The sequence below is a fragment of the Narcine bancroftii genome, chromosome 1 (assembly GCF_036971445.1).
Source record: "Narcine bancroftii isolate sNarBan1 chromosome 1, sNarBan1.hap1, whole genome shotgun sequence".
Taxonomy (NCBI): Eukaryota; Metazoa; Chordata; class Chondrichthyes; order Torpediniformes; family Narcinidae; genus Narcine; species Narcine bancroftii.
The window spans coordinates 264293009-264437187 of record NC_091469.1 but is presented as its reverse complement, the minus strand read 5'-3'; the positions used below and the strand labels follow the sequence as shown (position 1 = coordinate 264437187).

General features: G+C 39.8%; 1 protein-coding gene across 6 annotated transcripts; it reads right to left on the bottom strand.

The window, feature by feature from the left end:
* Window positions 1-60221: 60221 nt before the first annotated feature.
* On the bottom strand, window positions 60222-136620 carry stk33 (serine/threonine kinase 33). Of its 6 annotated transcripts, none has more exons than XM_069897432.1 (15): window positions 136523-136620; window positions 117313-117403; window positions 109180-109263; window positions 106576-106690; window positions 104061-104174; window positions 103699-103803; window positions 102116-102254; window positions 100742-100824; window positions 93915-94002; window positions 91685-91760; window positions 86954-87066; window positions 85199-85284; window positions 81630-81872; window positions 77949-78029; window positions 60223-62098 (listed from the first exon to the last, which is right to left on the bottom strand). In XM_069897432.1, the coding sequence occupies exons 4-15, from the start codon at window positions 106657-106659 to the stop codon at window positions 61883-61885; spliced, it is 1428 nt and encodes a 475-aa protein (XP_069753533.1). In that variant the 5' UTR covers window positions 106660-106690; window positions 109180-109263; window positions 117313-117403; window positions 136523-136620; the 3' UTR covers window positions 60223-61882. The 6 variants fall into 6 exon arrangements, with proteins under 6 accessions (XP_069753560.1, XP_069753533.1, XP_069753551.1 ...); XM_069897450.1 differs by lacking the exon at window positions 136523-136620 and adding an exon at window positions 124236-124365 and having other exon boundaries at window positions 109157-109263; XM_069897428.1 differs by lacking the exon at window positions 136523-136620 and adding an exon at window positions 124236-124364.
* Between the last annotated feature and the right edge of the window lie 7559 nt (window positions 136621-144179).

The window sequence follows — 144179 nt, the reverse complement described above, 5'->3', positions numbered from 1 at the left end:
TTTAAATTTTTAAAATTTAGACATACAGCATGGTAACAGGCCATTTTGGCCCACGAGTCCATGCCACCCAATTTACACCCCCAGAACGTTTTGAACAGTGGGAAGAAACCGGAGTCCCCAGGGAACCCATGCAGACATGGGGAGACGCACAAACTCCTTACAGACAGCATGGGATTTGAACCCCGGCCCTGATCACTGCTGCTGTAAAAGCACTGTGCTAACCGCTGCACCAACCGTGCCAACCTACAAATAACTACAATCTCTGAATTTATTGTGGTGCTGGAATAGCTAATGTAAGGGAAGGTTCAAGAGTCTGATAGCTGTTGGGAGGAGAGGAACTGTTCTTTAACCTCAAGGTGCTAGATTTCAGGCTTCTATACCTCCTTCATAATACCTATGAAGGCAAATGATACATCGGCACATATATTCAAATATTAAAATAAATCAGTAATATTTTTGAATGAATCGTGGAATCACGGGATGGGGGACCAGGGGCAAGGTTTGCATGAGCAGTTCATCGGTCGTTCACCAATTCATAATGATATAACACATGTCATAACACATACGTTTCTGTTCAATTTATTCAAATAACAATGGTGACAGTATTTGCCACGCCCTTTTTCAAGGCTAATTATCAACTTAAATGCAAAAATATGCAGATTTACTAAAGACTACAATGGACCATTTGGTCTTAATAGCTGATATTAAGTGTAAAGCATCACAAATTTTATGCATGATCCATACCCATCACGTTGACTAAGATGGAGGAACATGATCTAATGCAAGTAAGTTTTTTGTACGTTTCATGCTCTTCTGATCTATTCATCTGTCCTTTGCACTCCTCAAAAGGGCTTCACTCTGTTTTCCCTCCTTTATTTCCCATAGGATTTCTTCTCTTCAAAAAAATGCATACTGATTAGTTCCTATCTCATCCCTGGATATACTGATTCAGCTCACTGCTGTTAAAAGAAACAGACAACCATAAAATGTCTACCAAACTTCAGCAGGTCCAGAAATGCAACATAACTAACCACATGGCATGAGCCACAGAAATTCCATTTGCTTGTCCAATACCACTTGCCAATAGTACCCTGTTTAAATTGACACATATGAAACTCTATCCCTGCTCCAACAACATTGAGTGTAATTTGGGTGGCACAGACTCATAGGTCAAAAGGGCCCGATACCAATGTTGTAAATCTAAATTTAACATCCAATCAAAATCCGTACCTCCATACTTATACTCACTTCAATTTTTTTCCTAATGGCCTCTTCTCCTCTGAAATCTAATTCATCTAAGAAGTAAAACATGGAGACACCAGGATGGAAGTAAAAAAAATTCTCCAGCATTCTGTTTTTACTCTCATTTATCTCAAATCCCTTTGTTCATTGACCCTCTCCTTTCAAGATTGCAATGACTCCCTTTTCCATGGAATTCTTTAAATCCTGCAGTTTCTGTGTCTCAGTCTACATTTTCAATGCACTTCAATCCTATATCATCCTCTCGAGCATTCATTATTCCACTCAGCTTTTATTTTACCACCTTTCTTAAGTCATTTCCTTTCTCCACCAATTGACAACAAAGTTTCTGGGGACCCTGCTCCGACTCTGTGGAAATCCATCCATGTGTCTCTATTATACGATGACCTCTGTGATCTAAAATCTGAAAACTTTTCCTTTCCTAAGGTGGCATCCATTTCCATACTTGTGAATGCTTTTGCATTACTTGCTGTTGGATGTTTTGAGAATACAGAAGTGCACTGGGTTAGTCACTAGCTCTGAAATTAATTGATCCAAGGATGGAGGTTTAAACCCCACCACTGCCAACTGGGGAACTGAAATGCCTGTAATGAAATCAGCAAAAGGAACCACAAAACAACTAGACTGTTGTGAAAAAAATGTTATGCAAATCCCCTGCAGGGAAAGAAATCTGCCATCACCATCCTGGTTGCATGCATCTCCAAAGCTAGTTATGAATGATTCAGTTGCCTCCTAAGTTCAGGTACAACTGGAGGAGGATAATGAATGCTGGCATGACCAATTATAACACAGGATTATCCAACAGGAAGCTGGTCAGAACAAAGGAGTTTCCATGGTGCTTGTACCTGAAGAGCCATCTGACCACCAGGAAGGAGTCAGGTCGAAAGTCATTTCCCCAAAGTTAGACCTTCCCACCTTCAAATTGGTGTCCCTCTTCACCAAAGGTCACATGGGCCTACCTGGGCCAGCCCCTGTCCACTGCAGTATTAAGACCAGTTCATGGACTAGTTTTCTTCTGTTCCCCTTGGAATCATTCCTAAGCTCTACTCCAGGTTGCCAGCCACAGACAGTGCTGGAGGACTAATTGTAAGGTGTGTGCTGGTAAAAGGTGGGGTCCATTTGTGACAGACACCCAGGAGAGACTATTGAGACTCACCCCCTGTAATTTGGAGCTGGATTTGTATACCTTTGGTAATTGGTGTGCCATGCCTGCTTGTCGGGGGAGGGGTGGCAAGTACTGTTTGTTTTAACTCTCGCTGTACCATCAGGATTTGCGATCATTAATAGTTACCTTGCATCCGATGTGCATGATTTTGACCTTACTGGTGCGCACGGCTCTGCGCACGCGCATGTGTGCCCGTGACATCAGGCAATCAAAAATAAATGATGACCCTGTTGTTACTCATCATGTTCCTCAATGTCCACCCCGTTTGACCTTTCTCATTTGATGTGCTCTTGGTCAACTACAGGACAGGCGAGCCTAAACTGTAATACGGCATTTCATTCTGTTCCAGTGTTGTGCCTGCAATTCTTTCCATGCTTTGTGCCCCTTACTTATTCCACTTTGCAATGCATGAACGAGCATCATTAAATTGGACCCACTGAAAATGTATTTCCTTATCCTCAGCCAACACACACTGGACGAAAACTGCAGGAGCAGGAGTTTTCAATTTATGGTTTAGAACTGTGATTAGACCAGTAGGAAAAAGGATACTAATTGAAATGATAAGTGCAGTAATGAAAACCATTACAGCTCCACATCAAAAGGCTGTCTTAATGTCAAGATACAAGATGATTGATCTCCAATTGCCAGCTGAAATGATCTGCTACCCATGTAATATACATCATACCTCTGCAGATAATATTTCAGCACCAAACCAAAATATGATAAACAAATATTTAACTGTCATAAGGTGAGAATAAACGGAGTAGGCAATACTATTTTGTATGGAGGTTTATAGACTTGTTAAATCAGTGTCCTTATTATAAACCAAAATCCATTGTTAATATTTGACCAGACTACCTATATAATTAAGCAAACAACCTCACAGTGTAGATTACCAATCACAAAGGCGGCTCTGTTCTCAACTTCATGACTCAATGAAAATAAAACTCTTCTTCCTCTCAGCACAAGGCTCCAAGCTTCCCAGTTAACTCCCAAATGCAATCTTTCCTGCTTTCTCTACTTTAATCAATACTTACCAGCTCTAAACTGCCAAATTCTAAATGCAACAATTGAACAGATTCCTTTTTTCTGTCCTTTGAAGCTTGAAGTCCTGCCTTAACACAATTCCCAACACAAAGAATTGCAGAGAAATTCACCAGTTCAACATCAATGCAGAAATCCAAGTTCCTCAGGTGTGATTCCCAATAATAATTTCAGGTTAGATGTTTCTCAAGGCAGTCTTTTCATCATATCCTGAGATCCATACTGTATTCATGTATTGACACATGCATTGTTTCAGTCTCTCTGCCCAAACTTAGATTCACTCTATCTCAAAACTGTCAGCAGTTCCTCTTTGTTTCTCGCCACATTTGATGCTGCATCAGACGACTTTTCTTTTACCTTTCTGACGTCAAAGATCACGAACATCAACAGCTCTTCAACTCCAATAACCTTCCTGCCCTTTCTTCCCTTTCATTTTTCTCAGACCGCATCTCTCACCCACACCCACGTCCTGCAATGTTTCCACCATCCCTCCTGACCTTCCCGTCTCTGATTCTAACCAATCAGTCTTCAAGGAAGGTCTTCACTTCATTCCCCTGCATCCCCGGTCAAATGAATTCCAAGGCCAACGTGGCACTGATCTCTTCTTCTATCACCTCTGCCCCAAGGTCAGGAATCTTCACCCATTTTCCTGTCTCCAGAATATCCATTCCCTCTGGATCACTGATTGTGGCCATCTACTTTTTCTAAATCAATTCCAATTGCTGACTGATCATTGACTGCTTTGATTTTTCCATTCCTCGCATTCCCTCAAATTTGCCTGTTTCTGAACTTGCTGTGGCCCGCTCACTCAGAATAATCCTCATTGATGCACCGTCTGTGGACTGGCAAAGTAACTTCTACATCACAGAAGCCAAATGTCAGCACTAAGGCTTAAACTCATAGCTTTCTCTGGACCATGACTGCTCCACTAATCATTATCTCCCACAATCACAACCCTCATTTCTTTTCTTCGTTGTTCTCAACCTTGCTGTACCTGAACCCCAAACAACCCATTTCTAGTTTCTGCCAATAATCCACAAGCAGGGACTGTTCAGGCTGACCCATTGTTTTATCTTGCTCTTTCCCAAATAACTTAGTTCTTCATACTTTGACTCCATCCATTCACCCTGATCCAGTCCTTTCCCATTTGCATCCATAGCACTTTGGAAGGCTGCCATCATTTTGATAGTTTCTAACATCAAATTCACAATTCTTCTGCATGTTAATCTGAAATCTTGAACCCTCCACTTATTCGTGAACATAGACCCAACCAGTTCCCCTGCACCCATATCCCCCTTCACCTGCATGAACTCGTCCTCACATTAAATAACTTCTCTAACATGACGCGATGGGCCTTCACGTGGTCTCTGATTCTTCACTTCCCTTTTCGAAACCCTCCGTCTCCCATCTCAAGGGAGGTGTGAGCCACTAGCATCCATTACAAGCCTAAAGACACTCACACAAACTTGACTTCCTCCCACCCTGAATCCTCCAATGACTCATTCCATTTTCTCAGTTCCTCTGTTCCTGTCACATTAGCTCTGACAATGAAACATTCAACACAGTTGCCTCTAAAATGTCTTCCTTCTTCCTGAAGCATGGATTGTCTTCTGCCATAGTGTGCAGAACTCGCCACTGTATCTCATGTACTCTCCCCATCCTCTTTTACTCCTTGACCCAAAGAACAAGAACAGAATTCTTCACCTCCACACTCAGTGGTTCATTCCTCTCAATTTCTTCCAGCTCCATTGAGATGTCATCATCAGACACATATTCCCTTCTGCTCCACTTTCAGCTTTTCAAAGGATTCTCCATGTTTCCCTGGTCCATTTTGTTCTATACCCCTTAAAAGGTCTGCTTTTTTTTTTGGACCACAAGTGGTGTAACAACTGTCATTTCACTTCTTCTCTTCCCACCATCTAGCAACCCATTAGGCCTTTACAAGTGCAGCAGCAGTATTCTGTCAATCTAGTGCATAAAACAGCATTTGCTGCTCACATTATGGCCTCACCTAATATAAATAGGATGATTGCTTTGAAATTCAATTGAGAGTAACTTTAATTCTCCATCACACTCTTCATCTTCAGCCACTCTGTGACCTCTTTAGCTTTTTTAATGAGGCCCCCTCTAAATCTGTGGGACTGCCACTCATCTTCCATCCAGTCTTGTTGTAGACATTGGTGCTCAACAATAAATTCAACAATTTCAGAGAACTTGGTTTCCTCACTTGTACGGTCAGTTCTCCCATATGGGTTATTCATCTGAAGATTAACTCGGTTTTCCCACTCTCCATGAATCCTTCCAAATTTTTTTATGGTTTCAGTTCTCTGCAATGGTTTTGAGTTGAAATTTACAGCTTTTAAATATCCTTTTGTGTATACACTGTTGTGCGCTCACATTTCAGTTAGTACAGTGGTTCCCCAAACTTTTTCAGGCTTCCACCCCCTTGGCTCCCAGGCCATATTGCCAGCGCTTCCTACATACACACACACCCCTCTTTCTTTGTGTTAGGTCTACAGCAAATTTAAAACAACAACTAGTGTATCACTGAGCAGCCAGCAGAGGGAACAACGTGTGTTTTCCTGCCTTGCGTTGTTCACCGTACATGGGTTCTTGTTTGTCTGTATTTCAGCTAATGACTTGCGAGTGAAATGTTTTGATTACATTCACTGTCAGTCTCTTCAGAAATTAAGGATTTTGATGTCAACCTCTGCTGCAAGAAGAGCTTTTTGTTCAAGTAAGAGATAACTGTGAAAGGGGATAACACTGCTCGATTCAGAACAACCTCGTGAACATTGAATGCCCTCTTTTTTCCTCACTGCTCCCTTAGATCTTTCCATCGATCCCAGGTGGGGTGGCACCGCCCACTTTGGGAATGACTGATTTAGTGAGTGTCCCTTTAAGGGCTAGTACTGGCTGCAACCATTCACAGTTGTGGAGAGACTGGTGGCAACATCTAGTACAGAATATGCCCGAAGTTGATACTTTGGAGGAAGAAAAAGAACATGTGTGGCTTTATCCAGGAATACAGGTGGTGAGAGAGACAAGAGTGGGATGCTTTAATAAAACAGCATATTATTCACCACCAGCTATCTCATGGAAAACCGAGGTGGAGTGACTCTGTGTGAAATGGTCAATTCAGCTGATTTTCCTTGTCAGGGGAATTATTTAACCACTGTGACCAAAGGAAAGGTCACTTTGATTGACCCATAGCTGGGTAAAGGAAGCAGTAGAATTGCTGCATTGAATTGTGTCCAAGCTGATGTCATTTTCAACTGACCCATTCCTGGTTTTTGGGAAACATCATGGAAGTCACTTGTTTTGTTTTCCCCTACACAAGGAAAAGGGAAGTTGTGACAACCATTCATCCAAAAGGATTTTTCTAAGCAAGAAACTCAACAAGGATTCGTGAGTTTTCAGCAGTCCAGTCACTCAGTCTCTCTCACCTCCTTCGTAATGACTTCTGGGCATCAGTTTAAAAGCCTGAGTTTCAACATAGGATTTCTAAGACTGAACTGTGGATGATTTTCCAGAATTGTGTCTAAGCTGTAATGGTTTGGGTAGCTCTCACACACACACACACACACACACACACACACACACACACACACACACAGAGGGAGGTTAAATTAATTAAGGTGCTATATTATTAGTAGTTGTTAATAAATATATTGTTTTAAAAGAAAATCAATTGGTGAATTTCTATTGCTGCTGGTCTGCAACGTAACAATGCACAAACACCCCTCATTAATCTATCAACCAGACAATTTCCTAAACAGCACATCACCAAGGCACACCTGGTTTAACATGCAAATTTCACTACCATATATCCATTATACTTCGCTGTCCAAATTATTCACGTTAATTTTGATGGAAGTCATAATTGCTCCCACCTTCTGCACATCTGGGAAATTTGTCACAAACAGCTGCGTACTGTTTTCTTTTCCCTCCATCTTTCATCCCACTGTGCTGTTTGGCCATAATGTGATAGACACTGATCTTTGATCTCATCTTTGGTGTCTTAACAATGCCCTTCTTAAAGTCCATGTATACCGCATCCACTCCATTGATGAGCTTAACTTTTCTGTCGTTCCTCCAAATGATGTAGCTGTATGTTTTAGAATTCCATCCTGTTATTGCTATATTCTCTGATCTGGATTTTTTAATAATTATTTAATCATTTCGGAAAAATAAAGGTCCCAGCTCATTTGGCCTTCAGCTGCTTCCTCTGGACAACTTTTTGATTTCATCTTCAGTTGTTGATTTTGTTTCCTCTTTGGAACTGAGGTAGCACAGCAGTTGATCATTAGTGATGGCACAGCTAACAGAGAGCAGTTTAATCCAGCAGTCCACTAAAATCACACTGAAAGGGAGTGTCTGTAAAATTGAAAGAAGAATATTGAGATTACAGCACATTTTTGTAATCTGCTGGTGAAATGGCTGATTGTTTACTACTCTGTGCTGAAAAGCTAATAAAGATGTTGGCGGGCAAAAGTTATAGCTGGTACTTTTAAGGTAACAAGTAATTGGTTGAGAAGTGTGAAACTTCAAGAGATTTAAAGGAAATCACTCTATTTCTTGGCACGTAAACTTAGCAGCCACATCATAATGAGAGCTTTCATTGGTCTTACCGCCCCGAAGGTACTCATTACTGGCCCAGGAGAAGCAACGCTAATGAGCACCTCAGGGTCAGTAATGACCCCAATACCCAAACAACATGAGGTTATTACTGGATCAACAATCTGAAGTTTTAGCATTGCCATGGAGCGGTGTTTGAAGTTTTTAGGACCCTGGCAGCATTTTCTTTGAAGTTGTCAGCATTCAAAAAAATCTCTCCCTTGGATCCCCCAGATTGAATACCAGTCCGGTGCACTGATGACTCCAACCTGTCAATTAGTGTGCAAGGACTATGCATGTTTACTACATGTGTTCTATATTGTGATGGTAATTGTTAGTAAATACTTTAAAGATAGGTTGTTACAGCCACAGCTGCTTCACATCAATGCAAATCAGGGGGACATTTACAACCCAACGTTCTATACTGATTTAAGAAAAGACATTATAAGATCAGAAAATTGGCCAAGGGCTTTGTAACATGAAAGCAAGCCAATGGGGACCTACTTTTATAAATGCAAATCTAGAGACCAAAGAAAAGTTGGATCTCTGTTTGCATATATAAATCCTCAATGATAAACTAATTTTCCTTTTCATAAGATTTGAACTTATTTTGCTTTGTATCTTAAATTAGCCATTGTTTCACACTCTCAAATGGACACAATTCCTGGATTTCCATTTGCATACAAACCTAAGATGAAGCAATACAGTGTGGCAATGCACATAAATGATGAACAGGCAAACTGGTTCTGTGCGCCACCTGCGCGTCAGCGGAGCAGCTGCATCAAACATGGCGCTGCGTGTATATCTCCTCCGGCAGAGGCTCTGGGCCCGCATATGCACGGGCTGCGTGGTGGTGTCACATAGACGCAGCTTCTGGCGTAGGGGCAGGAATTCCAAGAGTCTTAAAGCGCAGCGCGCGAAAGGAAAATATACTTTTGAGTGAAGACGGACCCACTGACTTCTGGTCTCTTTGGTTCACTCCGCTAGTGCTATGCTACATTGGTGACCGCGACGGGTTCAGACATCTCTGAACCCCTCAGCATGGACGCTGCACCACTGCTACAACAGTATATAATTCACCGCCTCCATCCCTTGGTTTAACCATGCTGTGATTTCTTAAGCCGTATCTACACTTGAAATTGGAGAGTGGGGCAAGTACAGGTAGTCCCCGACTTACGGCCGTGTTCCATTCTGACCAACCGGTCTTATCTCGAAATGGTCATAGTATGTTAGCATAGCATGTAGAAGTCATAAATTGGTTGATTGCCTTCATTTTCAATTCCAAGTGTTGTCCTCAGTTTCTTGCCAGATCTATCAGCAGGGGATGGATTTTTCCTCTTGCTCGTCATCTTCTTTGGCGAGCTTACCGTGCTCACATCACGCACGCACAAACGCAGCCTTTTTATTCAGTCATATGTACGGATGATCGTAAGTCACATAGGTCATAGTCTAGGACAACCTGTAGAATGCCACATTTTATTGTTTTTTTTTTGCCCTTTAGATGAGCATCAAATTACTTCTTCTATATAAAAAAACTAAGTCGCTCCTAATAAGCCCCTATCTTACATGCCCAGAGACATTGTGTACAGTGTATTTTGTTCAGACAGCCAGTGCCAGTTCAATCATCCCACACACAAATTTGTAACATTTCTTGCATTTGCCTGGCCAATCAAGATAAGAGGAGGAGCCAGGTTTAGGTTTGCAGAGTGTACAGCATTTTTCAGAATAACCAATTACAGTGACCATCTCTCACTTTGTTACAGTAGTTAATTATTTTTAATATAAGAGAGTCGTGCATATTTGAAACCACCAGCTTCTGATTCCTAGAATCATTGAATCATGAACTGTTGTCTCTTTGGTCAAATCTGTATTCATTTTGCTCCTGTTTCATTAATCCCACAGGTTTTAGATCTTCTTATTCATCTATTATTTGGAGCACCTTTTGAATCTGGTCACACATCTCGTCAAGCCATTCTGTTACTGATCAAAGAATTCAATCAAATTAGTCAAACACAGTTTGCCTTTAGCAAATCTATGCTAACTTTCATATATTAATCCATAATTTTTCAATTGACAGTTATCTTTTCTTAGATTGTCTGGTAAGGTTTGCCCACAGCCACCATTAAGCTGACTGTCTTCTAATTGCTGAATGCATCACTTTTTTTTGGACATGTACATAACATTTGAATATGGCACTACCTCCACATCGAAGAGCGATTGAGTTCTTTCATTTATTCTTAGGTGGATTGATCTTATAAAAAGCCAGAGGATTGTAAATGGGGAAAATAGACCATTGACATGTTAGTAAGTTGGAAATGGTGCAGAAGAGATTCCCCAGGATGTTATTGGGACTTGAGTTATAGAGAGAGGCTGCATAGGCTTGGTCTTTATTCCCAGGACCACAGGAGGCTAAGGCATGATGTTAAAAAGGTTAATAAAATCATGAATGGCATGGACAAAGTGAATGCTCACTGTTTTTTTTCCCAGAGTAGACAATTCTAGAAATAAAGGGCAATGCTATAGGTGAGAGATTTAAGAGGGAACTGAGGGTCACACCTTTTCATTCAGGGGGTTGTTCATATTAGAATGACCTGCCCGACAGGGAACTGTACAAGTGGGTACAATGGCATTCAAAAGGCATTTGAGCAGATAATTTGGTTACAAAGAATTGAGAAGGAAATGAGCCAAATGCAGAAAAGTGGGACCAACTCAGAATGCCAACTTGGTTAACATGAATTTTGGACCAGAGGCCCTGTTCATGCACAAATCAATTACTCTCCAGTGATTGAGTTTTGTGCAAACATACAGATGATCAAATACTAATTGTACAGAGTATTCAAGATCTATGAACCTGAAAAGTGCAACTCTTGCTCTGAGTAAGTTCATTAAGTGTGTGTGTGGGTGTGGGTGTGGGTGTGGGTGTGGGTGTGGGTGTGGGTGTGGGTGTGCGCACGTGTGCATGCACATGCTCGTGTTTCAACAGAATTGGGTCCACATAGAGTATTTTATAGGCAGGACAAATCATCTGCGTACTGGATAGATTAATAATGTAGCATTCAGCAAAGTGAATTTTCCTGTAACCTACAATGAACAAAGCAATTAATACTGCAGAATGTCATACGAACCAGTACATTTCCATGTTCCACATTATTAATGTCCATTTATTCAGGTCACATGACATCTTCATTTTCACAGACACTGGAAACCCTTCATATTAAGCTAAAAGACTGCCAAGATGATAAAAAATAAATTCAATAACTAGATGTTAAACATATTAAATGGTATCTGAAAGTTAATTCCGAACAGTCAGCCAAAATCCAGAATAAAGTGCATTCAACTTATGTCAGGCAATGTTCTACCTGGTAACATTCCTGCTGTATCTTGTATGTTACATCATGTTTCATTCTTTTCTAATATTGATCTGCTAATCTTTTTGAAATATTTTCATGCAAATTATTAATCTCTGATTATTTGAATGGTGGGGGGAGCACCAATTCCTCTGAACAAAAAGCCCTGCAAGAGGGAATGGACACAGTCCACTATATCAAAGGCAAAACTCTGCCCACTATCAAGAAAATCAACATGGAACGCTGCCGTTAGAGAGCAGCAGCAATCATCAAGGATCTACACCACCCAGGTCGTGCTCTGATCTTGCAGCTGCCATCAGGAAAGAGGTATAGGTGCCACATGATACGTACCACCAGGTTTAGGAGCTTTTGGTACCCTTCCACCATCAGACTCCTCAACAACAAACTCAATCGGAGACTCATTTAAGAACACTTCCATTATTTATTACTGAATATAAATTTTCTGTATTGCACAGTCAATTTGTTTGCATTTCTTTCTTTGTTTACGTTTCTCTCTTTTGATTATGTATCTTTCTTGAGTACAGTTTTGTACTTCCAAAAAGTAGAAATTCTGCCTAGCTCACACAAAAATGAATCTCAGGGTTATATGTGATGTCATGTATGTACTCTGACAATAAATATGAACTATGCACTCTGAGCTGTAAATCAACCGTACTTAAATCAAAATCACCTTCTCCACATTTTGTGTAAAATAGATAGATAGATAGATAGATAGATAGATAGATACTGAGAATTTCTGTGGACTGAAAAAAAACAAAGTGAACAAAGCATACTTCTATACGTTTTTTTTCTTATATACAACAGAAAAGCAACAAAGTAACTTAACAATGCGTGAAGTATAGAATGTGTTGGGCAGTGCACTTACAATGCTATGCAGGCATCTAATCCATGCTTTTCTAAACTAACATTCTGATTAATATTTGAATTCATGTACAGTTTGTTGATAGATTCATTGTAGCATTTGCACTGATTACAGTCCTGAATTTGCACTGTTAATCACTAATTAGTAATAAAATGTTTTGTTTTGTATGTTTGTGTAAGTCATTTGTATAATTTCTCAGTGCTATTTTTCCATTGGCACATTTTTGTAACAACACTAATCAATTATAAATATGACATCTATGAAATAATATAAAATTGGAAACCCTTATTAAATTGGACAGGTTTTCGGAATTCTGAAGAAGCATCCTGGTATTAGTGAACTACAAGATAAATAAAGCAAATTTTCCTCCATTGGGACTTTATTTTTTTTTAAACTGTTATTCTGAAGTGAAAATAATTTTTGAACTGTGTTCCAATGTTTTGTCATTGAAATTATATTAAAATCATTATTATTTTAATCCAGCTGTCTCGTCATTCCTGCAACAGTAAACTTTGACACCCTTTTCCTTTTCTGTATCTATGGGCCTTCATTCAGTCAACCCTCGTGTCTGTTGCTACCCCAGGTGAGATTTAGGATTGTTATCTTTTTTTTGCTAGGAAGCAGCAAAAAATAAGTGTAATATTATCTGAAAGGAGCAATAAACCCAACTTCTGTGCAACAAAAAGAATATTTAATGGAACTATCATCCCTGATTTATTTTCACTTTCTGTAATCAAATTACAAAATATATGAACCACAAAGTTAACTTTCAGTCATTCCTATGCAAGAATAACAAAGCTTATAATGACTAATCTTTTTAAAACTTTCACCAATTATTTTTTAGAAAGCACTTCTCATTCCTAATTTCTATTCCCAGTTTCCTGCGGAAGTCCTTCATTCATTCCAAAATGTTATGTCCTATAATGTGATCTTTCATGGTCTGAGTCTTGAAAGATCTTCTCGAAATCTACGTTCAGTAGAAGGCCAAAAATCCAAATGCCAGAAATCCGGACCACCCGAGGATATGGACTTATCGAAAACTCTCAAACTTTTCAAATGTAATGGGCTTCCGTGTGCCTGCGTACATGCGTAAGTGCCACCGATGCACAGCAGCAACAAGCAGACACTTTATTTTTCTTGAAAACTGCTCATTTGATAAATGAACCATGCTGCATTTGTGAATGAATAAACGATGAAAATGTACCTGTCCTTTTTTTATTCCTCCTCAATTTTAATTTCAAAAGTACTGCCCACGAATCCAGAAAATTGAAAAATCCAGACCGACCCAATCCCGAACAGTCCAGATTTTCCCTGTGCACTTTTTATTCACGTTATGCATTACTTCTTCAAAGAGCTCCAATAAATTGATCAAACGTAATTTCCTTTTCACAAAAGCCTATCTAGATCTTCTGTAATAATCACTCTATCATTTTCTGTATGATACGTGCTGCACTGCTGGTAAGTCTGTTGCCTCCCAGTTGCAAATACCCAAATCCAATCCTAACCTCTGGTGCGGTCTGTGTGAAGTTTGTATATTCTCCCCTGTGACTCTACCGATAACCTGGGTGTCTTCAAGTTTCAATCTACTGACCAAAGACATGCTGTCCAGGACATTAATTGGAAACTTTCCCCTAGTGTGAACGGGTAATAGAACTGACGGGAATGTAGAGGAAAGGCAACAGGGAGATTTGGTGGCAGGGGTGGGGTTGTGGGGGTAGAATTGGTTATGAGCTAGCATAGAGTAGATAGGCCAAATGGGCTTTGTCAGTGTCATAAATAAGTATGGAAGTGGGACCAGTTTGGCTATTATGACTGAAATCAAGAAAATCAATGTGTGGTATATTATGGATACACATGGCACGATGATTCATATTCCAGAAAGGGAATATCAAGTTCTCCATTATTTGGAACTGTGACCCTGAAAGAACAATTTGTGAGAAACACTGCATTGGAGAGTAACAAAAGAATTTAACAGATGATTTGACTTTCCATCATTTTTGGTCACTTTCACAAATCCTGTTCTCTTACCATCAGTTCCTGCCTTTCTCAGGCTATCATTTGAGGTTGTTCAGAACCCTTCTGTTCTATATGAAAGTGAGATGAACCTTAGGCATTATGGCTTAGAAGCACATTCATGTAAAAATTGCATTCACGTGGATTGAGGTAATCTCTTTGCATGTTTCTTGGTAAACCAACACCAGCCACTAATGTCGTTGGTAATTTCTTTTGGGTCGATATTTTTGGTTTCCAGCGTCCAATGCATTAAATAACACCAAAAGAAGGATTCTTAACTTCATTAGTCTAATAATAGCTGTCATCTTTACTCACAGACAAAACAGATTTCATTATCACGAGGTTTAAAAGCATATTATTTAATAGCCAATCTCACTACCCCTCCATACTTAGCCATGCTGCAAATCCCAGTTTGCACACACACACAGCTTACTCTACAAACACTGATGCAACATACCAAAGGAATCTCGAAGGGACTACAGGAGGCAAATATTGGCTACCAACACCCAATGTGTCTGCACAGATTTCCTGGGGACTCGCACTCTAAGACAAGCATTGCTTTTTTCAGCTCCATAAAGCAGACCTCACTGACCTCTGAAAACCTCAGATGGAAGCTTCCACTCTCCTCTCTCCATCCAAGACAAGGTCACACTGAGATCTCCGTGCTATAGATTCCAAATCATTCCAAACCATATTTACTGCTCACTGCTGCATTTAGGTGGTCATTCACCTCTCTCCACTCCAGAACCCGAGACTGCGCCTACTTCTCATTCAACCTCATGAGAGTGGGCAGAGTAGGCACAGGTACTAGCCTGCATTTCAGGCTTCCTAAAACATTTGTAGACCAAAGAAATTTTTTTAAAAAGATGATGGTGAAAATATGAAATTAAATCAAAATGGTGAAAATATTCCATAGGTCGGGCAGCATCTGTGGAAGGAGAAACAGCTTATTGAGACAATTTTCCTTTATAATCGCTTGAGTAACATGCAGACTATGTCGTTGTTTAGACTCATTTATGAAAAGTCTGTTCCAAAGTAGCACTGAGTTTTTCACTGTTTATTTTAACTTGTGAAAGTCAACTATCCCTTAAAAGAAATAATAAATGGACAATAAACAATTAATATGTTAATACTTTCAAAATAACACAATCAAAGAAATTATCTGAACTGTCCTCATCTTACTCTTGTCCTACACAATGCAAAAGCCAAAATTCAAACTAACCTTGTTTATATAAAGCATACAGAAACAGACCTTGGTAAACAATATGCCAGCTGATAGATTATCGTGAATATGTGTTTGCAAATCATTTTAACACCTATACAGTTAATGTTTCAGAACTGAGGAAAGGTTCCTTAGCCAAAATGTCAATTGTCTCTCTTTCCTTAGATGCTGCCTTACCTGTTGAGTGTTTCCAGCATTTTCTGTTTTTACTTCATAAACTGCGGCCATTGAAGATTTTCCTGGCAACTTCCTGTCATCAGCCATGGAAGGGGTTGAGGCAGAGTGCCAAGAAACCCAACCTTCACAAATACTGAAAAACTTCTCTGTGGCCTCCCTGAACAGGTTACATTACTCCTGCATATGATGTAATTCATCGCTATCAGGGTTGCCATTGTAGTATTTGAAGTATGCGGCCTGGTTGGTGCAGATATGGTGAATGAACTAGCACTCTCCAGTGATGAGGAGAGTACTGGGGATGTTGTGTGATTGTCCCCTTAATTGTCAGCTGATGAGGATTCACCTCAATGCATCTGTGCTAGCAAGGGAGCTCAAGTACACCATTTTTAAATCATGTTGTTGAATTTCATAATCTCGTTCCAGCTTCTAAAAGCAGCTTAAGGTATTTTAACACTGGAAAATCAACACAGACCAATTTCTTAGCTTGTGTGCAATTAATCACAAAATTGTCTGCTTATTGTCCCACCAACACCACCCTCCCCCACCCCAATTCGACTTGCCCACCTAAGCCCACCAAATTAACTGAACAGGCTTCAGTGAATCTGGGTCCAATCTGGCATATTCAGAATCTGCATTGCTCTCCTCCATGTCAACACAAGCCCACCCCAAAATTGATGGTTATGCCTAACTAGAGAGGAAACTCAGGTGTAGGATGTTAGGGGAGACGCGTTAAAAGTTGTTCCAAAAAAATTCACCCACCTACTGGGGAAACGTGCCCAAGTCCCCATCCTCAGTGTATTTCCCTCAACATATCTCATATATTTGCTCCAATTCACCGATGACATAGATTCACACAGCACTGAAACAGACACTTCAGCCTACTGTAACCGTGCTGACTATTCAGTACTTTGACATAATAATTCCATTTGCAAGAACTTGGTCCATAGCCTTCCATGCCACTTGATTGTCTCTCTACACCTTAAACCTTTAACCCAAGATGTATCTATCTAGTTTTAGATACATCTTATCAGGAAAACTCTCCTTCATTCAATCTCATAAATGTACCCACTTCAAAGAAAACAAACGCCGCGACTCCAATCTCTCCTCATCACTGAGATGCTCCATCTCAAGAAACACCCTGGTGAATCTCCTCTGCTCTCTCTCCAGTGTAATCATGTCCTTCCTATGCTGTGCTGACCAGAAATGTACCCAGTACACCAGTTGTGACCTAACTAATGTTTCATACACTTGTACCATAACCTTCCTTCTTTATATTGGTATGCCATCATCACCACGTTCTTTAACTGTGCTGTAACCTTCAGAGATCCTTGGACTTGCACACTGATGCCCTCTGTCATTCGATGCTCCCTAAAGCCCTACCATTCCTGGTATATGGTGTTTTCTTATTAGTTCCCCCAAGTAAATTAACTAATTCATAACAAAATGAAATTTCACTTGCAATTGCTCTGTCTATCTTAACAACTGATCCATATCATCCTTTCCTCCTTTCATTAATTGGCAAACTTCTGAATCATATGTGCTCCATTTATAGCCAATTAAATTTTTTCATGGATAAAAATTTCAGCTGGGGTCACAGCCATTGGCCACTGCCTTCCAATCACAAAGAAATCCGCTACCATCACCATCTGCTTCCTTTTCTTGTTACCAAGCCAATACTGGACCACTTTGCTCACTTGCCACGGATATCATTGGTTCTAATCTTTTAAACCAGTATCCATTGTGGATCCTTGTAGACTGCACCAAATCTCAAGTAAAACACGAAAATCTGGAAACACCGTGGTCGGAGTAAAAAGAGAAACTCAGCAGGTCAAACAGGGTATTTTATAGAGTGAAAATGAAGATACATAACCTGAAATAATGGTTATGTATCTTTATCTTTGCTGTATATACTCTTTGACCTGCAGAGTTTCTCCCACATTGTGAAAAATTCAGTTAAATTGAATTGGACAGACAAGGTCTCTTCTTAATAAACCATGATAGCATTAATCCTTGCCTTTCCAAATGCAAATTAATCCTGTCCCTCAGATTTTTTTTCCTGAATGAATTGGTCCTAGGTCTCATATGGTTTCAAATAATACTCTAGTTCATATCTCTTCATGGGCTCTGCCTTCCCTATCTCCACACCTGCCTCCAGTTCTCTACCAAATCTGGCTGCCTTGGTGCCACCAGCATCATCACGACCACCCCATTCCCCCACCACACACACACACACACACACACACACACACACACACACACACACACACACACACACACACACACACACACACACACACTTTACTTATTGTAATCTATTACTTCAGCTCCAAATTTCACTTCTGATATATCCCCACTTCTCTCACTTCGCTAAGACTCCTTAAAACACAATTCTTTTGCCAAGCTTTTGTCATTCTTCCTCATAACCATATACAGGTACATGATCCTTTATCCAGACATTTAAAATTTGGAAAGCTCCAAAATCCAGCAAGTAGGGAGAGAGACGGCAGGCGGGAGACTAGCAGGATAAGTCAGACTGGCGGTGGGAGACCAGCAGCGAGTGTCAGGCTGGCGAGGGGGAGAGACTGGCAGTGCGTCAGGTCGACAGGGGGGTGGAGATAAACCAGCAGCATGGGTCGGGCCAGTTGGGGGGGGGGGGATCAGCAGCGCAAGTTGGGCGGCCAGGAGACTGGCAGTGCAAGTCGGGCTGGCGAAGGGGAGAGACCGGCAGCGTGATTTTGGCCAGCAGGGGTGGGGGGGATACTGGCAGTGCGAGTCAGGCGGGCGGGTGGATGGGTGGGGTGGGGGGAGATAGCAGCGCAACTGGAAGGGGGTGTGGGTGGATACGGCAGCACAATTAGGGTGGGTTTAAATCTGGCTTTCCAAAATCTAGAAAAATCCAAAATTCAGAACACACTGTCCCCCAAGGGTTCCGGATAAAGCAGGGGTCTCAAACTCAAATTCATGGAGGGCCAAAATTAAAAACTTGGACTAAGTCGAGGGCCGAACTAAATATTTATTGAAAATTTTCAACAACATCTTCATGTTTTCTCTTCTTTCAACATATGTAATGTTAAACGTTTTCTTATTAAAATAAATGTTTAATAATAGTTTTGGATAAACTCTTTCCAGAAGCATTAACAAATGAGAAATAAAATATTCAATAAATAATATTTCTCTATAGAGGATTTGTCAAATGTTGCTAGTGTCCTGTCAAATAGTAAAATCTGAGGGCTATTGAGAATGTGGGAGAATAATATGATTCCTGAAACAATCAAATGGGTGACTGATTGTGGGCATGAACTCCAGCAGGGTTATTTGCCATGCCCTTTTTCCATTGGTACAGATATCCTTTGATTTACACACTTTTCAAGTTTTATGCCTAATGAGCTTGTATCCAGGTGCAGGACCATTTTTAACCAGGAATATATTTATCACTGTGACATGAAACTATTGGAAGATCGTTTTATCCTGAGATTAAAGTTCATAATACTTACTCAGGCCTGTGTGCGGGAGGGCGGGGTTTGCAGGCAATCGGGTTGGACAACGACAGTGCAGGGGCATCAGCTCTCGCTGCAGGGCGGCATCTTGGCGGATAAGCGGCCCCGTCACCGTGAGTCGCGGGTCGGCCTGCGGCAGGGAGGGGGAGTGGGCAACGGTCCTGGCAAGGTCAGGCCCGAGGCCTCCGGTTCCGGGCGCTGGGAAGCGGCCTTGGCTTCCCCTGACACCGGCCAGGCCCCAAAACCAGAGTCCACGGTGAGACCCTGCAACGTAAACAGAGGAGGTGGGGGCGATTAGCGGGCTGACGCCAATGCATTCTGGGATTTGTTGTATTACTGTGCATGCGCTATACTGGCGCGGCGGCCAGCGGGCCACCTCTAATACATTTTTGAAATGATCTTGTGGGCCAAATATAATTATATCGCGGGCCAAATTTGGCCTGCGGGCCAGAGTTTGACATGTGTGCCCTATGCCATCGGAACTCTGTAATTAGTAAGGTATTGCTTAAGGTGGGATGTGAGTGGGAAGGAAAGGGTGAGAATCACTGCTCTAGACCCAATTGTTACTGAAATATTTTGCTTGAGAAAAATTGTCATTGGCCCATTTCCTTTAGCATTCTGAAACCGTGCACATGACGAGTCAATGAGGGATGATTAAAGCAGTGGTCTTCAAACTTTTTCTTCCCACCCACAGACCACCTTAAGCAATCCCTTACTAATCACAGAGCACCAATGGCACAGGGACGCAAGTGGAAAGAAAAAGTTTGAGAACTGTTGTATTGTGGTAACTCCACATCTGATTAGGTTAATTGTTAGGCAAGTGGTCAGAGAAGGACCCCCCCCCCCAACCCCAAGAAAGGCTTAAATCAAACAGGAACAAAATAAGCTTCCATCTCACTGCTTCCAATCTTACACACAGTCCTGATGTGGAATGTGGGGTCGCAGCTCCACGTTCACCCAAGTTCAGGTGCTGTCTGTGTGGAGTTTGTGCGCTCTCCCCTTGTCTTGGACCAACAGGTCGGTCGCCTGACGAAGGCACCCGAACCCCCCGTTGAAACGCCGACGTCCGGGGCGGTGGAGGAATTGGCTGAGAAGAGCGTGTTGCTCCCACCCCCCTCCCATGGTTGGAGAGGGATTAAACTGCAATCTCACGGTTCCGGGCTCATCTCCAACAAAAGGAGCGGGAGGCAGGGTCCACCGCGCACGGAGCGAGGGGGAAGGCATCACCAACGAGACATTCGGTCCGGCATTGCCGCTGAAGTGCAGACCCAGCGAGGATGGTCCCCAACTCCAGCCACATCTGTGTGTCCGGGAGCTGGGCGGGCTGAGTGCGGCGCTCCGATCCCCGGGATTCGGGACTCTGAGATCCCTCCACACCTCCGGCGTCTTCATTTTCACCTTCAGTGTGCATGCGCTATACTGGCGTGGCGGCCAGCGGGCCAACTCTAATATATATTTAATATGATCTTGCGGGCCAAATATAATTATATCACGGGCCAAATTTGGCCCGCGGGCCAGAGTTTGACATGTGTGGGATAAAGGATTGTTTACTTGTATAACCATATAACAATTACAGCACAGAAACAGTCCAATTTGGCCCTTCTAGTCCACACTGATCCAAGTACTCTCCTCTAATCCCACTTACCAGCACTCTGCCCATATCCCTCCACCCCCCTCCCATCCATATACTTATCCAACTCTTTCTTAAATGACAAAATTGACCCTGCCTCCACCACCTTTCCCAGAAGCCCATTCCACACAATAACCACTCTCTGAGTAAAGAAGTTCTCCCTCATGTTACTCCTAAACCTTTGCCCATCAACTCTCAACCCATGACCTCTTGTATCTATTTCCCATTGAGAGTAGGAGAGGATGTCTTTCCACATCAACTCTATCTATCCCTCTCATTATCTTAAACACCTCTATCAAATCCCCTCTCAGCCTTCTACGTTCCTAAAGACCTAATTTGCTCAATCTTTCCTTGTATTCCAGATGCTGAAACCCAGGAAACATTTTTGTAAATCTTCTCTGCACTCTCTCTATCTTGTTAATATTCTTCCTATAAATCAGTGACCAGAACTGCATACAGTACTCTAAATTTGGCCTCACCAATGCCTTGTACCAGTTTCATCATTACTTCCCAACTCCTATATTCTATGCACAGATTTATATAGGCAAGCATACTAAAGGCCTTCTTCACCACCCTATCCACATGTGCTCCTACCTTCAGGGAACAATGCACTGTTATTCCTAGATCTTTCTGCTCCACTGCATTCTTCAATGCCCTCCCATTTACCACATTAAACTTCATCTGCCATCTTTCTTCCCACTCCTCTAAGCAGTTTAAATCCCTCTGCAATCTTTGAAAACCCTCTTCATCATCCATAATTCCCCCTATTTTAGTATCATCTGCATATTTACTAATCTAATTTACCACCCCATCCTCCAGATCATTAATATATATGACAAACAGCAATGGTCCCAATACCGAACCCTGAGGTACACCGCTTGTCACCAGCCTGCATCCTGACAAACAATTATCTACTTCTACTCTCTGGCACCTTCCTTCCAGCCACTGTCCATTTGACTATCTCCAAATTAATACCAAGGGACTTAGCCTTCCTAACTAACCTCCCTTGCGGAACCTTATCGAAGGCCTTACTGAAGTCCATATAGACAACATCCACTGCTCTACCCTCATCAACATTCCTAGTCACCTCTTCAAAAAATTCAACAAGATTGGTCAAACACGACCTTCCATGCACAAATGTTGAGTGTCCCTGATCTGACCCTGTCCCTCCATATACTTATATATACTATCTCTAAGAAAGCTTTCCATCAGTTTACCTATCACAGACGTCAAACTTACAGGCCGATAATTGCTAGGCTTGCTCCTCGAACCCTTTTTAAACAAAGGAACCACATGCACAACATGCCAATCCTCTGGCACTATACCCGTCTCTTCTTTTCTTTGGCTTGGCTTCGCGGACGAAGATTTATGGAGGGGGTAAAAGTCCACGTCAGCTGCAGGCTCGTTTGTGGCTGACAAGTCCGATGCGGGACTCTAATGACATTTGAAAAATCACTGCCAGAGCCTCTGCTATTTCCTCACTAACTTCTCTCAAGGTCCTGGGGAAAATCATTTCAGGACCTGGAGACTTAGGAACATCGGAACATAGGAAGTAGGAACAGGAGTAGGCCAAAAATGGCCTATCGAGCCTGCTCCGCCATTCAATACGATCATGGCTGATCTAATTTATGACCTAACTCCACCTACCTGCCTTCTCCCCATATCCCCTAATTCCTCTATCATGTAAAAATTTATCTAACCGAATTTTAAATATGTTTAATGAGGCAGCCTCAACCACTTCCCTGGTTAGAGAATTCCAAACATTCACTACTCTCTGGGAAAAACTATTTTTCCTCATCTCTGTCCTAAATCTACTCCCCCGAATCTTGAGACTGTGTCCTCTCATTTTAGTTTCCCCGGCCAGCTCAAAAAACCTTCCTACGTCTATCCTATCCATACCCTTCATAATCCTATATGTTTCTATAAGATCTCCTCTCATTCTTCTGAACTCGAGCGAATACAATCCTAGACGATTTAATCTTTCATCATAAGTCAACCCCTTCATCCCAGGGATCAACCTAGTAAATCTCCTCTGGACCATCTCCAAAGCCAGTATATCCTTCCTCAAATATGGAGACCAGAACTGGACACAGTACTCCAGGTGTGGTCTCACCAGTACCTTATACAGTTGCAACATTACCTCCCTACTCCTGAATTCAATTCCTCTAGCGATGAAGGTCAACATTCCATCTGCCTTCTTAATAACCTGCTGCACCTGCAACCTAACTTTTTGCGATTCATGCACAAGCACTCCTAAGTCCCTCTGCACAACAGCATGCTGTAGTTTTTCACCCTTTAAATAATATTCAGCTCTTTTATTTTTCTTGCCAAAGTGGATAACCTCACACTTACTAACATTATACTCCATCTGCCAGACCTTTGCCCACTCATCCAGCTTAACTATATCCCTCTGCAGACTCTCCACATCCTCATTACAATTTGCTCTTCCACTCAATTTGGTGTCATCCGCAAACTTGGCTACATCACATTTTGTCCCCTCCTCCAAGTCATCAATGTAAATGATAAACAGTTCTGGGCCTAACACTGACCCCTGTGGCACCCCACTTACCACTCTCTGCCAACCTGAAAAACTCCCATTTATCCCGACTCTCTGCCTCCTGTCAGACAACCAATTTTCAATCCAGGCCAATATACTTCCCCAGACTCCACTTTCCTGTAACTTACTGAGAAGTCTCTTGTGCAGCACCTTATCAAATGCTTTCTGGAAATCCAAATATACAACATCAACCTGTTCCCCTCTATCCACCCCACCCATTATATCCTCAAAGAATCCGAACAAGTTTGTCAAACAAGATCTTCCCTTTCTAAAACCATGCTGCGTCTGCCTGATTGAAACCTTACTTTCCAAAAGTTTCACTATTTCATCTTTAATGACGGCTTCAAGCATTTTTCCAACTACAGACGTCAAGCTAATTGGCCGATAATTTCCAGTCTTCTGCCTACATCCCTTCTTAAAAAGTGGCGTGACATTTGCTGTCTTCCAGTCTGCCGGGACCTGCCCAGAATCCAAGGAATTTTGGTATATGACCACCAATGCATCAACTATAACTTCTGCCATTTCCTTCAGAACCCTTGGATGCATATCATCAGGACCAGGTCATTTGTCTGGCTTTAGTCCCATTAGTTTCTCCATCACTACTTCCTTTATAACAACTATTTTATCAAGGCCCTCCCCAACATTCACATCCTTAACTCCGCACTTGGGCATGCTGGACGTGTCTTCCACCGTGAAGACTGACACAAAATTTTTGTTCAATGCCTCGGCCACTTCCTCATTTTTTGCTACCAGTTTTCCTTTCTCATCCTCCAAGGGTCCTATGTTAACTCTGGCCACCCTCTTCCATTTTATATATTTATAAAATTTTTTGCTTTCTGTTTTATATTTTGTGCCAATTTACTTTCATAATCCTTTTTCCCATTTCTTATTACCCACTTTGTAACCCCTTGTTGTCTCTTAAAGTTTTCCCAATCTTCCAGTTTCCCACTGCTCTTTGAAGCTTTGTACACCTACGCCTTCAATTTTATACTCTCCTTTATTTCCTTTGTTCACCACAGTTGATTTTTCCCTCCCTTGCTGCCATTTTTCCTGACCGGAATATATTTTTGTTGAGCATTACAAAATATTTCTTTGAAAATCTTCCACTGTTCCTCAACTGTTTCATCAATTAGTCTGTGCTCCCAGTCCACTCTGCCCAATTCCTCCCTCATCCTATGGTAGTCACCCCTGTTTAAGCATAATATATTAGTTTTAGATCTAACTATTTCCCCTTCCATCTGAATGAGAAATTCAATCAGACTATGATCACTATTTCCCAGATGGTCTTTGACTATTACGTCATTTACTCTACCTATCTCATTGCGCAACACTAGATCGAGGAGAGCATTTTCTCTTGTGGGTTCCTTAACATGCTGCTCAAGAAAGTTATCGCGGATGCATTCTATGAAGTCCTCTTCCAGACTCCCAGGACCAACATGATTTTCCCAATCTATGTGGAAGTTAAAGTCCCCCATGACTACTGCCACATCATTATTACATGCCTCACTTATCTCTCTATTTATTTCCTGTGCCACTAAACTATTGTTATTTGGTGGGCGATAGATAACACCCACAATAATTTTTTCCCTTTGTTATTCTTTATCTCTGCCCAAATGGACTCAACATTATGCTCTTTAGATCTTATATCATCCCTCACTACTGCCTGGAGCTCATCTTTGATTAAGAGTGCAACTCCACCTCCCTTACCATCCTGTCTATCTCTTTGCACCACCTGATACCCTTGAAAGTTTAATTCCCATTTAGGGTCACCTTGTAGCCATGTTTCTGTGATGGCTACCAAATCATAGGCATGGGTACCGATTTGCGCCTCAAGTTCACTAACCTTATTTCTAATACTGCGGGCATTCAGATAAAGTGCCCTCATACTCTTTGTCCTTTTAATATCTAATGACTTCTGTAACCTTTTCTTTTGATTTTTCTGTCCACTATTTTTCTTTGTAATTTTCTTAACACTATCATTGACCCGAAAACTCACTGCACCATCTGATTTTTTACTTTCTCCTCCCAACATTACTTTTCCTATTTTACTTTTCCTGGCCATTACTTTATCTTCCCTACCCTTTTCCCTATCACTCTGGTTCCCATACCCCTGCCAAATTAGTTTAAACCTTGTCCCACTGATGTACCAAATATACTTGCCAAAATGTTGACACCTTTTGGATTTAGGTGCAATCCGTCCCTCTTGTAAAGATCATGCCTTCCCCAAAAGAGATCCCAATGATCCAAGAAGCCAAATCCTTGCCCTGTACACCAGCACCTCAGCCACACGTTCATTTTCCTTATCCTTACATTCTTTTCATCACTTGCATTTGGAACAGGTAATAATCCCGAGATCACCACCCTAGCATTCCTGTCTTTCAGCTTTCGTCCCAGCTCACTGTAATCCCTTTTCATTACCTCCTCACTTTTCTTGTCAATGTCGTTTGTACCCACATGTACCAAGACATCAGGCTGCTCTCCCTCTCCTCTCAGAATATTTTGGACCTGATTTGTGATATCTCGTACCCTTGCACCAGGGAGACAGCACACCATGCAGGTATACTTATCTGGCTCACAGAACCTCCTGTCTGTACCCCTGACAATGGAGTCCCCAATAACTACTGCATTTCTCCTTTTCTTTTTCTTTTGCACCACTCTGCCAGGCTCATTGCCATTGACCTGGTGCCCATGGCCATCTTCTGTCCGGTCATCTCCCTCAACAGAATCCAAAACAACGTAACAGTTGCTGAGTGGGATAGGTCACTGGTATGTTCTCAGTTTTTCTCGCTTTTTTCTTTCCCCCCCCCCCCCCCCCGACGGTTTCCCACTTACCTGTCACGGGTTCTGGAGTATTTATCGCCCTGAAAGTTGAGTCGATTAACTCCTCACTCTCCCTTACAAGCCGCAGGTCATCAATCTGCAACTCCATATCCCTAATTTGCTCCCTTAGTAACTGCATCACGGTACACCTGGTGCAGATGTGGCCATTTGGGAGGGTGGAGGTCACCCATTGTTCCCACATCTGACACCCAGTACAGAGCACTAACCATATTGGCATGACTAAGCCAAAGCCAGGAAGTCTCACTCTTTCACTGCTCCACTCACTCACTGAGCCGCTCCTCGCTGGCTGCTCCCTCCCCCTTTCACTCCTTTTATTGGCCCCTTGACCAATTAACCCTATCACTTTCAGCAAGCTCCTCCTCCTCTGACTCACAGCCCGACTCTCTCCAAGCTCTTCCTCCGACTCCCAGCCGAACCAAGTAGGCCCAAGCCCCAGGGTTTATCCACCTTTATATGTTTCAAAAGCTCCAGTACTACTTCTTTCTTAAACACTATAGTCTCCATATATACCTCCTTTGCTTCAGTAAATACTGAGGAAAAGAAGTTGTTCAAGACCTCCCCCATCTCTTTTGGCTCCACACACATTTGTCTTTTCTGATTCTCGATTGGACCAATTTTATCTATCACTTTCCTTTTGCTATTTACATATTTGTAGAAACCTTTTGGATTTATTTTCACCCTGCTTGCTATAGCCACCGCATACCTTCTTTTAGCTTTTCTAATTTCTTTCTTAAGATTCTTTTTACATTCAATATCTTTCTTTGGCTTGGCTTCGCGGACGAAGATTTATGGAGGGGGTAAAAGTCCAGGTCAGCTGCAGGCTCGTTTGTGGCTGACAAGTCCGATGCGGGACAGGCAGACACGGTTGCAGCGGCTGCAGGGGAAAAATGGTTGGTTGGGGTTGGGTGTTGGGTTTTTCCTCCTTTGCCTTTTGTCAGTGAGGTGGGCTCTGCGGTCTTCTTCAAAGGAGGTTGCTGCCCGCCAAACTGTGAGGCGCCAAGATGCACGGTTTGAGGCGATATCAGCCCACTGGCGGTGGTCAATGTGGCAGGCACCAAGAGATTTCTTTAGGCAGTCCTTGTACCTTTTCTTTGGTGCACCTCTGTCACGGTGGCCAGTGGAGAGCTCGCCATATAACACGATCTTCACCATGACTACCAGCCCCCCCACATCTCCATCGGGCACACAAAACTCAAAAAGGTCAACCAGTTTACCTATCTCGGCTGCACCATATCATCAGATGCAAGGATCGACAATGAGATAGACAACAGACTCGCCAAGGCAAATAGCGCCTTTGGAAGACTACACAAAAGAGTCTGGAAAAACAACCAACTGAAAAACCTCACAAAGATAAGCGTATACAGAGCCGTTGTCATACCCACACTCCTGTTCGGCTCCGAATCATGGGTCCTCTACCGGCATCACCTACGGCTCCTAGAACGCTTCCACCAGCATTGTCTCCGCTCCATCCTCAACATCCATTGGAGCGCTTTCATCCCTAACGTCGAAGTACTCGAGATGGCAGAGGTCGACAGCATCGAGTCCACGCTGCTGAAGATCCAGCTGCGCTGGGTGGGTCACGTCTCCAGAATGGAGGACCATCGCCTTCCCAATCCAACTGCACGAAAACCAACAAGGTCGGGTCAGATACAGTAATGAGCTCTCTGAACCCTTCTCCATTAACAATGGCGTGAAGAAAGGCTGTGTTCTCGCACCAACCCTCTTTTCAATCTTCTTCAGCATGATGCTGAACCAAGCCATGAAAGACCCCAACAATGAAGATGCTGTTTACATCCGGTACCGCACGGATGGCAGTCTCTTCAATCTGAGGCGCCTGCAAGCTCACACCAAGACACAAGAGAAACTTGTCCGTGAACTACTCTTTGCAGACGATGCAGCTTTAGTTGCCCATTTAGAGCCAGCTCTTCAGCGCTTGACGTCCTGCTTTGCGGAAACTGCCATAGTGTTTGGCCTGGAAGTCAGCCTGAAGAAAACTGAGGTCCTCCATCAGCCAGCTCCCCACATTCAATATAGTACCCAAACATCTCCTTTTCTTCCTGATTCTTATATTTATTGTAGTACTCCCTCTTTTTTCAAACCAAGTTTCCAATGTCTCTGTCAAACTTTTGACCTGACCTTTCCTTTCAACCTAACAGGTTTATAAAGATTTTGTACTCTTAAAATCTCTCTTTTAAAAGACTCAATTTCTCTATTACATCCTTCCCAGAAAACAAATTGTCCCATTCCACCCCTTGTAAATCCTTTCATATCTCCTCAAACCTAGCTTTTCCCCACTCAAAAACCTCAACTCTGGGCCCAGAACTATCCTTTTCCATGAAGCTAATGGCACCATGATCTCTGGACCCGAAGTGCTCCCCCACACATACCTCTGTCACCTGACCCATCTCATTCCCCAACAGTAAATGCAACACAGCTCCCTCTCTGGTTGGTACCTCCACGAAGTTCCCTTTTCCTTCCATCTTAGTAATGTGAAGATTTTGGGGGACTTTTCTTTATTAAATGTGCTATATAAAAGTAAAACATTGTTGAATCTAGGATCCTATGTCTGGTGTAATCTAGAATTCATCCACACATGAGTGGATGAGTTGCAAATCTAAACCTCAATAGATTAAATATCACTATTAAAACACAAAATATTGTTAAATATTAACAAATATAGCCATGAGAACTCAAATTCTGTCTTACCAGGTAAGGGTGTATTTTGCGATTGATCAGGCATTAAAAGTTACTTTTTAAACAGAATATTTAGCCTTAAGCAAATTTCTTGTCTGCAGTGTTCAGTTCATAATTACCCAGAAGGCCAAAAATAATGAAGGCCATTGGGTTTTTCCAATATGATGGGGGAGAGGGAATTCTTGTACTTAATTTACCATTTACTCTCTAACTTTTCTTCCCCCAATTCCCACCCCCACCCTTCCTCTACCTAACTCTCCAACCTCACATCTTCTGTCCTATCACCTCTTTCTTTCCCCCTTCATATGCATATTATCATCCCTTTAGTTTTGATAAAGGATTCTAATCCAAAATGTAGACTATTTCTACCCATGGATGCAGTCTGACCTGCTGAGTTCCTCCGTCAATTCTAGATTTGCTCAAGATCTAGGTCAGCACCTGCAACTTTTGTTTTTCTACCATAGGTCATAATATTGGTAACTGGCACTTGAATTTCAGCCCCAAGTCCATGCTGCATAATTCATACCGATTAACCAACAAACCTGGTACATTTTGAACGGTGGAAAGAAACCAGAGCCCCGGGGAAAACACAAGCAGACATGAAGAGAACGCCCAAACTCTTTACAGACAGCACGGGATTCGAACCCAAGTCCCGATCGCTGGCGCTGTAAAGGCATTGCGCTAACCACTATGCCAACTGTACCGCCCTTGTGATGAGATCACAAATCTATCATGTACCTACAACTGTGAGCCTTATCTACTTCAACAATATGTTATCTTTTAGTTATATATTTTCCTGAAGTATATTTATAATGAATGGAATAAAGTATTCAATTGAAACAAAATCTCGAGTTGATTTGCTCACAGGCAGAAATCTCAGCAGTGCAATTTTCTTCAAGATATTTTATTTAGTACATTGTCACCATCAAGCAATGGATAATTAAGTCATGCTAAAGTGTCACTGAATGAACCAGAGCAAATGGCAGAAATGGTTGATGTACTGTACACATTGACATTGTGAGTGTGACCTGTAATTTACTGTATGTTACACAAGAGAGATCACAATCCTAAATCAGTTTCCTGCAGTTGAACTGGAATGAGCCTATTTAAATATGTAATCAGCAGATTCAGTCTCAATGCAATGAGATTAAACAGGCCCACTGGCTTCCTTTTGTACTGTGTGATTTTATGCAACTCCTTATTAGTGACTACAGTGGTTTTCATTTACCTTTTGAAATGGCCTTAATAGGTTAAAAAATGAAAGAATGAATTAGGCTTTACATTATAAATGAATGTTAATATCACCATATATCATGAGTTACACATTATGTAAAGAATGACTTCAGAATTTTTCTTTATAAATGATATTTTAATCAAGTTTACTCATTTTACTTATTAATAAACGTTGTGTCCTACACATGGAATACATCTCCAGGGAAACTACATGTAACATCTCTAATAACAGCCTTACAAACAACAAATCCATCACCTTTAATAATTGGTACAGAAGAATGTCCACCTTCTAGCTAAGAAATTAAGCCCTTTTCATCGGGATTTTTTTTGGTTGGTGGAACTATAAAGTCAGGTTATGAAAATATGACTATGAACATGAATTCAAAATAAATGGGATTTGCTCTATTAGAATACCATATAAATTACAGCAATATTATAACCCAGGCAAACCACGGCTTATGGGCCACAGACAGCTCTTTGTGGAAATATGTTAGCTGAGACAGGAATATGGCCACCCTACCATCCGAACTTCTGACACCTTAGTTGCCCACCCATGCGAGATCCTGATGCCTTGACCATGGAGTCTCGCCTAGGCCCCCAGCTGCCTGCCCATCGAAGCTCCCAATGCCTCAAATGCAGACTTACCACCTGGTCCAGGCTGCCCTCCCATCTTTCTTAGCTCCCGACATCTCGTAAGAAGCAGGTACTTACCGCAGTCAGAAGTGACATGCTTGTAATGGTCAACCCCCTAAATTTTACCAAAAAATTGGTCCACAAAATTTGACTATTACATGCATATATACAGTATGTGTATATTTTGTTTATTGAAATAAATAAAAACTACATACATAAATAAATATTATTATGTACATGTATTTCTTAATACTTACATAACATTTTTGTAACAAAATATGCAGGTAAGAGTAAGAGCATGTATGTAACATTTTTCACGTCTAACGGCTCTCAAATATCTAAAGTTTATCAAATGCAGCAAGTTTGACTATCCTTGTTATAACCCAAAAGAATCTAATATGGTAAAAATAATTGCAAAAAGTTCCCAATCAAAATTAAATATTACCATGGGAAAGTTGCAAATTAATTTCTTTGAACATCTGCAGCATGTACTCTGGTAATAAAGCTCTAGTGTTCGGTTTGCAATTGAGCTCTTTACCTGCATCATTTTATTTTTAGTTTTTGAACATAAAAAAATTATGCTGCTACTATAAGCTTTGGAGTTTGGATATGGATTTTAATGTGTTAAAATTCCAGGCCTGTTATTTCGAGAAATGAGATGTGTGGCATAATTTAAATGTTTATAAACTACATTTAAAGGAACACACGGAGTTAAGTTACAGGTGACTAAACAAAATTGTCAGAAATATAGTGAAAAGAGGCAAAAACACAACTCAAAGATATCTAATTGCCAAAAATTGGTAAAATTGCAGCATGACACACAGTAGCAGTTACATTGGTAAAATAGCCATGGTTTATACGGGATGAAGCTGATCCACAATTGATGTTACACCAGAGTATAGTTCACAGACCAAAAAGGTGTCTTCAGACCAGCTTTTATGGCTTGAGAGTAAAAAGGAGAGAGCTGAGGCAATGGGGGAATATTTCATGTCAATTACTGACAAGAGCTTTTGATGACGTGCATAAGTAGTGAAACATGGTTAGAAATACAGTTCATCACCACTGCTAAAACAAACTATTTTCCATACTACAAGTTTGAACTGCCTTATTAGGAGAAATGAAAGAGTTAAGCCTCATACCACTTTAACCAATAGAGTGAACTGGCATGTGATGACATTTACTGACAGACATGAACAAACATCCACATCCATTTACTCTAAATGAACTTTTACGTGATGCAATGTATCATGTCGACACAAATAAATGACGAACATCAAAAGCTGCAGTTCGTAATGGGGTTATTACTCAACATTAGTGTACTTTACTGGGCTTTATCTTCATCTTGAGACATTACCTCTGAAACCTTTTACTAACACATGGAATCGTGAGTAATTACCTTTGTCTGCGTGGATATTAAAGGGGCTGGTTTTAAATTGGTGTCAGAGGACACAAAATGTACAAAACACAACCCAGCTTAAATGGATTTGCTATTCCCCGCTGACACCTTTAATACATGTAGCCACAGAGAATCATTTTCACATTCTTCAAACAGGCGGGCTGGATTAATTCAGCAACGTGCATCTAAACCATCAAAAATGAAATTCAAGTTTATCGAATTATTACGTCTTTCTGTGGTGAAATTCTGATTTCTCAGATGCAAGGAGATTTTGATTGAAAAGATGCACATTACTTTGTATTCTTTGGAAAAGAATGATAATTTTCTCAACTTTCATCATTCGGCCAACCAAATAAAATCACCACACAGAAGGCCATGAGATACTGTGGATGCCTTTAGCGATGTCACCAACTATTCTTCCAATTCCACTGCGAGACCTGTGCACATAATCACAATCTATGTGACAGCGGAACAAAAAACTTTATGCCCCATTGAATACTCTGAGGTGAAGGAGGTTTCCTTCATTGCTTACGGTTATTTTGTGTAATTTTGTCAGGCCAGTGTGCTGTGGGCTACATTGTGTGTGCAACAGTTTAACTATGCAAACCGTCTAAAATGTCATGATCCACAGAGTCTTCAGGCTGAAATAGGTTGTTTCTTTAAGGATTCAAATGTATCCCTGCTCATCAATATCCATAGCATCAGAGATCCATAGTGATACAAACAAAGGAAAGCAGTTTGAATCCCTATTATCTGGAATTCAATTAACCCGAAAACCAAACAACAGGCAAAAAAAAAAGAGGAAATAAATGGGGGGGGGTGTTGACTTACACATCCAATATATCTTCTTTCTTTGGCTTGGCTTCGCGGACGAAGATTTATGGAGGGGGTAAAAAGTCCACGTCAGCTGCAGGCTCGTTTGTGGCTGACCAGTCCGATGCGGGACAGGCAGACACGATTGCAGCGGTTGCAAGGGAAAATTGGTTGGTTGGGGTTGGGTGTTGGGTTTTTCCTCCTTTGCCTTTTGTCAGTGAGGTGGGCTCTGCGGTCTTCTTCAAAGGAGGCTGCTGCCCGCCAAACTGTGAGGCGCCAAGATGCACGGTTTGAGGCGTTATCAGCCCACTGGCGGTGGTCAATGTGGCAGGCACCAAGAGATTTCTTTAGGCAGTCCTTGTACCTTTTCTTTGGTGCACCTCTGTCACGGTGGCCAGTGGAGAGCTCGCCATATAATACGATCTTGGGAAGGCGATGGTCCTCCATTCTGGAGACGTGACCCATCCAGCGCAGCTGGATCTTCAGCAGCGTGGACTCGATGCTGTCGACCTCTGCCATCTCGAGTACCTCGACGTTAGGGGTGTGAGCGCTCCAATGGATGTTGAGGATGGAGCGGAGACAACGCTGGTGGAAGCGTTCTAGGAGCCGTAGGTGGTGCCGGTAGAGGACCCATGATTCGGAGCCGAACAGGAGTGTGGGTATGACAACGGCTCTGTATACGCTTATCTTTGTGAGGTTTTTCAGTTGGTTGTTTTTCCAGACTCTTTTGTGTAGTCTTCCAAAGGCGCTATTTGCCTTGGCGAGTCTGTTGTCTATCTCGTTGTCGATCCTTGCATCTGATGAAATGGTGCAGCCGAGATAGGTAAACTGGTTGACCGTTTTGAGTTTTGTGTGCCCGATGGAGATGTGGGGGGGCTGGTAGTCATGGTGGGGAGCTGGCTGATGGAGGACCTCAGTTTTCTTCAGGCTGACTTCCAGGCCAAACATTTTGGCAGTTTCCGCAAAGCAGGACGTCAAGCGCTGAAGAGCTGGCTCTGAATGGGCAACTAAAGCGGCATCATCTGCAAAGAGTAGTTCACGGACAAGTTTCTCTTGTGTCTTGGTGTGAGCTTGCAGGCGCCTCAGATTGAAGAGACTGCCATCCGTGCGGTACCGGATGTAAACAGCGTCTTCATTGTTGGGGTCTTTCATGGCTTGGTTCAGCACCATGCTGAAGAAGATTGAAAAGAGGGTTGGTGCGAGAACACAGCCTTGCTTCACGAATATATAACCCCATGAAAACTAGGATGAAAATGGGGACCTAACATATCTGAAGGTCGACATACACCAAAATATACATTATCTCAGCTACACAATATGGTCAGCATGGACGAATAGGTCTGTTACTGTGCTATACAACCCAATAATTTGATGGGGTGGCAAACAGTAAACACAGAATAGGCACAGATGGGTCTTCTGCTTGGCAGGATGTAACAAGTGATAATAACATAAGGATCAGAACTGAAGCATGAACATTGGCAACGTAAACAAATGATCTGGGTGAAGACATCAAAGACTGCTGCTGAACTTACTGATGTCAAAAGAAAGTAGATTATGAGGAAGACATTATAAAGGGAGATAATGAATGGAAATTTTCTGCAAAGTGGAGGACAAGGTGGATTTGCTTATTTTGGCCAGAAGAATAAAGACACATAATTTCTATGGAGATGTCCAGACCTTTGAGATGCAGAGATCTGAATATCCCAGGGCATGGTGAGCAAAAAGCTGGTAAAAATACACAGTAAATGCTGGAGGAACTCAGCCGGTCTCATAGGAGGTAAAGATATATGAGTGACACTTCAGGCCTGAGCCTTACTTCAAGGTATAAGCAAAAATGCAGGCAGGCATCTGAATAAAGACTGGGAGAGAAAGGGGGAAGAATGGGAGGGGGAGGAGCCCAGATCAACAAACAAAAGGTGTTAATTGGATAAGAGGAAAGTTGAGAACTGATTTTGCCTCTGTGAAAGGAGGGAAAAGGGGAGAGAGAGAGAGAGTGCACACACGTGAGGGAGAGAGAGAGAGACAGAGAACTAGAGGAAAGAAGACAGGGGTCGAAGATGGAGATTGAAATAGTTAACGGAAACTGGAAGTCAATGCAATCAGGTTGGAACAGACCGACTTGTCTCTTTTCCTCTCATTCTTTCTCTCACTCTTCCCTTTTCCTTGTTCTCTCCTTTCTTTTTTCTCTTTCCTTTTCTTCTTTCACAGAGCCAAAATCAAATCTCACCTTTCCTCATCATATCCAATTAATGCTTTTTGTTTATTGGTCTGGACTTCTCCCCCTCCCATTCTTCCCCCCTTCTCCCTCCGACTTTATTTAGATGTTTAACTGCTTTTTGCTTATAACTTGAAGGGCTCAGGCCCGAAACATCAGTAATACATCTTTACCTCCGATGGACGCTGTGAGGCTGAGTTCCTCTAGCATTCAGTATGTTTTTACTACAATCACAGCATCTGCAGACTTCAGTGTTTCACAGCAAAAGGCTGGTACACAGACACAGCAACTAATGAGGAAAGCCAAGAGAAAGTCATTGTTCAAACACAAAGAAAGAGAATGATGCTTCAATATTTTTCAATTAGAGCAGATGTTACACCATATCCATTCATTCATTTTTAAAGTATTGGAAGCAGCTTGGGGAAGGTTTATTATTCTACCACCTGGAGTGGGCAGTTGTTTAATGAGAAACAGTTGATCAGGTGAGGCTGGAATCTGGCTGGAATTTAAAAGAAAGCGCAGTGACTTGTTTGAAAGATATAAGACTCAATCTTGACAGGGTGAATATGGAGAGGTATGTTTTTCTTGTTGGAGAATCTAGAACTGCGGGTCACTGTTTAAAATCAGAGGGTCATACATTGAAGAGGGGATGAAGCAAGTTTTTTTTTCCTCTCTTTGCTGTGAATGTTTGGAACTCTCTTCCTCAGTGGAGTAGATCTTTGAACAGTTTTAAGACAGAAATAAGCAAATGGAGCCTTAATAAGTATGAGGTTGAAAGGTTACTGTGAACGGCAAGGAACATGCAATTGAAGTTACATTTGATCAGCCATGATTTTATTAAATAATAGATGAGGTTTGAAGAAGCAGGTAGCCTATTTATTTCACTGCCAACATTGTGTTTTCATATATAATTGTTACCCCTGGACTTTGGGGATAGACATGATAGAACTGGAGTGAGCATTTCAATTCTGTAACCAAACTGAAAACGTTTGTCATTTATTTAAAGATTATTGTTACAAATCTGAACCTCTGGATGCAGAAATTAGTTCATAAGGAAAATAGAGGAGCAAATCACAACTACCATGACTTCAATGACCAGAAAATTGCAGAAATGTACACCTAAAATTCTGGCAATGGGAATTCTCTTCAGAGAGCATTGACTCTTGTGCATTACTGTAAATAGATCATGTCATATCATTTAAGGGCTTCATGCCTGTATAAGGAACTTTAATAGTATCCTGATATTTAGAAGGAATTACATCTTAATTAAAATCTCAGCACATCCTGAGGACAATCTCAGAGTATTCCACATTGAATATTGCTGTTGAAATGCAATGATGGCCGCAAGGTCAAAGGTAACAACTAATTTCCACACTAAATGCAGAAGACAGCAACTGCAATAAATGATCAGTTAACCTGTGCAGTTGGCTCAGAAATAAATATTGGTCAATGCATCAGGAGAAATTCCTTGAAACTTAGTATATCCTTTATTTAAAAGGATGTAGCTCTTCTCAGTAGCATGGTGAAGTGCCCAAATGCTTAAATAGGGCTTGAACTCTCAACTTATAATCTAGTATTATTGATGAATAAAGTTGACACTTTGGTATTGATCCCTACGAGTCTTATCTTACAAGTTAAAGGCTTCAATCGCTCCCAGAAAATGCTAGCTACTTATAAAAGGGAATGCATAGCTGCATATGCAGTAAATACAGCAGACCAAATGATTAATGTACAGTGCCCTCCATAATGTTTGGGACAAAGACATTTTTTCCCTCTTTATTTGTCCCTGTGCTACACAGTGTAAGCAAACAATTCACATGTGATTAAAGTGCAATTCCAGATTTTATTAAAAGATATTTGTATACATTTTGGTTTAACCATGTAGAAATTACAACTTCGTCCCTTCATTTCAGGGCACCATAGCATTAGGGATGTTATATTCAGTACTTTGTTGCATATCCCTTGCATGCAATGACTGTTTGAAGCCTATGATTTATAGACATCACCAGGTGCTGAGTATCTTCTCTGGTGATGCTCTGCCAGGCCTCAGCTGCGACCATTTTCAGCTCCTGCGTGTTTCAGGGACTAGCCCCCTTAAGTTTTCTCTTCAGCATATGGAAGGCATGCTCAATTGGATTTAGGGTGACTGATTTGGCCATTCAAGAACTTTCCAATTTTCAGCTTTGAAATACTCCTTTGTTGCTTTAGCAGTATATTTCGGATGATTTTCTTGGTGTAGAATGAAACGCCATCCAATGAGTTTGGAGGCATTTGTTTGAATTTCAGCAGGTAAGATGTTTCTATACACGTCAGAATTCATTCTGCAACTGCCATCAACATTTACATCATCAATGAAGATAAGTGTGCCAGTACCTATGGTAGCCAGACATGTCCAAACCATAATACCCCAGCACCATGTTTCACAGATGAGGTGGCATACTTTGGATCTTGGCCAATTCCTTTACACCTCAACACATTGCTCTTGTAATCACTCTCATACAGGTTAATCTTGGCTCATTTGTCCACAAGACCTTTTCCCAGAATTCTGCAGGTTCTTTTAAATACATCTTGGCAAACTGAAATCTGGTCATCCTGTTTCTGTGGCTAACTAGTGGTTAGAGCAAGCCGTGCTCTCTTATAACTGCACCAATGAAGCAATTAAACATACCTGAGTCATCACAAACACTTCTTTTCTACATGGTCAAACCAAAATGGATACAAATAATCTTGAATAAAATCTGGAATGTGCACTTTAATCACATGTGAATTGTTTCACTACAATTTTAAAACTGTGGAACAAATAAAGGGGGGAAAAAAAGTGTATTTTTCCTAAACATTATGGAGGGCACCATAGATAGCAGTTTAAATTAAATTGGTAGCACATGTTTCATGTTTCACGTGTCACAGAACCAATGGAAGATGCCAGATTTTCTCATAGATTAAGACAACTCACCCTTTAGCACTTTGCTCCATCCAGGAAGAGCAGGTAGCTCCACAGCTGTGTTCTTTCTTTGGATTGGCCAGATTTCTTCATCAATGTCTTCTCATGGTTATTCCCACTTCACAATTGCCACATGAAGAAACTTTTGTTCATGTGTTCGGTCATGCCTCGACAAGAAACCAATTATTATAACCAAAGAATAAGCTTAATACTGCTCCTTACTACCTACCACAGACTAAAATATGTCATTTTGTTTCTTATTAACCCAGTTGACGTGGACTTTTTACCCCCTCCATAAATCTTCGTCCGCGAAGCCAAGCCAAAGAAAGAACCCAGTTTAGAAGAATTGGCTTCATTTTTACAAAGAGAACAAGACTCAATGTGTGAACAGAAATTACAAAATTGACCTTAGAGCTCACCCTTTTAGGCTCTCACCTTCCTCTTGATTCTCTATAGCTTTATCTCCAGAAATGTTTTCCTATTGATGTTCTTTGCTGTAATACCTTTCCTGGTTACATATTCCCATGTTATTGTCCTTAAAGCAAAATAGTTGCAGTAAGCTTGATTTTTGTCTTTTCTGTTCAGGTGCTAAACATTGTCAGGATGAAGGGCAGAAAGCAGAATGCTGCTGGAATGATTGTTCACATTAGAAGGCTGTCTGGATTTGCATAATTTCTCTTTTTTTTAATTTTTTTTATTTTTCACACCATAAATCACATTAGCCATGATATACACTTTTTCTTTTTCACACATATACAGTGACTTTTTCTCCCCCCCACCCCCCTCCTCCCAAGCCACCCCCCACCCCCCCCTCTCATCCATTTTAGGTATACAATCTAGGTTGCATTAAGCCAGTCAGACAATGTTGTCATCAACAAAAATACACCAGAAATTCTACTGAGTCCATTCTTTTCTTTCCTTCTCCTTCCATCAACTTAGGTAATGTTTGTCCCCGGTAGGTTTTCGCTATTGTATTTAATGTAAGGCTCCTATACTTGTTCGAATATTTCAATATTATTTCTTAACCTATATGTTATTTTTTCTAATGGAATCCATTTATTCATTTAAATTTAGTAGTTTCTTCCTTTTAATTTGGTTATGTATTCCATTAATATTTAAAGTCATATAGTTCAGCGTAGCCCTTTTATATTTTGTTTATCTTCTCTTTCCGTTTTTCCATCATTACCTTTCCTCCTTTTCCATTTCTGTTTTCTTATTTTCAACTCTTTATAAGACAACATTCCTACAACATCCAACATTTTCCTTATTCTCCTATTTCTATCTTATTTATCCCCAATCTCCCCTTCCCCTCCTGAGTTGTCCTTTATGCATAATTTCTCTTGATAGATTTTCATTTTTATTTTCCAAAAGTTCTACTTCAGTATCTCAAAAACTTAAAACAGATTTTACTATTATCTCTATTAGCGTACATTAATCTGCCATCTTTTATATCCTTTCTTTGTGCCCGAAATGCACCAAAATCATAGAACCATGAAGCTTAACAAAATGAGATTCGTATTAGTCCATGACACACTCTTTGAAAGATTTATCCAAGGAGTCAAATATTTCCTGATAGATATATATAACATCTTTATCCATACAAATAATAAGAATTTAGATTCAATAAAGTAGACCTGATAAATAACCTACTGACAAACTTAGAGGTAGAACATTTCAATCTATGAGAATTTAAGTCCTATATCCACCCACATCAAAATTAAAGGACAGCAATTTAAAAGCCTGCCCCATACTTACTGATATTCCTACCAAAAATCAAAATTCCTCATGGTACTCCTTCGTGTTCTTTGGATAGGGAGATTTAGAGTTTCATAGAAGTTACTAACATTAATATTTTCAGACACTTCCGCCAATTTCCCATGGATCAAAAGCCACTAGGAATAAAATTTTGACAAATGTTGCATACATATTTTTTGTGACATATTCAGCATTCAATAACATTTTGAGCTTCCTTGCTCGAAGGAATACGAGGAGGCAACTCAGATTTCTCCTTCATTCCAGCCTTAATGGCTTTAACATATAAACCTTCCTGTAGATGTAATGAATCATAGTCCTTGGTTTATCTCAATTATAGTTGCTCATTTTTTTAAGTTCAATTTTTGAGTACGTGACAGTTATAGTGATATACTAAAGAAAAAGAAAAATAAGAAATTTAAAGGAAAAAATGACCTTATTATGCACAGTAAAATTCAGCACCATTAATGAACTTAACAAGAAGTCACTTGGAGCAAATAAAAATTAAAAATAATAAAATTACAGGAATTTTAAAAGGTCATTTAGACTATGATGACTTGGATTATGTTGACAGTCTTGACTTGGCAGCAAAAATAGGATTTGGCTTTATCAGCAAATAAAACAGATCAGGGAAGTTCTCAGTCATGACCCAAAGGAATCCCTCTGACAAGGAATATGGATTTGGATATCTTGCCTGGAGGCAAAATCTCTTCCTATATTTGATATAATTCAATCAAGATATTTAGACATATGCAAACAGATTTAACTTGGAGTCGACCAAGAATTATATGGCTTTCTCTACATGAGTCATTTTCTAGAAACAATACACACCAAGTAAGTTTGCATTGTTTACCAGTGTCTAGTTAGCTGGAATTTCCCATAAGGGAATGCACTAGCTTCCCTATGGGAAGATTTAAATAACAATATGATGACTTTGGAAATCTTGAGAGACATGACCTCTATCAATATCATTAATACAATATAACTGAGCTAAAATTCAGAGGTGATTCAATTTTTCTCGGATTCATTTCAACAGAAAGGGAAACAAAAGCATGATCTAATAAGCAGGTATCAAGAGACATCAGAGGATGATATGGTCAACAATTTTTTAATGTAAAATTTAAATTTGATTTTAAAATAATTAGAAACACAACACAGTATCAGGCCCCAGCCCACAAGCCCGTGCCACCCAAATACACGCAATAAACCAACAGCACCCCGCCCCCTGTACGCTTTGAAAGATGGTGGGAAACTGGTGTGTCCAGAGAAAAACCACGCAGACATGGGGAGAACATACACACTCCCTACAGACAGCGTCAGAGCCAAACCCAGGTCACTGGTGCTGTAATAGTGTTGTGTTAGCTGCTACACTAAACGTGCCGGCCAAATCTCCAATTTTAAAAAGACATGGAGAACTAAAGAAACACATATTCTGTAGTATAGTTCAGAGATAGACTCAGAACATTATATAGCATGGAAGCAGGGCTTTGACCCAATACCTCCTGTAGAGCTCGTCGAAAGAACCAAAGACTTGTTGATCCAAACCAAGGCTTTTATTAGCAAAAGACAGGAGCTCTTCACACGTGGCCGACCAGTCCGGAATGATCCGACCTGGCGAGGGACACAACCCTTTACGGCCTAGACAGTAGGTGTGGCTAAGCTCTCAGCCAATCGCTGTAAGCACAGTCATTACACTCTAGATAATGTAACTATATACATTGGTGATAGGTCTGTACTATCACACCTCCATGCTGATCAAGTTTTCTGTCGGAGCTTCTTCCATTTGCCTGCTTTTGGCCCATTTACCTCCAAACCTTTCCTATCCAACTACCTGTCCAAATGTCTTTTAATTTTCACAATTAAACCTGCCTGAACAGCTTCCTTTGGTAGCTCATTCCATCTATCCATCATCCTCAATATGAAAAAGATGCCCCTCAGATCCCTTCTCAATCTTTCCCCTCTCACTTCAAGTGCATGCCCTTGTTTTGGTCTCTCTTATCCCTGAGAGTAGCTTTTCTTGGCCCACTTCCCCAGCTGATGTAGATCCAGTTGTAATTCTAGATAGTGTTCCTCACTGTCCACTATACCACCAATATTGGACTGGATTATTGGTATAAAATTAAGTACAAGTTCATGCTCTTTGCAGGCAGACAGCCAAAGGATAAGGGAGATGCCAATCATCATTCAAGACGCTATTGGTGTCCACGTAACATTGATTCACCTATATGCAATTACTATTGTCGGGGCCATGATTGGGTCAGGTCCAAACTGAGCAGGGAGTGATTAATTTGAAAATCAGGTCACCCAGTAACTTCTGTAGGCAAAGCTTCTGTGCCTGAACTCTCTTCTAGTCACTGTCATCTAAAACTAGAGTGTCTGATGTGGCAGCAAGTATATGCCTCATCTCCCCATTTGTAATGCACTGCTACAAACAAGGCACGGTAGAAGCTCTCCGTTCAAATAGAGGGTAATTGATTCCCTGTGCCTTGAGTGGAAAGCTTTACACAGCATGGCCATGTTGATTTACCAGGCATTGGGTTTCTCAGAAATTCATATGATGCTTCAGAAATGCTGGTACTGCAGAAATAGCTACATTTGGTGCAAACACTACCAAAAAAGTAAAAATCGCTTAGGACGTGCAAATCTCACATGACTCCATCCTGGGGCATAATCGTGGTGAGCAGCTCCAACAGTGGGCAGAAAGGAAGTTCTATTCCTGCTCCTCACTTGCTTGGACTCATGCTGGGCAGTACAATTAAACAGAACTACAAAGTTACAAAGACTACAATGGGGATCATCAATATACAATCCCTCCGTAATGAAGGCACAGCCTTTCGTCCCCTGTGCAGCACTGAGGAGGGAGTGGGGGAGGAGGATATTATTGTCTGAATATTACTGTCAGTACATCTTTACAGCTTTGACATTCTAATGGACAGGCAGTCCGTGTCCAAATGCACAATCCCTTGTCATCATTTGGTCTTGGAATCATAAATACCCTGCAAATAAATACTGTAAGCATGAAGTGGAAGTCCTTTCCCTTGGTATTCAATGGCTATTTCATATGAACTTCATACTGGGAGCACCAGTGATCAGAAAATGAATTGGACCAGGCACCAACATGGGAAGTGGACTTCAATGCTGAACGTATGTGAAGCTATTTCACCAATTACAAGGCACAAATTAGAATACTGAGTGAGGCTTCAAACTTTAAAAGACAGATATGAATACTGTTTACTTCCCTCTGGGAGTATAGATCCAAAGCCAATGGAAAATTTCCCATCTCTCCAAGTGAAAAAGGAACCTGTTCCATTATCACCCTCACAAACCACCAGAAGCTTTCAGTGCAACTCAACAATAAAAGTATACCATCAGTATGCAATGTTTAACTCAACTAGGCACTGTTGCTAGGAAAAGCCTTCAACTGCCAAACTCAGAAAGGCCACGGCAACTCTTCTCGAGCACTCAAATTCTGCCCAGTGAATTCCAACTCAAACCCCATTCACATTTGCAGATACGTGCTCACTCAATTCATCAGATTCGAACTACTCCCATTACAGAAGTGCTGGAACTCCCTAACCACAAGCACTCTAGTGGGTCAGGAAAGTGGCCTCTCAGCACCCTCAGTGGGAATTAGGGATGAATCTCAATTACTTTTCTCTACAGTCCATGAGTGATTAAGAAAACTGAAACAAACCACACAGTGATACAGCTTTTATGCTACTTTTCCTCTGCTACAGATTAATTAAGGGTTTCCTTCTGAGTGAATCATAAATACCAGAGCAAGGCAAATCCACGCTATTGTATATCCAACTAAGTGATTGATTACCTTGTGTATTCCCTAACTACTTTTCATTACCTGCCCTACTATTTCTCCATAGTGCTCCCCAGTGGCTGCAGCCAAGCCAGTGGCAGCTCTGGGAATTGCAAAGATAAAGTAGGAGCTTCCCCTTGCTCCTTGGCATCCCTTGTGCTTGTTGACAGGCAAGCTGGACAATGCTTCAGGGAGCTCTGTACACTATTTCACTATGTGGCAGCAGTCTTGGCTAGCTGGTTGTTGAATGACGATGACAGTGTTTAATCTCCACCAACACTGCCATTGCCCCAGGGAGGGGTATTAACTGGAGTGTTATGACACGGTGAATGCCCACGCCACAGGGACGCTGGAGCCTCAAGACAGCAAGCTGAACTTGAAGACTTAAATAAAACCTTGGATTCCAGTACATTGAACAAGTGCTTGCACTGTAATGTGAACTGTGACATTTGCCTTCAGAAGCAGTACCACGGCCTAGTCTTTGAGTCGACATGGAGCTGACCACCACTTCTATGCTGGAAATTATAGACTCCTGGCTTCATGTAAAGTCCTGTGTAAGATTGGTGCTGAATGAAAGAGTTTAGTTGTAGATAGCAGAAGAGTTTTCTAGTAGACAAATCGTACTTAATTGTTCAAATGTCATAAAGTGTCTTTGTATATAACAACCCTTGATATATCTGATCCCTTTCTGGCACCAGAGATCCAGGATCTCATTACTCATAGTCAAAGGCATCAAATAATTTTGGATCAAAGGCATTTTTGGAGATATCCCAATACATTGATTTATTTTTTTCAGCATATGTTTTAATATAGAGTTATTTGATTTCTTTGAAATTAATTTAGTATTTCATTTGTAAATAAATTCTTCTGCTATCTTTTTATCTATCAAACATAGCCCCAATTTGTGCCCAAGATGGGATAGTCACTCCATCAAAAAATGATGCAATAATGGAAAAATTGGAGACATCTGTCCATTTTGTAATAATTTTAGGACCAGATATGATTTCACCTAGATGCAACAACGTGGAGATTCTAATTCGACAGGGGAAGGTATATCAATTTATATCTAGAATGTATATCTAGAAAGTGAGAGTCAAAAACCAAATTTACATTGATCTAGGGAGAGACGGAAGTCAGACAGATACAAAAATTAACAAAGAGTGGTGGCAAGACCTATGTATGAACAGAATTACATTGGTGCAATATAATTTCTTACATCAGTTATATCTCACACCACAAAAATTACATAAATCAGAATCTGATTTTTCAGAAATGTGCTTTAGATGCGGTGTGGAGGTTAGAACTTTCGTCCATTCTACCTGGCTATGTACAAAGATAAGGCCTTTTTGGGTGAATTTGAGGGACATTCTGAAGAAAATTACAAAAGTGGATTTTCCTCAAGATCCGAAAGTGTATCTTTTGGGAGACATTGGCAACATGAGTTTTAAGTTATCAAAACCCAAATTTCTCTTGTGAAAGTCACCTTAGCTGTAGCCAGGAAGTGTATAGCAGTTTCATGAAGTCCGACTCCCAGTTAACCATCTTACGATGGTATGGAAATGCAGAGTTGCATTCCCCTAGAGAAGATCACTTACAATATATGGAAGAATTATGACACATTTGGGAACCTTATTTGAATTATATTGGCACCCAGTTTGATTAACTCCTCCTACTTGCAAAGAAGATGACACAGACATTGGGCGCATATGTGTGTGTGTGTTTAATGATTCTGTATTAATATTGTTTATGGTTTGTTGTGTCTATAAAAATCAAAAAATAAAATATTTTTAAAAAATATTTGTGGTGAAATTCCCCATATTTCTTGGCCTCACCTGTAGACCCTCCAGGAAGTCTGGACAATGCCCCCAAGCTCCTTAGTATACAGACCACCTTTCCCTTCATCTTTTCTGTTCACTCCCCTCAGAGTCATCCATAGCAAAACTGACATATGATCTCAACCTGCAAAGAATGGACACAAGAACTCTTCATTCCCTCCAGACTGTACTCCATTTTTGCCAATGGTTCACCAGATGCATCTGAGTGGGTGAATGTGAATACCAGATGCAGTGCTATCATCCCTCTCTGAAACATCAGGCTCATCTGCCTCAGACAGTGGTTGTAATGGTCACTGGCAGGAATATTGCAGTGGAACAGAAGGAGAAAACAATGCCCCAATAATCCACAAAGAACATAACCTGTAGGACAAAACAGATACTTCAGCAGACAGTGGGTGTTTTACAGAAATATAGTGGCAACGGCTCTGCACTTAAACATTCCCCACAAATCAAATGGTTTCCAGACTTTTTCTCTTAAATAAATCAATTGTAGGGAGTGAGCTTTTACATGAATTGGGATCCTGTGCCTGGAGTTCTGTTCTAAGATTTGCCTGCTCTGGGGAAGTTTTACATTTAAACTTACAAACTATGATTGATAGAGGGTGACTGACCCATGGAAATGACTTCCTCGCAGTACATTTCTTTCCTATCAAGGGACCAGAAATTAATTTCCACAGTCCTGATATCTCAACTGCTACTCCTTCACCTGATGCACTCCCAATAACATTTCTATATCAGTTATGTTTTTGGCATATACCTTAACATTGCTTTTTAAAATATTTCCAATATAAATTCTGTATTGGATTTTACCTCACACTTCTCTACAAATGATATAATGTATTTTGATCTTTGTGGGTTAATTAGGGCTATCAATGATGACATATTGTTGTCCATGCATATTTGTTAAACTGCCTGTGAGCTTTGAATTCCTGAGTTATTGGTACAAATAGTGCCTGGCTGTTAAATTTACAATTAAATCTATTTTCCTGAAGTGCACACACTCTTAATTTGAAAGTTCTAGTGAAGTATCTTAAAATCTGCTAGAGAAATAATAAATGCTCATATCAGGGTTGTGCTTTGATTGGTCCTGAGTATTTTGCAGAACCTAACATTATCTCTATTTCAGGAACTGCGTTTTTAAGGGTCATGCATTCCTGCAATTGTACTGCCAGATTAATCAGGCTGAAAGCCAAGTGCTTCTCCATGGTTTCCTTTTAAACGAACACAAAGTTAACGTTTTGTTTTAATTTTAGTTATTTGCCATTCCTGACATTATTTACACCATACAAAATAAAATTGATGAACGGGTATTTAATTTATTAGTAGAGTCAGACTGTGATGTGACTAGTAAATAAGATGGCTACCTGAGAAACTATTCTCATGCAACATTTATGAGGAAAATACAATGCCCAATTACCAAATGCTGTTGAGCTTCAGGTATTTCAAAATATCACAAATTAAGATTTGGTCGTTAAAATATTCATGTAGCTACTGAATTAAAATTTGCTTAATTCTTTTTATACTGTTTCTAATGATGAATTGAGATAATTGTTGAAAAAAAACAAGATATTGCAGTGGTTGCTTTTCAAAGTATTGTGCACTTTAAAAAGTTTACATTGTATTACAATTATCACAGCAAAGTAAACACATTATATAATGGGAAGATGTCTTCCTATTTTCGAAAAATACAATTGCACACAAAAAAAACAACTGGATGAATTATTTAGTATCCAAGTAATCATCAGCTGTTCATCAGTCATTATAGAGATAATGGTCCAGAACACAGTGAGCAATGGTTTATTAAAATCTTGCTATAACAAATTTATTATTCTCTCGTGGATTTTGTTTTTGTTGTTTATTATAGAAAAAATTTCTCCACCTTTCCTTGTGCGTGCCAAGCTGCCTCCTAATGAAGTTCAGATGAATCTGAAGTGACACCTAGAGACAATCTGAGGAACTGAAGATCAGACGATTATTCTTCAGTTTCTTAAAATGTTAGAAAATAGTTGAACAGTTTTGGCTTGATTTTGGCTTGATTGCGATATTGTTGCCACGTTTAATTTACCAAAAAAAAGCTATGTGCAATCCATCCAATATTGCCATTTTGCTTTATCAAATTTATTTGTATTACAAAGCCACCATCTCCCAACTCTCACTGCCCACCTGCCAGTGCTGAAGTAAATGAGCCTCGTGTTTCTGACGAAAGAAAATCAAACTGATATTATGTATGGAAATGCAGGTGGCTGGTGGTACTCCAGGATGGTGTTAGTTCTGGTTCCTTGCGATGCCATTTATTCGCATCCCAACCCTGAGTGCTTTTGAACAATGATAGTTATATTTGTTAAATACCCCAATTATTCAAGGTAAATCAAATCAAAAATCAGTTAAGACCAGCATTACTTGTAATAAGAGGTCTTTTATGCATCAACTAAAACCTGTGTATCCGAGGTAGAATGTGGTTGAATATAAATGGTTATATGAAGGTAACAAACAAGATGCAGCCTGTTTGAATCCAAAATGAATGAAATTAAATTCCTTATGCATTCAATTTAGATGACAGCATTTTCAGATCACCATACATTAATATCCTATTAGATCATTTCTGACAACTTTTCACTTTAAAAGCTAGCTTTTAAAAGAACACTTATTCTCCAGGGTTAAACCTAATTGCAGTAATATTTAAATGAGGTTCTTTATTACAATTGCAAATAACCCAATCACAGAAGCCATCAGAAAAATGAGAAATGTCAGGAAAACGATTGATGGTACTCACTTTGAAAATGTCATCCATTGTTTTAAGTGGCTTTTACTCTAGGCTTTGATTAGTTACTTAGATACAAAAGCATTTAGTCAATGTGACAGTGTTCCATTTTGATGGCTAACAATATACATGTTCAATGTAGATCATTCATTACCTTAATATGCAATATCTCATAATTTAATATAATCTTCATAAGATTCAATTATATCTATTCAAAGCTTTTTCACTAGTTATAAAAGACAGCAGCCAAGTAGCCAGTGTTATAGGATGTATTTACTTCACTTATTACCGAATCATCCGAAATGCATTGATAAACAGCTTTTCAAAACTATCAAGAAATTTTATGTGGCAAAATTTAGGTTTATTATTTTTCTGCTTATGCAATTAATAATGTCAGATTTAGCATTCAAAATGGATTTTACTTTCTAATTTAATACAATTTTTTTTTAGAATTACTGATTATTATACATGACAGGGATATTTCATTTAGGCTAATGTTAAAGTTTTGATGCAAGATTTAAACCAACCAATATTCTATATTTTAATAACACGCAGAAATAAAATGATAGCTACCACATTTGTATTCAATATCATTGTTTAGTTTTGATTACTGACATGAACCATTGTTTGTAGATTCATATAGTCACCTTCATCTGTTTCTGCTTTAACAATCTTTGGCTTGGCTTCGCGGACGAAGATTTATGGAGGGGTAAATGTCCACGTCAGCTGCAGGCTCGTTTGTGGCTGACAAGTCCGATGCGGGACAGGCAGACACGATTGCAATATACCTTCAGTGAATGGCTTAAGAGAACATCCTTGCAGCAGCTACAATGAAATGCAAAAGCTTGGCCAGATGCTGGCTGGGACTATGGATGACAGTGAGCAAGGCCAAATGTGCGACTGTGAGAGAGACCAAGCATGTAGGTAATCTCTGACCAGGTGCAGCCAGGAGTTGAGAGAGGTGTGAATAGAGGAGCAGCCAGGAGTTGGGAGAGGGGCGAGGCCAGAAGTTGGAAGAGGGGCGAACCAGAAGTTGAGAGAGGGGTGAGGCCAGAAGTTGAGAGAGGGGTGAGGCCAGGAGTGGCCAGCATTTGGGAGAAGGGTGAAGCCAAGAAGATGGGAGAGATGCAAGGGCATGTTTTTAGCCAGAAGCTGGGGCGTGGTGGTGGGGGGAGGAGAAGGAGGGCAGGTACACCACTCAAAGATACCAAGTAGGACCATAGGCAGGTGAACCCTGACAAATTCTTGAGTGCTGGAAGTAGGGCGTGTAGAAAAAATAAAAGAGGAGGGGGAGTGGGGATGTACATACAAAACAAAAAGATTCTGTGGCAGGGAAGGGGATAGTGGATGGTAGTTTAGGGATAGAGAAGGTGTATAAGGGATGGTTGACAGGCATTTCAGTGATCTGTCATGAATTAATGAATGCTTCATGACCTAACATGGAACTAACTCCAGTGGGGTTCTCCTCCCAGCAGAATGCTTTGAGCACAGCCTTGTCAATATCTCTCATGCCAAAAACAAGATAACATGGCAGCCTTCCCTGTCTAGTCTCTGGCACCTGACAGAGAGAATCACAGAATCATTGAAGCATTAGAGCTAGCAGGGACCATGTCTGCACCATTTACCAGTCCACGGAAGAGACCACAAAAAAATTCCATTTCACCTCTGATAGACACCAATGGCAGTTGAGCTGAGCACTAATAGTAAATCCTGCAACATTGCATTGGTTCTGATGCAGCATTTTCGACTGGATGGTCTCTTTCCATTTCCACAGATACTACCTGATCTGATATTTTTCAAGAATTTTCTGTTATTTCAGAATTTTGATATCTGCAGCTTTCTTTGATTTTTGCAAGAAAATTAATGCTAAAGGTCACAAGGACCTTGCAAACAAAGCTCTTCTTAGACAGTGCCTCACAGACAACATGATTCCTCCCTGCCAGCATGAGACACAGGACTCTGTTGTACATTATTGGATACTAATTTCAGTGCTAGATCCTTCAAGAGTATCATGTACTTTTCACAGTCCATGTCTTCAGAGGACCAAGAAAAGATTCCGCTGGAACAACACAAGTCTTCAAGCTGCCTAACTCCAGTAATGTTTGAAGAAAGCTTAAAGGTCCCAGTGCAAGACAGTAACCCTACTAACAGTTGGAGCCTCCACTTCAATCTAGATGGGATCTTACTGAAAGCTGGACCTCCCCATTCCATTCTTGTCCTATTCAAAGTATTGTGATAGCATTTTCAGCCAACAATGTGTTCTTTTGATAATGCAAGAAGGGTACAAGGATAGAAGATTCATGAAAGACACTGGCAACTTCACATAGTGAACAAGTTGGGAGAGAGAAATAGAGTTTGCAAGGCAGATGAGTGAAGGATTTGAAATGAGGAAGTGGCTCCAATATGAAGTGCCAAACCATCCAGCAGTGAAAGGAACAAATAAAAACCATGAGGGGAACTCAGCCAGTCAGGCAGTATCTGTGGATGTAGCGGGTTCCTGCATCATGACCCAGCAACCAAGGGAAGTACTTAGCAATTATTATCAGGTAAATACAAACTGTTCTTAGAGTTCACCGTCAGCAACAGGTGAACATGTCATTAGAATGTTGGTAAAGGATATTTTTTGATTATGGAGAAAGGATGTGCAATAACATAGGGAAATAGAACATCACAATCCTGAAGAGGAGCTTAGAATCACTACCCAACCAATGTCATTTGCTCAATCAAAATCACCAAGAAACCACTATTGGTGGTTTTTCATTGTTACTGTGGGAGTTTAATGCATAATCATTGACTGATGCACTTTCCACCTTATAATGGATGGTGACCTTACCTCAAGTATATTTATCCTTTTAAGGCCACCTGGACATGAAAGGAGTTGCATCAAATAACCTCACATTGATGGTTGATCTTATCTGCCTCTTGTAGCTTTCCATGAAGTGGTTAGCGTAATTTTGCACTCATCTAACGAGCATCTTGTTTTAGAAAGCCTATTCAGCTTTTAAGTGAATGCTGTGCTTGTAGATTTCCCACCCTTTCCTTTTCAATACTTTTATTGAAATTGAAGTTCCACATTGAAAAATGCAGAGAACATAAGAATACATATTAAAAGTTTTTTTAAAAAGTACATTACACCTCGATCATACCAGTTATGACTAGCAGAGAAGGGATCGGACGGAGTCAACATGGATTTACAAAAGGTAAATCGTGCTTGACAAATCTATTGGAATTCTTTGAGATGGTGACAGGTAAAATAGATGGGGGAGAGCCAGTGGATGTGGTGTACCTGGACTTCCAAAAGGCCTTCGATAAGGTCCCGCATAAACGACTGGCTTCCAAAATCAAGGCTCATGGGATTGGGGGCAAAGTATTGATGTGGATTGAGAACTGGCTGGCAGGTAGAAGACAGAGAGTTGGGATAAATGGCTCATTTTCTGAGTGGCAGGCGGTGACCAGTGGGGTGCCACAGGGATCTGTACTGGGACCCCAGCTGTTCACAATTTACATTAATGATCTGGATGAGGGGATTGGATGTAATATCTCCAAATTTGCAGATGACACTAAGCTAGGAGGGGTTGTGTGCACGGAAGAGGGGGTCAGGAAGCTCCAGTGTGATTTGGATAAATTGAGGGACTGGGCAGATCCATGGCAAATGCACTACAATGTGGATAAATGTGAGGTTATCCACTTTGGTAATACAAACCGGAGGGCAGGTTACTATTTGAATGGCAATAGATTAAGAGATGGGGAAGTGCAGAGAGACTTAGGGGTACTTGTACATCAGTCTCTGAAGGCGAGCATGCAGGTACAGCAGGCGGTTAAAAAGGCAAATGGTATGTTGGCCTTCATATCAAGAGGGTTTGAGTATCGGAACAAGGATACCTTACTGCAGCTGTACAGGGCCTTGGTGAGAGCACACCTGGAGTATTGTGTGCAGTTTTGGTCACCTTATCTAAGGAAGGATGTTCTTGCAATGGAGGGAGTGCAGAGGCGATTCACCATGCTGATACCTGGAATGGCAGGAATGACTTATGAGGAAATATTGTGCAAATTGGGATTGTACTCGCTAGAGTTTAGAAGATTGAGAGGGGATCTCATAGAGACCTATAAAATTCTGGCAGGACTGGACGGAATGGATGCAGATGGGATGTTCCCAATGATGGGAAAATCCAAAACCCGGGGCCATGGTTCGAGGATAATAGGCAAACCATTTAGGACCGAGATGAGGAGGAATTTCTATACCCAGAGGGTGGTGAATCTGTGGAATTCATTGCCACAGAGGGCAGTGGAGGCAGGTTCATTAAATCTATTTAAGAGGGAATTAGATCTATTTCTTCAGTATAAGGGTATTAAAGGTTACGGAGAGAAGGCGGGGTCGGGGTACTGAACTTTAAGATCAGCCGTGATCTCGTTGAATGGCAGAGCAGGCTCGAAGGGTCGAATGACCTACTCCTGCTCCTATCTTCTATGTTTTATGTTTCTATGTTTCTATCCAATGAACCCTGCATTCTCAATTCAACAAATTATTTTGCAGTATTATTTTATTATTAAAAAAATCTAAACCCACTACCAAAAACAAAGCTGTTTAGCAAGGAGAGAAAATCAAAAATTCCTAATCAAAGTAATAAATTATCTTATTACTCAAAACTTCTGCATTCCCACCCTTGCATTAGGTCAGATACTGTCATCAATGTGTAATATGTAGGTAGTTGATCAGCAATACATTTGAAGAATTTTATTTACAAGAGGCCTTCAAGCCCTCTGTTGCATTTTAATTTTATAGACAACTGAAATACAAGAATGCAATTTGCAATAAGGGTATGGCTCTACTGGCTACAAGTCTGTGGCTTTGTCAAAGCAAGCTGAAACTGATAGGACTGACTGAGTCAAGGGTTTATCTTGAGCAGGAAGTATGTGTGCATGCCTTCATCAGCTTCCTTATGCATTTTACAAAGAAAAAAATTTGCTAATAATCATCTTAAGGAGACACATTTTGGGGTTCAATCAAAATCACAAATTCCACGTTTATTACTGTCAAATGAACCCTGAAATTAGCATTACTATTCAGAACAGTGGCGGTAATTCTATTTTAGACAGATAACAAGCATGATTGTCGAGTGAGTCACACTGGACTGTCATTGTACAGGATGATTTATTCAGCAAATACTTTATTTTATCTTAAAATAAGCTAAAGGTGACACACTACATATATTTATAGCTTTAAATTACACCATGCACGTTATCTATTATTTAGAATGATAGTATGAAAAATGCTCTATTATTCACTTTTCCTGCTTTGATTATTTCACAGCTTTCAGCACGTTTTTTCTTGTTCAGCTTATTTTGGATAGATTTCAGTCGATGTCTCAAGCTCTCCATGCCAAGTGCCTTCCCCATGGACAATCATGGCTGAGAGTTTAAATTATGGGCATCAACATTTCTTCTCTTTTAACATTTAGAAAGCATCAAGTAAATATCAAAATGATTGCAGTGACTTTAATTGTTCAGGCTTTCGGTACTATTTAACAAAAAAAAAAAACTCTGGCAGTGCATTGATCTTTCATCCATAACTTGATAATATCAGAATGTAGCAGCTACTACAATAGAGCGACCAAAGTAATACAAATACACACGCCACATCAGTCAACTCAAAACTGATTTATTCAGATTTTACAAGCTATTGAAGGGTCTCAACCTGAAACGTTGACTATCTTTTATATACCACATGTCCCGGGGTCCACGGAACGTCACTATGAGTTTGCTGCCGATCCATGGGACTGGCAGGTTTAAATTAAGCACTGAGTGTCCTGCGCCTTCCACCAGGAGACTCAGCGGCTTGACGTGCCGTTCCTCAGCATTCAGTATCTCTCATGTGCGGTCCAATAGGTGAGCATTCAGCTGTTCATATTAGGTTCCGCATGCCCGCAGAACCGTGCCGGCAACAGTTCGCGATAGTGTGCTGTGCGCCTGCTCAGCCTGCTATGTGGCCGCTATGTTGAAAACATTCAGGTGATCAAAAAGATTTTAAACTACAGAATACATTAATACAATATTCTTCTTCTTCTCTTTGGCTTGGCTTCGCGGATGAAGATTTATGGAGGGGGTAAAAGTCCACGTCAGCTGCAGGCTCGATTGTGGCTGACAAGTCCGATGCGGGACAGGCAGACACGGTTGCAGCGGTTGCAGGGGAAAATTGGTTGGTTGGGGTTGGGTGTTGGGTTTTTCCTCCTTTGTCTTTTGACAGTGAGGTGGGCTCTGCGGTCTTCTTCAAAGGAGGTTGCTGCCCGCCGAACTGTGAGGCGCCAAGATGCACGGTTTGAGGCGATATCAGCCCACTGGCGGTGGTCAATGTGGCAGACACCAAGAGATTTCTTTAGGCAGTCCTTGTACCTCTTCTTTGGTGCACCTCTGTCACGGTGGCCAGTGGAGAGCTCGCCATATAACACGATCTTGGGAAGGCGATGGTCCTCCATTCTGGAGATGTGACCCACCCAGCGCAGCTGGATCTTCAGCAGCGTGGACTCGATGCTGTCGGCCTCTGCCATCTCGAGTACTTCAATGTTAGGGATGAAGTCGCTCCAATGAATTTTGAGGATGGAGCGGAGACAACGCTGGTGGAAGCGTTCTAGGAGCCGTAGGTGATGCCGGTAGAGGACCCATGATTCGGAGCCGAACAGGAGTGTGGGTATGACAACGGCTCTGTATACGCTAATCTTTGTGAGGTTTTTCAGTTGGTCGTTCTTCCAGACTCTTTTGTGTAGTCTTCCAAAGGCGCTATTTGCCTTGGAGAGTCTGTTGTCTATCTCGTTGTCGATCCTTGCATCTGATGAAATGGTGCAGCCGAGATAGGTAAACTGGTTGACCGTTTTGAGTTTTGTGTGCCCGATGGAGATGTGGGGGGGCTGGTAGTCATGGTGGGGAGCTGGCTGATGGAGGACCTCCGTTTTCTTCAGGCTGACTTCCAGGCCAAACATTTTGGCAGTTTCCGCAAAACAGGACGTCAAGCGCTGAAGAGCTGGCTCTGAATGGGCAACTAAAGCGGCATCGTCAGCAAAGAGTAGTTCACGGACAAGTTTCTCTTGTGTCTTGGTGTGAGCTTGCAGGCGCCTCAGATTGAAGAGACTGCCATCCGTGCGGTACCAGATGTAAACAGCATCTTCATTGTTGAGGTCTTTCATGGCTTGGTTCAGCATCATGCTGAAGAAGATTGAAAAGAGGGTTGGTGCGAGAACACAGCCTTGCTTCACACAATTTGGAGACATACAAGAGACTGCAGCTGCTGGAATCTGAGGCTAAACACAATCTACCCAAAGAACTCAGTGGATCAAGTAGCATCAGTGGAAGAAAAACAATGGTCAATGTTTTGAGCCAAAACTCTCCAGCAGGACTGAGGAATGTTAGTACAGAAACCAGTGTAAAAAGTACAGGACTTGGTGAACTGGGAGAGGCAAAACATCACAATCAGAAGCAGAACTAGCTGATGCCAAAGGGAGAGACAGGCAAAAAAACTAAAGACATCAGGTGGAAGAAGCCGGATCATAGAGATTAGAAGACAAAGGGTGCCAGTGCTGGAATCTAATAAATGAAGGCGACAGTAACTAATATAAAGAGGCCCGATGGAACCAAAGTAGGGTGTGGGGGAGGAGAGGAGGGGAGAAGAGAACACCCAAGAATCAGTGGAAGATGGGGATGGAAGTGGACAGAACTAAAGAGGACCCTTCTCTGCATTCCCAGTCTTGATGAAGGGTTCCAGCCCTAAATATCAATCATTTTCTCTTTTTATCCTACTGATTCTGCTCAACCCACTTGAGTTACTCCAGTAAATTTTGTCAAAGTAACATTATTACTTTGACAGAGACTATAACTACAGATTAGGTAAACATAGCAGATAAATTGGGCTGAGCCGAGTTGCTTTTGATTGGCTAACAATATCAAAGAGAGCATTGGGATGTTCAGTCATCGCTAGGCAAATTCCTGTCTTCTGCAAAGATCCTATGATCCAGACAATGCTGAGGGATTACTCTCTTCCATAGCTAGTACTGTTTGCCTTGGCTGGAACATCCAGAGTCAGGGGGTGGGAGGACAGAAAGATTGCAGCAGATCAGGCAGCATCCATGGAGAGACATGGACAGTTGATACTTCAAGTTGAAACTGCTCAGGACCGGAAGCATCAACTGTCCATTTCCCTCCTTGGATACTGCCATCCAGTTCCTCCAACTGTGTTTTTTTTTGCTCCAGCTGTCAAGACACACTATAGAGAGCAATTAAATGAGGGGGAGTACAAAACTTAGGTTTGACATCTTGAAAAAAAGCAGAAAGAATATTAACCCCATGATAGCAGATGTTCTTTTGCATTTATGCTTTTTTTTCATTCCACTGAATGTAGTAACAATGCTTTTTTAATAATTTTGGCAAATTTGACAAATCAAAAGTTCACCAGCGACAATTATTGCCATGCGTACTGGCTTCATGCAGAATTCCTCATAACCCATACTGACGTAATTATACGTCAGTATTAGAGTCAGGTGTATACAGTACAGTAGGACTCCGATTATCGGAAATGATCGTGACCGGGGCCATTTCGGATAAACGGTTTTTTCGGAGAACCAGTCATTTAAAAAAAATCCCACAGCAACAGAAAATCATTTGGAACCGTGTTTATAGGACAACAAGGGAAGGCTTTTTAAAGCATTAAAATAAAGTTTAATTCTCACCAAAAAAAATGTTGGCCACCGCCGATCACCGACACCTCCCCACCGAGGCCCTGCTCGTGCCGGGAGCCCGAAATCCGTTCCTGCCGCCGACGGGGGCCCGCGGTCCGCTCCTACCGCCGCTACCGGGAATCTGAGGTGCGCTCCTGCCGCCGACGGGAGCCCGAGGTCCGCTCCTCCCGTCGACGGGGGCCCGAGGTCCGCTCCTGCCGCTGACGGGGGACCGCCGACGGGGGCCTGCGGGCCGCACCTACCGCCGACGGGGGCCCACGTCCCCGGTCAGTTCGGCTCCAGAAATAAATTCGGATAAATCAGATTTCGGATAATCTAAGTTGTACTGTAACAAACAAAAGCAATAAGGGTCCCAGTCTAACTAATATAGCATGAAATTAAATCTAGAAATAGCCTTTATTTTGCCTAATATATATACATTTTTTTTTAATTATTTGCCATTACTATTGTGGAGTGAATAACCTACACAAGCAATAGGTCATTTCAGTAACAATGGAGGAAGATAATATCTGCAATACATCAACTGGAAATGCAAGAATGGATAAATTGCTCATAATGCCTGTGAATTAGTGCATTGGGATATACAGTAAATAGGTAGCAAGCATATCTTGAAAGATCCATGTGATAGTTTCAATCTTTGTATAATAATTATTTTAAAACTAAAAGTTAATTGCAGTGATATAAATTACTGAATGTTTCAAGAACTTGAATTTGTAGGCTTATAAAAATATAACTGATATTTTTAGGTGTTCATTTTGTTTCTTGAATATCTGTATTCACCTTAGCTTCCATGATAATTGCAAGTCAGGCAAGCACTTTCAAGTCCATGGCTGTGACTCTTTATTGCCAGGGTGAACAGCCACAGTGCATCCGAAAGGGGAGTTGTGCAGCATCTGGTCCATATTTACGCCAATGATACTGTTTGCAAAAGCAATGAAGACCTACTTGCAGAGAATGAAAAAAAAGTTTGTAAAGCAGAATTTCAAAGGATTACTCATAGTATTTTAGGCCAATATGTACAGAAATATGAAATAGTAGATGAACGCATGGCGTGGCTGGTGCAGTGGATGTTTCTGAGGCCTTAAAACTATTTCCATTGCAGGCAAATCCAATACAAGTTGGATGAGTTACAACTTAGCAGAGCCTATATATACTGGAGAGTTGAAAATAGTTTGGCAGGGTGTTGAGGATAGAGTCAGTGCAAGAGAGGTAGAGATCAAACATGGCAAAATATAACAAGATTAATATGGGGGAACAGATCCTTCGGCCCACTGAATACTCACCAACCATCGATCAAACATCTACACAAGTATTATGTCAAAGGGCCTGTTCCTACATCTATTTCCATGACTACCAGTGGATGTGGTGCATTTGGATTTCTGGAATAGCCAGTAAGTCACTATTTACAGAATTGGGACAAATCTACTGAGATTTTCTTTTGGACAGAAAATCAGAGTGGGTATAAAAGGATCTTTGTCAGGCTGCATTTTATAGGGTACAGTAAGTATCTGTGCTTTGAAACTATAACTGTACAAATTTACAAGTTTGAAATTCTAAACCTGGTGGTATTATAGGTATTGAGAAAGATATAAGGAGGATTCAAGTGGTTATGTACAAGCTCAGTGAATGGGCAAACAGAACAAAATGTAATAAAACAAAGTCATCTGCATTGGTGCACATAAAGAAAAGCTGAGTACTTCCTAAATGATGAGATTGGGCAGAGCTGATCTTCAAAGAAACTTGGATGTATTCTCATAGAAGTCACTGAAGGCTGACATTATGGTTCAGATCAGAACAAATAAGCTGTTAGCCTTTATTACAACAGAGTTGATTACAGGTATAATGAAGTATTTCTGAAGTAACATGTACAATTCTAGTCCAAAGAAAGGGTGGATTACTGTAGAGGGAACACAGTGAAATTTTACTGGAATGATTCCAAGGATGGCAGGTTTGCTGTTATGGGGTGAGGTTATGACTATACTTTTCAGAGTTTAGATACACAAGTGGAGATCTCATGGAAATGTGTGAAAGGACTTATTGTTTCTGCCAACTGAAGGATCTAGGACCAGAATACACAATTTAAGAACAAGGAGCAGGCCATTTAAGACTGAGTTGAGCTGAAATTCAGCAGATGGTCAACCTTTGGAAATTTCTACCTGGTGAGGAAGTAGAGCTGAGTGGAAGCTCAGTCATTACATTCATTTGAAACATATATTGATAGATTTATGGGCATTAAGGGGCTTAGGGGATACAAATATAATGTCAGAAAACAGCATGGAAGATCAACAATATTCATGATGAATGGTGGAGCATGCTCAAAGCCTAGGTCCTCTCCTCCTGCTCTCATACCTTATGCTCACCTTAAAAGAAAAACAAACATCAATCATTAAACACTTGGATTAGTTGTATGTCTAACCAGCAGATACAAGATAAAACTAAAATATCAATGAAATATAGAAACTCAAATTTATTTTAAGGACAGATTTAATACTAAGCACATAATCAATATCAATCATGTTTTGAAATGAATGATAAACATATGAAAAGCAAAACTGTGGATATTTCTTCAAAAGGGTCTTCAACACAGTAACCCCTTTTTATGTATGTTGCCTGACCTGCTGAGCACAGAACATACACCAATACAGCATAGTGCCAGCCCTTTGGCCCACGATGATGTGACAACTTATATAATCCTATTATCACTCTAATCCTTTCCAACCTCACAGCTCATAACCCTCTGTTTTTCCTACATTCACATGCCCATCTAAGTGTCTTTAAATATCCCTATTGTACTAGCCTCTAACATCACCCCAGCAATGCATTCTAGGTACTCAACACTCTCAATGTAAAAAAAATCCCTGACATCACCCTAAACTTTCATTGTCTCACCTTACACATTGTTACCATGGCACCAGAGAAAAGGTGCTGGCTGTCCACCCGTTCTTCCAACAATTTTTTTTATTATCAAGGATAAAGATGTGTTCATCTAATTTCAATGTGAATAACTATATTGGATGAACCTCTACAAAAAAAAACAAGTATTGCCACGTGATTGCAATGTCATTAAAATCAGAATATCGACACAGACTTGAGACATTACATTTTTTTTTTTAAACACATACAAAGACAAGTGAACTTCAGTGAAGAATAAAATTTTAATTTCAAAATAAATGATATCACTACTTTGTTCTCAATAATTAATTTTGCAACAATTTAATGATGTAGCTAGTATAATGTACAATGGAGATGTGTCAAACCTTTTGACTATTTTACAGGAATCAATTATCAATCTTTTTTTAGTAATAACTCATGTCGCGCTTTCTTGTTTTTGTCCTGAATACCTAAAGATCTTGGTCAATTATAATTATCAACTTCAATGTGACTTTCATATTACAGTAACCTGCCAACATTCTCAAATACAAAACGTTATCCACCACTTAATGTTTGATGGGCAGATATCACAATTGTGGTTCATTTGCAACACTCTTATTTGGGTCAATGTGGTCTGCCTCAATTGCAATGACAACTCCAACTTGAGACATGATAAAATGTCTTGATAAAGTTTCCAGAAATGGAGCTGGATTCCAAACAGCAACACAGGCAGCACAAATATTCTAGGGTGTTGGGAAAGGATGAGGTTATAGAAAGGCAATTTATTTTATTGTTGACATTTTACAGAAACTTATTACAAGGTTATGATGAAATATTAGACAGGTGTTAATATGTGAAGAAAATACTTATTATTAATGTATAATTTACAATGAACAGTATTACATTGGATAAAAAAAGGTTCTAATATGAATAACTTAGAAATAAAGAATTAAATGTTAAACCAGCTCATATAAAATAACTGGAATCACATTACATGAAAAAAAATCACATTTTTCGTAATATCTACATTCTCATTTGCTTTTAAAACATATGGTATCATGACATTAGTCAAGACCAAGCATCATTACCCTTCTCCGATTATCTGGATGGACTTGCACAAATTAACACACCTCAGGATTCTTGGTGCATGATGTCATGCTATAATGCATCCCAAGCCAACTCAATATATTTCAACAGAATTAAGTACTATGTATAGCTCAGGTACATCCACTTTCATTTGCATTACAGTTTTGCTATTTAAAGTACATTTTTACATTAATACTTGAGAAAATAAGAGGTTGCTTTATCTAATATATATTATTTTTTTACCCTCAGGATCAAATTGCTCAATTTGCAACTCTTAAAAATAAAACTATAATAAATTTAATTTGTAGATTAAAAATAGATGAATATTTATGGTGAAGGAATAGCTTGCAAAATTTTTGACCAAAAACTGACCATTTCTTCATGCCTAGTCAGTTAATGGTACAGAAAAATAAGTTTTAATTCTTGCTGCCAACATTGGCTCCTTTAGGGTTTCTGCAGGAAGCAACAAAATAAATAAGCAGTAACAGTGAATCTAACATGCAAACGGAACAAAGACAAATACTTTAAATAAACTACTTCTAACTTCAACAGTACTGGCATCCTTTTAAACAAGTTAAATTAACAAGTTTTCCAGTTCTGGACTATATGCAAAAGAATCAATTTTACATCTCAAGAAAGTTCATCGGTGAACAGCTTTCTATTTTCATTTTTTTTGGAATATGAAAAAAACGTGAAACAAATAAAAAATTTTTTAAAAATTACTTTTATGCCCACCATCATTCATAGTGGTCAGCAGCACCGAGGAAGCCAAATTCATTCTGCACTTTTGTATCCATCCTTTTTGATGTATTTGCATTTGACATCATTTTAAAGTTTAGTGGTTTTGCTGTTAAAATTCGTTATTCTATGTGCTCTTTTTGGTTTTGAAAGTAGGCTTAATTGAGTATTTATATCCAGAGCCATTATTGGTTGGGGTTATAGATCTACGTAGCTCTGGCTTGCCAGAGATAGAACCAGATCTGATTGATGGGATCAGATGTGTGGGTGACCATGCTCGTTTATCTTGCAATGGTGATCGTTTCTTGCTTAGTTTTGGAGAACCCTTGCTGCTCCCAGGAGGCTGAAATTAACCAAAATGCAAGTGAAAATTGACCTCAAAATCATGTTAAAATGAAAAAAAGATTCAAACTCACTATCACCCTGGATCAATAGTAATGTTTTGAAAGTCACTATATTCCAAGTTAAATATTAAGAGAACCTCGGGTTTCTAAATGTTTAAATTAAATGCAGATACTTTACACATTAATAGAAGAATGAATAGGCCCTGAGCACTTGATAAATCAAGTTTGATATTTTGCTGAATTTATCAAGCATGCAAAACAAGATGAGCATAAACTGATAGTCACAAAATTTGAATGCAATCCCAATTCATATGAAATGGGCCATCCAGTGAAACAGGCCTATCTTAAGATGCTGTTATATCCAGCATAACATCCTTTTTTGTTGGCAGGACCCACTTAGTCAACAGCAGAGGGAGTGATTTATGAATTAAACTGGAGATCAGTGCCGAAGCTATGCAACTGTGCTTTGGTATGCCCAAGGACACCTTGGTTTTAACTCTTATTTGTAACAGCAATTAGCATTTTATCACAAACCTTAAAATTAATACATCTTGTTCAAATGCTAAGTACACACTTCTGACTCTATTTTGTTTCCTTGCACACATGACTGTATTCATGATAAGAAGTGCCAAATAAAGCTTTTAATGAAAAAATGCACCCATACCTCAAAAAGCAGTTATACTTAGACGTTAAAATAATGCCTTAAAGAGAATAACCAAAAATTCTTTAAAAATTCCTTTAACAAATTGTAAAGTTTTTAAGAGCAGACTTTCTGGAGCTAATTTGATATATATAATTTCAATTTTTAATTTTTAAAATTTTTAAAATTGTTTTAATTTTAATTTTTTAAAATAAATTTACACATACAGCACAGTAACAGGCCATTTCGGCCCATGAGTCCATGCTGCCCATTTACACCCAATTAACTTACACCCCCAGTATGTTTTGAATGGTGGGAGGAAACCGGAGCACCTGGGGAAAACCCACACAGACATGGGGAGAATGTACAAACTCCTTACAGAGAGCACAGATTCCGAACCCCAGTCCTGACTGCTGTGCCACTGTAAAGGCATTCCACTAATTGATATGCCAATTGTGTCACCTCTATGACAACTGTGCCACCTTCCCTATATTTGAGTGAAACTTTAATAAACTGAAGCTGAAAACATCAGTAAAATGAATTACACAATTTTCTTTGTATGCCTTAACTTACTGTACCACAAACAATGAAAGAAAGTAATATGATTCCAGTTTCATTTTCAATCAACCTGTTCCAATTGCTTCCAGTCCTACCTTATAAATTATCTGATTTGTTAATTCTTGCAAATACCAACTTCCACACAAAAATTATTCTTTTCCCAAGTACAATTCCAACAAACTGACATACAGATGAGACCAGTCAGCTTAAAAAAAAATTAACCAGTGATTCAGACTTGATCCCTTCTTCAAGGTATGAAGGGATCAGGCCCAAAATACTGTTTCTATATCTTTATCTCCTATGGACGCTGTGAGACCTGCTGAGTTCCTCCAGCATTCTTGTGATTTACTCAAAATATATATTTTTTTTTTTTTTTTTTATAATCAAAGTTGGGGACTCCATCTGCACTTATATTCTCATCTACTTCCATTGATCAATCATCTACCTCTCTCTCCCAACTTCAACCCTCCCCTGCTGAGATCCATCTGTACATCATCTTTCATTCCTCCTCAGACTACCTATAGCCTACTGACCTGCCCCATCCCTTCTCCTCACATCTTTATATTGGCCATCTCAACCAAAATATCAACAATTCTTCACACCCCATCACTGAGTTCCACCAGCAGTTTGTTTTGTGCTCCATATTCCAGCATCTGCAGTCTCTTGAGTCACTATATTTTTCTGGTGATTGTTTTAGACTTCTCATCAATTCTAGTGGGCCTTGTTAATCACCCATTTCTCTCAAAGCTGACTTTTTTCGATCTTGAATTATTGCATTATTTTGGGCATAATTTTTTTTCAAATATCATTGTTCCCAACCACTAAAAACAAAAAAAACTTCCAATAAATATGTACTACCATAAAAAAGCAAAAACTCTAATCAAATCACTTATTTTTTGACATTTCTTTGCAAACATCACTGCTCATGTTACCCTGAATTATCAGGATATTATTGACTAATGCAAGATTTTTGGGTAGCCTTTGAAGGGACAATACAGCAGCAATTTATGAAGGGAGTTTCAAAGTTGATGAACACAAGAAAAATGGGAGGAGGCAATCTCAGTCCTTAGGCTGATTTAGTAATATCTTATCTTAGCTTAACTCCAGTTTCTTTCCCAATTCTCATGATTTCTATATAATACAAAATATCTATCCGTATGCATAAGGACAATATTGCAGAAAGCACACCATTGAAATAATTCCCTTAAATTGACTGGAGATATGTGACTGAGCTGAAATGCTTTTTAAATATTCCTATGTGATGTCCATATGGGATAGATTCAGTCTTTCTTTAAATTCCTTGTCTGTCCTGCTTAGTTATATTCATTTATGATTTCACAGAGCCTACTGCTACTTGATAAGCATATTAAGGGAGATTAATTTAGTGTACCAATTACCCATGTTGGCATAATTTAGGATGGAATCAATAAGGAGCAAAAATAAGGTAACAGTTATTGGATATATGATCCAAATAAAAAACTTAAAAGGTAGGCATGCAGATACACAAGACACTTAAAAAGTCAAATATTTCAGCTTTTAGATAAATTACCAAAGAATTAAACAGAAAAAAAGCAAAAGCTCATGGTAAGTTATAAAATAACTTTGTTAAAAGGCATTGGAAATGTTGCATGTAAAGTTGGGAAACTTGTAGGGCCAGTAAGGGCTACAAATGCACTTTAGTATTTTTTAAATTTATAGAACAATGGTAAGATTGGGAAGCTAATTAAGTCATGAGATAATTGGATGATTTTCATTAACTTTAAAACAACATGACGGATTATGAAAAACTTTGCAAATAAATAGATATTGCTTTGGCGAGTCATGTGCATGTTATGAGCAGCTCTGGTAGCCCCATTACAGAAGATAGAAAGGCTGCAACACAAAGATGACTGATGAAAGGATCCAAGTTGCAGGACAATACCAATAGAACAATGCTAGTTTTCTTTTTCTGATAAAATTGATGTACAAGTATTTTCTTTTCATAATGTAAGTTGTACATTTCTGCATCTGTATGCTACTATTTAATCTGAGAGACTGCAATTTTATGTGTTCATTAGGAATTACAACTTAGGCCCCTCTAGAAAAACATACTTCTGTTAATTGTAAAAGTCACATTCCTACAAAATACATCTTATCCCCCTGGAACAACATTAATAATCCAACCCTGAAATACTTGGGTCTATTTATACAGTTTTGACCTCTCTAATAGATGGAGTAATGTTAAAATGGTTAAAATGAACAGTTGAAAATTGAACAAAATAGAATTTCTCAGAAATAAATTGACTGCGAGAATATAAAACACATTGAATTCTCAGTGTCCTTCAAACTGAGCTGAGGTTGTGATGAGCATTTTATACAAGTACTTCCACCAGAGCTCTGCTACAATAACACGAAAATACATTTGAACTTAGTGAAGTTATAATATAATGGAAGCCTATTGACTTGGTTCAAAAGATCACATTTATTTCAACAGGTATGTAAACAATTTTATAATCAACCACGTTGCAAGTAGGGTCTACCTGACTGAAAGTGCGTGTGTGTGTGTGTGTGTGTGTGTGTGTGTGTGTGTGTGTGTGTGTGTGTGTGTGTGTGTGTGTGTGTGTGTGTGTGTGTGTATATACATAAAATTATTTATATATATATATATATATATATGGTAAATGATAGACTGTGTTTGTATATACATATATAGTAAATGATAGGGGGAGTGTGTGCATGTATGTTATATATGGTAAATGATTGGGCATGTGTGTGTGGATAGGCTGTGTGTTTGTGTGTGTCTATGTAAATGATAGGGCCTGTGTGTATATATGATAAATAATAGGGCATGTGTGTGCATATGTATGTGTATATTGTGAGATTATATCATATTTTATATTGTATATAGATATGTTTTTGAAGGAGATAGATTTTGAGGGTAGTGTAGGTCACAAACAAAGACAAACACTTCACAGAACAGATCTCATTTAAAATTCAAGAGATTTGCTCAAACCAGACATTCCAGGCCCAGTGCCTTTGTAAAGATAATAAAAACTGTTTTGCTAGAAACTTCACAAGTAGGTGTTAATTGGACATGCTGTTAAGTAATAGATTATTGTTTTGAAAGCAACAGATGAATGGACTCAGAAGATTGGATCTGGTGCCGCAATCTGTCTGGTTGCAGTTGGCTGTTGTAAGAAGTTCATGTAGTTTTGCAAGCAGAGACAGAGAGAAAAAAATAACTGGTTTCTGCAGTCATGGAAAACTGGCAGCTCGTTGAAACCTCATTTTGAAGACAGGTTGTGAGTTCTGAGATCAGCCTGTTGAAAACCCTTGTGGTCCTTAAAAGAAGAAATGGCTGGCTAAAATGTTTCACCTGAAATAAGGGAAACAAAAGGAACTCTGTGGTGACCTGCAGAAGAAGAGGTTATCATTTCGAAAACCCTGAGGGGGCAAGTTTCTTTGGTAAGACACTGAAGTGGCTGAACAGAGAGAATCAGTTTGTGTGTGTCCAATGAGCAACAAATCTCTCTCTGAAACTGACAAGAACCTTCTTGAGTGGTACCCATACATGCATCAGAGCTTGGTGAAAATTCATAAATCTTAAATTCTGTGCACAGTATCAGAATTGCCTGATACCGGTGAAATTAGAGGAGTGAGAAGTGAGATTGGACTGTGAATCAAAAAACCTTTCTGAATTTACACACATTACATACACATCCACTTGGAATTAGAAGGGATCAAGTTAAGTTAATAGTCATAAGTTAAAGTTTGATCCTGTTTTTAATGTTTAAAGAAAATTAAAAACGGCTTTTATTTAAGTAACTATTTGTCTTGGTGAATTTCTATTGCTGCTGGGTTTTGTGTGTGTGTGTGTGTGTGTGTGTGTGTGTGTGTGTGTGTGTGTGTGTGTGTGTAGTAAATGATGGGGCGTTTTTGTGTGAGTGGATATACGGTAAATGATAAGGCATGTATGTATATATTTTTTTTATTATTAGAAGCAGATGCTAATGCTTCTGATTTAAATGTTACAGAAGATTGAATCAGGCATAAAGTGAAATGAACAGATATGTCAAGCTAGTGTATAATGTGAAGCAAAATAAAATGTTATTTCAGTCATATTTTGAGAAGTTTGCCAAGAAGAATATGTGAGCCAATAAACTTGTTTTAACACAACATTCATTCGTCAGAATACATTACACAACAAGCAAGCAAATGTGTCAATCCATAATCAAGACAACCCTCTGGGACTTAATTATGTCCAAACTTAATTTCAGCCTTGTAATCTACTCAATGGATTTTAGTTTACCAATCCTAATTATATACTTGAACAGAATTTTACTTTTGTGAAACAGGAAACAATTAATACCATAAAACGTTCATTAAAAAGTCACGCATGTAACAGTTCCTCATTGTTACAAATCCCCAATTACCCCCTTTCACCCCTCCTCCAGTCACACCATCCCCCAGCTATGTTACTCACTCACTTTTAAGCATACAGTACTTCTTTGAAACCAAGTTAACAATTAGTTTAGATAGAATAACAATGGTGAAAAACAATGGTGATAATGTGGCGGTAGGCCATTAAGCAGGCGAACCAGCCCCACTTGTCATGCATGCGGCGGGGCAGCTGCCTAAAATGGCACCGTCGGAGGTTTTCTCCCGACCTCGGCACCAGGCTCAGAAGCCCGCGCTTGGGGACCCATGTGACGCCCCAGTGACGTTGGGGGGCCTCCCAGCACGGTTCTCAGCCAGGTCTGGGTTGGAACTATAAGACCAGCCAGGCAGCCTGCAATAAATCAGTTTTTGCTCACTGAACTCAACCCGTCTGGTTGTGTGATCCTTCAGTTAGCAGTGTAGCTGCCGCTACAATAACTTATATATATATATATATATCTTTGGCTTGGCTTCGCGGACGAAGATTTATGGAGGGGGTAAATGTCCACGTCAGCTGCAGGCTCGTTTGTGGCTGACAAGTCCGATGCGGGACAGGCAGACACGGTTGCAGCGGTTGCAGGGGAAAATTGGTTGGTTGGGGTTGGGTTTTTCCTCCTTTGCCTTTTGACAGTGAGGTGGGCTCTGGGGTCTTCTTCAAAGGAGGTTGCTGCCCGCTGAACTGTGAGGCACCAAGATGCACGGTTTGAGGCGATATCAGCCCACTGGCGGTGGTCAATGTGGCAGGCACCAAGAGATTTCTTTAGGCAGTCCTTGTACCTTTTCTTTGGTGCACCTCTGTCACGGTGGCCAGTGGAGAGCTCACCATATAACACGATCTTGGGAAGGCGATGGTCCTCCATTCTGGAGACGTGACCTACCCAGCGCAGTTGGATCTTCAGCAGCATGGATTCGATGCTGTCGGCCTCTGCCATCTCGAGTACTTCGACGTTAGGGATGAAAGCGCTCCAATGAATGTTGAGGATGGAGCGGAGACAACGCTGGTGGAAGCATTCTAGGAGCCGTAGGTGATGCCGGTAGAGGACCCATGATTCAGAGCCGAACAGGAGTGTGGGTATGACAACAGCTCTGTATACGCTTATCTTTGTGAGGTTTTTCAGTTGGTCGTTTTTCCAGACTCTTTTGTGTAGTCTTCCAAAGGCGCTATTTGCCTTGGAGAGTCTGTTGTCTATCTCGTTGTCGATCCTTGCATCTGATGAAATGGTGCAGCCGAGATAGGTAAACTGGTTGACCGTTTTGAGTTTTGTGTGCCCGATGGAGATGTGGGGGGGCTGGTAGTCATGATGGGGAGCTGGATGATGGAGGACCTCAGTTTTCTTCAGACTGACTTCCAGGCCAAACATTTTGGCAGTTTCCACAAAACAGGACGTCAAGCGCTGAAGAGCTGGCTCTGAATGGGCAACTAAAGCGGCATCGTCTGCAAAGAGTAGTTCACGGACAAGTTTCTCCTGTGTCTTGGTGTGAGCTTGCAGGCGCCTCAGATTGAAGAGACTGCCATCCGTGCGGTACCGGATGTAAACAGCGTCTTCATTGTTGAGGTCTTTCATGGCTTGGTTCAGCATCATGCTGAAGAAGATTGAAAAGAGGGTTGGTGTGAGAACACAGCCTTGCTTCACGCCATTGTTAATGGAGAAGGGTTCAGAGAGCTCATTGCTGTATCTGACCCGACCTTGTTGGTTTTCGTGCAGTTGGATAACCATGTTGAGGAACTTTGGGGGGCATCCGATGCGCTCTAGTATTTGCCAAAGCCCTTTCCTGCTCACGGTGTCGAAGGCTTTGGTGAGGTCAACAAAGGTGATGTAGAGTCCTTTGTTTTGTTCTCTGCACTTTTCTTGGAGCTGTCTGAGGGCAAAGACCATGTCAGTAATTCCTCTGTTTGCGCGAAAGCCGCACTGTGATTCTGGGAGAATATTCTCGGCGACACTAGGTATTATTCGATTTAGGAGAATCCTAGCGAAGATTTTGCCTGCAATGGAGAGCAGCGTGATTCCCCTGTAGTTTGAGCAGTCTGATTTCTCGCCTTTGTTTTTGTACAGGGTTGTGATAAATTATATCCTTAAAGTGCACATTAAGCCTCCATACCTGAAGAGAAAAGTAACAGTGGACAGAGGGGGAGAGGAAGAAAAAGAGGAAAGAGCTGGCATACAATAAAAAAAGAAATAAAAATAAAAATATTAAATTACTAATAAGGATGAAAATTAAATACAAAATATTTAATAAATGAACTATCCAGGTATTTAAATTATTCAAATAAGGCTGCCAAATATCTATGATCATGTTATAATCGTTCCTAAGATTATAAGTAATTTTCTCCAAGGGTAGACAACTTTGCATTTCCATTTTCCAACAATCAATATGTAAGACGGAATCAGATTTCCATGCTATTGCTATACATTTCCTGGCTATTGCCAAAGTGATTTTAATAAATTTGGATTTACATCTGGGGAAGTTAACATTCATGACAGCCAAATTCCCCAAAAGGAACAATTGAGGATCACAAGGGAATTCCACCCCCATAATTTTTGTTAATATTACCCATAAATTTATCCAAAAAGGTTTTAATTTCATGCATAATCAGGTAAAATGTATAAAAGTACCAAAATCTATGCCACACCGAAAACACATAATTGAGATTTCTATTATGTCTCATTGTTTGCCACACTTTCAATTTTTTGCATCATAAATTATGACTCATAGTTAGATCATTAATATACTGTACATCGGAAAAAAGTAAACTCCGAGGGAACCTTCCAGTCTCCAGTTTCCAATATTGAGATAATCTGTTACCCCTGCTGCTTTTAGCCCTTTTAAACCAAGGCCGCCAGATTTACTAAGTAGCCTTTTATCTGAGAATAAGCTTGAAAATCAATTTATCATATTACCCTCAACAACCTTCTTTGTCACCATATCAAACCAATTTAAGATTATTTCAGATTTTATTATTATTTCTAAAATATTTCCCATCAACTTGATTGGTGCTGAATTGTTCTTTACTAACCATCCAGTAAATGTTCAGCACCTGAGGAGGTTTTCATGATACGTCTAACCTTTTTGCAATTTATAGCCCTGATTTCTATGAAGTCAGATGACTATCTGAACCAACAGACTGATCAGAATCAAAACTTACTGTCAAGAAATTAATTTCTTTTCGGCAGAATTACAATGCAAATATTGCTATAAAATCACATTTTAAAATAAATTAGCGCAGAAATAAGAAAAAGTGTGGTCATGACTATAGTTCATGGTCCATTCATAAATCTGATAGCAGAGTGGAAGAAGCTGTCCTTGTGCTGCCCTGTGCTTGTCTTCAGGCTCCTGTACTTCCTTCCTGAAGGCAGCAGTGTGAAGAAAGCATGGCCTTGGTGGTGGGAGTCCTTGAGGATAAAGGCTGCTCTCTTAAGACACCTCCTCTTGTGGAGGACCTCTATGGAGTGGAGAATGATGTGTGTGATTGCGCTGGTCGAGTTCACAACTCTTGGTTTTTTTTTTTACTTGTCCAGTGCATTGGCGCCTCTGTACCAGGCAGTGATGCAACCAGTCAGAGTGCTCTCCATGGTATACCTGTAGAAATTTGGAAGCATCTTTGGGGACATACCAAACCTACTCAAACTCTTCATGAGGTATAGGCGCTGGCAAGCCTTCTTCATGATTGCATTGACATGAAGGCTCCAGGACAGATCTTCAGAGTTGTTGATTCCCAGGTACCTAAAGTTCTTACCCTTTCCACTGCTGGCCCCTTGATGAGGTCATGTTCTCCTGAATTCCCCTTCCTTTGAATCTGGTTCTAATAATCATTGCCATCTGTGATTCTGCTGACGACTGTGGTGTCATTGGCAAATTTGTGACAGTGTAGCCGGCCAAGTGACCGCGCGGGCTGAATTGCCGCTCCAGTTGGTTGAGACAAGATAGCATGGGCCCCCCTTCCCTTCTCAGGAAAAGTCTGCGTTTGGCCAAACGCATTGCCTGGGAGATATCGCCACTTCCTGGTTGTGTGTCGCAGGACAGGCAGTGTCGCTGCAACACACGGACATCATTCCTTTAAACCAATGCACCCCAGACAGGAAGCACGAGATTTTCAAATAAAGTTCAATTACTGGTTCACTGTCATGCTGTGTGAATGTGTTTCATTTCAGTAGGGCTGCCGTGAGCAGCCGCTACAACTGCATTTGAATTGTGCCTAACCACACAGTCATGGGTGTGAAGGAAGTACAGCAGAGAGCGAAGCGTGTGCCCTTGAGGTGCGCCTGTGTTGATCGTCAGTGAGGAGGAAGCGCTGTTTCTGATTCGTGCTGACTGAGCTCTTCTGATGAGAAAATCAAGAATCTAGTTACAGAGGCCCATGTTTTGGAGCTTGTCGACCAGCACTGAGAGTATGATGGTGTTGAAAGCTGAGCTGTAGTCAATGAAGTACAACCTGATGTACGTGTTGCTGTAGTTTAAGTGATCCAGAGCTGAGTGGAGAGCCAGTAAGGTTCCTTTCTATTAGTACCTAATCAAAGTTAGTCATGTGGGGACATCTACTTTCCTAAGTTCATCATCACACTGTGATGCTCCATGCTCCAAGTACAAAACTTTCACTTTGAAGCAAAATAATGGCAACAATGATCATAGACTTAAGTTTCCACAACACAGGATCATTCAGACATTCTTTAACAGCATTAATGGAACTCATTTTCATCCAACAGGAAACCATGTCTGCAAATTCTTCCATGGAATATGCTTTTACTTTAAGGAAGCGGTTTTTAAAATCTAAATTCTGTACCCAATTTCTAGGCAACTCCAGAGATTAAGATTTTCCTTTAAAGTTTAATTTATAGTATATTTATTTTTTCTTTCAGTCCCTCCACATCCCACCACCCACCCCCAAAAACTCCAGCTGAATAGCATCATAATAAACCTCATTCAAGTGACAGTGCACTAAGGAATCACAGAATGCTAAAGATACACTTCAGGGGATGGACCACTTGTTCATAAATGCCATTTACCCTAGTGGTGATCTCCAGATTAAATAGTGAGATCAGAAGATCAACCTGAACACATTCCATTTAGCAAGGCTGATGGTCAATCAAACAATTCATTTTGCCTCAAGTAATACTGCATACTTCTCCAGTTCTCGTAGGTCGAGCTTCTGGAAGAAATGTACAATTTCATTATTAATTCTTAAGAATCAACATAATAACATTGATGACCTACTCAGCGCCACAAAGACAAAAAAGTGAATTAATTCCTAAAGTGAGGGGAGAAAGACGAGCCTCAGCATCAAGGCAGCATTTAACCAAATACAATGTCAAGGAATCTTGGTAAAAATCAAGCAAAAAACATGAAGCAGTTGAAGTCATACTTCACCTAACACAAGATGACCATGATTGCTGGAAGCAAATCATTGCAGCCCAGGATAGACCTGGAGAATCTCTTCAGAGTAGGAATTGTCTAATAATTTTCAGCTGCTCCCATCAATAATCTTTTTACATCTGTTCACTGTTAATTAAATCTATGTATTTACAACACAGTAGAAGGCAATTCTAGCCATTGAACCCATGCCGCCCAATTATATCTGATTAACCAACAACTCTGTAGTTTTTGGAGGGTGGGAGGAAAGCGGAGCACTTGGGGAAACACCCATAAGTCATGGGGAGAATGTTCAAACATCTCACAGACAGATCTGGATTTGAACCCAGGTCGCTGGCACTAACCGCCACATCTACCGTGCCGCAATGTTTTATTTGATTTGCAACCCTTCGGCCAAAGAAGCAGTCTGGCTTTAATTTTAATTTAAACATGCAGCTCAGTAACAGGCGCTTCTGGCCGATGAGCCCTTGTCACCCAAATCCCCTAATTAACTTGCAGCCCCAATAGTTTTGAAGAATGGGAGGAAACCCACACAGACATGTGAAGAACTTACAAACTCCTTAGAGATTGCACTGGACTTGAACCTGGGTTTGCTGACGCTGTAAAAGCATTGCTCTAACCATGCCGCGATTCTTCAAAATTAATAATGAAATTGTACATTTCCTCCAAATGTTCGACGTTCTGGCAGATAGAGAATTATGCAGTGTGACTTATGGTATAAATAAAAAAATATTATTTCATATAATTTTCATAGCCAGAAGAAATCAGACCCCTAACTACCTACCTTGCACATAAACAAATCCTCCACTATCAACATTCTGGAGGTCATGACTAACTAGAAATCAAGTTGGACCATCTACATCAATATAGCAGCAACAGATCTGATCATAGCCTGGGAATCCTATGGTGAAAATCAACCCTCAAAATCCTCAGCATTTCTACCATCTACAAGGAGTATATCAGGAGAAAGATCCCATTGTCTGGTGTAATTCAGAACAAAGCAGTCAATCAACAAGCCTAAACATGTTTCCCCTTCATCATTAACGCATGGTGATTGCCACATGTACAATCTACAGAATGTACTGCAGGTACTTGCCTAAGCTGCTCCATCAACAATCCCAGAAACAGGACCTCTACTAAGGAAGAGAAGGGCAGCAGGTGCATGCAAACACTGCTACCTGCAGATTCTCTCCAGATCACAAACCATTTTAGAAATGTACTGCTAATCCACCATTTAATGGTGTCTAAATTCTGGAGAACACTACCCAACAGCACTGTGGGAATACTGCAACAGCACAAGGCAGCAGATCACCAGGGATTTCTCAAAGTCAGTTAAAAATGGGCATAAATAGCTGTGTCAATGATGTTCGGATCCTGAACGTAAATATATTTTTTTAAAAAGCGAAACATTTCTTAGCCTCACTTTTCAATTACCTACATAAACGGCTAGATAAACCACAGGATCTGGCTTCATCAATTGCAGCCTTTTTCTTTTGCCACAATAACTTGTGACCTGCATCCAACAATCACTGGCCTTGGATCAGCCCAACGCTTGCAGTGGTTTTTGGCCTGTCAGTAGCACAGGGCCTTGTTCATCTCTTCAGGTAGGTGAACTGGAAAGAAGCATTCTTCCTACCCTACATTTCTCCTCACTTGCATGTCAGCCTTTGCTGCCTCTGCACTGTGGAGAGAGTGCTGGTGCATCCCAGTGTTCAGCAATGTAATGCTGTGGCAGCTGTGAGTTCTGCATTGAAGTCCCGACAAGACCTGACGCAGTGCTATGTTACGGCACAAATTCATAGGCTAAATATGACAGCACTACTTTTCACTTTTTTTAAAAAAAAGTAATTCTGCAAATTTTGTGTGCATGAGGGAAATTGCAGTAGGTTTTCCCATTATGAACAATAATACACCATAATAGGGTGAACTTCAATTAAAAGGTATGGATGTGTAGATTGATCCAGTTATTTAGTTATTTTCTTTGCTGTATGTGGTATTTTGCACAACTCTGCTTTGCAAACAGACCACCTCAATGGAAATTCAGCAAGATCAAAAGTACCTAGGAGTAAAAGCTTGATCTGGAGAAGCTACTCCCTGAAAATATTGAGGGGATATATTGAGCAAAGATCATTTCAGTTCTGCTATATCACATAGGAAGTTGGAGAAACATTAAATTTTATTGAATTTAGCATGTTTAATCACATAATGGCACATTGAATTAGTTCTACTGACCTAAAAATATTTTGCTGCTGATTTTCATTTGTACTCAGCATCTGATGCCTTTCGTGTCAGTGACCAACTGAAGAAGAGCTCATAGGCTTCCTTTATACGTGCAGTCATGCTGCATTTTTGAGCTTTTAAGATGTAACAGAATGTATTGCAGCTGTTGCAACACTGACGAGACATTTCAGCTATATTGAATCTTCCTGAAGACAACAAATGCTATAGTTAAGTACACTCACTGTGCTATTGCCTGAAGAACATTTGCAGAAACATGCATTCAATCTACAGTACATCAATGTAATGCACAGCATCTATATACGTGAGCTGCTTTTATAGCCTGTCTGCATCTATCCTGATAAGCATGCCCAGCCGAAGACAACATTTGCATAGCACCTGCCCTGAGTGCATGCCTAGGCTTGCTTGGACTGACCAAAACAGCTTACTTTGTGGGCAATATACCAGTGGACTTAAAATATGATAGGAAATCGCAAACATAAGTTACATCTGAAAAATTGAATTTGATAGGAAATTTTTAAGGTGATTTTCGTAATCAACAACTGAACATCCATAAAAATACACCCAAAAGTGTTCAGGAAGAAAAATCTTCATTGTCTAATTCTAAACATTTTTCATAGGATCTGTTTTCTTATACCAATCCTTTTTCCTCTCCCAATCAACTTTAATGCTGCTTCACCATTCCTATTATTATCCCACAATCCAAACTTTCATTGAATACAATTTGTCACAATTTTAATTATTTTAAGTGCATTCCACATAGCCATTCTTTAATAGCTCTATCTTATTCTTATTTTATATGCATCTACATAATTAGCTTACATTATGTGCCAGAGGCACACATAGGATTAAATGGTTTCAATCAAGTATTTTTGTTACCAGCATCTTCAGTCAAGAACTAAAGAAAGCACATATTGCATTATAGTTGTACGATGCAAGTTTACTTTCCTGATCTTCAATGTTCTGCATTTCTAACCATTGTCTTGATGCCATAGGGACACAGTGATTAGAGGTTAGGAAGCTTCAGGAGAGTTATTCTTAGTTCACTGTGACATATTTGAACTCCCCTGTTTCAAAGCAGTATTGAAAGAAGCATTGGAAAAGGTCACTAATCAAAACATGTCACAGTCTTTGCCTATGACTTTATCCATAGCATAAACAACAAAGGAAGAACTTAAATTTATACAGGTACTCCCCAACTCCCCAACCCATGTGACTTACTTCCATCTGCACATATGACCGAAAATTTGTTGAAAAAGTATAAAATTTATGCAGTTTATGTTGTATTTGACAAACTATATCAGGGATACAGGGCATGTAAGAGCCAAAATGTGCATACGTACCTTGATAGTCGGTGTCCCAGGGTCCATAGGCTGGGCACAGCCATCTTGATTCCTATGAGGATGCACGAGTCTTTGGATGGCGCACGTGCGGTCCACTGATTGGAGTTCAGTTGGCGCATACGCAAGAGTTAAGGGCATGAATTCAATATTGTTAAGGGGCTTAACTCTTGCACACGAGTCAACCGAACTCTAATACGCAAACCCACCATGCATGCGCCAACTGAAGTCATGTGCATCCGCACAGGAATCAAGATGGTCATGCCCAGCCTACGGACCCTGGGATGCTGACTAACAAGGTGAGTACACAATTCCGACATAACTTCATTCCGAGATATGACCGATCCTTCAGTCCAAGTTACGATCACAAATCAGGGAATACCTGTATTGCATAATACGCAACTCAAGAATGCCCTAAAGTGGCTTCAACAAATTAATCATGGAAGCTTAGAAAAAAAGTCAACCATTGTGATCATTAAACTGATCATTAAAAGAGTTACCAGCCGAATTTTATTTCCCAGCACTTCAACTATTGTCTTGTGGATTATGTTAGTATATATATGTGCAAGCGAGAGCTTCTGTCTCCACCACCCTTACAGACAGCAAGTATCAAATACAATCACACTTTGGATAAAACAAACACAAATTCCAGGTTTACATGACACTCAATCATTACACAATATTGTAATAATTAGTATGATTGATATTTAACTTATCTAACTGATTTAAGCTTGGTGTATTGGATAAACAGATGTCTTCCTGCATTTAGGCACCCAATTACACTGGGTGATTGGTTTTCTCAAAATCCCTGTTTGCACCTGGGAAGAAATCAAAACACTCAGTGTACTTGGCCAGCTTAAGTTAGGAAACACAAATGTTTCATGGCCAAGTATTACAACTAATGAAATATAATGGTAATTTACAAATATGAAGTTAGCCAAGCACCATTCTCAATCATGAAAATATTTGGGACAAATTAACAAAACAAAATTACTATTTTAACTTCTGGAACCTCAGATAAAGAAGTTTTAAAAAGTGGTATATTCCATAGACTAAAAATCCCCCCAGTTTGAAATTGTACATCTTTAACTTTGCTCTCCAAGTCTATAAAAATCAAAGAAGGTGCAAGACAGTACAATCGCAACTTCAAATGTCAACTCACAACCTTGCATAGATTTCACATGAGCATTTGTGAGAATTTAAATTTAAAAGCCCAATTCCAATTATGCATTTCCTTTAAATTAATCTTTTCATTTTTAATCTGGGTTTACTTCATTTGTTGGGACTCACATTATTACTGAACTTGTTCGTTTTCTTCAAAGTAAGTGGCCCATCACCAGGAAACGAAGCAATAATATTCTTCTTAAAGCTCTGGAAAATGACAATTTGAATTATTCATTTACCAATGTTATCTGATTAAGCAACAAGATCAGTGTAGATTTTGAAACAAATTTCATCCCAAATTGAGTGTCATATTTATTGTTAAAGTAAATTGTAAAGAAATATAAAGCCATGTTCAGATGTGCTGCCAAATATCACTCAGTATATCTGGCATATCTGTGTCTGTCTTTCTATGCACATGCTAAAGTGCCAGATTTGCTGGATAAGTATTGATTATCTTCTTAAGAAGACGCAAGTCTACAAATTTATTTTGATGTTGTTAAACCTATTCCAAATAAGTAAAGAAAACCAATGATAGGAACTGTAATCAAATGCTAAAAAAAATATTCTGGAAACTGCAACTGATGAAACATGTCTGAAGAGAATACAGGAAAACTCCTTTGATCCAGCAGATTCAGAACAATGATTGATGAACAGATTTGCTTTTTTATTAAATTTTATATAAATATATAAATAGTACAACTCTGATTATCCGAAATTGGATTCTCTGAAATCCTCATTTATCTCGGGCTGCCGGTGGCACTGCAGACCTCAGGTTCCCAGCACGAGCGGGCCTCAGTGGGGAGGAGTCAGTGATCGGCGGCAGCCAGCATTTTTTGGTTAGCATTAAACATTATTTTAATGCTTAAAAACCCTTCCCTTGTTGTTTGAACACTGTTATAAGTAATTTGCTGTGGCTACTGGGCTGTTTTTAAAAAATGATCAGCTCTCTGAAAAAAAAACTTTTATCCAACATAGGCCCAGTCCTGACCATTTCGGATAATCAGGAGGTAGGTGGTGAGGAAATGGGGACAAGTCAGGGGGCAGTGAGGAAATATGGGTGGTGAGGAAATAGGGGGCAGTACAACCTTCAGTCTTTTTTATTATTCAGTTTGCTGCAAAGTTTAATGAAGAAGCCAGTGGAGTAATTTTCTGGCCAATCTCGAGGGGGGGGGGGCAGTAGTGAGCAAAATAAACGGCGACAAGGTATTCTCGCGAGAGCTGGTCTCGATGCCTGCCATGTTGTACTGGCGTCACTACTCCCCCAGAACCGCCTCTCCCTACCCCAGTGCTGCCATTAACTCTCTTCTCAGCGCCGCCACTAACCCACCTCTCAGTGCTGCCACTAACCCTCTCTCAGCGCCGCCACTAACCCCCTCTCAGCGCCGCCACTAACCCCCTCTCAGCGCCGCCACTAACCCCCTCTCAGCGCCGCCACTAACCCCCTCTCAGCGCCGCCACTAACCCCCTCTCAGCGCCGCCACTAACCCCCTCTCAGCGCCGCCACTAACCCCCTCTCAGCGCCGCCACTAACCCCCTCTCAGCGCCGCCACTAACCCACTCTCAGCGCCGCCACTAACCCACTCTCAGTGTCGCCACTAACCCACCTCTCAGTGACGCCACTAATCCACCTCTCAGTGACACCACTAATCCACCTCTCAGTGCAGCCACTAACCCTCTATCAGCGCCACCACTAACCCCCTCTCAGCGCCACCACTAACCCCCTTCTCAGCACTGTCACTAACCTCCCTCTCAGCACTACCACCACACTCCTCTCAGCGCCGCCACTACCCACCCCAGCACCATCCAATGTGCACAACTGGGAGGGATAGAGCCCTTCCATCTTAGCAAAATACATCCATCTTCTAGCCATTAAAGTGGCAAAAGCAAATGAAATCTGACACCAATAATTGACTGTTCTCTATCATCACACCAAATTAAGCTGTAATGGGATAACTGTAATGGGGTAACTGAGAAAATATGGGAAAATACATAAAAATTTCCTTCCAATAGAGATCTAATGCTGAACAGCACTAAAACATATGAAATAAGGAAGCAACCCCATTATGACATCTATCACATATAGGGCTGCTAGTAGGAAAAATCTTAACTAATTTATCTTTGGATAAATGTGTTCTATGTACTATCTTGAACTGAATAAGTGAATGACATGGAAGAGGAATGAACCAATTTTAAACACTTGGTCCATATATCCTTGGAAAGAATAGTTTGTAAGTTGCTCCTCCAAGCACTCTTAAATTTTATTCATAGAAATGCATTGTATTTTAGAAATTAATCCATAAATGTATCCTATTAAACCTTTTTTACAAGGATTTAACTGAAAAAAATAAGTCAATATAATTACTATCATGGAAGAATGAAATAGTAGTAACTCAATTTGATAAATTGATTTTCAAGGCCACTGGATGTTATTCTATTAATTTTCTGACAAAATTTTCTGCCACAAAACACCGAATTTCATACTTGTTCATGACAATAAATTCTGAAAAATTCTGATAAACATATTTAATTGAAATTTTCTTTAAATATTATGAAGTAGAATAATAAAATTACCATTGAACTCCAAGCTAAAGGGGGCCATGGGAAACAGAACCAGTCAAGATTTGAGGGAGTGCAGCCATTATTTTAAAGAGAACACAGGAACTGGGGCTCTGGATATGAACAGGGAGCTTAGGATCATGGGCCTTTGTGAATGACGAGAAACTTTCAACTCTGATATGACACAGTAAACAGAATTTAACGAGTTACCAGAAATAGAAGATCACCAAATACTGCATGATCTTTTTAAACAGCATTAGATGTCCATGTTAATTAATGTCATGGTGTGCTGTCTATAATCAGTTTGTCAGACTCAGAGTTGGTAATATTAGAGTGATCCAATATGGAAAATAGATACCCTATGAACCAATAGAACTTTTACTGCTAACATTACTACTTTCTCTGCCATTGACTTTGTAGTTTGTAGAGCTCTGGCCAGAAACGTAAACGAGTTTCTTGACTGCTACTTTGGAGGTTAAAGCTGTTCAACATCTGGAAAATGATTCTAGTTACAAAATACTACTTAATAAATACAGATCCATGCCCATATATCTGCTCAAATCTGTATTTTTCTCCTTACCAGTCTCCAAACTCTCAGATCTTCACAGAGCTCCCAACTTTGGACAAATCTCTAAACATATTTCCAGAACATTACTATAAACTATGAATAGTGCAGACCCCAACACCAATCCCAAGAGAACACTTTAGGCAACTGGGCTCCCTGTAGACTCATAGCCATTAATAATCTACCTATAAATAACAAGAGGGAGTTACAAAAGTGACAGCCACTCAAAACCTTTCTCAAATGGTCAATTTTCATGTTAAATCAAAATACTTCAGTGGAATAATTGCTGAAACCCAAACCCCACACTGAGCTCAGCATCGGCTCACAGATCAAAATGTGTAACTTTCTGAATATTGAATATAGTGCATCTTGAAAGTGGCAAACTGTTGTGGAAAATTCTTCTCCAAGGCTTTCATACAACACCAAAGAATTCCAAACACTAAATAGCTGGCAGTACCAGGGGCACTACAGATTTCCTCCTTCATCATCAAAGACAAGATTAATTGTTACACATCAACTACCAGACACCCTAAGATCAGTGGGTCCATCCACAAATCAGGTTCAAACCTCCCAAATGTAGTTTCATCCAGCTATGGATTTATCCAGTACCATCCAGCTATGAGCAGAGCAATGAAAGCTTTCTCCTTTGATATTTTTCCATATTAAATTTTACATGCAATGTTTACCTGCTTGGCTGGAGTGTAGGACTGATTACTGCAAGTATCAATTTCTCTGGAACTATCAGAGATAACATTGCTGCTGGTAGGACTCTCTCCATCTTCTTGGCTAGTCTGACTATTCTGGCAAACAGTGTTTGGCAGAGAACTATTTGAGTTTGATCCTTCTTCTTCATCTCCATCCAGGTTATCTTTCCACTGTTTCATCATTTCAAGCACATTGGGTGGCCTTTGTATGGCTGTCGTATCACCCTGGAATTCAAGAATTGTGTTCAGGACTTTAGTATGGTGCTAAACTAAATCAATACCCTTATCCTGTAACTTTGTGCGAATATGCGCTGGAGGTTAGAGCATTTGATATTCTTAAGTAGACTTAGAAGTTCATCACTGAAGTAAATACATTAACCACCTTTAAAGAGTGGTATCATTCCCAGAACTTAAGAAAGGTGGAATCTTATCCTGAGCTAGATTATTTTTATATGGAGTGGATGACTAACATTTTTGTCAAAAATTTCTCCAATTCTCATTGATGAATAATTGATTAGGTGTAAACTCAAGGATGGATTGCACAAATTACATTCTTCTGGATTACAAACTTTCACTATCCATATTTTCAAACTTTCTTAATCACATGAAGAAAGCAATGCAACATTAATAAACGCTTAATACAATAGAAAAAGTAGGATTTTACTTTTTTTGAAACAAGAAAGGCTTTAGTAACACCAGAAACAAGTATAATAATTTTCAACTTGTATATTTCTGAGCTTTTGGGAAAAAATGCATTCAAAATAACTGAATGGGAGGGATCAATTTCTAAATGTGATGTTGGATGCACATTTACCCCAGGTCAGCTGTAAAACAGAACTCACAATATTTGGAAATACCCACTTCAAACTGACTTCACACATCTTGGAACATTTATCAGTTCAATTTTTAGTGGGAAAAAAAAGCGCACTCTCATTAAACACTGCAATACTATCCCGCACAAAGACTGGAATATAATCTATTTTATATGAATTGATTGGAACAACGGGCAGAATTTATGGCCCAGAGGTTGGCCTGAGGGAATTAAGAGTCAAATGCACATTACAGTCAGTTCATAAACTGTCAGATTTATCTAATTCAGGATTATGAGTCTTGCTACATTACAAACTCATAACCATCACATTTATAGTCAATTACCATAACCAATAACCTAAAAAAACAGTGCAATTTCAAGGATGGAATCAATATATTAAAAAGAAGCATTGTATTGGATCCTAACTATCCTTCTTTTATCCATCATATGCATATTTGACATTCTAATTTCACATTAGGAGCCAAGTACATGTAATTCAAAGGGACCTAGAGGCACAGATTGTGCACAGTGGTTTAAATCGCCAAAAGCAAATGAAGAGATGTTAAAATTATCAAATATGCTTTTTTAAAAATATATATCTAATATATATTCATGCATATATATCTGTTTGTTTGTCTGTTCTCCATGCAAATTAATATGGAGCACTCTAGAAATGTCCAAGGAGGTTCAGTTGGGGTAACATTTGATGCTGAATGTCATGACAACATTGAATTTAACCTTTATGGTCATATGAAGTTCAGAAGTGTTTTTGATCAGCTTGTACTGATTTGCATTACTGTTTATGATACAAGTATTTACTAGCACTGATTTGCATTGTTGTTTACTATAATTGTGGTAACATTTGATGCTGAATATCATGACCACATTGAATTTAACCTTTAAGGTCATACGAAGTTTAAAAAAAAACATTTGAACTTGCACCAGGGTCACCTCAATTAGTTACAGTGCTATGCATCAATGTACATTCAGAATAAAAACCAGTGGCCAAACCTAGTTCAACATGGGCCCCAAAAAGCGAATCAACATTAGCAGAAGCTCTTCACAAGTCTGTAGAATTAGATAAAGGAGAAAGCAAGAGAGAGCAGAGTAACATCAGTCTTGCCTCAATGTTGATGCTTCCAGACATGCAAGGAGCAGGCAGCAGGAAACAGAACAACAGCAATACACCCATCTCAGTGTTCAGGCCTCCAGACAAACATGAAACTGAGGAACAACATAAAGACTGCCTCAGTGCTGATACCACCAGGCATTCCATGATCAGTTAACCTGCTAAATGCTGCATTCAATTACTCAGTTGATACTGAGTATTATTCCATTAGTTGTAATTGGCTCCATGTCAGAGGTAGGCCAACATTGTGGCGCAAATTTGTGAAGAATTAACATGAAGTTGTTTGGGTATTTTGTTTCAACCATGTAATCAACAACTGAGTGTTTTATTTCCCGGGCAACTCAGGGTAGAGAGAGTATGAGTGTGTTTGTGTACATAATTATATGTAAACACACAGTACGTTTCCCCTTATCCAAAGTTCCATTAACCAAAATGTTGCATTAACTGAACTTTTTTGCAGCACTGACATGACATCACAATTTGAAAAATAAACGATCACCTGACTTGCCCATGTGGGCTCTGATGCTCTATTGCCAGCAGTTTGGTAACTACAGAGCACAGAACCAGCCAGGAAGACAGACTCTGAACGGCTGGATGTCAGCTCAGAGAAGCAGGCTGGAATCTCGAGCCATTGGTGGGTCAGGCAGTGCATGGGGAGAAATTAGAATGCCAATTATCCTTGTTTCAGGTCACTCCTTCCCCTCTCTCTTTCCATTTCTTCTGTTCCCTCCACTGTACTTGGTTTACAAACTGTGTGCTGCTGTCTCCCAGTCACAAGAGGTCAGAAGAATCCTTTGTCCCAGCATCAAGGAGAGTGGCCTCCCTGGCAGGAGTGGAGACCACAGTCGGGACTGGCAGCATGGGGAGGTGTTGGATCAGCAGCGGCGACAACTGATGCTACTATGGTGTTTTGGGTTTTTTTTTCGGTTTTGTTCCATTAACTGAAAAAACCTAATAACCGAAAACTGTCAGGTCCCAAGCTTTTCGGAAATGGGGAAAGGGATGTGTGTATATATACATATAATATAATGTTTATATATAAATATTTATATATAAATATAAACACACACACATATTTTATATATATATTTATTTATTTATCTATTTATTTATTTATTTATTTTCCCTTGCAACCGCTGCAACCGTGCCTGCCTGTCCCTCATCAGACTTGTCAGTCACCAACGAGCCTGCAGCAGACGTGGACATACCCCTCCTTAAATCTTCGTCTGTGAAGCCAAGCCAAAGATATATATCTTCTTTGGCTTGGCTATATATATATAGTAAATACTGAATAATATTGTAAAAGGATGAAAATGAAATAAATGAGCAGAACATGCTGTTTCAAGAAAACTGCAAATGATGAAAATTGAAGTAAAAAGGAGATAAAATAATTAAAATATTCAGTTACACAAGTCAATAAAAATATTCAATATAAAATGGTAGCCAGATTGTGGAAACTTCTGCTTTAGAAGGCCTTGCATGCAACACCACCTGAAATGTATGAATGCATATGGAAACACACTTCTGTTTTAGTGAGGGGGGGCGTCCCACAGTATAGAATGCTCACATGTATCACATTATTTGATTAAATTAAATTAGCTGATGCTTTACCGTGACCCAAGGATTGTCCAGAAGCTCATTGGCTGTAATTCTATGGGCAGGATCCACTTTTAGAAGACGCGAGAGCACATCCTTTGCTGCAAGAAAAAGAAACATATTAGTAACAAGCAGCATCATTAAAAAAAAAGCTGAACACAATTTGTCATGAAGCTTTCAGTAAACGCAAAAGCTTTCTTTGATTAGGGAAGAAAAGATATTAAAAATAATAGGACTTCAACATTTGGTTCATATTCTTTCCTAAATATGGCAACTCTCACTGAAACTGAATTGTTTTAAATCAGTGGTTTTCAAACTGCTCTCCTAAACTCACATTCCATCTTAAGTAATCCCTATGCCATAAGAGCTCTGTGATTAGTAAGGGATTGCTTAAGGTAGTATGTGAGTGGAAAGAAAAAGGTTTGAAACCCACTGTTTTAATCGTGCCTAATTGACTCGTTATGTGCAGGGTTTCATAACTCCAAAAGGAAATGGACCAATGATAATTTTTCACAAGCAAAAATATTTCAGTAACAATTGGGTCTAGAGCAGTGATTCTCAACCTTTCCTTCCCACTCACAAACCACCTTAAGCAATCCCTTGCTAATCACAGAGCACTTATAGCATAGGGATTGGTTAAGGTGGAATGTGAGTTTAGGGGACAGTTTGAAAACCCCTGCTTTAAATCAACACACCTGTACTTCCTCAATTTACAATGAGCTAGCCCTCAATGTAGAACGAGCTAAATCATGTGGGCTGTGGCCAGCAATTCTGAAGAGAAAGACTGATGTCCAGCTGCTCACAAGTACCTACATCGCAAATGCGCATTAAATTAAAACAGAATTGCTGGAAACACTCAGCAGGTCAGGTAGCTCCTATGGAAAAGGAAACAAAGGTAAAATTTTAGATTCTGTGACCCTTTGACAGAACTTTCATGGATGCTGTTTAAATGTTTCCAGCAGTTGCTGTTTTTATTTCAGACTTCCAGCAAACACAGACCTGTCCTAAATTCAAAATTAGCTGAATTACAGAGCTTCATTACAGGAATAACAGTGGAACTTGTGTGGAGAAAGATGCCTAATTTTACTTTACTTTAAATATTTTTAAACCATTTGCTGTTGTTTCAACATATTTTAATTGGATATATATATTGTTTAATTATCATATTAATTAAATCTATTTAAATAATTTTTAAATGTTTATGACTGTCAGATACATATAAAAATTGTTTGAAACAAAACATTTGACATGGGTTTGACAACACGCATTTGTAATCCAAAGGCTTGGAATGTTACAAGAGATACCCCATCTTAGACTACAGATAACAGGCGGGATCCAATGTGATTAGGTCTACCAATATTAACACTGCAAATTTGTTATGTAGCCCAGTAATGCTCAGCAATATGAACATACTTTGTGATTGTTTCAACGCTTCATACAGTGGCCTGTATTTTTCCCCCAAAATAAATGTAACAAACCATTGTAAATTATCTTGAAATATGAGAAAAGAAAAATCGACAATCTTGGAACAATTGGGTATTTTCTAAACTGTGAGATAAAACCATAAAATGACACAAAATTTGCATCGCCAATTTTAATGGGAAGAACAATAACCCCACATTATACTGTATCTGGAATGGAGATGACAAAATGAATACCTTATTCCTGCAATTCTTCCACCACACTGCTTTTCCAAGAGCATGACCGCACTTAACAATTGACTTTGCACCAAATGTAGTTCAAAATAGTTACAAATCATCTTTTATTTACCAGCATCACTAATTTCCTGTAAAACTGAATTGTCGAAGCGAAGCTCTCCTCTGTTAATCAATTCAGCAAGCTTCTCTTCAGAGCTTGCCACAAATGGTGGTACGCCAGAGAGTCTGCAGGGAAAGAATCAGATGATATTTTCCTTTAGTTGTTGATCCAAACCATTGTTGATCAGTATTTGGATGGCTTCATAGCACAAGCACTTCAGCTCTTGTGCATACCAATAAGCCTTACTAAGTTGTTTTGCTGACAAAGATAATAATAAGTAGATAACTAGGCAGTAATTTTGAATTCATGAGATTGTGTATTCCAGATCAGTAATGTTATGCTTTTCACAGACTGTAACTGCTTTTCAACTATCAGGATAATTGGCCAAACTGAATCTCAATCTTGCTCTCAAATTATTTTGAGCTCAAATTAATTTAAAAATAATACCAGTTATGTTTTAAATTTGGAAAAAAATGCTATTGAAAGATAGCATTTGTTCCTTTGTTAATTGTTCCTTTTTTAAAGCAACAGTTTTGTCAAAGAACATTGAACATAAAACAAAGAACAGTGCAGCACAGGAACAGACTTTCAGCCCACGCATCTGTGCCGTATATGATGTCCAAATCAAACCAAAACTCTGCTACTTGCACTTGATAGATATCCCTCCATATTCATGTCTATCCAGAAGCCTCTTAAATGCTACTATTGTAGCTGCATCCACGACTGCTCCTGGCAGCCCATTCCAGGCATCGACCATACTTTGTGTAAAAAGATATGCCCTGCACATCTCCCTTCAATTTCCTCCCACTCAGGTTATACGCATGGCCTCTAGTGTGTGATGCTTGTATCCTGGGGAAAGGATTCTGTCTTTCAACTCTATCAACAACTCTCATGATTTTATAAATATCTATGGTCTCAATATCCTCTAAACCAGACAATGTCCTGGTAACCTTTGCATCCTTTCTAAAGCCTCCACATCCTTCCTGTAATGGGGCAACAAGAATTGCACATAGTATTCCAAGTACAGTAAAGTCCAAAAATCAAGATGCCAGAAATCTGGAGCACCTGAGAATAGGGATTTGTCAAAAACTCTCAAACTTTTCAAATTTAGTGGGCTTTGTTGTGTGCGTACATGCGTAAGCAGCACAGATGCACAGCAGCAACAAATGACCACTTTACTGTTCTTTAAAACTGCTCATTTTAATAAATGAAGCATGCTGTATCTGCTAATGAATAGACTATTAAAATTTACCTGTTTATCTCTTCTTTATTCATCCTTAAATATGAATTTTAACAGTACTGCCCAAGAATCTGGAAAATCTGAACCGACTCAATCCTCGAACAGTCTGGATTTTTGGATGTCTACTGTAGTCAGCAAATCACATCAATGGGGAACAAGAAGGAGACCCCAGTGATTCTTACTGCCACTTTTATGATCCTGTGGATTGACCTCTAATCCAATGCTCTACAGCATCGGTACAACATGGAGGTGTAGCCGGCCAGAATGCTCTCAACAGAGCTTCTGTACAAAGTTGACAGAACAGTAGCAAAGTTAGGTCACTTCTTAAGTGAATTCCAAGGATCTTAGTGTTCTCCACTATCAAGCTATTAATGTGCAGTGGGGGCGGGTGGGGGGTCGTCATCCCTGGTCCTCCTGAAGTCCACAATCATCTCCTTAGTCTTGCCCATGTTGATACTCAGGTTGTTATTCTTGCACCATTTCATGAGATTTTACACCTCTGTAATAACTCATTATTGTTCTGACGAGGGCAATTACTATTATGTCTTCTGCAAACTTGATTGCTCTGTTGGAGGTGGATCTGGTGTTACAGTCATGGGACAGTAGCATGAATGTGAGCATCTGTGCACACAGCCCTGAGGTGCACCAGTGGTCACCATGAAGGTGCTCGAGGTTCTGCTGCCAGAACCTGGACAGACTGTGATCTTTGCATTAGGAAGTCCAGAATCCAGTTGCAGAGGGGATGTTGAGGCCCAAAGAGGATAGCTTCTCCACTAGCTTCTGGGAAATGATCATATTAAATGCCAAGCTAAAATCAATGAACAACAGCTGACGTATAAGGCTTTGTTCTCCAGGTGGGTCAAGATGGAGTAGAGGGACATGCAATAGCATAGTTAATGGAATAGTTCCATCTGTAGGCAAATTAAATTGGGTCCAGTGTCTCTGGGATGAGCAATTTGATGTGTTCCATCACCAGATCCTCGAAGTATTTCATAATGGTGGAGGTCAGTTCCACTGGGGAGTAGTCATTGTTGTCCTCTTTCATTCTGGGATGGTGGTTGCTGCCTTGAAACCCAAGGGGATGATGGATTGCTGCAATTATATGTTGAAGATCTCCATTAAGATCTGTCAATTAGTCTTGAAGATCTCCATAATGACCTCCGTCAGTTGGTCATGAACAGAAATACAGAGGCTACACTGCAAGATGCCAAGCCATAGAAAGAATGGCCAGATTACAGTTTGCCAAGAAATATTTTTTTAAAACCTGCACAGAATCCTGGAAAGGATCTTGTGGACAAATGAGAACAATAACCTGTATCAGAGTGATGGCAAGAGCAAACTGCCCAAGATCCAAGGCATACCAACTTTACCATGGATTGCATTTTGCAATGTAGTCTCTGTATTTCTGTTCATGAAGCCTTCTGCGGACAGTAGTCATTGATATATCCATACCTGCCTCCTGAAGAGCGTTTCTGATCTGTTGGAAATATGTTTGGGGATTTTTCCTCATTATGATGAGAATTATTCCGACATCAGCAGTGGAGGTCTTTCTTGGAACACCAGTCCCTTTGCGATTACTGAGCTCACCAGCATGTTCTTTCTTCTTAATGATGTTCCAAACAGTTGATTTTGGTAATCCTAAAGTTAGGGTAATGTCTCTTATTGTTTTATTCTTGTTTTTCAGCCTCATTATGGGTTCTTTGATTTTCATTGGCATAATTCTGGTCCTCACATAGTTGATCAAAAGCTTTGAAGCAAGCCTAGCTCTCTTATACCTGCACCAATGAAGCAATTAAACATACCTGAGTACTTACAAACACCTGTGAAGCCAAATGACCCAAATATTATTATGCCCCGAAATGAGGGGATTATGTATAAAAAGTGCTGTAATTTCTACGTGGTCAAATCAAAATGTATACAAATAATCTTGAATAAAATCTGGAATGTGCAATTTAATGACCTGTGAATTGTTTGATTATAAATATAAAACTGTGGAGCATAGGGACAAATAAAGGAAAAAAAGTATCTTTGACCCAAACATCATGGAGGGCACTGAATAAGAAATAAAGTGCCAAGCTTCATTGGGCAATGCATTGAGAATAAAAGTAAGGAGGTCGCACTGCAACTAGACAAACTGTGGTTATTCTGCATTTAAACTACTGTGCACAATTCTGGTTGCTCCATTACAGGAAGGAGTGGAAGCTTTGGAAAGGGGACACAAGAGGGGACGGCATGGTTGCCATAGCAGTTAGTGCAACACCATTACAGCACCAGTGATCGGGACATGGGTTCAAATCCCGTGCTGTCTGTAAGAAGTTTGTATGTTCTCCCTGTGTCTGTGTGGGTTTTCCTCTGGGTTCCAGTTTCCGCCCACTTATTTCAAAATAAGTGGATGTAGGTTAATTGGGTGTAAATTGTGTGGCACGGATTCGTGGCCAAAATGGCCTGTTACCGTACTTTATGTCTAATTTTAAATTTAAAGCGATCACCTGGTTTAGAGTGTACAAGTTATAGGGAAAGATTGGACAAACTTGGGTTATTTTCTTTGAAGTGTAGATGGCTGAGGGAAGGCCTGATAAAATCATGAGAGACATTGATTGGGTGGACGGTTAGCATCTTTGCCCCAGGGTAAAATCAGCCAACTCCAGCAAAGATGGATTTAGGTTGACTGGGAGACAAGCAGGACAATGTTTGTTTTTAAAAAAAAACACACACACAAAGAGTGGCAGGTGTCTAGAGCAGGCTGCCAGCAGTAGTAGTGGAAGCAGATGCAATAGTAGCATTCAAGAAGCTTCTAGATAGCCATGTGAATATTTATCAAGAGTAAGCAGCAAGGTTTCAGTTAGATTTGAACATCATGCTTTGGCAGGGACAAAATGAGCCAAGGCCCTTTTCCTATGCTAAAATATTCTTTCTTTTATGTTCAGTGTTCTATAACAAAACTGATGCATTTAAAAAGAAACAATGACAAAGATACAATTTTTTGGGTTCTGTCAGTTCTGCCTAATTATATTTTAAGTGTATATTGTTGATAACTGTGCAAACCTGTTGAGTCAATTATTTTCTTTAGAGGGAGTAAACAGATCATATACAGATTTTGTGACTGTTCAGTTACAGTGTAACTTCCTTTTTAAAAGGTGACATGGATATCATGGTGAGTTTAGTGGCTAGCACGATACTATTAGAGTGCTCGTGACGTGGATTCGAATCCAGCGTAGTCTCAAGGTGTTTATGAGAATTTCCTCTGGATTCTCTAGTTTCCTCCCACATTCCAAACACTTATGGGATTAGCAGGTTAATGGTTATTTTGGTGGCTTGAGTTCATGGGTTAGATGGGCTTGATGCTATTCTGTATCCAAAGAAAATGATGGCAATTAGGAATTACTAACTAGTCTTTGCAATTCATTAGGCGTATTGGAATTGCATTTTATATTATACAAAACACATAAACACAGTTACATCCTATGCAAAATGATGATTAATTTCCATCATAATTTGCTTACAATGTATACATGATGACTCCTATGCTCCATGTGTCACATTGCTGGGTATACTGATGGGCACTAAGAACTTCTGGAGCTGAAAAGAAGAACAAAATAAAATGATTAATATGAAAGGATTTTGGATGGAGTATTACAACTGAGGAAGGAATGAAATAAGGAAATTGACGTGAAACGCTGTTTAATACAAAAGTTGCCACTTATTTTTTGGTGTGAGGGACAATCAAGTCAGCTATGAATGGCACAGTAATCCAGGTAAGGAATCAGGTCCTCTGGACGCTGCATGACCTGTTGAGTTCCTCCTGCATTTTTGTGTTTTTACTAAAGTACAATCACAGTATCTGCAGACTTTTGTATTTCACTCCACTGGAACGTTGATAACCATTTCTGTCATTGAAACCCCATTCTGAAGGAACCCAACAAAGAATGGTTGTAGGAAAAAGAACCCTTAGGCCTCGTAATGGATGTTTTGAAAGTGAAGAGAGAGAAAGAAGATTAGTGTGCGTCATGGTACAGTTAGATCCCACAGGCCTTCACAATGAACGGAAATGGTAAGGGTTGGGGGAGGGGGAGGAGTTGTTGAAGCGAGGGAGAGAAAGATCAAATTTGAGGGCTATCAGTGTCCTGCCTTGATAGGCAGTGTGGGAATGAAGGCTGGATCAGCATTGCCTGGATGGGGTAGTGTTTGTGTGGACTGAGAAGACTGTAAGATCAGTAAAGAAACTTGTCAAATAGAAATCCTAATTTGGCTAGTAAAATCAAGTTATTTAAGATGAGGTCAACAATGGTCACTCTGGGATAATATATATGTGTAAGCAATGCCCTGAAAGACCAACTTACAGAGAACAGTAACATTCAGTGTGGCTCCTGATGTGGTAATTGTATGAAGAATGCAAGGATGGTTCATGTTCAGAAGTGCAGATCAAATTTCCAGAGTGACAAGTAATGATTTTTTCCAATCACATATTACTGAAATATAGCATCATATAATTACATTTCCAGGCAGTTATCTCTTTTACTGAACATTACTGTTAAGTCAGCTACTCATGCCTTTACTCATATTGCAAAGCAGTAAGTACAGCACCATCTGGTGTCCTTCTAGGACCATCGTCTGCACTGAGAAGAATGATAAAAAAGTTTTTTTTTAAAAGACCAAGTTAAAATAGTCATCAGAAAAAAATGCATGAATTATTCTCATTGTGAATGCTGTAACAAAGCTAAATCAGATAAATTTAGCTTTGTTACAGCATGCAAAATGAGAATTTGCTGACCAGTAGCTGCTCATTATTATTTTTCTGTTATTCACCAGTTCTTCTCTGCCATTGTATATTACATTCTGAAAATGAGAACCTTCACCTGCATTAATTACATAATGGGAAAGCTATTCTTCGTTTACAGAATTATTACAGGGAACCACAGCAGGCCCACATTAGGAATTAAGATTATGTTACAAGAGCATGCCATCTGTGCTTGCAAAAAAGTCACTCAAATTATGTGAACTTTAGAAAAATGACAATGCAATCCATGCCTGAAGATACTTTACATGGATGTATCATTTCATATATCAGGTAAATTTCAAAACGTTGATGGAATAGAATGAGATTTTTCAACTATCCATTGAAATTGAAAGTGTCCATCTTCTACTGAGGACATCACAATCATGTTAAAATTAACTGTGCTAGATGTAAAATTGTGCAAGCGAAATCAATTATGGAACAAATTACTTTTAGGGTTCAGGTGCCAATAATAATTTTACATAATTTATTTTACATAATACTTTTGAACCAAAAATATCTCTGTTTAGATCAGTTTTCAGTCTTCCTCCAAATCAAATGATTAATTTTCCCTTAATTCAACATAGTTCCAGAAGGAAAAACTTGGTACCATTCAACGACTGGAACATTCAACTTTAATGCTTATTAGGATCAAAATTATTATTAAAATCAAATCTAGCTGTACATGATTCACTTCAGCCAGTACACCAAGATGGCATGAATAGTTTTATGAAATTAATGTTGGTATTTACTATACAACTTTATCGATATACTGAGAATTAAAGGGATAAATGAATAATATAGTTAGACATCTTAGCCAAAACATTTTTTTTTATATAAAGTTGAATTAAAGAACAATCACATTTGGAAAAAAAAATGATCCTTTGAACAACAAAATGAATTGGAAAACTTGATACAGAAAATGCAAATTGGAATGTACACTATAGCAGATTCCTTACCCATATACAAAGGTGTTCCACAGGTTGCCTGCAACATTTTGTCACTACCAACACCCCCTTTTTGCACAGAAAGTCCAAAATCAGTCACCTGAATTTTTTTAAAAAAGGCACTGCTTTAAAACAGAGTTTTGATCAAGGTATAAAGCAACTCAATGGATTTTGCTCACCATTAATTTACCATAGATTTGTCCATTCATGTCAACATTTCTGATCAGTAATGTTTGTATCGATATATTATAACTAATGTCATATGATTTAAAATTGTAAATGAAATATTAAAATCATTTCTGATCAATGTTTCATTTTTAAATGGTGATGTATACCTAGAAGCTTATTCTTCTCAAAGAATCCTTTAATGTCAGAGGCTGATTCTATAATTACATAATGCTTGCTATGCTATAAGGTATAGTGCTATAGTGTTATAAAGAAAACATTGTGTGAACATCCCAGGCAGAACTTGAATGGTTTTAATTATTCTAATCATTTAGCATTTTATAATCACACTTGGAATAGGCTGCAGTCAAGACATCAAGTAAACCACAAAGATATGAGGAAATTATGACGAGGATTTTTTTGGAGATTACAAATGTTATGGCTGTACATTCTTTAATTTCAAATATTTCAAACTAGATGTCATGTCAACTTACAGATTATGATGTAACATTTATAAAGCAGTAAAACTACACAAAGAAAAGTTTTTTTGTGAAAAATTGTAGCAATTTGATTTGTAGATAGTTTTCTCATCATGGGCCGAAATGGCCTGTTACCATGCTGTATGTTTAAATTTAAAATTTTGCTGAATCATTTTTGCTGTTATTAACCCCCACAACTGGAAGCAACTTTGGGATTTACAGAAGAAAATACTGTTCATTATTTGCTATTGTTTTGCAATCTAATCCTGTATTTATTATAGTCCATCAAGGGAGCAGGAATTTAGGCAAATGTTATAGACATGGAAGAATATTCCTAATAGGTGAAGAATGGGAATAACTTTAAAAGGCTCAAGAACGAACTTGGTAATTTTTTTTTAAAAGGTATTCAGTTTAAAATCTTGACAATTTGTTTTTACAGAGTTTGTCCATCTAGATTTTTCTACATTGGCATGAATATATTTTTAAAAAGTTTAGGGGAAATTAATATTTTTTTTACATTTTGGAATTGTTTGAACATTAAGACAATTGTGACTGCAAAGACAGAAATCCTAAAATTGCCAGCAATTTCATGGGTTAATACAAGCAAATACATAGAGAAAGTTCCTTGTAATTTTTTTTTGCAGATATTAGCATTACACATGATGTCTTAACTTATTACTAGCAGTCATTTCCTGCACTATAACTGCATAGAATGTTGAAATAACATTAGTAGTTCTGCAACATATACTTCAGAACCTAATTTATATAATTGCAAATCATTTACAAATTAATAATTGCAGATTTTAATGTAATCTATATTAATGGGGACAGAATAATAGAACCATAAAACGAACAGGAGTCAGGGTTTATTTTTGGATCATTAGGATCTCTTCTGAGGAAGGTAGGACCTGAACAGATTGGATGGCATATACCTGAACAAAGGGGAGCAGGTTTTATAGGATGGTTCGGGAGGGTTTAAACTAGTTTGCAAGGGGGATGGGACCCAGAGCGATAGGTCTGTGGAGGAAGTGCATGGAGTACAGCCAGATCTATCACATAAAGAGGCTTTGACGAAGGGGAAGCAGAATATAGGGTATAAAAGTAGCAAAGTAGAAGGGCTAAAGTGCACGTACTTGAATGCAAGAAGCATCAGGAATAAGGGTGATGAGCTAAGAGCTTGGATACATACATGGAACTATGATGTAGTGGCCATTACAGAGATTTGGCTGGCTCCAGGGCAGAAATGGATTCTGAATATTCCTAGATTTCAGTGTTTTAAAAGGGATGGGGGGGGGAAAGGATAGCATTCGGGATACTATTTTAACAGCTGCAGCAAGAGTGAGTAATGTAGCAGGATCCACTATTGAGTCAGTATGGGTGGGTTAGGAAGAGCAAGGGAGCAGTTACTCTATTGGGTATATTCTGTAGAGCCCTGGTAGCAGCAGGGATACCAAGCAACAGATTCGAAGGCAGATTTTGGAAAGGTGAAAAAATAAAAGGGTTGTTATCATGGGTGACTTCAACTTCCCTAATATTGACTGGCACCTGCTTAGTACCAAAGGTAGTAAGCTGGATCACTGTCACAGTATGTTGAAAGGCCGACTCGGATAATACCATATTAGATCTAGTATAATGAACCAGGTCAGGTCACAGATCTCTCAGTGGGTGAACATTTGGAGGACAGTGCCCACCTCTCCCTGGCCTTTAACACTTTCATGGACAAGGATAGAGTCAGAGAGGACAGATCACTCTAGTCTTCAAGGGGACCAATTTTATTCCTTACTATCCTTTTTCTCTTAATCTACCTGTAGAAACCCTTATGATTTTCCTTCACATTGTCTGCCAAAGCAACCTCATGTCTTTTTCAGCCTTCCTGATTTTTTTCTTGAGGTTTTACTTGTAATTTTTATATGCCTCAAGTACCTTATTTCCTCCATGTTGCCTATACCTATTATACACCTCTCTCTTCTTCTGAACCAGATCCCAAATATCCCTCAAAACCAAGATTCCCTATTCCTCCTAATCTTGCCTTTCATCCTGACAGGAGCATACAAATTGTTCTCCGATGGCAACGCAGTGTAGCACATAGCACACAGCAGCCTCAATAGAACCATTAATTTTATTTTTGTTTTATAGTTATATAGTGTTAAATAGTGTTTTTAATGAAATATGGTTACCTAATGCAACTACTACCTCCAGCATTTAATGTTATTGGAAGGAGGTACTGTAACATTCGGGCCCAGACATCCAGATTGTGCAATAGTTTGTATCCTCAATTCCTAAAACATATTTGTACTAGTAATATCATTGGTTTTTCTTCATTTTTTTAAAAATTGTATTATGACTGAATAGTTAATTTATGTAAATCTGCTCCATGGTCCTTATCCGTCTTAACTGTGCTATCATTAGTTACGGTATGAACGATAAATAAAGGTAGCTTGACTTGTACTCTCAAAATTTCACCTTTGAAAGTATTCCATTTACCTCACACATACTTGCCTGAAAACTTATCCCAATCCACACATTCTAGATCCTTTCTCATTTCCACAAAATTGGACTTCCTTCAATTTAGAATTTCAACCCGAGGCCCAGGCCCTATCCTTCTAAATAATTAACTTGAAACTAATTGTATTATGATCACTGGACCAAAAACGTTCCTCTAAACATACTTCTGTCACCTGTCTGTCTCGTTCCCTCATAGGAGATCCAGTATTGCACTCTCTCTAGTTGCTACCTTTATCTTGGTTTAGAAAACTTACCTGAACACATTTCGCAAGCTCCAAGCCATCCAGCCCTTGCACTCTATGGGAGACCCAGTCAATATGTGTAAAATTAAAACCTCCTACTATCACAATCTTATGTTTCCTGCAGCCGTCTGCTCTCTCTCTACAGATTTGCTCCTCCAATTCTCGTTGACTATTGGGTGGTCTATAATACAATATCATGAGTTGAACCCCTTATCTTGAACTAGCAAACGGAACACATCAGGGTTAGAGTTTCAAGATAATGGAACTGTTGGTCCATGCTAGTGACCAACAGCTATGGATGCAACTGCTGTATTTATAATTTTCTTCAGGTGCATTTGAAGATCAGAATGGCAAAAGACACAAGGAAGGATCATGATTTCTGGCCTAGTCTTTGATCCGAGGGGAATTCTACTGGGATGAGGAGTGAAATTGATATGATGGGGGGAGCTAATTGTGCTTAGGAAAGGAATATAGAGTTGACCTTTGGTCTTTTGGTAATATTTCGAAGAGAAAATAGATCAGATTGCAAGATTAATTTTTTCAATGCATCTTTCTTCTCAGATTAACATTGAAGCCGTTATTAAAATTTCTCAGCTGTATTCTTATTTGGATTGAAGGAGGCTTGGAGGCCCCAGCCCATGCTTAAAAAAAGACCTCCCCAAGAAATAAGGGTTTGCTTATTTTAATCAAGTGCAAGGACAGAAAATTGCAAAGCTAGTAGGATCAAATCAGAACTTCTGTCACAGCCAAATGATCAACAAGCAGTAGAGAGTTCTTCAGAATTTCATTCTGATGAATTTATCACTTTAGGTGACCAGTGTATAATGCTAAATAATTTTTACTTTAAAAACAAATATAGTTGGCTTGATTGCACTTTAGCTATTAATTTATAGAAAAAATGTTTGAGGCTCATTTAAATTTTTTTATTATTAGATTTATTTTTCTGGATTATGATCCTCCATGGTAATGGGTGGATATAGAGTAATTCTTTAGTGCAGGGCTCAGACTACTACTTATCGAAGCTTGCTTTGAGAAGAGCCTTTGAAGTGTTTAGTTGATCAAATGGCAATCTAGGAATCTTGGCGCAGTGTATGGACTTTCAATACATCTTTTAACAGTATCTCAGTCTGCAACAACAAATGGTTAAAACCTGATCTGAACAATTACTTACTATTCAACTTTGCTCAAACATTTTGCTTAAGTATGTGACATTAATGATTCTGGCCTTGTATTTTGAATATTTGGAACCTACTTAAAACCAAGTACCCAACATTTCCTATTTCTACCATAGTCTCTCACTGGATAGCTAATCATCCATCAGCTTCACTTTCACCCTCCCTTTTGGCTAGAAGAGTTGTAAAGCTGGTATTTGGCAAGGAAGTAATTATCAACAAGAGGTCAAAGAAAATAAGGAAATGTGGTGAAAACAATTAAAAATCACCCACTTTTAAAAGTACAATTCCAGTAGAGAAAACTGCTTGCTTTGATACCTTCAAGATCTGCCCAGCAGAGATAATTGCATTATCTTGAAGAAACTGGAATCCTAGTTGAGGATCAGCCAACATTGTTCTTTACATAAAATATACTAACAAATTATTTTTAGCACCACCCATTAAATATACTGCTGCTGAATCTCTCCACTTGTGGCTAGCTTTTAAATTAATGTAGTAAAACATTAACAGGAAAGTTAGCTGTGATTGTAGTAAAATCACAGAAATGCCAGAAGAACTCAGCTGGTCTCACTGCGTTCACAGGAGGTAAAGGTATATTACCAATGTTTCATGCCTGAGCCTTCAAACCTCCAATGGATGCTGTGAGACCTACTGAGTGCCTCCAGCATTTTTATGTTTTTACTTCATTAATATGTTGTGCTCACTCTAATCTCTAAACAGTTTCAAGGAGAGTATGAGCAGGAGTTCTCACTAACTCCGTCTCTCAGCTTCATGATTTTGTACAAGAACAGCAGGATATGACTGTGGCCACAAAGTGCAAGAAGCCTAAGGGAAGTGGGCACCTGCGTGGGAGCCTGCCCATATATCTGTGCCAAGAAATTTCAGCATTACAAGAAGATCACTGGAGTTTGAGATGTTGCTTATTTCAGGTGAATATATGAAAGGATCCCAGCCTGCACTTTAATTGCATGTGTAGTGCAAGCTGGGGTCCTTTCTTTCAAGTACAGAGCTTTTGATTCAATATGCACAGCGTTCCAATATGACTAGAATCTGCTTTAAAACTTAGCTTATTCCTTACTATATTTTTCCTTGAATACATGAATTAATATCATTGCCAGAACACCAATGAGACATCAAACCATAAGCCCAAGCTCTCTTCCCCTTCTCTCCATGCTACATGACCCTTGCCTGGTTCTCTCCAGCATGGAGCACAGCTCTATTTCAGAGCTCAGAATTCTGCAAACCCCTAGATGCAAAGCTAACTAGGCAACAAATGAAGGGCCTAACGTGCAGCCAAGTGTGTTCACTCCAGCAATGACCAGAAGCAGTGCATTGGACCATAAACAGTGCATCTGGAGCAACTCCATTCTGTGAAAATTCCATAAATGCTTTGACAATTAACTTCCAGATTCCAGCTCCTAGGATTTTTAAATGGCTCCAAATGTCAGAGACATACAGAAATATTTTTAAATTATTATAGGTGACATGATTTTATTGAAATATCTTTTTGAATGAAGAGCATTAAATCCCCTCAGACACATACAATTTAAAAACAGAATTAGCTTTTAAAAAAAGATCTTTGTCTTTCTTCCCTGCAGTTCTACAATCCCATTGAAACAGAGTCATGGCCATTACATCAGATTTAATCTTCTGCAGGATTCATGAGATGGAATCCTAGAGATTCCAGTAAAGGAGCATATTGAAATAGATATTGCTTAGTAGATTTGGGACTTCTCCATTTGACAACTTGTGTGCAAAGATTCTGATTTGCTGATTTTATGTTAAATCAGAAGTACGAGTAAAATTTGGTTAAAAAAAAACCTTTGCAGTGTTAAATGCTTAAAACAATTCACAAAAATCAGTGATAGATTTCTGCTGACAACCAAAATTTCATTATTATCACAGGTGAAAATTGTGGCAAACCATCTGGCATCATAGAAACCATAACATTGTTAGAAATATTTACAGAGATATAGAGCCCAAAACTATGCCTTCTAGTTTTAGACTCCCTACCCAGGGGAAAAAACTATGACTCCATGTATTCATATTTTCTATGCCCCTTTGGGTACTGGGCATCAATGTTATACAGATGAAAGCAGCCTTACATTATCAGGTCACATTAAAGTGTTGTTAATGGACCTATGTTGTAATATTGTTTTCCAAGCCAAATGAGTTGATTTAAAATCAATGTTTGAACTTGTATCTGAGAGGTAACACCAGCTAGAGGTATGATTTGGCTCATTTTAACATCTTAAAATCACATTCATTCCATTTACCTTAATGTTTAATTTCATATCACTGCTATTTTCAATATTTTTAACCAAGATGTTTTCCAGTTTTAGATCCCGGTGGACAATATCTGTAGGAAGACGGCACAATATTCAACATGGAATGAAAATATGCAATCCATGTGAAATGAAGAATTTAATATATCTGAACTTCAGTCCACATATTTGGGTGTTTTAATATGTACCATAAACAAAGTTCAAAGAAAGAGTAAGTATTTTTCCTAAATCACACAAAAAAAAATTTAAAAGTTGACACACTTTTTTCTTGGAAAAGCACCAATCTATCAAGTAGCATCACCACCACGTGCAGGTTTTCACTGGAGGTAAAGCATTTATAAACCGTACAATTATACAATCTGATTATAGCTACATGATCTGCTCAATGTTCTTCATTTAAATTAAATGTGGATAGTACATACGGCATAACCTCAGACACAGGTATGATGTATTTTCAAGAATATGGAATTTATACCTAAGGTACATTGGGGTAAACCTTTAACAATTCCCCCTTCTTGTCTCTTCCTCCCAGTGCCCAAGGACCCTAGATAAGTCAGGTTATTTGTCCCTTGATGGGAGTGGGGTTTATTCCAGGTGAAGCCAATCTTTTATTATTTTTTTCTTTTCTTCTTCTTTCTTGGCGGGGGGTGGGGGGGTGGTGGAAGGGTTCCTCTTATTTTGTTCATCTTTTTCTCAATATTGACATTCTATTATCTTTTTCTCAACATGGACATTGAATTTGCATTTTTGTAATATTTTTGCAATTTTTCTTTCCTTATAATAATTGAATCACACATTGACTCTTTTTTCTTTAATATCGACGTGCGGATCTGTATTTGTATTATTTTGTTAATATAATTGAAAATGATTTTTTTTAAATTAATCTTCATTTTGACTGCATGTTCAATGAAAATTCTCAAAATAAAATATTCCAAAAAACAATGATAGTGCATACACCAAATGCAGCAAGATCTTTGAAACAGCCATGAAGACACGAGACCATCCCCATTCCCTTTTCAGAAACAAGTTTTCCATTTCAGTGATATTCTTTTCTAGTATCTGGTAAACCACAGACTAATTTGCCGTAACAAGCCACAGTACTCCACATTGACAGAAGACTAGGAATCAGAAGATGAGATGGACAAATAAGTAGGGAAAAATAATAAAGATATTAATGCATCACAAATTCAAGTTCATTCAATGTTCAAATTCCAAACATTACTTAATGTAAATTGCAATTACTTGAACTGATTTTCCTACATGACTGCTTTGCCTGTTGAAAACTCAATTACTTCAGAAATGAAAAATGTTGTTATTAATCATGAATACAAAATTATTTACTCTTTTTGACTGATAAAGTCTTACCATTTTTATGTAAGTAAGCAATTGCACTTGCTAGGCTATGAATCACATGTCTTGTCTCATTTTCAGTTAAGCGTTTTTTTCTATGAAGAATTGCACTTAGTTCACCACCTTCGCAGACCTCTGTCACCAGGTACATTCGCTGAAAACAAACAAGCAACTATCATTGCCAATTAAGGAGGAGTAAACCAAAAGTAAAATACTTCCGATGCAAAAAATATGAAATTAAAAAAAGAAACTGTTATAAGGACTCAGCAAGTTAAACAGCATCTCTGACATGCCATATTAACTGTTTTTTCTTTCCACAGACGATGCTGCGTTTTCATTAGAGTTGACATGAACAATATGGTAACTTATTTTTCAATGGTATGATGCTTTTTATTCAACGACATTATTGCTGGAACCCATCCCCTTCATCAAATTCTCTGATCACCACCTGAAGATATTTATTGAAGATCTAATTAAAACTTTCTGCAGGTTGTGCAAACAATACAAAATAAAAATTGTGACCTGCCAAACAGAATTTGTAACTTTACATTCAAAAATTATTAAGCTTCATCATAGTCAAATTCAAAGAACTGAAATATGCCAACTGCTTTGGGCTCCTTTACTGAGTTCACCTTGAATCCAGTTGGAAAGACTTTACTATCTAATAAATTATTTCACATAATATTTTACCATTTAAGTAAGTAGAGGGGATAGTTTGCACTTTCATCATTTGGATTACAATGTGGCTTAAATGGGTCGTCTATTAGTTATAATGTCACTTGAATTAATTTAAAACAAAACTTAGAAAGATTCTGTGAAATCCTGAGCATTTTTTACCATTCTGGGTTACCACCCAGCTGATGAAGGTGGAAAATAGCCTGACTGGATGTTCATGGGCATTGCTATTTCATGAAAAGCTGCATGTTTTCTAAGCTAAATTTTAAAAAGTCACTGAAAACAAACTAGTAGTACAATAAAATCACTGGTATCTGGCACCTTTAGGGATGGCTGGATAAGTGAATTCGCTGGTTGCTTGAGATTGCTTGCTGCGTGCATTGGCGAACTAACTGCTCGGGGCACCAATTTTAAAATTTCAGATTTTTTACCCATTCCCTGAGGCTGCCGGTTGCTTAAATTCCAGATAACAAAGAATTTACTGTAATTATTTTTCTTTATCAATCCAAGTCAACTTGATAGGCAATTTTAAAATATATATATATAAATATATTTAACATTTGAAAATACATTCTTTGTATTCGTTGTGTTATATATCTCAGCTTCTTTTCCTGATTTCTCTTGCACCTTTGACTTGGTTGGCTCACTGTTTCTGCTTAGTCTTCTGAACTGTTGGCATTGTGGATTCCACCCTCCTGTTTTTCCTTTTGAAATCATATTTTGCAGCTGTTTTCCTTTCCCTTCTCTCCCTCCATTTCACACTATCATCTTTCCTAAACTGCATAAATCTAAAATATGATTAAATGCAAGAGAAATCAGAAAAGAAGCTGAGATATAATAACACAATGAAGACAAAGAATGTATTTTCAAATGTTAAATATTTCAATTTTGTTAAATGTTTCCAAAATCTAAAAGCATCTTACTTTGGGTGTTTCAAACACCTCTTCCAAATGAATTATATGTTCATGGTCCACTTGCTTTAAGATGCTGACTTCCCTTTCCAGCAATTTCACCGCTGAACTCCCAGCCTTGGATTGGAAATGGAAATAACAAATGATATTTACAAAACTTTAAAGGGTTCTATGCTCATTTAAAGCTTTATTTTTAAAAAATTTGATCTTTTTCAATATTTATTAGGTAAGATATTTAAGTACATTAAAGCATTGCCAAAAAATGTTTTATACTTTCAAAAAGGATGGTCACTCCAATAATTTCCACTTTAATTGTAAATAAAACAATGTGGTTATTAACCAGATATAGTTTAACGATGATGAAGGAAATGTACCTTTTCTCGGTTGACCTTCTTGATTGCCCATTTTTTGCCACTTCTCTTATGTATAGCCTCAATTACTACACCATAGCTGCCTTGTCCTAATCTTTGACCAAAACTGTATATTTGCTACAAAAAGAAAGACCACAAAAGCTCAAGTAATTCTTTAACATGATACAACTAGTTGATAGAGAAGCAAATGTCAGAATTTAATTCACAACTGATTAAACAAGCTAGACTGAAAACTAATTCTCATAACTAATGTTCTGTATTAAATGCAAAAGAGACATGTTCAAGATTCAAGTAAACACCTCAGACTCAAGATTATAACCACAGCAACTTTAGTTGTAATGAATCGGAGTGTTTTTATTACATCAGTGTTTACTTTTTGTATTCAAGTTTTAGAAATCAGTTTTGCATATACAGCCAAAGGTATGCATTCACAGAACTAATTGGGTGTGTGGATGCTGTGGTGCAGACAAGGATTGGGAGACAATTGTGCATCGACTTCTAAGCATCTGATAAAGTATTCTGAGTGCATTCTAATTGGTTATCCGGAGCTACATAGCATCAGGGACAAAATCGTTCATCCTTCCAATTTCCTTCATATTTTTGAAAATGTTAATATTTTATTTTTAAAATTATGTTATTTCATTATCCAGTGAAGAAAATATTTTCATTTTTCAACCATCTAAGCTCCAATCATTAGCCACCAAGAAGTGGTATGCTTTACCTATCTTTGGTTGCTTGATATTTCGGTTGATGATACTATCTGAACTTGGCAGCAACTTTTGGATTTCTAAGCACTTTTGCATTGGCCTGGAGAACACAAAGTTGCTGTCAATAAATCAGATCTCAATAGGCTGTGTCTCTTCTCCAATTGAATAAAGGCAGACTAGTTGAATTGACAAGTATTTGTGAACTAATCCCACTGTAAAATATCCTGAAAAAGCAGCCCAAAGTTACACAAGATCCAAAGGAGTTTTTAAAAAGGTCATGTTAAGATTAGAAAAAAAATCTTCAATATGTGGATTGTAAATTCATCACATGAATATTTCTTATTTAAAAAAGTTTTATTTAAATTATTTCAATTTCTTAACTAATTGCATTTCAACTGTTTCCAAACATCTCTTATCAAAGACCTTCTGAAGCACAAACTGTCAGAAGATCGTCAGGATGGTCACAGCTTGTAGGCCACTCTAAGGGACAGCCATTTTAGCATGGACATTGGAAGCCCTGCTTCTACAAAAGATATGTGTGATTGTACAATTATTTGAATGGGATGGGTTGTCTTGAACATAATTCACAACAAAATGTTTAGTCCTATTTCCATTATTTTCTCAAGAATTTAAAAGCAGTGTGCTTATATTGATTAAAACTACTGCTCTTGATCTTCTGTTACTTGTTTAAAACTGTCAAATTTGGGAATTACAATTTTTTATTCTATAGTTAAGAAAATAATGGCCACGGCCAGTCATTCAAATATTTTATTAGAGAAAATGGAATCTCATGAAAATATAACCTTGTTTATCTGAAAAATTGGTTTAAGTAAAATATGCCTCATATAACAAACAGAAAATTACTTATAAGCATCATTTATTTTATTTCAAGATAAATTCTAACTCTATATGCTACAAGTTCCAATAGGTTCCAGATTTTAAACATGCCTAAAATTTCAAATGTATAATTTCTGTGATATTTGCTCATTTTATTTGGCAAATACCACTATATCAACAAACTGATTACTTGTAGCTCAGTTGGGAAGCTGGTAATCTATTTTCCAATTAACTTCAAGTTCTTTTATTTTTCAAAGCCATTTATCCTGTCCGCCAGAAGAGGTCATCGTTACACAAGAGCAGCTTGAAACTAATCAACTTTTAAAATTTATTTACTTCCATCATCATGCTTTTGATTGTAAAACAGAATTCACTATTTTATCAATAAGATAAAAAGAGTACAGAGAAGATTTACTAGGATGTTGCCCGACTTCAAGAACTGAGTTACGGGGAAAGGTTAAATGGGTTATGACTTCATTCCCTGAAGTGTAGAAGAGGTATTTAAAAATTTGATAGAAGTATTAAAATTATGAGGGGATAGACGGAGTAAATGTAGATAGGCTTTTTCCACTGAGGGTAGGTGAGATACAAATCAGAGGACATGGGTTAAGAACGAAAGGGGAAAAGTTTAGGAGGAACTTCATACAGAGAGTGGTGGGAGTGTGGAATGAGGTGCCAACTGAGTTGGGGAATGTTGGCTCAATTCTAACATTTAAGAAGAATTTGGACAGGTATGAGAGAGGTATGGAGGGCTAGGGACTAAACAAAAAGATAGTTTAGCACAGACTATATGGGCCAAAGGGGCCTGTTTCTGTGCTGTCAAGTTCTATGGTTCATTGTACAATAACGAGAGAATCATGCATTTTAAAGCTTGTAATTTCTATAACATATAAAGTCTAAATAAACTTGAAAATATGACTTATTAGCAAAGCTTTTATTCTCACATAAATTCAGTCTTAAAATTGTCTACATACCCGAATAGCAAATTCATCATTAACCCTGGTATGAGGCACAACCTTGCATTCAGCACTACTGACAGTTGCTCGTTGAGAAGGCATTTTATAGAAATTATGATTGACCTCTAATTTCCTGCAAATGAAAAATTATGTTTGAAGTTGTACTATCCGTTATTCAGAACAAACTATTTGTTACAAATGATAGCATCTTCCTAAACTTCTGTTCTCTAAATTCTGCCTTGTTTGCAGTTTACAAATGTCTTTTAAAATAATTCAAGTTGACCTAGTGTCAAGTTAATTTTTGAGCAACATGAATCATCCTCTTCAGATAGGCACCTAAGTTATGAGAAGCAAAATGTAACAAAGAACATTCAATAAAGTGGCTAATGACTAATTCTCATGATAGCAGAGAACACAGATCTTATGCTTTTTACACAGCCCTTTCTTTCTCGGACGTTTGCTGCTGTCTAAAATGCATCAAGACAGAATGGGGGGGTGGGGGGGGGGGGGGTGGTGGTGGGGAGAAATCATTCCAGTCCCGACTTTTTTTCCAGCAGCAGACCTTGTAACAGCCCTGGAATGCTGGCTGTGTGAAAGACCCTTCTGACATTCTGGGACCAACTCGGGTAAGTAACATGACGTTTCTATGATGCACAATGTGTGTGATGTTTCAGCGCAAGATTTGAAAATTTTAAACCAACAGTCAAATGGCCACGACGTCTACGCACTGGGGTGATACAGAGATCCGCGAGCTCCTCACCATCTGAGCTGAGAACGAAATTAACTGCCACATAATAGGCACGGTGAGGGATGGACTGATATTAGAGAGAATTGCTCAAAAACTGAGAGACTGGGACTTTGTTCGGGACAAGCCCCAGGTCATAAGCAAACTGAAATGCCAGCATAAGAAATACCACCAGGTAAATGACCACAACAGCAGGAGTGGTAGAGAGCATTGGAACTGGCTATATTTTGATCTGTGCTATGCCATCTAAGGCACAAGTCACTCAGCACATCCAATTGCTCTTCCATCGCCCCCTGATTTTGTTCCAGCTGCTTCTCCCTCCTCCAGCAGCAATCCTGATGCTGGGGACCTGAGCAACATGGATATAGAGGCCAGCAATACAGAATCTGCGTCTCACAATCGACCAGGTAAAAATTTCTTTCTTTTCGTGATCAACAATTTTTGTCATGTGTTTTGAAGTGTGTCTGCCCATTAAACGTGGTCTCACTGATGTAGATTGTGGTCCAATGTTCTTTAGGGTACCAGCCAATTAAGAAAGCAGAGAGACCTACCAAAGCCCAGGTGGTGACCCAGGAGATGAAAGGAATGTTACTGTCTATGAACCGAGATGACGTGGAGAGAGACTGTCTTCAGCAGGAGGTGCAGAGGGCCCATGAGGAGCCGCTGAGGAGAAACGTACAGGAGGGGGAGATGGCAGCACAGAAGGCCAATAGACATGACCAATCAGAAGAGATGAAAGGATTTGGCCACGTTTAAAAGATTTCCAACATAAATGCAGAACCAGGCCTCACTCATGCAGAACATGATTACTCTCGTGTTATCTTCTGCACAACAGCATCATGCTCCCGTTGCACTAAAGCAAACTCCCTTACAACAGTACCGCACTCCTGCACCCATTGTATTTCCCTCAGGCACCACAACAGAATAATTTCATGCAACACTCAGACAAGGCATACAAATCATTTCAACTACCTTCTTCTTCCTCCTCCTTTCTCCAGATGCTGGAGTGATGTGACTTTTACAAATGGTTATTGATGTTTTGTTTAATTGCACAGTTGTAAATAGTTTGTCGTTGAATTAAATCTTTTTATTTTCATTTACATGTCCCCTGTTCACTACAATTCTCTGACAAGTGCAATATACATTTAATAAAAGCTGTAATTTAGCATCTTAAATTGTTTACAGAAGGGATACAATTGCCTCACGGATCGCCTGGTGACTGTGTGCTTGAGCAACCAGATCAGGTTTCTCAGGGAGATCGGGTAGATCAGTGTTCCACTCTGGCAAGAAATGTTCCTTGTTGATTTCACATATACTGTGTAGAACACAACAGGCAACAACATTTATTCAAAAGTGGCACAAATATCAAGTCATTTGTCCAGGCACCTCCAGCGACATTTGTGAATTCTGAAAGCATTTTCCATTCCCATCCTTGCCAAGCTCAAATGGAAGTTAAAGCTACTCTGTGGTTGATCAAGTGCATGGTGGTTAGTGAACCCCTTCATCAACCACTTCCTGAGGGGGTAAGCTGGTCTCCGATTAGATGCATGGGGATTTCTACTCTATTAACAGTTTTGGATTTCTGTGGGCAGAGCAACGAAGATGTATAAGTACTTTATACAACCTCTGAGATCACAATCAGTCAACTAATGTTCTCTAGTGGCTATTTTACATTTACAGGATTGAACCTGATCCTTCAACTTGTCATGAATCTCATTTGAAGTAGACTCAGTCAGCCATTCATTAAGTTTAAATATATAAACTGTCATTGTATCCTATATGGTTACATGTGACAAAAAACATGCTTGACTGATCCACACATAAACTACTATACAGTGGAATATATAAACTTACTTCAAATGGGAAGAGGTACCCACCTTGATCCTCGTACTTTCTAGAGATGGGCGAGTTGGCTAAAACTCAAGCATCACCCCTGCGACCAGGCCAAACCACATACACATCTGTGAAGTTAGAACAACAAAAAGTCTGTGTTTAGATCAACATACGAAACACATTAATTGATAAAGACAAATAATTGTAACTCAGGGCATGATCCGTACCAGTAGTTGTGGTCTACAACAGCCTGAAGAACAATGGAGTGCCACCCTTTCTGATTATGGTAGGCTAATGAGTCCTCATGAGGAGCTCTGATGGGAATATGTGTGCCATCAATGGCACCAGCGCACATTAGATACCCCCATTCTGCAAATCCATCCATTGTCTTCTGAAGTCGTGCACCACTCGGCAAGTCAACAAAACGTTTAAAGAGGGCCCTCTTCAATGCTCCAGTAACTTGGAGTACCAACTCACGCACAGTGGCCATACCAACACCAAAAATAAAATTTATGGATCAATATTCACATGGGGTAGCATACCACTGCAAAGCAATGGCAAGTAAAATCAAGGTTCCAGAAGCTGTCACCAGAGTGTTGTCTTGTACCTAAAGTGTGGCTCAACAAGTTTCAATACTAAAGCAAAAGTGGCCCAAGACATGAAAATTACTCCACCACTCATCTTCTCAAAATTGTTGAGGACATTAGACCAGAACATGGGTCTTTCTCTCTCGCTCTCTCTCCTCCACATCTTTCTGTCCAAGAGCAGCACTCACAAGAACAAAATATCTCCATCTAGAGCGACTAAGGTCCACGCATCTGCTTCTCTTCAAATTCTCCTCAATGTATTTCTGATCACATAAATGCATTGCTCACATAAATTCTGCATCCATCTGTACATCATGAAGTTGTGTATAATACGCAGGAAATTAGTCTGCACTCAAAGAGTAATATACATGTTCATGGCTAGTACCATAATCTCATCAAGATCGACCACCATTTTTGTTTTGAAGGGTGTGTTCGACATGTATATGTCACATTAGATACAAACAGAATAGAGTTACATGTCCTGCCTTTTTTGCTCCCACCATGCCGGTTTGCTGTGTAAAAAGATACACTGACCTGGAAAATTCAGGCTTTGGTCATTTCAGTGTAAATGACCAAAGCCAGCTTAATGGCGAGTCTTGCTTATGGAAAAATCACAGAATTTCTGTGCAAAAAAAAATGTAGAGAGTGTCACCATCCAAGAAAAAATTACTATCAGGAGATAAATATGTGCAACATACTTTTCACAATGTGGGCTATATCAAGAAATAGACACACCATGGCTAAGAGTATAACACCCAACAAATCCTCGCAAAAATGTCTTTCTTTTCCATTGATGTGGGGAGGTAATCAATCAGAAATCTATGGCAACTGTTTGGGGCAAATACTTATTTCAGAACCAATGTACCTTCAAGTGTTGTCACAAAGAAAAATAAGGATGTTCTTATCATAAAGGGAGCAGTCTTATAAAGCTTCCTAAAATTTCTGAATTGTTGTTACAATTACTTAAATATGGAGTTTTCCATTACAAGAAAAATCATTCTTTAACTTATTAGTTGTTGGGGTTTCTCCAGTAGTCATCGTAAGATAGAATCAAATGAAGCTATCTGTCCAAAAAGAACATTTGAAGCACCTATCACATTATTGCAGGAAAATTTTAATGATCAATTTCTGCCTCATCCATCTTTGCTGCAAGTCGAATTCAATGTTCAATTCAATTCAGTAAATCAGTTCTTTCTTTTCATTCAGTAGTCCTTTGCTGCTTTGGAACCATTGTTTCTTGACCTCCTGTATTATTTTCCTCCCAGAAACTATGCTTCAGATTATCTTTTGCATCCTGTTTAACATGGTTCGTGCATGTTTCAACTGGGTACCTAAATGCATGAAGCAAATTATATATTTTGAGAAAGACTCTACTCTGCTCGAAAACAAAGCTTGCAATGAGTTGTGGTTCTCCATCAAAATTCTCAAATATGAACTTGCAGCTCCAGTTGGAATCAACTGTCACCTTCTACCATGGATACTAAGTCACAAAGCAAAGGTGAAGCAAGGCTGTGTTCTCGCACCAACCCTCTTTTCAATCTTCTTCAGCATGATGCTGAAACAAGCCATGAAAGACCCCAACAATGAAGACGCTGTTTACATCCGGTACCGCACGGATGGCAGTCTCTTCAATCTGAGGCGCCTGCAAGCTCACACCAAGACACAAGAGAAACTTGTCCGTGAACTACTCTTTGCAGACGATGCCGCTTTAGTTGCCCATTCAGAGCCAGCTCTTCAGCGCTTGACGTCCTGCTTTGCGGAAACTGCCAAAATGTTTGGCCTGGAAGTCAGCCTGAAGAAAACTGAGGTCCTCCATCAGCCAGCTCCCCACCATGACTACCAGCCCCCCCACATCTCCATCGGGCACACAAAACTCAAAACGGTCAACCAGTTTACCTATCTCGGCTGCACCATTTCATCAGATGCAAGGATCGACAATGAGATAGACAACAGACTCGCCAAGGCAAATAGCGCCTTTGGAAGACTACACAAAAGAGTCTGGAAAAACAACCAACTGAAAAACCTCACAAAGATAAGCGTATACAGAGCCGTTGTCATACCCACACTCCTGTTCGGCTCCGAATCATGGGTCCTCTACCGGCACCACCTACGGCTCCTAGAACGCTTCCACCAGCGTTGTCTCCGCTCCATCCTCAACATCCATTGGAGCGCTTTCATCCCTAACGTCGAAGTACTCGAGATGGCAGAGGTCGACAGCATCGAGTCCACGCTGCTGAAGATCCAGCTGCGCTGGATGGGTCACGTCTCCAGAATGGAGGACCATCGCCTTCCCAAGATCGTGTTATATGGCGAGCTCTCCACTGGCCACCGTGACAGAGGTGCACCAAAGAAGAGGTACAAGGACTGCCTAAAGAAATCTCTTGGTGCCTGCCACATTGACCACCGCCAGTGGGCTGATATCGCCTCAAACCGTGCATCTTGGCGCCTCACAGTTTGGCGGGCAGCAACCTCCTTTGAAGAAGACCGCAGAGCCCACCTCACTGACAAAAGACAAAGGAGGAAAAACCCAACACCCAACCCCAACCAACCAATTTTCCCCTGCAACCGCTGCAACTGTGTCTGCCTGTCCCGCATCGGACTTGTCAGCCACAAACGAGCCTGCAGCTGACGTGGACTTTTTACCCCCTCCATAAATCTTCGTCCGCGAAGCCAAGCCAAAGAAAGAAGAAAAGAAGATCTTTGAAGAATATAAACAAAAGTGAATAAACTATGAACAAAATTCTAAATCAACAACCTACAAATCCATTGTCATTCTACTAGTCAAAATACTGAAACAAGCTATCAAATTCCTCCCCCCACCCCCTGCCAATTTCTCAGTGTTTACTCCCATCAAAAGTCTCATCTCATGCTTCTATCAAATGACCTTTTAACTTTCTTTGCCCAAAGAGCACAAACAAGCATCTTCATTCTTCATACAAGTGAAAGAAAAAAATCTAAGGAATGATCACAAGTTGAGATCATACCAATTTAACACTATTCCCTTGCTTGTGTACCATTTTCCTGTATTAATAAAACCAAGATGTTATATTCCTCTTCTGCTTTAAATGCCTTTGAAGGCATCAAAATTCTTTGCTGAATGCAAAGGCCTATTTACATATCCACCCCAGCCATGTTTCAATACCATTTTTAATATTAGGCCAGCTATCTGCTTATATCTTCTCTTCTTAACATTCTGACTAAAACATATCCTTGTTTTCTTTCTCCTCCACAACATATTACCAAAAGTCAGATTAAATGTTTAACTAGATAGGTTAATGAAGTTCATGAAAAGGTTGACCAGAAAATAATAGGTAAAGCCATAAAATGCAAAGAATCAAATTAAATAGATTGAATCAACCCCACAGATGGGTGTTAATAATTAAGCACACAGCTTACTAAACCATAGATCATAAAACTTCATTTGTAAATTACAGCTGTACATGGTTAAATACAACCAAAAATTGACCATAATGCAATTTTTTTTCCATTCACGAGTTGTGGCTTGTGGAAAATAGCTAGATTTATTCTTCTTGCTCATACGGAATTGCTCTTAATGGGAGCAGCTTGCCTGGTTGAAATGTAGTTACGACTCAACTACATTGCTATGGATCACATACACATCAAACTGGGCAAGGATGGGGCATTTTTTCCCCCAAAGACATAAAAATGAACTAATTGGGCCCTTTTCAAAAAACTTACCATTTAACTGGACCATTACAAATTACAAAATGAAAAAATAAAAACACACCCAGGTCACAATGAGTGAAAAATACAAAACACATCATTTGTTACAATTGGTAAAAAAAATCTTAATTTTTTGTTTACTTTTCTACAGCTTCCAACCCCACAGTATCATGCCCATTCAAATGCAAAACTAGCTGAAAGTAATCAGAAGTCTTGCCTTTTGATATCAGAGGTTTGTCTACATTTTTAATGATTTAAGGTACCAAACTATAGTGTGAAATGGAAAATCTACACAAAATTACAATAAGAAATTAAAACAAATCACCCTTCAAAAGATCATTCACTGTAGATAAAACATATTGAAAATGATGCTAGGCAATCAAGGTAAACTGATGGGAAGAGACATAAAGTGCAGAATTTGTAAACTCTGTAAAATGGCTTTTGCAGGCAATCAGTGTGAAATAGAAATTAGATAAAGAAATATAAGGATCTGAGAATATACACAGCAATTAAACTTTCACCAGATTGTTTTTCCAGAAACCAATGTTAATGCAAAGAAAAATATTTAGTAAAATTAATTCCCTGTTTAAGCATAGACAAGGTAGACAGACATCTTTCTCTCCCAGAGTGAAACATGAAAGTCTGCAGGCGCTGTGATTGAAATAAAAAGAACCGAAATGGTGGAGAAATTCAGCCAGTCTCACAGCTTCCATAGAGAATAAAAAGTTGGGTTATTCCTCAAGTCCAAAATGTCAGCAATATATCTTTATCTTCTATGGATGCTGCGAGAGCGGCTGAATTAATCCAACATTTGTGTGTTTTTAACTTTTTCTCCAGGGCTGGAGTAGCAAACACTAGAGGATAACTATGCAAAGTGAAGGGAGGAAGGTTTAGGTGACACATCAGAAGTAATTTTTTGAGTAGAGAGTTGTGGGTACCTGGAATGCATTTCCTGGGGGTGGTGAAAGCTGCAATAATAGGGGCCTTTAAGAGACTCAGACAGATACATAGATGAAAGAAAAATAGAGGGTTATGAGATAGGGAGGGTCTTTTATTTTTTTGCAAATATATATAGGTCGGCACAACATCATGGCCATAAGGCCTGATCCATTCTGTGGTGCTCCATGTTTATCTACTCAGTTGAAACTATATTTTATTTACTGCATAGTTCATGCTGATGCCCTCTGCATCTCACATATTTTTATTGGTTTCTTGCCATTTTCATTTTTGTTTCTTTTTCCAGTTCATTTGCTTCCAATACTATTCACACCCAAATATTTTTCCACTACTCTGCCCTCTCTTCTTCAATCATTGCTAGCTCCAACATCCACCGAGTCAGAAACATTCAAAAAGATTACAAAAATCCAACCCCACTTTGAAAGTGAAGAGAATCCAACTTCACCTGAGAAAACGCCAAGAATGCTTCAACATCAATACATATAAATAATGCATCCTTTAAAAAGAAGGCATCAAAATTCAGAGGATAAGTAGAAATCTTTTACAAGCATCATTAATTGAGGGGTTGGCCAAAGATCAATCAAACAACTAAAAATAAGATACCTGCCAGCCACAATCAGCAACAAAATTATCCATAGCTGCAATTTTTAAACTTTGAAGCTCACCACAGCCATTAAACCTTACCTAACATCAAAGTATAGATCAGTAGCATATAAAGGCAGAGCAGAGGCAGGCCAAACATTAGTTACAACTGCATTTATGTAATGCCTTACACAGAAAATAAAACTCACAAATATTTTCTGTAAAAACAGTCACAGAATCAAAGAAGGAGAGGTGACAACACAAACAAAAATTTAATTGAAAATGGTAGTTTTACATTGGGAAAGATTTGAAGGGGCAGAGAGATTCAAGAAAGGAATTCCAGACCAATTAGTCAAGGAGCCAAAGGTAGGGAGACACAAAATGAAAAGATTTTCAGCATTTCCACAAGAGGAAGCTGTCAATTTCCCATCTTAACAGTCATTCATACAATTTAAAATCAGTGGAACTTAACAAATATTTTCGTTCCCAATTCATCTCAACTTTGATTGATGGGATAATATATTTACATCCTAAACTACTGGTACTTCTGCCTTATTCTTCCCAGATAGAGATGGAACTGCAAAGCTAAGGTAGATTTTAAATAAAACTCTCAAAACATAGATATATGCAAAATAAATATAATAACAATTAAGTCAGCAAGAAGGATTAAATTCTTTTTAGACAAAAAATTGCAACCTCAGAGCTATTTCAAAATGGCAAAAAGAGCCATGAGAGATAGATATTAGTTCCAACATCCACCCTCATAACATTATCGGTTGAATTCTCCAGATATTAAAGTATTAGTACTTGCGACTAACTGACAAGAGATTATGGTGCAAGTGCACAGTAAATTCAGCTTTTAATACAGTTATAGTTTCTACAGTGGATGACATGGGATCTTTTTTCAATCACTGAAAAGCACAGTTTCCCATGACAGTCATTTCAGCCCTAGGCAAATAGACTGGACATGTGTTCACATGAATCAGTGAACCAACAATAAGCAAAGTTAACTTAAGTGTGGAAAACAGCACACAGCATTTTACAGAATTCAATTAGCACTCATCCAACCACACAAGATGCACCCAGCTTCATTGCAGAAGTAATAGGTCATGCCTCACAAATCCTCTGGTATTCTGAGGAGGCTGTTGAATCAGTGGACAAGAGTTATCCAGGGGATCTAAATAACTTACATTTTGCAGGCACTTGATGAGGTTCTGCATTCAAGGTTTTCACTAAGCATTGTGCATGCAAATGACAGCAAATTAGCTAACTTGATTCAAACATAATTTACTGGTTAAAAAACACAACAAAGAGCAGGGATATTAAATATTCCACATTACCTCTTGAAAATAATAACTTGTAGATTCCAGTTTCAATTCCCCTAGCATTTAAACTATTGATAAATCAGCAAGAAGTGTTCTTAAAGCAATACAGGTACTATAATTGGTGAGGACATCAGTCTACAGGTAGAAAATAGAGAAATCTAGACTTGATGAAAGACTCCAGTCCAAAACATTAACCATTCTTTTTCTCTTACTGATGATGCTTGACCTGCTGAGTTTCCCCACCAGAGTGTGTTCAGCAAAGGGAGGCTGCATGGGCCTTTCCTGTTCTTATTCATGGGCCTTTCCTGTTCTTATTCCTGTTCACACCAGAGTGTGTTCATGAAAGGGAGACTGCATGGGCCTTTCCTGTTCTTATTCATGGGCCTTTCCTGTTCTTATTCCTGTTCACACCAGAGTGTGTTCACGAAAGGGAGACTGCATGGGCCTTTCCTGTTCTTATTCATGGGCCTTTCCTGTTCTTATTCCTGTTCACACCAGAGTGTGTTTAGCAAAGGGAGGCTGCAAGGGCCTTTCCTGTTCTTATTTGCATAAACATATTTCAGGTTTATTGGCTGTTAACCATTTGGGAGACATACCAAGCACAATATAAATCCAGGTACTAATTTTCTCCATAAGGATGAATTGAATTGAATTGAGTAATTAATGGAGGGAGCCTGATTAAATGTTCCCCAAAGTATACAATGTATACATATGCACATTTCATTTTTTTTAAATAAAAAGTGCAAAATAGAGAGCAAGTTATATTTAAAACACATAAAAAGTGATGAAAGAAATGTTTAGGACAGTGATTCTCAACCTCTTTCTTTCCAATCACTTACCATTTTAAGTAAGGAATACTTAAAGTAGTATGTGAGTGGGAAAAAAAGGTTGAGAACCGCTAGTTTAGGAGATTGTTTAGAACAAATTAAATGGTTTCACTAAATATCAAAATTAACAGTCTTTAAAAATCTGCAATGTATTCTTTACTTTTATACTGCACAGTATTTTAGAGAACAGTGCTTCAGAAAATGTGACATCTTACCAAAGTCTGTTGTTCTAGTACAATCTGTTGGTGTATCCAATATTTAAAGCCACATCCATATTATTGCAATTCAAGTCTCATCATGTGGTACCTTTACAGAAGAAAATAAATAAATACCAATGAATATTATACAAGCACAAGATAGATAACTTCAAATAAAGGAACAGTAAAGAACTATTTCAACAAAATGTATTACATTAAACTAGATTCTGTTAACCCAGACCTATTGTGGTGAATGCTAGAAATCTACATTAAACAGATAATGTTGGCAATATTCAATAGGGTCAGATAGCATCTGGAGACCAGGAGTTTCAGATAGATTATCTTCTAAAAGAAAAACTGAAAAGTGAGAGGTGTAACAAGTTGTAAGCGAGTACTACATATGGATCACCTCCCTTTCCTGTCCAAAATCTACAAACAAAACTGCATTGCTCGAATACCAAAACCCTTTGCAACTTGAATATTTTCCTGGCTCAATTTCCTGAGGATCTATTCCCTCCAGCTAGGGTACCCTCCTAACTCCTGCATAGACGGTCCACCATACTCCCTCCAACTCCACTGACAATTCCTACTGCCTCGGAAGGTCAGCCAACATACTCAAGGGTCCATCCCATCCCGGCCACACTCTTTCTTTCCTCCTCCTCCAGGAAGATTGAAAACCTGCAACAATAGGTTCAATGACAGTTTCTTCCCTGTAGCCTCACATTATAGTTTCCCATTGCTGCCCTTGCAATGTACCAATGGATCTTTTCACTGTTACATACCATGATGTGCTCTTGCTGTTCTAATTTGTAGTGCTATATGCATGTTAGATCAACTTGCTGGACTGCTCATGAAATGATCCCTTCTCACTGTACCAAATAAAATATGACAATAAACTTGATCTACCATGTTCAATATGGGCTGAAACAGATCTTATATTGAGTTACAATTTCAGACTCAATTTACTCTGTGTTGATTTGGGAAAATATTCCAAGTTCTTTGTGGGAAATGTGCAGCATTCTTTCATCTTACTTCACCTATATTTTCAGCATGTTCCTTGCTCATGGAAAATCAACTGTTTCAAATTTGCACCCATCTGTAATCCATCCAAAACTCTTTTTGCTTCCATTTCTGAGAATGGTTGTTAAACAATATCCCTCATGAACCACTGACTCCTACACTCTCTTAATTACTTACATTCTGCTTTCTGTAAGGATTCTAATTAAAGTCAATTCCATACTCCCAGTTTCCCTGTCACTTCTACCTGCTCTAGTGATGCCACCGTCCACACCATACTTCTGATCAGTTTTCATTCTTCCTCAACCGGCTATTCTGGTTAACATTCTCCTCAATCATATTCACTTCATTTCCACCATGCTTGTTTTTTTCTTTCTTGCCAGAACCAGAGTGAAGTTATTTCATCCTCACTTTCCAAACCAACAGCCTTCACATTCAATGTTTTACACTATGCTGTTTTCACCATTTATGCAACAAGACCCAACTTAAACTCTAAGATGTTGTTCTGGTCATTGCAATTTTCTAGAAAAAACAATGAACTTTTCACCTTCAAGTAAACTTCTTTCTCATTGTTTCCCACTATCCTGCCTTCACATTCCATTTCTTTAAAATGCCCAATAATGGCCAGTAATCATGAGACTTAAAATCGATCTATCTGAACCTACATGGTCTCCCAACAATTCTTTTTCTCTCACTGAAGCTGCTCAATTGCTGAATTTCTCTAACACGCTGTTTGTTGCTCTGTATAGTATTTCATCTTGCATCTATTCAGCCATTTTGGAAATTGTAAACTTTTCACCCTTCATTCAGATCTGAGGAAGGGTTGTTTACCAAAAATAGTGATTGGTTTCTCCTTCTACAGATGCTGCTTTACAGACCGACTCCTTCTAGCAGTTCAGTTTTTGTTTAAGATTTCAGTATTAACAGCTTTGCTTGTTTTCCAACAACTATAAAACAAGGATTTCATTTATTCAGTCTGGAAAATGCAATGGATCCTGTGCCACCATTCAAAAGAAAAGCACATATATTTTTCCCAGTATGAGCAGTCCCTGTATAACACAAGGGTTATGCTCCTGAGAACGGTCTGTAAACTGATTTCTCTGCAAGTCAGATTTCTCTTTTCTATGGTAATGCACATTGTATTGTGTATTACCACATACACTTCCATTAATTCTTTCATTTCATTGAATAGTTTAATTATGGGTAATGTTAGGGCATTTAAGAGAATATACAGTATCCTGTAATTCAGGAATACCATGAAACATTCCATTATCATCACTAATCTTTAAAATATGTTCTTAAAATGTACGGGAAATTTTGAGCAAAGTCAGATTTCAATTTATAGCCTGGGAAGCTCCTGCTCTTTGGAAAGTACTTGGCCTTCAACTAACATTTAGAAAAAAAACATTGCATTATTAATGCCTTGCAGATTTTGAAAGCTTTTATGCAAGCTGAATGTAACAATTGTTTCCAGGAGTTTAAAATAAATGAGTAAATTGAACATTCAACATTCTTTCATTCAGGCAACGTTCCTTTGAATTGAAAATTCTGTATGTCACTTCACCTTTTAAGAAAGGTGGAGAGTTTGGATGGCCTGATATTTGTTCCAAAGACCATGGAACAGTTTGCCAGCAATTTCACAGTCAAGTGCTGGGAATCTACAGTCTGCTAGCCCAGTCTCTGAGCATTTGATCTCTCAGCCCACCAATGAACTCAACAATATTCAATAATGTATTGAAGCAAAAGACTACATACACTTGTTATCTAGCCTTTTAGTTTTATGTCATTTGGAGGCAAAGGACAAAACAAAACTTTTAAACTGTATCTCAATACACATCAGTAAATATGTTAATTCAAGTCCATTTTTGAGAGGCAATTTAGTGGCTTTGCAATTATCACATGAAAGTCTGATTTTTTTGCAAGTAATGAGTATCGAGATATATTGTCATATGCAATGTACTGATGAATAGAAATTCTTATTTGCTGCAGGTATGCAGGAAACACCAAATACAATACAGTAGTATACATTAAATTACCACAATATGCCAAGGAATGTATGACATGACAAAATATGGAAATGCATTCCACTGTGATAGAGATGTACATTAAAAATAAAACATTTGAATTTTTTTCTCCAATCTCTCTGAATCTTAACTACTTCAGCACAATTGATTAAAGAATTGTATTAGATTTTGCCTGCTCATGAATGCTTCCCTGAATAAGACATCAAATTAGAGCAAGACTCAATCAGAAGCACAAGATTTGAGTCATGGTTGAAGGGAAATTATAGAGAATACTATTAAGAGCCGACTGAAAATTCAGTAAAATTTAAGTATGGACAGTGAAGCTTGTAATGCAAAGATAACAGGAACACATATATGAAATGTATATATTTTAAATTACTGCAATGCATTTTTATTAAAACTTCATGGGGCATGAGCATATTTAATTTTGAAAATAACCTTCAACAGATACTTCGATCAAGGTTGGTCTTGAGATATCACTGGTTTCATCAAAACTATTTTGATATATCCAAGATGATAACTCTTCAACGGTATTTTTAAGACCGGGGTGACCATGGGAATAGCCTGTAAACAAGGATATCTGGTTGATGACTGAATGGAAACAGCTACAGAGTGAGAACACAGGACAAAAGAATGTAGGAGTTCAAAATGCAGAGGAGGAAAACAATGACAAGCAGGCATGTCCTCACTGCCAGAACAAAAAAGAAAAAAAAGGGGGTTAAAAAACAAACAAGCCAAGCCAATATCATGGATGAGTGACTGGTGCTCAAAGAAATCAAACTATCTGAAGTGTATAATTCAATACTAAATCAAAAATGCTGCAACAAGCCAAGATGAAAGATTAATTGAATTGTTTATTCTCATGTGTACCAAGATGCAGTGAAAGCCTTTGTTTTGTGTGCAGTGCAGCACAGGTTGTATACCTAACCCCACCCCACCCACACATCTTTCCTCCCTCATTTCCTCTTGCTCCACCCCTCACCTTTTTATTCAGACACCTGTGTTTTTTTTTGCTTATACCTTAATGAAGGGCATAGGCATGAAATGTTCTATAAATGCTGCATGGCCTGCTGAGTTTCTTCAGGACTTTTGTGTATGCAATAATATCTTGACTCTTTGCTATCTTCTTTCTACTTCACCTCTAATCAGAGTGGATTAATTCTAAGTGGTCCATGTAAGGTTTGTGTATTATCAAACTGAATCATATTCAGATTTATTTGTTGGGATAATCTCTTCAGTTCCAATATTTGAAATATTGAAATTAAGTTCTGAAGAAGACAGTTGTCAAAGTTTTAACTTGCTCTTCATTATCATCAGGCTATCAAAATGTTGTATTTATCAGTTGATGAATAATTTAAATGTAAACATCTAGAAGCATTATTTTAATAGACTTTTATTTTATAATAATTTGGCACACTGCGACTTGCATATTTTGGCCACCTGGCTAGTAGCTCTACACCAAACTGTGGCACTCTCAGACATTAGTGCTAGAAAATTTTTGTTGCTGGAAGTTCTTGAACTTAGTGAGTGAACTGCACTAGCTTTTATTCTGGCTGTGATTGTCACATTTGTGGCCCGAAATGTGAAGTTAATGAAACATTAAACACAAGTTTTATCAGGTAAAATTCTTAGTGGCTTTATTCTCCGGTTTCCTTTGTTCGCTTGCTTGTGTTCTTATCTCTCTCTCATACCACATGACTTCCAGTATATCTCATACATATTCATTATCATGACATCCCTCCTTTAATCAGAAATAAACTTTACCTTCATTTACCAATATCCCTCGGAAACATACAAACATCGTAACTAATGGTAATACTATAACTCAACTACATAAAGTTTACTTCCTACAGCACTCATACATTTTATGATATAAGATTAAAATACTGTCCCAAAGTTCTTATTAAAACTATGGCACAAAGTCTTCGTATCGTTTGGGCGGTTTCCGGTTTTGTTTCGGCCTGCCTGCGATATTGTCGTCGGTTCTCGGTTGTTCACTCTCAGCGTCGGAAATACTGCTCGCCACGGCTTTGGGTGTTTCTGGCGCTCTAGTCCTTCATCAGGAGTGCTGGTAACTGCCTCTGGAACATCATCAGGTCTCTCAGTTTCAGCATCTCGTATTGGCCTTTCAACCTCTTCGCTCGATGTATCTCTGGACTGGTACCTTTTTACACCTGAGACATTTCTCTTATACAGGACTCCAGTCGGAGACTTGACTGTCACCATACTGCCACTTCTGGATACGACAGTATAGGGTTGATGGTAATAAGGTATGTCTAGCTTACCACCAGTTTCATGCCTCACTAGAACATTATCTCCTGGCATGATGTCTGAGTACTTGGCTCTACATTTCGAATCTGTGTACAGCTTTGCTGCACCTTTCTTTTCTCATACCACGTGACTTCCGGTATATCTCATACATATTCATTATCATGACATCGATCTGCTCATGAAAACTCACATAGTGCAAATGCATGCTGTGCTTTCCAGTACTTGTGCTAAGTAATCTGCTCTTGCATCGTGTGCCAAGTTAGATTTGATGTACAAGTCCATCATTTGAATTGGAGTTGTAAGCCAGTATGGTAGATAAGGGGAAATTTACTTGCACTACATTTTGTTTAACTTCTTCATTAATTTAAGTGATAGTAATTGGATTTTTTTTTGGCATTTTTAGTCATGTGAAGTGTAGCATAGTTAGTGCAACATTATTACTGTGCCAGCGTCCAAAGTTCGAATCCAAGAATTTGTATGTTCTCCCCGTCTGCATGGGTCTCCTCTGGATACTCCTATTTCCTCCTTCCTTTCAAAACATACAGAGGTTGTAGGTTCATTAGGGTATTTGGATGACACAACCTCGTGGGCCAAAAGGGCCTGTTACAGTGCTGCATGTCTAAATTTTTTTTAATTAAAATTTTTAATTACATTTTTAAAATCTTTTCAAATGTTTATCCAGTGCCAGGAAACCACAGCATGGCTAACTTTTCAATGTCACTGTGGGAATGTGACATTTAATCACTTGAACCATTGATTAAAAATAATCATGACCATTTAGAAATTTGTCCAAGCAAAGGCTTTGCATGTGCAGATCAGAGTTCTGGCATAATTAAAAGCATTCTCATAAAAATGTGATTATAAGGTTATTGTCATATACACAAGTACAATTGAGACCTGCACCAAAATATACACCAAGACACACCAAATATAGTAGTATACATTAAATAAACTAGATCAGAAAGAGATAATAAAATAATACAGACATTTGTATAAACATTCAGTTAGTTAGTACAAGAAAAAATGTTTTAACAGTGCAGACATATCTTTTTGGTGGTCCCAGAATAGTTTAGGGTTAGGGTAGTAAGGGGAAGTTCAAATGCCTGATAGCCCATAGATAAAAATTATCTTGAACCTTGAGGTGCTATACTTCACGTTTTTGGGCCTTCTATTGAGAAGTAATTGTGACCAGGGTGATGGGGGTCCTTTATGATGTTAGATGCCTCCTTGAGGCAGTGTCTGTGATGGACTAGGCTATATTTCCTTCTTTCTGCAGCTTTCTGCGTTCCTGGGCATTCAAGTTTCCAAACTAGAACATGAAACATAGCTTCTCAGTTACAATAATAATGTTTGCCTTCAGTTGTCCATGATACCATTTCATCCCAAGCATCTGAAGGGGCCGGGGGAGAGCGGGAAATGGAGGGGTGGAGTCAAGAATAGAAATATACCAAGAAGCAACAATAGTAAAATTTTAAAGTCTGTAGATCCTTTGGGGTACAGATGCACAAATTTTTTGTAAGCTTTATAGAGAAGTGGGATTAACTGATTAACTATTTCAATGAGGCAATTAATGGTCTTCTTCTGATGTATAATTCTATGATATATAAAGCATTTATAAATATTAAATACCTGTGAAATTGGCGCTGTGGTCTATTGGAATGACAGCATTTAGTTGCACAATGCTAAAACTTAATTTGTATGATTCAGAATTTGACCCACTGGATCAATGAAAAGCCTTGTAACTACTGTTCTGTATATACAAATAATAGGTGCATTCTCCTCTTGTCAAATAATACAATCTCAGAGTGAGTACTTACATCACAAAGGTTGCTTCAGTGTCATTCTAGTCATGTGAGGTCACCACTTAGCAAAGTACTGTATATCTCTTCGATATCTCAAAGCTCGCAATGAATCATTGACGTTCATTTATGTGAGTGCAGTGAACCATTCTACAAATGATTTAATAAATCCCATCAATACTTACAAAGTGAGCTTAAATAGACCTCAAAATGCAGCTGTTTTTTTCCAGATTTAAAAGTTGATTGTAGACAAACACTCCCATCTGCTGCTCTGCACCCGCTTCAGCCACTGTACTTGCCACAGCGCTATTACACATGTGTGAGTCCCTGAGAGGCACATTAGTTGAAATTGGAGCTTGGCTGGTAGCAGACACCATTTCAAGAAGCTCCTGTTATACATTGTATTGTTGTTGCATTTAACAGTAAAGTGTTTGTTGGGGTTGCCACTTGTGTTGTCCGGTTATTCAATGCAATAACAAACATAGATGTTACTGAAATTACCAGTGGAAGTGAAACAGCTTGAAGGGTTGCTTGATTTATTGTCCCATTTGGTATCAACTAGTTTGCAAAACAGATTCAGCATAGATTTAAACCAATCTAATGAGCAATCTAAAAGCACAAAAATAATTTAAGAGAAAACCTTGGAGAAGATTTATTCAAAAGGATGCAGGGAATGACACAAGTAAATAGTTCTAATGTGGAGGCAGCACAGCTGAAGTCTCAATGTATCCAAATGATCACAGCACACCAAAATATCTGCAATTCTTGATTTTTATATGAATGTGAATCATTAAAATTCCAAGATATCCAGTCTAGATGATTAAGCATTCCTGAATAAGGCAGCATAAAAGAGGGCCAAAGGGCCATTAAATGAACACAAAGCCACACAAGATGAATAGTTGTGGAGGCCACCATTGGGTGTATTTAAAATGAAGGTTAGAGATTCTTTCTTGGTAAGAGCACCAAAGATTATGAAGAGAAGCCAGGAGAATAGAGTTGAAAGATGAACTACATCAGCCATGATTTGAATGGCAGAACAGATTTGATGAGCCATATGGCCTAATTCTGCTCCTGTCTTATGGAACGTAACTTTCATCTCCTGAATGTGGGAAAGTACAAATCCATTTTCAAATAAATCACAAGAAATTATTCAACTAACTTATTAATCATCTAATAAATTAAAGCAAAATAATCACTGCAACTATAAATATAACAAATACAGGTAGAAGCTCAGGTCTTGTGAATATCAATTTATTTGTATATCTGGCCCATGAGCCTATGCTTGCCATTTGCACCCATGTGACCAAGCAACCTCTAATCCTGAACGTCTTTGGAACATGAGAGGAAACCAGAGCACCAGATGGAAACCCACACAGACTAAGGGAGAATGTACAAACTCCTTGTGGACAGTGTCAGATTCAAACCCAGGTTGCTGGTTCTGTAATAGTGTCGTGCTAACCATAACACTAAAAGGAGGCCTCAGTTTCAAGATTACACCTCCAATACTCATACATGTGCATTAACTCTCTATTTCCAAAAACATTAATGATAAAATTAATATTTCAGAGTGGAGAGACAAAAGATTTATACCATTCTCTACAATAACTTTTCTCGCATTCCATAAGGCCATCGCCCATTGAGAACGAAAATATCCATTATATTTTCAGAGAAACGTGTTTGTATATCTTTTTGTCAGTATTTTCCAACATGAAAATATCAAGTGTTCTTGAATTTTCCCTTTTCCTAATTTATAGTTAATATGTCAGTTGAAACTTTTACAGGGGCGAATAAGCCCAAAACTGAAAATGGGTTCAATAGGAACAACGATCAGAGATTCAAACTGCATGAAAGATTGCAAGAAGACAAAGGAAACACTGAACAATGAAGTCTAATGTAACTGAATGGGCTATTCCATTAAACATTAATATTTGGCATTAATCACTCATATTTGTTTTTCAAGAGCAGTAATATGTATCTGGGATTGTGTGTTCAAGTAATATACATTTAATACTAGCAGTCATTCAGTATGAAGTTTGTACTTCAATAAAGCAATAAGTACTCTATTTCTATAAACATTGAGGATTATACTGAGAGTTTTGTAGCTTTATCCTGTATGAGATCTCTCTCATTGCTCTAAATTTCAATGTCATTTATCCTCCATCACCAGTTAGTCTGGTACCTTGATTATCATTTTAAAAAACCACTTCTCTGGAGCATAAATCCGATGGAAGAGCTCAATGGGTCGAGCAGCATCAATAGAAGAAAAATAATTGTTGACATTTAGGGTTGGAATCATTCATCAAGATGTCTTGACAAAGTGCTAACTTTTGCTCCAAATTCCAGCATTTGCAGACTATACCGTGTTTCTTCTCTGGATTCCTTCCGAGTACACTAATTACAGTTGTATCAATTTATTTAAAAGTCATTTATTGGAATTTAATTTTAAAAATTGCTCTATATTATTTATCCAATTCTTAATATTTAAAAATAAATCACAATTATTATATACAAGCTTGGCATGTAAAAACATTTTTTTACTTCAACTTTAAACCTAAGTACACGCCTTACAATAAAACAAATGATTTGCTGGTCAATATACCGCCTAGCTATATCATAGTTCAATCGAATCTTAAATATTGTTGTGCATGAATAGGTGAAGAAGTTTGACTACTGGGATGACAGGACTGATGCATGAAGACTGGATAAATTAGGGTTGAATAGATTTGAATTTAAATCAATGAGGGGGGATCTTATAGACATAAAATTCTGACAGGAATAGACAAGTTAGATGTATAAAGTATATGCCTGATGTTGGGAAGTCCAGAACAAGAGGACACCGTCCAAGGATAAGGGGCAAGCCATTTAGGAGTGAATGAGATGCCTTTCACTCGAAGAGATTTGTGAACCTGATGAACTCCCTATCAGAGAAAGTTGTTGAGACAAGTTCATTGGATATATTTATAAGAGAGTTGGACATGGCCCTATTGGTTAAAAGGGATCAAAGGGTAATGGAAAGAAAGTAGGAATATGGTACTAAAATTGCATGATCAGCCATGATCATATTGAATAGTAGAGCAGCCTCAATGGGATAAATGGCCTTTTGATGACATAAATGATTCAATGTGGAAAGTTTTAGATCATCACATTGGTTACTTCCTGAAAAGGAGGGCACAGTCTTGGTTACAAAAGACTGGGCCTGTAAAAGCAAACATAGATAAACATAGTGTTCCTTCATTTGTGGCAGTATTCACCTGGTTGTATTCACAACTATGACAACACTTGATTATTCTTTCATCCCTTTCCTTATCAAAGCTATTGGAGAAAACATTGGTGACAAAAAAAAATTGTTTCTGTATCCACCAATCTGTCTCAGATAAGCTAAAGTGAATCATGAACCATTCAAGCAGGAAGGTGTGTTTTTCAGTCCTTCCTGTTAACTTAGACCTTCATCAGTAGAAATCATTCTGCTTCTGCTTTTTTATATTTTGTTGACTCAAATTAATCTTAGTATGAAAAGCGCACAACTGTAATATCAAATCCATAGTAAAAACACAATACCAGAGAAACTCAACAGGTCAAGCAGTGCACTTTTTATAACAATCAAGATACATAACCAATGTTTTGGGCTTGTCCCCTTCATCCAGGTACAAGCAAAATGTAGGCAGGTGTCTGAACAAAATGATGGTGGGGGGGAGCAGGAGGAGGAGCACAGGCAGGTGAGAATGAATGGATGAGGGAGGGAGGACACACCAGCAAACAGGGCAAGGGGGATGGCTCGGTGAATGGAGAGGGAAGGGGCTGGAGAGCTGGAGGATAGAAGCCAGAGGAACAGAGAAGGGAGGGTGGACTAGCAGAATCTGGAGAATTCAATGTTTATACTACCCGGGGGAAGAGTGCCAAGACGTGGTATTAGGTGTTGCTCCTCCAATTTGCAGTTGGCCTTGGTTTGACACTACATGAAGCCATGGATATACACATCAGCATGAGAGTGGGGCACAGAACTGAAATCCCTGTCAAAGATGTGAACAAAAGGAAAGTCTTCAGCGAACCAATCTCCCAGCTGGTGTTCAGTCTCTCTAATGTAGAGAAGGCCACAACGGGAGCACCAGATGCAGTATATGGCTCCCACAGATTCACAAGTGAAGTATTACTTCACTTGGAAGCACTGTTTGGGGCCCTGAATGGCGGTAAGCAAGGAGGTGTGGAACTTCCTGCACTACAGGGGAAGATACCAAGGAGACAATTGGTGGGAAGGGAAGTTCATTATTTTTCTTGTATTGCTATTCTGCATTGATAAGATAGACCCTTGATTAAGACACCCATATTTTTTAAGCACTCTTTTTCAAAACTTTAATGAAATATCCATGAAGCTAATTTTCCCCTGCTATATTTTATCTACATTATATTTCATCTATCATTACCTGTCCAGAATAATATTTTAACTAACATTTAGCTAGAGAAAATCAGAAAATACTGGGAATATTCAATACTCAAGTCAGGCATTATCTGTGGCAAGAATTGGTAAAGAAGTCAATTGAAAAAATAATGATCAACATAAGGTATACATTTCTAGAAGAGTGTAAATGAAAACCCTGAAATCAAATCAGAAATAATTGAATGCCATAGTGGGTGGATTTTTTAATAATTTTTATTTTTCACACTGTGAATCTTATCAACCAAAATATATACAAACATTTCTCATTAAATATACACAGTGCCACTTTCTCCCTTTCTTCCCCCTACCCTCCCTCCCCCCTTCCCACCCTCCTCCAAAACCAATAAATATTCAACATATACAATACAATAAAACCATAAAACAATGTCATCACACAATGAAAAATAAACAAGAAAAATGTGTCATCTACTTTTTCACACTGAATCAAGTTGTTTTGTCTTCTTATCATTTTAAGGAGTGGAGGTCTGAGGCAAGCCCTCTCTGTTATGTTCCATCTATGGTTCCCAAATTTGTTCAAATAATGTGACCTTATTTTTTTAATTACATGTAATTTTTTTCCAATGGAATACATTTATCCATTTCCATGTACCATTGCTGTATTCTCAGGCTCTCTTCCATTTTCCAAGTTGACATTTATACATTTTTTTGCTACTGCTAAGGCTACCATAATAAATCTTTTTTGTGCTTTATTCAATTTGAGGCCTAATGGCTTACTTCTTATGCTACTTAGAAGATAGATCTCTGGATTTTTTGAGGTGTTATTTTTTGTGATTTTATTTAACATCTGATTTAGATCTTCCTAAAACATTTTCACTTTCGTTCATGCCCAAATTGCCTTCTTACAGGATCCCATTCTTTTAACTTTTGATGAGTGAATATACAATCTGTGTAACCAATTATACTGTATCATGTGTAACCTTGTGTTTATTGTATTCTTCATAGTTCCAGAACATAACTTTTCCCATGCTTCATTTTTTATCTTTATGTTTAAATCCTTTTCCCACTTTTTAGGTTTATAGCTTATTTCATCATTTTCCTTATCTTAAAGCTAATGTACATGTTCGTTATAAATCTTTTAATTATCATCGTGTCTGTAATCACATATTCAAAGCTGCTTCCTTCTGGTAATCTCAGTCTGTTTCCCAATTTATCCTTTAAATAAGCTTTCAGTTGATGATATACAAACATTGTACTATGAGTTATTCCATATTTGCACTTCAACTGTTCAAATGTCAATAAATTAGTTCCCAAAAATCAATTTTCTATTCTTTTCTTCTTTTTCTCTCCCATTCTCTAAAGGAAAGGTTATCTATTGTAAAAGGGATTAGTGGGTTTTGTGTCAATAACAATTTGGGTATTTGGTAATTCATTTTTTTCCTTTCTAAGTGGATTTTCTTCCATATATTAAGTAAATGATGCAGTAATGGTGAGTTTTTATATTGCACCAGCTTTTCATCCCACTTATAAAGTATATTTTCCGGTACCTTCTCCCCTATTTTATCTAGTTCTATCTTAGTTCGGTCTGGTGTTTCCCTTGTCTGGTAAAAGTCTGATAAATACCTTAATTGTGCAGCTCTATAATAATTTTTAAAGTTTGTTAACTTCAAACCACCTTGGTTATACCTCTCTGCTAATTTATCTAACGCTACCCTTGGTTTACTCCCTTTCCACAAGAATTTCCTTATTATTCTCTTTAGTTCATTAAAAAATTTGTCTGTTAAGGGAATTGGCAACGATTAAAATAAGTATTGTATCCTTGGGAAAATATTCATTTTAATGCAATTTACCCTGCCTATCAATGTTAACGGCAGTTTTTTCCAGTGTTCATAGTCTTCCTGCAATTTCTTTATTAGTGGCTGATAATTTAGTTTGTACAAGTGGCTTAAGTTATTAACTAACCTGATCCCTATGTATTGGATTGCTTGTGTTTGCCATTTAAATGGTGATTCTTTTTTAAATTCTGTATAATCCGCGTTACTCATTGGCATCACTTCATTTTTATTTGCATTGATCTTGTACCCCGATATTTTTCCATACTCATTCAATTTCTTATTTAATTCTTTTATTGATATTTCTGGTTCTGTTAGGTATACTATGTCATCTACAAATAAGCTGATTTTATACTCCTCCTCCTTTATTTTCATCCCTTTTATTTTATTTTCTGTTCTTATCAGTTCTGCCAATGGTTCTATTGCTAAGGCGAACAATGAGGGGGATAATGGACATCCCTGTCTAGTTGATCTACTTAATTTAACTTGGCTCGATACATATCCATTTACTGTTAGCTTCGCCAATGGTCCATTATACAATACTTTAATCCAGTGGTTCCCAACCTTTTACTTTCCACTCACATACCACTTTAAGTATTCCCTATGCCATAAGTGTTCTGTGATTTATAAGGGATTGCTTAAGGTGGTATGTGGGTGGTAAGAAAAAGTTTGAAAACCACTGTTTTAATCATTCCAAATTGATTCGTCATGTGCACAGTTTCATAACTCCAAAGGCAATGGGCCAATGACAATTTTTCTCAAGCAAAATATTTCAGTAATAATTGGGTCTACAGCAGTGATTCTCAACCTTCCCTTCCTACTCACATACCACCTTAAGCAATCACTTACTAATCACAGAACACTTATGGCATAGGGAATACTTGAAGTGGTATGTGAGTGGAAAGTAAAAGGTTGGGAACCACTGCTTTAATCCATATATTTTATCTACCATATATTTTATGGTAGAATGAACCTCTTTAATACTTTAAATAATTAGTTCCATTCTACTCTATCAAAGGCTTTTCTGCGTCTAAAGCAACAGCCACTGTTGGCTTCTTATTTCCTTGAACTGCATGAATTAGATTAATAAGTTTACAGACATTATCTGCTGTTCGTCTTTTCTTAATAAATCCAGTTTGAACTTGTTTTACTATTTTTGGTACACAATTGGCCAATCTGTTTGCTAATAATTTCGCTATTATCTTATAATCTGAGTTAAGTAGAGATATTGGTCTATATGATGCTGGTGTTCATGGATACCCCCATCTTTGGTATTACTATAATTATTGCTGTCTTAAATGAATCTGGCAAGTTTTGTGTTTCTTCTATCTAGTCCATTACTTCCAGGAGAGGAGAAATTAATAACTCTTTAAATGTTTTATAGAATTCTATTAGGAATCAATCCTCTCCTGGCATTTTATTGTTCGGCAGCTTTTTTAATATACCTTGTACTTCCTCAATTTCAAATGGTTTTATCAGTTTGTTTTGTTCCTCTTCTTGCAATTTTGGAAGTTTAATTTTAGCTAAAAACTCTTCTATTTTATCATCTTTCCCCTCATTCTCAGTTTGGTATAATTGCTCATAAAATTCCTTAAAGTTTTCATTAATCTCTATTGGATTATATGTAATTTGTTTGTCCTTTTTCCTTGATGCCAATACATTTCTTTTAGCTTGTTCTGTTTTAAGTTGCCAGGCTAATATTTTATATGCTTTTTCTCCCAGTTCGTAATACTTTTGCTTTATTTTCATTATGTTCTTCTCCACCTTGTATGTTTATAATGTTTCGTATTTTATTTTTTTGTCCGCCAATTCTCTCTTTTTTGATATATCATCCCTTTTTACTAGTTCCTTTTCTGTACTTACTTTCTCCCTTTCCAACTGCTCTATTTCCTGATTGTAGTCCTTTTTCATCTTAGTTACATAACTTATTATCTGCCCTCTAATGAAGGATTTCATTGCGTCCCATAATATAAATTTGTCTTTCACTGATTCCGTGTTTATTTCAAAATATGTTTTAACTTGACGTTCAATAAACTATCTAAATTCTTGCCTTACAAGTAGCATGGAGTTTAACCTCTATCTATATGCTCTTTTTTTTAATTTTTTTAATTTTTCACACTATGCTCTTGATGGGATGTCCTCCAGTTCTATTGCTAATAACAGGGGTGAATGATCAGATAGTACTCTAGCTTTATACTCAGTTTTCCTAACTCTCCCTTGAATATGGGCCGACAACAAAAACATATCAATCATTGAGTATGTTTTATGCCTACTCGATTAATGAATATTCCTTCTCTCTTGGGTGCTGCCTCCTCCATATATCCATAAATTTCATTTCCTGCATTGATTTAACCATACATTAACCATACTTTATTCTTTTTGCTTGTCTTTTGCCCAATTTTATCCAACATTGGATCCTATCAATATATTTCCTTGTGTATCTGCAATCTTCAAAAAAAAATCCTGAATAAACTTTTGATCCTCCTCATTAGGTGCATATATATTGAGCAAATTCCAAGATTCTGAGTATATCTGACATTTTATCATTACATACCTCCCTGCTGAATCTATTATTTCCTCCTCTATTTTGATTGGTACATTTTTGTTAACTAATATGGCTACACCTCTAGCTTTTGAATTATAAGATGCTGCCATTACGTGTCCTACGCAGTCTCTCTTTAATTTATTATGTTCCACTTCAGTTAGATGCGTTTCCTGCACAAATGCTATATCTATTTTATTTCTTTTTTCAGTAAATTTAATAGCCTTTTCCTTTTAATTTGGTTATGTATTCCATTAATGTTTATAGTCATATAGTTCAACGTGGCCATCTTATATCTTGTCAACACCTCATTTCCGCTTCCTCCACACCATCCCCCTTTTCATCTCTCAGTTTTCCCTTTTTAAACTCAATGCATGACAACACATTTAAAACATAAAATACTCCAACAATTCCCACACCCAATATTACCTTAACCCCAAATGCCACCCCCCCCCCCTCTGAGTTGCCCCTTATCCCTTGCCGGGCAACCACAACTCCCCTTTCCATTTGGATTGCGATCTTGTTCGCAAGCGTCAACTGATTTCGCAATGATGGTTATTCTCTCCCCCCTCCAAAAAACACTTTTTTTTTGCACATATAACAAAGCTCTCCCTTTTTTCCCCTTACTTCCTTCCTTCCCTTCTCTTTTCCCTCTTTAGTTCTTTATATATACATTGTTTTTACATCTTTATATATACTTTATCGCCGTTCTTCATTCTTAATACATCTCTTCACCTCTCTTTCTGTCCTGCAAATGCTCTGTGAATTCTTGTGCTTCCTCCGGATCCGAGAACAGTCTGTTTTACTCCGCGGGTATAAATATTTTAAGCACAGCTGGATGTCTTAACGTGAATTTATAGCCTTTTTTCCATAGGATAGATTTTACTGTATTAAACTCTTTCCTCTTCTTTAAGAGTTCAAAACTTATGTCTGGGTAAAAAAATATTTTTTGACCCTTGTATGCCAATGGTTTATTATCTTCTCTAATTTTATTCCTTGCCCACTCCAGTATATTTTCTCTTGTCGTATATCTCAAAAATTTTACTAAGATGGATCTTGGTTTTTGATGTATCTGCGGTTTTGGAGCTAGAGTTCTGTGTGACCTTTCTATTTCCATTTCTTCCTGCATTTCTGTCATTCCCAGGACCTTCAGGATCCATTCTTTTATAAATTCCTTCATATCTGTGCCTTCTTCAACTTCCTTCAGGCTCACTATTTTTATGTTGTTTCGCCTACTATAATTTTCCAACATATCAATTTTCTGAGATAACAACTCTTGTGTCTCTTAAATTTTTTTGTCACTTTCTTCCCATTTTCCTCTTAAGTCGTTTACTTCCATTTTTACAGCCCTTTCTCGTTCTTCCACATTTTCTGCTCTTTTCCCTATTTCTGTCATCACTAGTTCTAACCTTTGCATTTTATCTTGTTCTTTCCATTTTTCTTTTAATTGCTCTAAATTCTAATGACAACCATTCTTTTAATGCTCTCATTTGTTCTTCAAAAAAAGCTTTATCTATATTCTGTCCATCTGTTTTACCTTCTATTTCTCTGTGAAGATCTTGGTTTTCTTCTGTGTCTGTACCTGTGTTTGTGTCTTCTTCTTCTCTTCTTTGTATCTGTATCTCTTCTGATTTTCCTGGTGAGTTGCTTGCATCACTTTGTCGGGCCTCTTCTTGCTGGGCCTCTTGCTGTTGGTCCTCCCCTTCTGGGCTGCTCACTGTCGGGCCTCCTGCTGCTGCTCCTCTTGCCGTTCACCCCGTCGACTTTCTTTCTCGCCTGGTACCTCACTCCCTCTCCTGCCACCTTCCTCATCTTCCAGCTGAGAGCCCTGGTGTCGGGCATCCCTCAGCTGGTCGTTCCATGGTTACCCACTCCTCGGCTGAGCCCTCCTCCCAGCGGTTTTTTCTTTTACCTTTGTTTGCGCACGCTCATGCACGACTCCTCGTGCATGCGCAGTTGCGCACTTTTGTTTGGCTCAGAGAGCAATTTTTGCAGTCCACCGGTAGGGGGGTCGCGACTCCACAGGACCAGCACCAACCTCGGAGAACAGACGTTCTTCGCCACCACGGCTCCCTGTTCCTTCGTGCAGGTAAGGCCGCCTTCTTTCTTCTCCGGTGACTTTTCTTCTTTTCTTTCCCCGTTGTTTTTACTTTTTCTTTCTTGGGTGCCATCTTTTTTCTCTTCTCTGCAACTTTATCTTCTATTTCTTATATTTTATATTTGTTGAACTTTGTCTTTTCTTGACTTTTTTCTTTTTTATGGAGAGGGCTGGTTTTACCCTACCGGCCACTACTCCATCACGTGACTCCTATCCCAAAGTGGGTATTTCAGATAAATTGCCAACTTTATCCCTGGGAACTGAGTAAGATAGTTTGCTAAAATAATTAAAAATTTTAAAATATGCTTTTTTAAATACTTTTTGGACATGAATGGTGACTGAAAAAAGTTTGTGTTCCTCATGGAACAACCACACAAAAACACAACTTGAAATTTTAGTCAAATCTAATCCCCTTTCTGCTTAAGGTCATTGGAAATTTATTACTATGTTATATAGCTTTGGTCATTTTAAGAGTGTATACTTCTCCAAGGTAAATCAGCACCTCTATTCTTTTTCAGTGGGGTGAAGCAATTTACTAACCTTGTCATCCTACTGCTAATTCTAGAACAACTTTTAGAAATACGCTATTACCGTGTGTTACAAATTGTGACAATATTTACTGGAATTGTTATTTTCAAGGTTCAAGATTCCTTCTATTGATATACTTGATCTTTATGCCAAATAGAGTAGCCGAAAGCCGGCGCCCCTGACAATAGGAGGAAAAGAAGCAAAAGAGTCCCTTCTGAGTCAGTAAGTGCCCGTGAAATCACCTCCAACACTTCTGCAGTCAATTCATCGGCAACCCGAGCTTCAAATCTAAACCTCTGACACAATCAGGAAGCTTTCAGCGCTCAAGCCCCTTCAGGAGCCTCTCTTGCCCTCAGCACTCTCTTGAATCATAGCTCCAATACCTGGTTCCCATGAGCCAGTCTCCAGCAGCCCTCTGGCCTGTGGGTAACCCAACCAAGTTGCCCACAGCTTGTGTGAGTCCCTCACCTGGTGAGCCCCTCGCTTGCTACTCCGTCATGAAGGGTCTCCAGCAGGTAGGGTCCTTCAGCCACTGAGCCCGTCTCTGGTCTGCTGCCCTGGTCACCATCCTTTTGATCATCTCCCATGCTTTTCTTTCTCAAATGGGTGCATGCTCCAGTCTGCTGCTCCACTGGAGTCTGCAACCCCTCATCGCCACTGCACAGCATAGGCGCTACCATCTTGGACACAGACTTCTCAAATGCTGGTTTTTACTTACACACACCATAACATCTTCGGCTCTTTTAACAGGCCATTGTATTAGGACTGGGCACTGTGTCTCTGCACTCCCCCAGCAGCAGTGCGGCCATTTTTTTCTTCCCTGTCTACATGCAAGAGAAACCTGTTTCAGAGGCTGCTTTTTTTTTGGCCATCATCACCTACCAAGAGGTTTTTTTAAAAAAAACACAGCTACCATGTTGTTCACTACAGCACCTGACATTCAACTTGGATCTTTAATTTTATTTGTTTCCTTCAATAAAGGCACATCTGCTCCAGCAGCAGCAGACTGAGGGAGCATGGTAGGACAAAGCTCTAACTCCACAGTGGTGCCATCCAGATTGGCATCAGGTCCTGAACATGGCATAATCAGTGGCAATGCAGCACCGGCAGCATAGACTGGTATTGTCCTGTGACATTGCTCAGCATTTCTGCCTCCTGCCGAGGGTATCTTAGGGAACTACGCTGAGAGCTCTGGTTTGGAGGCAGCAGGAGTTGCAGAAGGGGAGAGGAAGAATGTTGGTGGTGGAGGCAGGTGTCAACAGGGAGAGCCCAGTCATGGAGAGAAGCGACCAGCCAGGGCCACATCAATTATGGTCGGCAATAATTGCAGATTCCAATCAGGAAGCTGCTATTGTTTTTTTATTTAAATTTTAAATTTGATTTCTCTGTTATGTAAATTAAAATTCTAAAATTCAATGCTATCATTGACATGCTTAATCTTATCATTTTTTTTGGTGAACATCCTTTATGGGTCCAAAATTATTCCAGAGCATGGCAACTTTTTGCAAGCTGCCTGTATAACATGCAAAACTAAACTTTTCACTGTATATCACAACAAATGACAATGAACAACTCTATTCACTAGTTGCCTTTATCTATATCTACCATTACTTTAAATTCAATATCAGCAGATTCACCCTTATTCATTAAATATTTTTTCAGTAATTTATTTTCTCCCAGTTATTGCATGACTAGAATGCTCTCTCTTTGAAGTTTGACAGGAAACATCTTTCTCCATCTTACTATGTTTTCAAGAAAACTTAAACAAAATGGTCTCTGTTACCCTATTCTTACTCAGGAGATCAGTTTGTATACTTCATAGTATATGTAACCGTCACACTAAAATGGAATTTTTTCAGGGTTCACTCCATGCATACAAAGCATTTTTGACAGACTGAGATCCCCAATCGATAAAATCATTAAGAAATTGAAATCTGTTAAGTACCAACATTGTTCAAATCAACATGGGTACTTAGGTGACTCATCTTCAGTGGCATCAATAACATCAGGGTCATATTAAAATGAATAGAAATACATTAACAAAGTATTTCTGAAGAAAATATTCTCTAAATTGTTTGGTAATAAAAGTTGATTCATCTTTCTCTTCCAAATCTCCTACCAGCACATTCTCAGCCAAACTTTCTGTAATCAACAATTCTGATACAAGAAACATGCCTGAAGGATCAACTTGTCTTTCTCTTTCAGAATCAGTCTCTTATACACACTAACACCAAGATTCACCACATGAAATAAAAACCTTACAAATTTCATTTTGCTTTCTATAATTCTAGAAATTGAAATCCAAAAGATATCTTTTGAATGTGTCTACCAGCAATTGCAACATGCACCTCAAAGCAGAGAGAATGACAAATTTTATACATTACATGTTATTCAAGTTCTAATATCATTCAGAAATAAATTTTTATCACATGAATTAATCAATCATATTATTTTAATCTAGCTAAACTTCCCAAACTAATTCATTAAAATAGTGCAAAGGTAGTAAAGCTAGTTACCAAACTCCAAACGATAACACATTTCTAATTTTTCACCTTAAAATTTGTCTTTCTGGTTCAAAATAATATTGTCCAGTATTCAATATCTGACCATCAATATTTCATGTTTTAGAACATTTTATTACCCAATCAGCTGCTCCATGTCACACATATATTTAAAGCACCAAAACCAAATTGCAAGAACAAGCTAAACTGCATTTAAAAGTACTCAGACTAATAAAAAAAGAAATCAAGGTTAAGGTTTAGCAGTCTTGGTCTCGGACTGCTGAGCAACTCAACAGCTTGCTCAATTTAACCTAAAATTGCAGAAGATTACTGATGAGGCACTGAATTAGTAGTCTTTATATCTACACCTCTCCAGCAATCCTCCCATTCTCATCACTTTATTACCCAGGTTCAACATCTCCAAACTTCACATTTCACCTTTCCCTCTCAACACAACCAAATTACATTTACACCACCACTCTCACGAGGCCACTCACTGAATCCAACATCACAAACCTATCCTTCGCTCTTCTTCCTGAGCTCAATCTCTTCACCAACCTCCAATCTAAGGTGACTACACCCAGCCCACAATCCCCTCTCAAATGATTCAAATAATCAACCCCAAGAACATTTCCAAGTTCAACTGTATTACTCCAAAACAAATGATATAGCCAGTGCATTCATGATCCCTTCTTCCTTCCCCTCCGCATGTTGATAACAACTCTCCCCCCTCCCTTCTCCACTTCCAATACTAGTAACTGCTCAATCCTTCATTTTCCACCTCTATTCCCACATGCCAGTATTCACCCATGCCAATATTCAGTGAATTCCATCTTCCTGCTTTCCCCTCCACTCCCTTTCCAGTGCCCACTCACTCTGTACTTCCTCCCCCACACTGATGCTCACTCCTTCTCTTCCACTTCCACTCTCCCTCCCTTTTATCCTTCTCCACTCTTCCCGGCTAATATCCCCTCAACCCCTCTCCACCCTGCTTGTGTTGTCACTCGCTCGCAGTGGCCTGCTCCCCATGCAGGGTCACTCCTGCTTCGAACCCACCATCGTTCCCTGCCTATCCCCTCGATCCCCTGCCCGCTCTACCCCTCCAACCCAGCCCTGCCCGCTCTCCCCTGCCCTCTCTCCCCTTCCCACATTCCTCTCCCTCTCCCTCCCCATCTCCCTCTCTCCCTCCCCCCATTCGCCGCCTCCTCCCCTCCATCTCCCCCTGCCTCCCTCACTCCCTCTCCGCCTGTCTTTCCCTCCCTCTCCCCCCACCTCTCTTTCCCCCCTCCCCCACCCTGGCCTCTCTCTCCCTCTTCCACCCACCCCACCTGCCTCCCCCTCCCTCCCTCTCTCTTACTCTCCCACCACTTTTCTCCCCCCTCTCTCTCTTACGCCCCACCTCCCTCCCTCCCTCTCTCACCCTTCCCTCCTTCTCACCCTTCCCTCCTCATCTCCTCCCTCTCCCCTTCCCTCTCTCTTGCCCCTTCTCTCTCACCCCCTCCCTCTCTTGCCTCTTGCTTCCCTCCCTCTCACCCATTTCCTTTCCCCCTCTCACCCCTTTCCTTCCCCCCTCTCACCCCTTTCCTTCCCTCCCTCTCACCCTTTCCTTCCCTCCCTCTCACCCCTTTCCTTCCCTCCCTCTCACCCCTTTCCTTCCCTCCCTCTCACCCCTTTCCTTCCCTCCCTCTCACCCCTTTCCTTCCCTCCCTCTCACCCCTTTCCTTCCCTCCCTCTCACCCCTTTCCTTCCCTCCCTCTCACCCCTTTCCTTCCTTCCCTCTCACCCTTTCCTTCCCTCCCTCTCACCCCTTTCCTTCCCTCCCTCTCACCCCTTTCCTTCCCTCCCTCTCACCCCTTTCCCTTCCCTCCCTCTCACCCCTTTCCTTCCCTCCCTCTCACCCCTTTCCTTCACTCCCTCTCACCCCTTTCCTTCCCTCCCTCTCACCCCTTTCCTGCCCTCCCTCTCACCCCTTTCCTGCCCTCCCCTCTCACCCCTTTCCTTTCCTCCCTCTCACCCCTTTCCTTCCCTCCCTCGCACCCCTTTCCTTCCCTCCCTTGCACCCCTTTCCTTCCCTCCCTCTCTCTCTCACAAGCCTTTCCTTCCTTACTTCTTTTGTCCCTTCCCTCCCTCTCTTTCACCCCTTTCCTTCCTTTCTTCTCGCCCCTTCCCTCCCTCTCCAGTCCCCTTCCTTCCTTCCCTCTCTCTCTCTCACCCCTTCCTCCTCTCCCTCTCTCTGACCCCCCTTTCCCTCCCTCTCTCACCCCCTTCTCCCTCACTCTCCCACCACTTCTCTTTCTCTCTCCACCCCCACCCCAGCCTCCCCCCCTCTCCCCCTCTCTCACTGCCCACCTCCATCCCTCTCTCTCACCCTCCCTCTCTCACCCTTCTCTCCTCACCTCTCTACCTATTGCCCCTTCCCTCTCTCACCCCTTCTCTCTCATCCCCTCCCTCTCTCACCCCTTCCTTCCCTTGCCTCTTCCTTCCCTTGCCTCTTCCTTCCCTCCCTCTCACCCATCCCTCTCTCCCTCACCCCTTTCCTTCCTTTCTTCTCTGTCCCTTTCCTCCCTTTCTCTCTCTCTCTCTCACACCCCCTCCCCACCATCTCTCTCTCTGTCCCCCTTCCCCCTCTCTCTCACACATTTCCTTCCCTCCCTCCCTCCCTCTCTGGCCCCCTTCCCTCTCTCTCTCTCTCTCTCTGGCCTCCTCCCCCCGCTGACCCCCCTCCCCTCCCTCCCTCTCTCTCTCTCTCTGGCCCCCTCCCCTCTCTCTCTCTCTCTCTGGCCCCCTCCCTCTCTCTCTCTCTGGCCCCCTCCCTCTCTCTCTCTCTGGCCCCTCCCTCTCTCTCTCTCTGGCCCCCTCCCTCTCTCTCTCTCTGGCCCCCTCCCTCTCTCTCTCTCTCTGGCCCCCTCCCTCTCTCTCTCTCTCTGGCCCCCTCCCTCTCTCTCTCTCTCTGGCCCCCTCCCTCTCTCTCTCTCTCTCTGGCCCCCTCCCTCTCTCTCTTCTCTCTGGCCCCCTCCCTCTCTCTCTCTCTCTCTCTGGCCCCCTCCCTCTCTCTCTCTCTATGGCCCCCTCCCTCTCTCTCTCTCTCTGGCCCCCTCCCTCTCTCTCTCTCTCTCTGGCCCCCTCCCTCTCTCTCTCTCTCTCTGGCCCCCTCCCTCTCTCTCTCTCTCTGGCCCCCTCCTCTCTCTCTCTCTCTGGCCCCCCTCCTCTCTCTCTCTCTCTGGCCCCCTCCCTCTCTCTCTCTCTCTGGCCCCCTCCCTCTCTCTCTCTCTCTGGCCCCCTCCCTCTCTCTCTCTCTCTGGCCCCCTCCCTCTCTCTCTCTCTCTGGCCCCCTCCCTCTCTCTCTCTCTGGCCCCCTCCCTCTCTCTCTCTCTGGCCCCCTCCCTCTCTCTCTCTCTGGCCCCCTCCCTCTCTCTCTCTCTCTGGCCCCCTCCCTCTCTCTCTCTCTCTCTGGCCCCCTCCCTCTCTCTCTCTCTCTGGCCCCCTCCCTCTCTCTCTCTCTCTGGCCCCCTCCCTCTCTCTCTCTCTCTGGCTCCCTCCCTCTCTCTCTCTCTGGCCCCCTCCCTCTCTCTCTCTCTCTGGCCCCCTCCCTCTCTCTCTCTCTCTGGCCCCCTCCCTCTCTCTCTCTCTCTGGCCCCCTCCCTCTCTCTCTCTCTCTGGCCCCCTCCCTCTCTCTCTCTCTCAGGCCCCCTCCCTCTCTCTCTCTCTCTGGCCCCCTCCCTCTCTCTCTCTCTCTGGCCCCTTCCCTCTCTCTCTCTCTCTGGCCCCCTCCCTCTCTCTCTCTCTCTGGCCCCCCCTCTCTCTCTCTCTCTGGGCCCCCTCCCTCTCTCTCTCTCTCTGGCCCCCTCCCTCTCTCTCTCTCTCTGGCCCCCTCCCTCTCTCTCTCTCTGGCCCCCTCCCTCTCCTCTCTCTGGCTCCCTCCCTCTATCTCTCTCTCTGGCCCCTCCCTCTCTCTCTCTCTGGCCCCCTCCCTCTCTCTCTCTCTCTGGCCCCCTCCCTCTCTCTCTCTCTGGCCCCCTCCCTCTCTCTCTGGCCCCCTCCCTCTCTCTCTCTCTGGCCCCCTCCCCCTCTCTCTCTCTGGCCCCCTCCCTCTCTCTCTCTCTGGCCCCCTCCCTCTCTCTCTCTCTGGCCCCCTCCCTCTCTCTCTCTCTGGCCCCCTCCCACTCTCTCTCTCTCTCTGGCCCCCTCCCTCTCTCTCTCTCTCTCTGGCCCCCTCCCTCTCTCTCTCTCTCTCTGGCCCCCTCCCTCTCTCTCTCTCTGGCCCCTCCCTCTCTCTCTCTCTGGCCCCCTCCTCTCTCTCTCTCTGGCCCCCTCCCTCTCTCTCTCTCTCTCTGGCCCCCTCCCTCTCTCTCTCTCTCTCTCTGGCCCCCTCCCTCTCTCTCACTCTGGCCCTCTCCCTCTCTCTGGCCCCCTCCCTCTCTCTCTCTCTGGCCCCCTCCCTCTCTCTCTCTCTGGCCCCCTCCCTCTCTCTCTCTCTCTCTGGCCCCCTCCCTCTCTCTCTCTCTGGCCCCCTCCCTCTCTCTCTCTCTCTGGCCCCCTCCCTCTCTCTCTCTCTGGCCCCCTCCCTCTCTCTCTCTCTCTGGCCCCCTCCCTCCCTCCCTCCCACTCTCTCTCTCTCTCTCTCCCTCTCTCTCTGTGACCCCCCCCCCCCCTGCCTCTCTCTCCCTCTCTGGCCCTCTTCGACCTTCTCTCTCACTCTGACCACCTTCCCTCCCTCCCTCTTTGCCCCCCCTTCCCCCCCCCTCTCTCTCTCTCTCACTCTGGCCCACTTCACTCCCCTCCCCTCCCCTCCCTCCCTCTCTGGCCCCCCTCCCCCTCCCTCCCTCTCTGGCCCCCCTCCCCTCCCTCCCTCCCTCTCTGGCCCCCCTCCCCTCCCTCCCTCCCTCCCTCTCTGGCCCCCCTCCCCTCCCTCCCTCCCTCTCTGGCCCCCCTCCCCTCCCTCCCTCCCTCTCTGGCCCCCCTCCCCTCCCTCCTCCCTCTGGCCCCCCTCCCTCCCTCCCTCCCTCCCTCTCTGGTCCTCCTCCCTCCCTCCCTCCCTGTACCCCCCTCCCTCCCTCCCTCCCTGTCCCCCTCCCTCCCTCCCTCCCTCCCTCTCTGGTCCCCCTCCCTCCCTCCCTCCCTCCCTCTCTAGTCCCCCTCCCACCCTCCCTCCCTCTCTGGTCTCCCTCCCTCCCTCTCTGGTCCCCCTCCCTCCCTCTCTGGTCCCCCTCCCTCCCTCTCTGGTCCCCCTCCCTCCCTCTCTGGTCCCCCTCCCCTCCCTCCTTCTCTGGTCCCCCTCCCTCCCCTCTCTGGTCCCCCCTCCCCTCCCTCTCTGGTCCCCCTCCCCTCCCTCCATCTCTCTGGTCCCCTTCCTCCCTCTCTGGCCCCCATCCCTCTCTCTCTCTCTCTCTCTCTCCCCCTCTCTGGCCCCCTTCCCCTTCTCTCTCTGGCCCCATTCCCCCTCTTTCTTTCCCTCTCTTGCCCCCTTCCCTCTCGTCCATTTCCCTCTCTTGCCCCCTTCCCTCTCTTGCCCCCTTCCCTCTCGCCCCCTTCCCTCTCGCCCCCTTCCCTCTCGCCCCCTTTCCCTCTCGCCCCCTTCCCTCTCGCCCCCTTCCCTCTCGCCCCCTTCCCTCTCGCCCCCTTCCCTCTCGCCCCCTTCCCTCTCGCCCCCTTCCCTCTCGCCCCCTTCCCTCTCGCCCCCTTCCCTCTCGCCCCCTTCCCTCTCTTGCCCCCTTCCCTCTCTTGCCCCTTCCCTCTCTTGCCCCCTTCCCTCTCTTGCCCCCTTCCCTCTCTTGCCCCCTTCCCTCTCTTGCCCCCTTCCCTCTCTTGCCCCCTTCCCTCTCTTGCCCCCTTCCCTCTCTTGCCCCCCCTTCCCTCTCTTGCCCCCTTCCCTCTCTTGCC

Bases quoted from the DNA above. Each gene is read 5' to 3' on its own strand.
- stk33 (XM_069897432.1), bottom strand. From the start codon at position 106,659: ATGCCTTCTCAACGAGCAACTGTCAGTAGTGCTGAATGCAAGGTTGTG. The intron at 102,255-103,698 runs GTAAGATGCTTT...GTTTGTTTTCAG, and splicing joins AGGTGTTTGAAACACCCAAA to CGAATGTACCTGGTGACAGA. The intron at 91,761-93,914 runs GTAAGGAATCTG...TCTTCTTTTCAG, and splicing joins TGGAACACCTTTGTATATGG to CTCCAGAAGTTCTTAGTGCC.